The sequence below is a fragment of the Genypterus blacodes genome, unplaced genomic scaffold, assembly GCF_046128005.1.
Source record: "Genypterus blacodes isolate CSIRO-AG114 ecotype Tasmania unplaced genomic scaffold, CSIRO-AGI_Gbla_v1 ptg000030l_1, whole genome shotgun sequence".
In the NCBI taxonomy this organism is placed as follows: domain Eukaryota; kingdom Metazoa; phylum Chordata; class Actinopteri; order Ophidiiformes; family Ophidiidae; genus Genypterus; species Genypterus blacodes.
This window is the reverse complement of record NW_027466843.1, coordinates 1,495,121-1,599,006: the sequence shown is the minus strand read 5'-3', so window position 1 is coordinate 1,599,006 and position 103,886 is coordinate 1,495,121. Positions and strand designations below refer to the sequence as shown.

The window sequence follows — 103,886 nt, the reverse complement described above, 5'->3', positions numbered from 1 at the left end:
AGTATAGTCGATTGAAGGCTGTTAAATCTGACCTACAGGACCTGGAATCACCTCTGAATGTCTCAGTGTAGATGATGTTTATATATTCAACCATTACGTCATGCTTCATATCTTATCATGTCATATCTGTGGCCTCTCTAGAATAATCCTGAACTTGCCATATCTATGACAGGGAGGACTGAAAGAGGTTCTTCCAAATGGTTTGCAAAGATTTAATAAAAAGAGACAATAATTAATTCAAAATTGCTTCAGTTCATCATTATTTCTGAGATTCCATGCATGGGCTATTTGTTGCTGTTTGTTGAATTAATTTCATGAGCCGGATGACAGATAGCATACGTGCTTCATGCAGGACCTTTTAAGCATCCTTAACATGAGGACAGTGCAGCTGGGATTGGGATTCTGAAGAAATAGAAACACAAATGTACCTTTCATCCCTGCACATGCTCTTTATTCATCTGCTTGCATCTTTAACCCCCACCCAAAATAATTAGACAGGGAATCAAGATTTCACTAGTCTGTGGCATGTAAACACAAGCTGTAGTTAGCAATGAAGCACAGTTTGCCAGGCATGTCTGGAGATTTGTTCCTGTTAATCTGTGAGCTGCTGCTGTTGCCTTGGATCCTGTATCCAGCTGAGCACCAGCAGCCTGAGGGACTGACGATCCCGCTCAGACAGACAGACACAGAGGTCTGGAGAGCAACATGCAGCCAGACAGAGACACAACAAACACAATATAAACAGACAACACAAAGCAGGATGGATCGCCAGAGCTTGTGGACATTATTTTTGCTGATATTTCTAACTATCTAATATATTCTTTCATTCTTAGCAATGTCATCATTATCAATAACAAACAGCTCAGCCTTTGTAGACAAGCATTGCATTTATTAGAATATCCAGCACTTTATTCAGACACAGCGCTGCATCTTTGCCTGGCAGAAAGTGCTGTGTCACTCTGAGGTAGGCCCCATGGGTGACGTGGCGTTCTCTGGGCTAACAAAGCAGCCAGCCATCACCATGCTTTTTTTCTCCCTGGTACTAATAATAGCAGAAACACAGCCAGCAGAGCCAGCAGAGCCAGACAGACAAGAAGACGCTGTTCCCTTCAGCGAGGGGGAAGGTCGCATCCCCATTCTTGACCACAGTCTGAGGTTAGATGGAGTATCAAAACAGACAGAATACAATGATGTTGACCTAGAAATCTGTTTTATAAATCAGTGGGTAAGATTAATGCTATCAGATGATGGTGATATTTCTGTATCAATGTAAAATTCTGGCTAAAAGAATTAATTACTAATGATGCATATTACAACAATTGTGTTTATCTCCCATTTATGTTGATCTTTAACCCTTTGTGATTGTTTAATCTAAATAATATGCTTCAATTGAAAGGAATTTGAGAACACTTTTGGAGGATAGGAACGTATTTATTTCTATCCAAACAGTGATTCAGTTCACATTTAGCAGAATGCCAGTGTCCATTTTCCATGTCCTCCATTTCTTTTTGGGGTCGATTAGAAAACCTTTGCTTGATTGCCCATTGATTTAATGGGTAAAAATTACTTAGGAAATTCTAAAGCAAATTCTGCTTTACCTTGCTGCAGGACTGATGTGCTCAATGAGTGAAAAAAGGCCTGAGCTGCTAACACCCGTTGGCAATGAAACGCAGCAACTGGCAAAACCTGCAATCCTCGTAGGTTATAGTTGTGTCTAAGGAGGTGTATAAGGGCGCATTTAAAAGCAAACAACAATTTAAAAAATAAAGATTCCAGGGCACCAATGTCTACAAGCCAGAACCTTGTTGTCTTGCTTTGTACTCTGAGTCTTTGTACTAACTCAGGGAAGTTTCAGTCGTTCCTCCGCTGTGGAAGCCTGCACTGATTGAAAAGCTTCTATAAAAAGCCTCTGCTGTAGAGGAAATGTCTGATAAAATGTTAAAAGGTTGATATTTTTAGATTCCATTGAACGCAGTCTCTAAGAAGAAGGGCAGAACAACTAACCAGTGCTGGTATTTCTCATCAGGAACAACAGAGGTGGATCACAGTGGATGTTAGTGACGGCGGTGACAAGCTGGAGTGGCTGCACAAGTGTTTCTCTGGGGAAAATGAAACTAAATTCACACAATTCACCCAGACTTCATCCCAGAACATTTTATTTTCCCCAGAGGATGACCTCTCAACTGTTGTGAAGGAGTTTTTGAAGTTAGATCAAATCCGACAAAGGCCTCCGGCATTGATGGCTGAAATTTGCCAACTAAGTTTGAAAATAAAAATCTGCTACACATCTAACTTCAATCTTTCTACACCTCAAATCTTATCAGTCAACCCTCATTCTAATTAACAGTTTTGAATATGTTGTTAATCTTCTATGTGTCATAGAGGACGATGCTTTCAGGTGCCTATTCTGTTGGGACTCATTATTTTGGAGAAGGGTGGGTCAGGTGCAGTGCACCAACAAAACAAGTCTGACCTACAGGGATGTGTCCTTAGGGTAACCTTGCAGTGCTGTGCACAATCACAGTTATTAGGTGCAATTTGGAATCAACTCACTTTGGAGAGGACATTCATTTGGAAGGTGGCATTCGGGGTTTATATGTCCATAAAAACACAGCCTCCTCATAACACTCCAGCCATTTAGAGAGGAATCCATAACAATGACACAAGAGTCACAGCCAGTGCCAGTCAGGCTGGTGTTAGTAGCTGCATTAGAGCAAGAAAGTGACATTGAAAAAACTTAAATCGATTATCATTGTTTTCATCTTCAACATCTCCTGTTCAATTTTAGCACCATCTAACGTCTATAAAACAAATTGAACACACCTGTTCCACACACACACACACACACAGGAAAAAGTTGATGTTGAGGAATGATGATTGGCTACAGGTGGAATTAAGATTAAGACGTAGAATAAGAGAAAATGTTTCAGTTTTTTCATCATTTCACATTTTCAAGAGTTACAAATCCTGGGGTGCAATATTAGTCTGAACTCCATATGAGGCATCAAGACAAAACTGGTTTCCCTGGTTGTTTTCTCTGTGACCCATCTGGGGCTCACACTTAGACCAGAAAGATGCGCTTCAATTCATCCGTCATGGCTTCAATTGAAGTAAATGAGAAAATCTGGTCCAAGTGTGACCGAGCTTCTATCCAACCAGCTGAAGGAAGGTTTTGGCACCCGCAGAGACACTCCCTTCCCCTCAGCTCTGCATGTGGGTTGCCTGAAGGAATAAAGATTACCTGCCTCCTGAGGTCACGTTATTGATGAGACAAAGACACCCCCACACACTGGGGTGTGTGAGTGCTGACACAGGCTGGTGGGGAGGGGAGGGTGATGACGGTGTGCATGATTCCCTGCCCCCTCTCTGTTTTCCACAACCTCCCTCCATGAGGTGCAGACACAACTGTGATACATGGACCTAATATGACTTCAAATCGACATTATCACAAGTAGTGACTGATCACCATTCAGCACTGATTGATTATCGGCAGGGATTGATTTCCATTGATGTCCACACGTACTGTATATGGAGATTCTTTTCTCACCGCATACACATCTTGAAGAGGTCCAGATGGACAGACAGACAGACAGACAGACAGACAGACAGACAGACAGACAGACAGACAGACAGACAGACAGACAGACAGACAGAGTGAGATAGATAGATAGATAGATAGATGGATAGATAGATAGATGTCACTTGAAATAAAGATCTGTCTTCCATCTATGCTTGCAGACATTCATAACTATTTTTCATCAGCCATGGAGGTTTGCAGATATGTGAGGTTTTCAGCCTTGGTGGATGTATGTGCAGGATTGTTTTCCTATTGATAGATTTAAAAGTGCAAATCCTGTGGTCTCAGGATCATTTTAGTTGTGTTGCAAACCTTTACTAGATTAAAAAAAATAAATCATAATAATTCCACAACATCTTTTATGCCTTGCATCAGTGTTTATGTGGTGGTTGCCTAAGAAATGGATACACAGATTTTATCCTCCTTTTGCTGCTGTGTGCTTGCTTTCACACTGAAGGCCATAAAGTCTCTTTATGTTGTCTAGCGAGTGGGTGTGTGGGGACGTCTGTGTTGCTGGCTATCGAGCAGCGCCATCATCACTTTCGCCCCTTTTGCCCAGCTGAGCAGCAGAATCCATTTTAACCTTGGAAGTTTAAAGAACAGACTTTAAGATTAGTAATGGACTAATGGGAACATTGTCCTGACACAGTGAGTGTTTCCTCAGAAGTGAGTACTTCAGCCTAACATGCTACTCACAGGGAGTGCAGAGGGATTATAATAATAGAATCAAAAATGTTTATGCAGCAAAGACTGACTGCATGGATTCACACTCAAGATAAATGTAATGCAGTGGAAAGGTACCATTCCCTCAGGACTGTGTGATTGATGTTTGCTCAAAATCATAAATCCAGTAGATGTGTAACTAGTTTCTTATCTTCCAAACAGATTTTATTTTGAGCACGTCCCACTTATTGCTTTCATCTCACATACAGTGTCACAGGTTTGACAAAATATCTGCTCTGTGAGTGACACACACACACACACACGCACACGCACACACACACACACACACACACACACACACACACACACACACACACACACACACACACACACTGGCATTTCCATTTACATACTCACACAGATCTTCCAGAATTCATGATTATTCACTTTATTATTCTGTGCATCACTTCATTTTTTCATTCCTTCCTCCCTCCTCTTCCTCTCCTTTCTGTCACGTCATGTTACATTTGACATTCACACTGCGGCACAGTACCACACTCCAGCACTGGAGACCTGGACGCATCTGAGGCAGCCTTCAAATCCACCGTGCAAGGAATGTCAGCACTTCTGCACGCGCGGCCCCACCCTCTTTTGCTGCACTACAATGTCACATGCTATCTCCTACAGTATTTGTGCATGCGAGTGTGTGGATTGTGCATGTCTTTGCCCCCCCTTCCCCCTCACCCCCTCCTCTTCTCCCCTCCCATCTTCCAAAGTGCTGACTGTAGTCCTTCCCCGGCTGCTGGCAGGCGGCCCAGGGGCTGATATAGTGTGTCACTGTACACACATAAACAGCTATTGATCGGCTAGAAAACACCTAAAGCATTCCATTATCCTGGTGCGGTCATAATTAAAAATGTCGGGTGATTTTTCAGGCCTGTGGGACTGAACCTGCCGGCTGGTTTAAGCAGCGTCTGTGGCTGCTAAACTGTTAAAATATTAATTGCCCATAATGAACGGTACACTGTAAAACGCCGGCTTGGGTGGTGCGGTGGTATGCAAGTCACTGTGAGTGTACGTGTGTGTGTGTGTGTGTGTGTGTGCGTGTGTGTGTGTGTGCGTGTGTGTGTGTGTGTGTGTGTGTGGTTGTGCTTATGGATGCAGCTGGGGAGTGTATGTGCTTCACAATGGCTGCTGATCTATAGTCTACAAACGCCCCATAATTAGAAAGCAGATCGATCAAGCAGGATCAGTTATTAATTAGAGGGCAGTTTAGAAGCGTGTACTGTCAGCCACTGAGCAGACAGACAGGCCATACATCACTTACCCGTCTACTGCTTTCCTCAGGGTAGGGCAGGGTATCCATCCATCAACACTTTGGTTCCATGAGATCATATCTATTCAGGTGGCTCTCAAGCTTTGTTACAGGCTTTAATATTTAAGAACTCTTCTAATTATAATTCTTCTAATTATATCTGATTTAGGAGTGTGAGGTGCATATCAGAGCAGTGTAAGGCTGCAATGTCACTGTGTGAGGTGGGCAAACCTTTCATTCTCAAATGGATGGACATCTGTTTCTAGAGGATGATTATAGGCCCTCTCACATCAAAGGTGCCCCACAATTGCTTGGCTTAATGCAAATGTAATTGTAATTGCTCGGAATACATGAGCTCTCTCTCTATATGATGGCATAGGTTTGAAAAGTACACACCTTAAGCCACCTCATTACCTTTACCTTATAGGCCAAATTAGGTACTGCTAAAAATAAATGTATTATTATTTATTATCTCATCAACAAATTGCCATCATTAAGAGTGCCACAAAGTACAATAAGCCTTTCCAAGATTCCATTTATCTTATAGATTTAGCCATCATTCAGCCATCCATTCACCAAGCTTGCATGCATTTTCCAGTTAATAAACCAACTGACCAAAGCACAATGATTTTCACCCCATTACATCATATTGACCTTTGTTTTTCAATGATAAGGCATCGTTGCCTAACATTATCAGAATAAAGAGGCTGGAGGTTTGTGAGTGTGCAGCTGTGTATGCTAAGCAGTCTGACCAAGTCCCATCATGCATCTGTCTTCCACCAGTGTTTGCACAGGTCGGTTGGTCCCTACGGACGTTCCCATCATCCTGTCCACTCCCACCCCCCTTTTACATCATATAGCTGTGACAAAGGAAACCCAGTCAACGGCCATCCCACATACACACACACACACCTCAAGGAGAACAAAGAGCTCCACTGTGCCTTCCACATATCTGCAATGTTGAGTGACAGCTGATTGGTCTGACGGGTGCTGGAATATTTTTATAAAAGTACTTGGATCCCTGAGGTGTGTGTTTTTGTTGGATGTCTTAGATTTTGCCTGTGCAGATGCTCCACTAAAATCCCCTCAGCAAAATCAATGGAAGCTCTCCGCTCAGAGTGAACTGATAACCACAGAGAAAAGATGATCCTGTGTGAGGTTTTTGTTGAGGGCCAATCGATAATTACGGTACCTACACAGGTAAAAAAAGATCTCCCAGCCCACTCTGTGTCAGGGGAAAGGATCTGTATCAGGCAAGTCTATTGTCCTGAATGACCTACAAGAGGGGTCCCCGGCACAGTGACTGTCAAGAGGCACTACATCCCATAATAACATAATGGAGAGAGAGCAAAAACATGTTGTCACGCATTAAGTCTTTTTGGATTATGTCAACACCATCAAGTGAATGGATAACACACAAGTAGAGAGGTATATCATTAACACGCTGAGTCATACAATTACACAAGAAACAGACTTTTTATCTAAAATATTACAATGTAACGTATCTAGTCATTTACTGGAATTTGTCATTATTGATTCAGGATTTTCCTCGATGCATGCTTCTAAGTAGCAGGGCCTGACCTTTAGCAAATTGGAAGCAACCCCCTTATCTAAACCGGCACAAAGGCTGTCAGTCACTCTGTGGGGGGGGGGTGTGTGTGTGTAAGTGTGTGAGTGTTTGACTGTGTGTGCTTGCTTGTGTGTGTGATAATCTTTGCACAAGGGCATTGAAGCATAGAGAAGACTAATTTGGTGGGGAAGCTATTTGACAAGGGGTAGAGGACAAAAGGGGAACCTAGATTCTGTAATCAAACAATGCAGTTCAACAAGAAAAAACCCAATTAATGGGAATATTTAGAAAAATAACATTGATGCCAAATAACATTCAGACCTGCATAATTTGGGTTAAATAATGAATTGATTTGGAATGTTTCATGATGCTTTGGGTCACTGTGTAGTGCTGATGGGGCCTGCATTATTTATAGCAATAAAGAAACTGCATCACAATAATGTTTTCTAAAGGAGGGGATGTCTAACTAAGTGCCTGTTTAGATCTCAACTGAGATGAACACATAAAGAAAAGTAAAAAATTACAACACCGCTCCAAAAACTGGAATCAGATGGTGTGTACAGACACAGTTGTGTTAGATAACAGATCTGCATTCACAGATCTAACCTCTGACAGCTGATGAAGGCATCACCAGCGCCGACTGTAGTAGATGTGACAGTCAGTCTATTTCCCGTAGCAACGTGATCTTGATTTACCCTTGCATTGCATGTGTGCAGAGTGAGCAGCTGAGGGTTGGGGGGACTCACACACCCTGGTACCCAGTAAACACACAAAGAAACATCTTAAACTGTTAGTTAGGCTATTATTGAATCCCACTGTCAGTTTTCTTGATTTTGTTTAAAAGAAAGAGATCAATTTCTTTTCTGTTTCTAATTACAAATTGAATTGCTTTGAGGGTGCCATTTTCTGGATTCTAGTGCTACAATTTGCCTTATGACGTCTTGTTTTAATGTTTCAAGAAAAATGAATACATAAATAACTTAACAGAAGCTTACAGGAGCTCATCTTGATAGGTGACAGGGATTCAATGCCTTGCTTTAGGGCACTTTTATGATAGTGTTGTATTTCATTTAGTCATCCCATCCGTATTTCTCACAGCCAGTCTGGGATTTAAGCACCTTTTTTTTCTTGCCCTCCATGAGGTCATGAAGGCCAACAACTGCGTGCAGATCCAGTTCTGCAGTTAGGTCAGCACTGAATAATGCAGAGTTCCCATATTTCATCCCCCAGAATGGAGAGATCTAGTGCCACAGTGCTGCATTCACAACCATTATCCTGCTTGAGTGGGCAAAAGTCCCCAAGATACACTCACACTAACGCTCACACACATGTAGATGTGCATAAGACACGCACACTCACAACCTCAGATGCCACAGCCAAATAATAGCAATTTCAAGAAAGGAAGTGACAATGGAGCGCTTGCATTGAGGTAAGTGATGGTGTAGCTATTGAGGCGAGTTAAAGATGGATGTGGGTGGAAATCTTATTACATTGGTTAAGATTTTTAAATGAATCCGTTAACTCTCTTGATCAGGTCTACTTACAAAACCCCTATGATGTCACGTAGTTTCTTTTGTTCCCTTTAAAAATAAATGATGAACAATTGTCTGCTCCCAGCACATCAAAGTTAGGTTTAGGAGAGAAAAAAGCACGGACAGCATGAACAACCATATTATTTTTGGTTGCCAACGTCGCTCTGCGTCTTCTGTAGAAATGGACAATTGATTGCTAACTCAGCAACTCTTGACTCACTTCAGTGGGCTGTGATCAAACAGGGTGAGGATGAAGGTGATTCCTCTTTGTTGCTAATGGCTCCTGAATGAGCTTTACCCCAGAGAAGAGGAATCCTCCTCTCTTTTTCCCCTCTTTCCTGTGCTTGCTCACTTCATTTGCTCTTCCGCTTCATCGCTCATGTCTTCACGCCTCCCTCTACACTTCCCTCTCACCTTTTCTCCTCCCTCCTCTCATCCTCCGTCTCTTTGTCCTGTCCTCCTCCCACCTATCTTTTCTGCCTGCCATCCTCTCAGTTAACATATACCATCCTTTCTTTCTTGTTACAGCTCCCTTAATCCCCCCCGCAACACATACACACACACTGCCACGCCCCTTGTTCCCTGCCCGCCCAATCCCCATCACACCTACCGCCCTTTTCCCACTGCTCTCCTCTGCCACCTTCCTTTTTTCTCTCCCTTCGTCTTTTCCCTCATTCTCTTTTCATCCCTCTTTCCTACTGTTTGAGCATTTTCGACCTCCTCCGAGAATCACGCCTCATGAATTATTGAGTTTGTGTGTCTCAGTGGGGGTGTTTCTGCTGCATTCCCTGACCGCTTATGCTTCAAATACAGACACGCAGTGTGTTTCCTGCTTTTTGCTCGATATCTAATATAAAGATAAGGGAATTTCCATGGATTATCTTAAATAAAATATAAGGTAACAATAAAGAGGGAAACTTGTGTCTTATAGTCATGATCAAGTTACCGCTTTGGTCTATTGTGCATGGAAGTATCAAGCTAAATAACAACATTATTCTAATATTAACTCTCTTTAAAGATGAAAGCCACACCCATGACTCACATTTATTCTTTTTGCTGCATGAGCGGATCACCTGCACTCTTTCTGGCAGAAAAACGCACTGAAGGCAAGTCGTAAACTACCACGCCCGCCCTGCACCCCCAGGAATACATCACTCTGCCTCACACACAAACATGCGCAAACACACCTTTTTTTTACAAAATGAATCTCCTTGTAATAAAATCCCTTGCCATTAATCTTTTTTGACAGGATTATTATTAGACATACAAAAGTAGAATTGCTATTTAAATCACATCAATCCAATCTGATGAATATGGGCGAGAAAATGCCACCAACACCAATTAGCACAAATGCTGTAGACCCTGGCTCCATTCTAATCAGTGGACATATTTACTGGCACATAAGCAGAACAGCTTGAGGGGCTGTCCATCGAAGCTCCCACTTTTTATGCATTAACCATGTGGACACACCGCAATAGCCTTTTAATTTAAGTCACAGGCATAAAACAGTTTGTGGCAGACTACTCTTAATTACTATAGTGCCGTATATAAGTACAGAAATGATAAGCATTGAGGGGGAAATGAAGTAGAGCATGTAAACTGAATAAATTGATGACTTATCCTAGTTCTTGTTTACTATTGTTTCCATGTAATCCTCTTACACCCTGATTGCTTGTCGATATTTTCGTGTACACAAACCATTTATCTCTTTCTTTGTGTGTCATGCTCCTTCACAGCCATCTCTGTTTGGTGGAGCCACACCCTGCTGCATGACTGAGAGAGAAAGAGAGCAAGAGAGAACGAGAGAGGGAGAGACGGGGCTGAGCGGAGTCATCAGTGAGGTGTGAAAGGAGGATGAGACTGAACACGTGTCTCCTCACATCACTCAATATTTTTATTGTTATTGTGCTGGGCCTGTGAGCATTGATACATAATAAACACTAGCTTTGCAATTTATATACAGCAGGTGTAAGGAAGTAATAAGCGATTCTGGAGAATGGTCCCCAAAATAAGGACGCTTTCATGTTTACAGAAGTACTTGGCTACATAATGTACTTAATCAGTTCTGACCTCTTAGGGATACTTCATGCACAAATCAATGGCCATGTGCCTGCTCGACTGACTCATGTAATCACTCAGTTTCATTTCATAACACTGTCAACTCCACTGGGCTTCCCTTGTTTTTATTATTATGTTATTAGCTTTCATCATTCTGTCTCTTCTATTTTATCCTGCGTTCCTTTGTTCTTGCTCCCTTTTAACAAAGATGCCCAGTTAGGATTATTTGCTCAAAGGCACAACAGGGAAGTGAGTCAGTGATCTATTGTCTATTAGTCGTTGTAAGGATAATGGATTACCTTTCCCTTCATGGAGTTCCAGATGTGGGACACCATCAGCAGACAGCAGGCTCTGTCTTAATTACCACATGAAAGTATCCTGAATCATTAATCAATACACACCAGCATGTCACCATCCTGGTCATGGCTTACTTGTGTATGTGGGTCAGGAAGAAACACACTAACTAGAGCTACTGTATGTCAACTATACATCATTTTACTCATACCTTGGCGTTGTCCTGCATATTAAAGCGGAAAAAAAGTCAAGCAACCTCATTTCCCCAGGGGCCATACTCCTGCATTAGTATTCAAACAACGATCTTGCACAGATTACCACACCCTGAGCTGCTGGTGTTAACGTGTGTCACCTGCACACACCGACAAAACCGCACCCCATTTTCCTTCACACTGAGCAGTGCCACTGCAATGTTATACAACGCCATGACCCCCCCGCCCCCGCTCCTCCTCCTCCACCCCCCTGTGAACCCCTCCTTTCCTCCACCTCTCCTCCACTTCAGTTATTATGGATCCCTGTGTGCATGTTAAACCTGCTGTTGAGTGGAAATTCACGTGATGTGCAGTGTGGATGGTGCACAGGAGGAGAGATGATACAAGTGCTGCTGAGTTTGCTGAGGAGCCATAAGTTTGCAGAATATGACAGATGGGGGTACAGATCTGAACTGTGACAGCATTTAATGTAATCCCACTGGGATGTACATCTAGCTTATCTCATTATATTGTTTCACTGTTTTTTTGGTTCTAGTATTCTAGTATTATTTTTGTAGTCTCCTTGAAGTCTCCTTGAAATGAAAACAGATGCTGTGCTGACCATGAGGTTGCACAGTCAGCTGTAAGCGTGTGTCTTTGACAGGGAGCTCTGTGTTGTGCTCAGAGAGGGAAGTAAGGTGTGTTCTTCTCTCATGCTAAAACTACGGTCTCAGCAGTATGCAAAGTGAACGGTGTGTTGCCGTGCTGTGATTGCTGTCTCTCCTGTTAACCTCTGCGTTATTAAATTCTACCGTTTAACACACATGGTTTAATTGATCAAGTCATTAGTTAGATGGTGCTATTATACAAGCGGGTGCTCATGCCAAGCCTGTGTGTTCCTGATATCACTTTGCGATGGCCTACGCATTCAATTGGATCTTGTACTTAAAAAGTGACAAATCATCCAGAGAGCATAGGATCCATAAACAAAAGTGTATATTTGGCAGAGGTATATCTGACAGCACAGCATAAATTAAATTATGATTATATACTTAAGTTCTTATAACTTTGTACAAGTATATTATCAGCTTGTGGCATATACCGAGAAGTATTGTGTGATAAAAGTGCCACTATAAGAGCAAAGGATGAGTTAGATTAAGTGACATCATTGTTTTAACTGTGTCGCTTGTTATTGGATGACATCACTTTGACTCATCATTTAGTTTATTAACTTCACAATTGCTTTTTGAAGTCGTTTTAGATTCTGACAATATCGTAAGCTTTTTACTGTACATTTGACTTTGTCATTTTGTGTTTTCCAACTAAACATTACACAAGGAGGGACACATCTAGCTAAAGAGGAAACAAGACGTGCCACTACAGCCACCATCTGGTAGAAAGTGGTATATATCTAAAAGGAAAGACGATTCAGTCAGATCACAGACCCGCTCAAAGTTACAGCACAAACAGACCAAGCCCCATTCTTGCAAGCAATTTACATACTATCAATACATATAGCGTAATCGCTTAAATAGAGCAGAGATGTAACAATTATAGTCTTTTATGGACAATGTATGCTTTAGCATTAACGTTCAAGACCAAATGGCAGAAGTATAGGAGATTCCTGTGAATCTACATTATTTCTAATAAGCCTGAATCATTTTGTAGACTGAACATAAGTCTCACAACGAAATTTTGGTTGTATTAATGTGTTCGTGTTGACAATTTAGCCGTTTCAATGTTGCTATGTTATCAAATCAAAAAGTTTTGTTTGGAGTTTATTATAATAAGAGAGATGTTGCACGTGTACATATCGGTCTTGTTGTAAAGATGCAAATACATTCAAATAAATATAAAAAAGCTTAACACATCTGCATTAACAAAGCCGCTGGCATCACAGTCACGTGACGCCGCGGCAGCATTGACCAATCAGATCGTCTAATGTTGCGCCCTCCGCGTTGCCTTGTTTTAACTTCGCACATGCGCATTTCATTTAGAAAATGGCGGCCGTGCAGGGTGGTCAGGTGGACACGAAAGAGGAGAAGGAAATAAAAACAGAACCGACTCCAGATGTCTGTGGAAATAATACTGCAACCGACGGGAGGCCGCTCTCTACGTCCCCCGGCTCCACTGCCGGCTCCACTGCTTCGGGTGGCGGCGCCAAAACTCCAGCAGGCGGGACGGAGGAGCAACAGACGCTTCTTGCTGTGTTGCAATTCCTCCGAAAGAACAAATTAACGGAGTCCGTGGAGATTTTGCGTCGTGAAGCAGGTTTACCGGAGGACACGGGAGACACAAAGCTCCCTGACCTCTCCGGGGCGAGCCTGGCGGGTGCTGCGGGAGCAGCTGACACCGAAAACGGGGATTCGAGTTCTCTTCTCAGCCGGGTGTCCGTTCCGACCCCCGCCGTAACACAAGCGCCACCCAAAGGTCCGATACGGTTCTTCATACTATCGTGTTTACATTTGAGACGCTAACACAGAGTTGGTTTGTTTCTTTTTATGTGAAGTATGAGCAAAAATAACAAGGTCCCGGATATTATTTGTTTGTCTGTGGTTGTTTGGTGCCGTTATAAAAGGGCCATAACGTTTTTAGTCTGTTGCTAATCTGATACTTCCACAAAAACTGGTCACAAAAAAAGTTGTACATTATTGCAGGCTGATTAACAGTTTAACAAGGGAGAACTTATGAAAATGTGATGACATTAAAACCTATTTTTCTCTGTGTCCTTGTGAATGACAATAGTAAGGGCACAGTAATACAGTTGCCCTGATTTAATTAATTTAAATGGATTCTTGGTGGCTTTGTTAGTCGTTGGTATATCAGGACACCCTGTAGGAGTTTTCTATCTGTCATACCATCTTGTTTACTCCTTTAGCATCTTCTGGGGAGGATCAACCAGACGTCAACGTGGTGCTGTCAGCTTACAGCCAGCAGGGTGATCCAGCTCTGTATGATACTTATTACAGCGGTCTGAAGAGGTTCATAGAATCTGTTTTGGACTGTCACAGAGCAGAACTGTCCCAGGTCTTCTACCCACTCTTTGTCCACATGTACCTGGAGTTGGTCTACAACAATCAAGAGAATGTGGCCAAGGCATTCTTTGATAAGTGAGTTTTTCTCGCATACATCGACGTTTCTGCTTGTTTATGTTCTGCTAAATATGAAACACTTTAACCCTTTGATGTCCTAGAATTGAATTCTGCACACCTCAACAGCTCAAGATTCTCTCATTCCCTCTCTTAGGTTCAGCGGGGACCAGGAGTGTTATTACGAGGCAGACCTACGCATTCTGTCAAGCTTGAAGAAGAAGGAGCACATGAGGGGCAATGAGACCCTGCTGGACTTCCGCACCAGCAAATTTGTCCTGCGCATCTCCCGTGACTCTTACCAGCTGTTGAAGAGGCACCTGCAGGAGCGCCAGAACAACCAGATCTGGAATATCATCCAGGAGCACCTCTACATTGATATCTTTGATGGCATGCCACGCAGCAAAAGCCAGATCGACGCCATGTCCGGCAGCTTGGCTGGCGAGGGCAAGCGAGAGGCCAATAAGGCGAAGGTTAGTGACACTGGTACACACACACACACACACACACACACACACACACACACACACACACACACACACACACACACACACACACATCATATGCTTTAATCTGTCTTCACCCATGCATATTCCATCATCTTTCAAACTCCTATAGGTGTTTTACGGATTGCTGAAAGAACCAGAGATTGAGCTGCCGCTTGATGATGAGGATGAAGAGGCAGAAAACGAGGAGGGTAAACCCAAGAAGAAAAAGCCCAAGAAGGACAGCATGGGCTCTAAAAGCAAGAAGCAGGATCCCAATGCACCGGCACTAACCAGGTATTTATACATGTGTCCATTTAGTTTACATTTCACTTGTGTAGAGACATTTATAGCCCAATATATGCCCTAGTGGCATCTTCCTCACCATTTGTACCAGTGATCTTCATACCACATTACTCTCGTTCAGGATTCCTCTCCCAGAACTAAAGGACTCAGACAAGCTGGACAAGATCATGTACATGAAGGAGGCCACTAAGAAGATCCGCCTGGGCCCAGAAACTCTTCCCTCTATCTGCTTCTACTCTTTCCTTAATGCATACCAGGTACAACTGATGAACCACAACAGTTCACTGGCAGATGAACATGTCAACATTTGTAATGCAGCAGGCAGAGTCATGACAGCTGAATGTGAAGTTGCAGTTATTTTGTACTTATTTCCATCTTTGCCCTGCAGGGTCTGACTGCCGTGGACTTCACAGACGACTCCAGTCTGGTCGCAGGGGGCTTTGCTGACTCCACAGTACGAGTGTGGAGCGTCACTCCCAAGAAGCTCCGCAAGGTTAAATCTGCTGCAGGTACAGTTTGTGACTGACAAATGACAGAGACCATCACAACCATATTCTGTATATGTACCTTTACTTCTGCTAACATTGGGGGGAAAAAAGACAGATTTTCTCATCTTCCCCTGCTTCTCTTATTTCAGACTTGAGTCTGATTGACAAAGAGTCAGACGACGTGTTGGAGAGGATCATGGATGAGAAGACGGCCAGTGAGTCCAAGATCCTGTATGGACACAGCGGTCCAGTATATGGCATCAGCTTCAGTCCAGACAGGTAGAACAACTCTGCCACTAATTTCATGCTTTCTGTAGAAATACAAAGGTCTATAGTATAAATTCAGCCCCACTACATTTGTACTTCTTTCCTATGTCACAGGTATTCATATTTTCTTGTCAATTTCTATTTTGCTTTGGAGCGTCTTCATTCCTTATCTGTAATGTGTTCTTGTTTGCATTTCAGAAACTACCTGTTGTCATGTTCTGAAGACGGCACAGTCAGGCTGTGGAGTCTCCAAACATTTACCTGTCTTGTGGGCTACAAAGGTCACAACTACCCAGTGTGGGACACCCAGTTTTCCCCCCACGGCTACTATTTCGTCTCCGGGGGACACGACCGAGTTGCCCGGTAAGGAAGACCCTGTTGGATTAGTACAGGACACAAAACTTGAGAGCTTCGTCTTCATGTTCCAGTGTTGTCCCGTATACCACAGATTGCACGTTGTAGGAACACTGAAGCTCTGTCTACAGGTTAATTGTAATAGATTGTCCTCCACTTTCTCCAATAGGCTGTGGGCGACTGACCACTACCAGCCTCTACGGATGTTTGCCGGTCACCTAGCTGACATCACCTGTACCCGCTTCCACCCTAACTCCAATTATTTGGCCACAGGGTCGTCTGACCGGACCATCCGGCTGTGGGACGTCCTGAATGGGAACTGTGTCCGCATTTTGACTGGTCACAAGGTGAGTGACCACAAATTGACAACAGCTGGTAAACTCAACCTGCAGACTTAAAATGGCATCAAGATCTAATTTGGTCAAGCTGTTCATGGCAAAATGGTATAAACTTTCATAAGTAGATATGAAAAGATTGAACTTATGATTTCTTAACCGATTCCATGTTGTCCCATCCTGGTCCCTTCGTTATTTAGATGCTTCTGATTCCGATCTGTGCTCCCGTGAAAAATACTGAGCCGATCTTTCCATCCGTGTCTTACAGGGTCCAATTCACGCTTTGGCTTTCTCACCCAACGGGAAGTTCCTGGCATCAGGAGCCACAGATGGCAGAGTTCTCCTGTGGGACATCGGCCACGGGCTGATGATTATAGAGCTCAAAGGCCACACAGACACCATCTATTCCCTCAAGTTCAGCAGGGATGGAGAGATTCTTGCCTCCGGTGGGTGTTTCATATATAACACATCTTAACATTTTTACTGAACTGGATGCATTTGTAATTATTGATATTATTCATACCGATATGATCAACGTGCCATTTCTCTGTTGATCTGTTGTAATTATAACTGCAGCGACTCCACTTTGTAACGTTCACTCATCTTGTATTTCTCTAGGCTCCATGGATAACACCGTCCGTTTGTGGGACGCATTGAAAGCGTTTGACGATTTAGAGACGGACGACTTCACCGCAGCGACAGGACACATCCATCTACCAGAGAACTCCCATGAGCTCCTGCTAGGCACCTACACAACTAAATCCACACCCGTCATACACCTCCATTTCACCAGAAGGAACCTGCTCCTGGCTACTGGGGCCTACAATCCATAGGATTACTTAGTTCTCTGGAAAATGTTGAAACTTTTTGGTCCTGCATCCCCACAAGTTTTTGCGGAGAAGAGAAAACCTTAGCCAACCTTTGACCCGCTGAGTCCGGTTCCCCTCGTCTGATAAGTGCCACTATGGATCCAGGACCTTTTTTTTTTCACTTTTCTTAACACTGCCATGAGAAGCATTGCTTAATATTTCAGACATCTCTGTAACATAGTCTTTTATATTGGTTTACATTGTAAATAAAAGGTTTTTTTTTATGTTTGGGCATAGTCCTTTATTGTATAATATGGAATACCAAACAACACATTAACTCATTAAACACATTCAGCTGCCTCTCCGCTCCAAGCTGTAAGAAATGGTGGAAATGGCGTCGACCTGTAAGGAGACAGAAGAGCCTCAGGTTACATTTCCTCAAGAGGACGGGCCGCAACTGCATGGGAAAGGTATACTGATGGGATTTAGAACCCAAATCACTTACATCACTTTTCTGCAACAGCGGCCTGCTTCTTGGGCTTGAATTTGAAGAAGAGGATGAGACCCAGTATGGTTCCATATGTGGCGATAACACACTGCAGAATGAAAGAGCACAAGTTGAGGAACACAAGCATTAGGACAGTGCTGTGACAGTTTGATAAACTGTAGGAAAGGAAAGTTTAGTTCTACGATGAATCTAAAGTTCAAACTACTGCCAACTCACATTCCTCCTTCCAGTCAGTGTGGTTGAATTGAAGTACTTGGCAATCCCAGTGAGCTGATGCTGACCCGCTGTCTCGTGTCCTCCCATGATGGATTATTAGTGGTCCTACCAAAGGAAATGCACAGATTAACAACTCATAATATGCAATATAATAAGATAAGATAAAAAACAAAAAAACTTTATTATGCAGAGGGCAATTACTGAAAAATAATGATGGGGAAAAAACCTACATTCCATGTTTCACAGTCGTTTAAATTGACGCAGACAAAATAAAACCTTTGAAACGTATCTTAGGACCTGTAGATTGTCAGTTTAAACATTATATTCAATAACTAATTATTAATTAATAATTTTTGGTCGATGGTGTGAATGAAAGCGTGGCTCAGTACGCGGTGTCCTAGAAGTTTGACAATTGAAGACTAAAACGCGGCAGCACTTTACATACATGAACACAAATCTCGTATCTGTAAACATTTGCAACACTGTACTATTACGAACAATTCATTCCTTCATTACTATTACACATTACAACTTCATGAAAATGGAACCTGCACAAATGAATGGTAGCTCGCAGGCTATTTCTGACGTTTTTAGAGGTCAAAACGCCGATAATAAAACGATAAAACATTTCCTGTATACGTTTGTTTTATGCAACTCTCTTAACTCAAACATTAATTCGTATTTGACAAATTCACTTCAGCGACTTTCACCAGTTAGCCAGCCATGAGAGTCCACTGTGGAGCCATGACAGTCTACTGTTGAAGTTAGCTTGCTAAATTAGCGTACTAACATCAGACAGCTAGATAGCTTGACAGTTTCCATGTTCTAGCCAATAGCTGCAATATTTTCTCATAGACGTTTCAGTGTAGTTAAGAATGCTGCTCTGAAATGTGAAAATAACAGTAATTTGATTCATTTGTCTTTCAGTGTGTCGTGTCCTGTCCTGTCTTACCTTGACAACAAGTCCCCTGGAACAGTAAGACGTGCAAGTGACCTTTCACAAGGGCCGCAATGGTTATTCACCGGAAGTTCCGCCTAGTATCCGGAAACAAACTATGTATGGTTTGAAATAAATGCCAATCAAAATAGGGTGGTGTCTTTGAAGGAAAAACAATCACTGATTCGTCTAAAACAGTGTCAGTCATTTTGCTTGACTGTGATTGGATAATGTGTTAAACCCCGGTGTTTTTGCTTCCGGTTTACGATCATGGCGTGCTACTGATCAACACATGTGAGTCTGGGAATCTACAGATTTAAGGTTTAGTATCACGAAATGCCTTATGGAAAAAGGTTCTTGTTACTTAATTAGATATAAATTAAAGTCGCAGATGAGATCGATTGTATTATCGTTGTGTACGATATTGCGTTTAACTTGAATGCTAATATGTGGTAAATGTTAGTGTGGGGTCGTTATCGATGCAGGATCACAATCGACAATCAAATCAACTTTGTTATCTGTTTTTAGTTTTACAACGGGCTTTACAGTGAGATTCTCTTGTAACGGTAACTGTGTGTAGTTGTTTGGTCTCATATTCGCACCACGTATCATAAGGCGCTTGTCTATTTGATTGGGCACACTTTGGACAACAGGTTTTCAGATGATCTTTTCTCTGATGGCGTTTACTGTTTGCTTAGAGATCTGATACAACAACAACAACAACAAATATGTCAACTATGGAGGAGGACTTTCCCCGAGGAGGGACAACCAAGAAGCCCACTGAGAGTAAAGTGGTGGTGAATCGGACAGAAGTGGACAACCTTTTCCAGCAGGTAAAGCACATTTTCAGCTCATTGTCCGTCTTCTACACTCAGACCCATACTGTAGTTTGTCTGTTCAAGGCATTGATTTGATAGCAGAGCCATATCAACCATGCAAATTCATCCAAGCTTACACCCCACCTCAGCTTGTAGATCTCCTATCATAGCCGTTTTCTTCAGCGTACTCTGTAATGAAGTCATTTTGTATTTTTCCTATGTAGAGCCAATGCACTGCGCCTCAGTCATACAATACTAAATTGATTACTGTACGAACAAATGAACAAATTCTCTTTTTCAGACAAGTGAACCAAAAGAAACCAAGAAAAGAAAGGGAGCAGTCAAAGATGATGCCAAGAAACTCAAGAAGCAGAAGACGGGCAAAGACAAAGATGCTCTGACCCTCAACGCAGCAGTGAAATGTGTTGAAATTCTCCATCTGAAGGTAACAGACAGTCATTTGTTTCATGTGTTTTCTTCACCTCATACTACTGATTCAACCTCTTTTGAACCACAGGGGTGCAGTTGCCTTTACTATAGGTCAGATAAAATTCAATGACTTTGATAGTCCTGCAGTCTTAATGTGTTTTTTTTTTGTGTTTCTCCATTTTCCCAGAACGTGAAGGAGGGAATGCTGATGCTGGGCTGTGTGAAGGAGATGACAGACTTTGAAGTGACAGTCAGCCTCCCTTGTGGTCTTCAGGGCTTCCTCAGCATTAGGAACATCTCCGACTCCTACACCAAGCTGCTCAGTGCTCAGCTGGAGGACGCCGCCACAGAGGTAAACCTGAGGAGGATGGATTTTTAGGTGAAATAGAAGTGAAGAAATGTTAGGATTTCAACCAGGTGATAATAAATACTAACCTATACATATATATTTAGTAAAGTCATTTTTATTATGAAGCAAAAGTGAAGGTTCTCTAATTGTCCTTTGACTTTGTTGTCTTGCTCCAGATTGTTGCCTGCGTACTTCTATGTTTGACAATATTTGGTTTGAGTTTCACATATTCCGACATTCTTTTGAATCAAGTCTAATCTTTGTATGTCATTTTATTTCCTAGGAGATCTGCTCTCTCCCACAAATCTTCTACCCTGGCATGACGTTCAGATGTGTGGTTGCCAAGTTGGATGTAGCCAAAGGAGGTTCTCTCAGCATCCAGCTGTCAATCAACCCCAAGCTGGTCAACAAGGCTCTCACATCAAGTTCTCTGAAGGCCGGCATGGTGAGCAGCATCAGTTACACCAACATCATGTCATTTTTACTTCATTTCTAACATTTTCTCCTATAGGCCAGAGCTTTAATTACTATTTATTATGTGTGGATTTAGGTCTTGAGTGGATGTGTGGAGAGTATAGAGGATCATGGCTACCTAGTTGACATTGGCATCGATGGAACTAAAGCTTTCCTGCCCAAGACGGCAGTAAAAGACAAACAAAACAATCCTGAAGGTATGAATAGTTTTAGTTTTGTAATGTAAGCCTGGATACAGTTCCCTTTCTAGCGGCTGAACAGATTTCTTGCTCCATTTTGGGTGTCCAGTGGATTACATGTTCGATCGAAGTTGAATTGTCAATATTTCTCTTTGAATTCCTCCGTGTTCCTCTGTGGCCAGAGCTGAAAATGGGTCAGTATGTGACTTTTCAAGTGGAGCAAATAAAGAACGATGGCCGCGTGGTCCGCCTGTCTGTCAGCCCCTCAGCCATCACTCAGGCATGTGCGGAATCACATGGCTGGAACCTCACCAACCTCCTGCCTGGACTTATGGTCAACGCCACCATCAAAAAGGTAGAGAGCTCTCACCTCAGTAATGACATTCTTCATTATGATGACATGACCACATCTAAATGGGAAACACTCTATAGATTTGTGTCCAGTAAAATCCCTTTTCCCAGTTTGTTAAATGGCCTGTATTTACTTCTTATTGTCTGCATTGCAGGTGACTAAACAGGGTCTGATGCTGGACTTCCTGTCCTCCTTTAGTGGTCAGGTGGACTTCCTCCACATGGAGCCTGATCAGGCCTCTAGCTGCAAGGAAGGAGATGAGGTACGTGATAACACAGTCACAGTCATGAATGGCAAACTCATTGCCCTTGTCGCCTCATAATCTGTGATGTTAAACTGCGTATATCACCCTGTCTGGCATGAATGGATGCAGGTGCGAGCCTGTGTGCTGTATGTGGAGCCCTCCGCTCGTCAGGTGGGCTTGTCGCTGCGCACTTACCTTGTTCAGCCTGGGACCACAGTGGAGACCAGACCCGCTGGTGGCGACCGCATCGGTGAGGTGATAAAGGGCTGCAAGATGACCGCTATGCACTACAAGTCTGGAGCCATGCTGGAGCTGCCTGACAATACGGTGGTCTTTGTGCACGTGAGTGACGTCTGATGCTGAGAATATTCAAAGATGAAATGCTGTCTGCGAATATTTCTTTGCGAGTCCCCTTGCGCCACATGTCTTTTTGTTGTCGTCTCTCTCCAGCGGAACAATCTGAAGGAAACTCGGGAGCCTGCAAACAATAACCGAGTGCTGGCCATGCCTGAGCATACCTGCAGGATCCTGGATTTCAGCCCCATGGACCAGATTCATTTTGTGACTTTACGAAAGTATGTAGCACAGTATTTTGGTGTCGTGCGCACAACGAACCCTGCAGGCCACTTTGATGTGTTATAATAATAATAATATAAGATAATAATATTCTTGTCTTGTCTTTCAGGAGTGTGATTGAGAAGCGTTTTTATAGATACCATGATCTTCAGACCGGCCAGGTTGTGGAGGTAAGTGCTGCATCAGTTGGATTCAAGGGGAATTTAAACTTAGTGCATTCTCTTGTAAACCTGTAGGGGGCAGGATGAGCCAAAGATTATTTACAGCATCTGAGTTATTGGCCTCACCCTCATGGCTATTGTGTAAAAAATAAAGCAATGACCTCTTGCAAGTCCAGCAGAAATATACCGGCTATTAATTGTCTTTGGAGGTGTGTTGTCGTCTAGGTTATTATATATATGCATATGTCGTTTACCTTGTATGTTTACCATGTGGTGCTGATGGGGTAGTGAGTGTTAGATTCTGATTGTAGTATTTAACTGTAAATTGTAGAATAATGGAAAATAGATGACATGAACAGACAAAAAAGCTAAAATCAAATCTAAATGTTTATGGTCATCATCATAGCTGAAATGATGTAATCTTTTACAATGTCTCGTAATTTACTGTCTCACTTCTTTCCTTTCTCTTCCAAAGGGGACAGTGTCCGTCCTCCTGGGTCACGGGATGGTGGTCCATCTGTCAGACCACATCAAAGGTCTGGTGCCCAGGACTCATCTGTCTGACATCATCCTGAAGAACCCAGAGAAGAAGTACACAGAGGGCATGAAGATCAAATGTCGGGTCAGTTCACACTTTTCTTTGATTGATGTACAACACGCAGCACAAATACATGACACCAGAGGCTCTCGTATGTCTTATGCATTTTATCCTTGTGTGTTTGTTCAGGTGTTGTCGGTAGAGCCAGACATTAGGAAGCTGTTCCTGACCAGGAAAAAGGCCATGGTTGAATCCACTCTGCCGTTGATCCTCAGCTATGCTGACGCGCGGCCCGGTCGCATGTCTCACGGCTTTATCGTCTGCGTCAAAAGCTTTGGCTGCATTGTTCGTTTCTACAACAACGTCAAGGGCCTGGTGCCGGTCAGCGAGCTCAGCGCCGAGCCTGTCTTCAATCCTGAGGAGGTCTTCTACATTGGCCAGGTGAGGACATGTTGAGGAAAAGATGGGCACCCACCAGTTTGTCTTCGATGCCTCTATGGTTAGATGTTGTTTAGTTTAGTTTGAGGCGCAGTTGTAAACATTACATACATGATTGACTTGGTTTGTTGTTGGTTGTCCAGGTGTTAAAGGCCAAAGTTCTCCAATGTGAGCCAGAGAAGGCCAGGCTGTTGCTGTCATTTAAAGCTGCAGTGGAGGGAGACTCTGAGGAACCTGCCAAGGCTCCCATTGACTGTGAGGTGGGCAAGGTAAGATAAAGACCTTCAGCTTACTCGAGTCGTCACATTGCCTTTCAAGGAATCAGGCCTCCATCTGATCATTTTACTCACTTGAGCATTGGACTATGGTTGTGTCTCATGCAGACGTTGGAAGCCAAGCTGCTGAAGAAGACAGTCAACGGTCTGGAGGTGGCCATCCTCCCCGACGAGGTCCGCGCCTTGCTACCCACCATGCAGCTCTCTGATCACATGTCCAACTGCCCTCTTCTGTGGGAGAGCCTGCAAGAGGGTGACGTCATCTCCAACCTGGTCTGCTCCAACAGGAACAAACGGAATATTGTATCCTTTTTAAAACTGCCTATAGAGTTTATGTAAATCTGGTCAAATACTTTGCTTCACCATTAAGTAATTTATTTGATCATTTGCTACAATTGCTACATTTTGCTGAAAACCATCATTGCATACGAACAGGAATCCCAGCTCTGTGAACAATGTGACCCCATAGCGCCTCCTACTGATGGAACTCTGATTTTGTTGATTACTAATAACAGACATCCATTTGTTGACCAAGTAAAGGTTGTGAAACATTTTCCTGACCTTTTCACACAAAGCAAAACTACTAAATCAGGGAGTTGTCCTTTGTGTTTTCCTTAACTCCATCTATTTTAAAGTCGCTCACTAAGAAGCCCACAGTGAAATGGTCACTGGAGGAAGGACTGGTTGCCAAAGATTTCTCAGAGATCACAGTTGGAATGCAGCTGATTGGCTGGATCAAGAACATGATGTCGTATGGCGTCTTTGTAGAGTTCCCATATGGCCTTGTTGGACTGGCACCGAAATCTGTGAGTAGGGCCTCCACCTCATTTACCACGTCACTTTGTGAGTGGTTTGCAGATTTTTCCCATTCAAATTATCTCACTCATTCTCTCTCTCTCTCTCTCTCTCTCTCTGTCTCTGTCTCTGTCTCTGTCTCTCTGTCTCTGTCTCTGTCGCGCTCACATCCCAGGCCATGACGGACAGGTTCATCCCAGATGCCACCACTGCCTTCCATCCGGGCCAGACAGTGATGGCCAAAGTGACCAACCTGGATGAGGAGAAGCGGCGATTCCTGGTCACGCTGAAGATATCGGAGGTCATGTCCTCTGAGGACGGTGCCCAGACCAGACTGATCAGAGGTCTGCAGGAGAGACGGACGGTGACTGAAATGTTGGCTGCACGAGGTAAACCTGTCCTGTGAAGTCAGTTTCAACTCTCTTGTTGTGGTTTTGATGCAGATCTGATGTTTTGGTTTTACTGTTAAGTCAGGAAAAGTCTTGTCGTCACTCTCTTAACCTCTCGCCGTCTCTGCCTCGCCCCTCAGATAACGCCGATCTTCACAAGCAGCTGGCCGCTCTGTCCGTCGGTCAGAAGCTGAAGCTGACTGTAGACACCGTACCGGAGAGCGGCGCCACCTTTAAGGGTGATGATTTGAGTGGTGCCTCCATCATGGCCACCAAGCATCATGTCATGGGTATGTGTGTCATCCAAAGTGTAAAGCAAAGTATTGTCTTTGCCCCAAATACTTTACTGATGCTGTAACGGTTTGTGTCACTTTGTCTGCGTGTTTCAGGAGTGAGTCTGACACCAGGACAGAAAGTTACTGCCGTCCTCCTCCATGTGGACATCCTGTCTTCTTGTGTCCATGTGTCCCTCCTCTCCAAGCTTATGGCAAAGAAGAAACCAGTATGTTTGACTCTTTCTTTGACTCTTTGCCTCTTGCTGACTGAATGTTAAACGTTGATTTCATGAATGACCTTTATGTTTCTATTTCCACAGTTAACTGAAGAGTCAAAGTACACAGCAATAGTGCAGCACATAGACAAAGACTTCGCTGTCATCTCATTGGACGAAACGGCACAACTGACCGTGATCGAAACCATCAACCACTTAAACGACATCCAGCGTCCTGAGGCGGAGCAGCTGAGGGCGGGGATGATCCTGGCCGTTAGCGTCGTAGAGGCAAGCTGTCACGAGCTGCGAGGACTCCCCTTAGTGTCTTGGGAACGCACTGCACCGAAACGAGAGCGCGCGCCCTCAGAAAGTCAGACGAGCTCCAAGGGCCACCGCTTCGGTGAAATGGTCAAAGGTTCGGTGAGGTCAGTGAAGCCCACGTGCATCCAGGTCACACTGGAGGATGGGAGCAAAGGAAGCATCCACGTGTCTGAAGTTGTGGAGGCCGAACAAGTGTCTTTGGGCTCCTTCCCCACATCCACGGTCAAAGTGGGCAGTGTGGTCACCGCTAGGGTCATCGGAGGGCGAGAAGCCGCCAGTCACAGGTACTTACGCTCCACTCTCCTCCGCAACTTCCCACTTTTTCTTGTCATTTTGGTTCTGTTCATAATTGCTGAAGATTCATGATGCTCAACTGTCTGTTTTGTTTTCAGATTCCTTCCCTTCTCACATCCAAAGTTTGTATACGCCCTGTCTGAACTCACACTTCTTCCACGGTAATTTTGATACAACCCACATTGTCATCATCTGAGACTTGTTGTAGTTTAGTCATGATAGTGATAGTGTTTATATAATAAGAGTTTCTACTCTTTTTTTTGCTCTCTGTAGCAAACTGGACACGAGTGTAGAACTCAAACCCGTCACAGCAAAAGAAACACTGAGCAGCTACAAGGTTGGAGAGGAAATCACGTGCTTTGTATCAAAGGTAAGTCCAAGAAAGTGTTATGGTTGGAGTCTCCAGTAGTCTCTCGCCTTTTCAATCTGATTTCCTCAACCGATTGTTGGACTATTATACCATTGGATCGTTTGCCTGACGTTTCAGTCATGTGTGTTCATTCTTCTGTCCCCAGTTTCACCCAGAGAAGAAGTCCCTTGAGGTTACCACCGATCCGTGTGTTACTGGGACTGTAGAACTGCTGGCCATGATGTCTGATCCCAAAGTAAGTTTAATGTGTAATATAAAGGATAATATAACATTTATTAACAATATATTAAAAAACATAGGAGTTTAGGTGTTTTTTGTATGTATTTGTCCATTTTTAATTGCAATTGTAATTTGGCGTTTCCTCATAAGGTTATAACGGCTTCTTTGACTTCTATGAAACATAATTCGCAAAATCACAAGAGGGACTGTTGGCATAGTGATACACAGCATGGGAAATATGTGAGAAATATGAAAAGATGAGACTTCTAACTCCTGCCTTTGTTTGAAATGTGCTTGTCTTTCAGGATGCCAGTCACCCAGAGAAACTCTATAAACTGGGCCAAGCCGTTCGTGCCAAAGTGGTGGAAGTAAACGCCAGTCCTCAACGATTTGTCCTGTCACTCATTGGTAGGATGAGTTCAGTCTTAGTCTTCCCCCCGACCCCTCCCCATAAATAAAACAGTCAAGGTCATGTATTAATTTGTCTTTCAGGTGTCCACGCTTTGGAGAAAGGTTTGGTAACTTTGGGGATGGTGACTAATATTCTGCCACATCTTGGACTCATGGTGAAGCTTCCCTTCGGCGCCATGGGAACCGTCTCAGTGAATGACCTAGCTGATGCCTACAGGCCGAACCCACTGGATGCTTACAGCAAGGGTCAGCTGGTCAGGTCAGTCATGTCACAACATTGTCTTAAAGGCTGATTTATCTACTGTACAAATACTAAGAGCTTGGATTTGTAAGTCCCGCCAGTTACTGACTTGTAATCTCTTTGTTTCCCACAGGTGTTACCTTGTTGGGAACGAAACCGCCAAGTGGCAGCTTTCTCTCCGGCCATCAAGGTCTGAGACGTTCCGTTACTCACGAGCATTGGTACCGAATTCAGCACCTGCAGTTTCATAACACTGTTGCCTCATTGTACTCTTGCTCTTCCAGGCTGAACCCAGAACAGGCCAAGCAAGCGAAGGACCCTGAGGTTTTGTCTATAGAGGAGCTGGAGGCAGGCCAAATCATCAGAGGCTACGTCAAGTCCGTGTGCGAGCCAGGCGTCTTCATCAGGTAATTCAAACACTCATCCTGGACTAACTATACTACTTTAAGACTGAAAGAATCTACCGCTGATTTGCTGCAAAAAGTCTTTTCACTAAAACGTGTCCATCCCCTGTGTGACATCTTTGTGTCCCAGGTTGTCTCGGAGCATTACAGGACGAGCCCAGCTTCAGCAGTCCACCACTTACTTTGTTTCCAACCACAAAGTCCTCTGCGAGACCGTGACTCCCAACACACTGCTCACAACCAAGATCCTGAGGTAAAGAGCAAAGCCTCAGCATCCCGCTCACATTCTCACGTGAATATAATGGAAATCGGAAACAAATGTCTTAAACCTGATCTGTATGAATTCTTATGCACACACTGGGACGTGGCATTGTGATTTAGTTTTAAGATTTATCGCTTCTTGTGCGCTGAAGTTTCCTGCCTGTGATCATTTTGGATGCCAGATTATAACGTTGGCATAAGGATAAGTCCATGGGGTCTCACTTTAGCAAAACCAGAGTTTCCTCCGTTACATCCCCAGTTCACGCTTGACAGTCTCATTTTAAATAAACAGGCCTCTAGACTTTGTTTTCTTTTTCCATGCTCTGTCTACAATCCTCTGTCTGTTCCTTCATCGTCCTCTAGCATTGACAAAAAGGAGGGGTTGGTCGATCTCTCGCTGCTGCCGGCTGACACCGGGAAGCCAGACATCCTCCCAGCATCCCTTGGTTTACCCCTTCGCCTGACTGGAGAGGAGAAGGAGAAACACGATTCGAAGAGGAAACGCAAACTGTCTGAGAGCCAACAGGTCTCCTTTTTCAACAATTTAATCTATTTCTTATTGATGTTTCCTTTGCTTCCTTGTATCTCGTAGTGAACACGACCTGAGCGTCTACATTTACTGTATGGACCTCATTAACCCCATCCAGATGGGATCACTTTCTGATTCTTGACACTTTTTCCTCTTGTGTCATTTAACACAATCAGGCGGACGAAATCACACAGAAGAAGAAGAAGACGACAAAAAAAACAAAGAAAACAAAGACTGATGACAGTGACAGCGGAGTGGAGGTGTACTTCAGAGAAGAGGAAGATAAGGAAGAGGAGGACGCACTCAAACCGGACCCTGAGAAAGTCAGCACATCCACATTTCTTCTCCATTCCTTCCTCCCTCCAAAGCTTTGGTAAATTACTATCATCCATCGAGAACCTGAAGGATAGTTTTCCCCCCCCCCCTCCCTCTCAGCAGGTAAAGCCCAGCACAGTGGCTCCATCCAGACTGCAGGTGGCGGCAGGTTTCTCTTGGGATGTGGGCCTGAGCTCCCTGAAGCCGGCATCCGCAGCACAGGAGGTGGACTCGAGTGATGAGGAGGACCAGGAGGGAAGCCGCAAGGTGAGGCGACATGCTGGCATCTTGCAGCCTAAATCAAGGCTTCACCCAGTTTTGCATTACTTTCATGACCTTTCGCGTTTCCCCTGTTTCTGCCACCTGTCTGTCACCCCGCCAGCCTCAGAAGAAGTCTCGCCATGAGCTTGAGCAGGAGAAGAAGACGGCAGAGAAGGCTCTGGTGCAGAGGGAGTCTGAGCTGATGGACCCCAGCCTGAGGCCCCAGGATACCGCCGCCTTCGAGCGCCTGCTCCTGGCTTCGCCCAACAGCTCGCTGCTTTGGCTGCAGTACATGGCCCACCATCTACAGGCCACACAGATCGAGCAGGCCCGCGCCGTGGCTGAGCGTGCCCTTAAAACCATCTCCTTCAGGTGATTTATGGAGATTTAAGCTTTAAACAATGTACCTTGTCCTAGTCTCAAGTTAAACTCACAGAGGTTATAATTTCCCTCTATATTGTATTTCATCCAGCAAGTATTTTTTTCAGTTTACATTTTAAGACCATAGAATAATGCAATTTCAAAGTAATGGGGATTTCTGTCTCAAATGGAATCCCAAAAATGCTACCAGACAGCACGTACACTATATGTATTGTTGTTTAAATCCTGTCTTGTGTGGAGCAGGGAGGAGCAGGAGAAGCTGAATGTGTGGGTGTCCCTCCTAAACCTGGAGAACATGTACGGCACAGACGAGAGCTTAAAGAAAGTGTTTGAGCGAGCGCTGCAGTTCTGCGAGCCCATGCCAGTGTACCAGCAGCTGGCTGACATCTATGCCAAGTCCAACAAGATAAAGGTACGATCCACTGAGCGCCGTTACACAAACGTGAGCACAGTTTGACATAGTGTTCTGTATACTTATGGTGCATGTTTCTGTGTGTTTGACATTTTACGTGTTTGTGTGTGTCCATGCAGGAGGCAGAGAATCTATATAAGAACATGGTAAAGCGTTTCCGCCAGATGAAAGCTGTGTGGCTGAGCTACGGGACCTTCCTGCTCCAGCAAGGCCAGAGCGATGCTGCCAGTGCTCTCCTGCAGAGGGCGCTGAAGAGTCTGCCTTCTAAAGAAAGTAAGTCAGACGTGTCCAACACATTCCGGTATAGAGGAAGTAGACAAATGTCAAACAATGTCTCAATCTCATACAATCCAGTATTACAGCCTCACAATAAGTAATACAGTATGATTGAAGCTGCTTTTATTGACTTAGAGACTTTCACTGATGATTCTCTGCTTCTTATTGTGTTCATAATATTCTAATCCACTCAGCTTTGTAGTTGGTCAAGCATCTTAACTGTGGACAAAACGTATTTATCTTCATTCACTGTCCAGTCTGAGTGGATCATTTTCTTTTTAATTTCGACGTTAACCTATGTAAAATGCACACTCACTTTATTATCTACTCACTTTAATCAATACATTCCAATACATTGTCCCTTCATGTATGTGATTTTTGTTTAAATACAACAGTCTTGTTTATTAGAGCTCAACTAACGATGGCCTCCATGTCACTGTCCCTCTTAGGTGTGGATGTAATCACCAAGTTTGCTCAGCTGGAGTTCCGTTACGGTGATGCAGAGAAAGGTCGCACCATGTTTGATAAAGTGCTGACAAGCTACCCAAAACGTACAGACCTGTGGTCCGTCTTCATCGACTTAATGGTGAAATATGGATCGCAGAAGGAAGTCAGGTAAGCAGAAGATCATTTGCCAGTTTGCTGTGGCATGTTTGTGCTTTTATTTCATTCCATTTTGTTACGAATTGTTAGTCTTGTGAAATGTGTGAATGATTAACTTTCAGTTAGCCGTTATGTAGCATCCTAACTTCATTCTCCGCGCAGGTCGCTCTTTGATCGCGCTGTCCACCTGAGCGTCTCTGTGAAGAAGATCAAGTTCTTCTTCAAGCGCTACCTGGAGTACGAGAAGAAACACGGCACACCGCAAAGCATCCAGGATGTCAAAGACAAAGCCATGGAGTTTGTGGAAGCTAAAGGGAGCGAGGCTGCCTCCTAGAGACCAAATACCCATTCATTCATTCATTCATTCAGTCAGACGTGTAGAATAAAGTGGGTCAAACTCAGTCTGGTCCAGATACCAGACACAGGATGCTTACTCACATTATTGTAATGTACTTGTGCTGATATTATCATTGTGGACTGAAGACTAGTGAACCCTGAAATGTGGATGATCCATATATGTTGTAGAACGCAACAAATGCTTATAAAGGGGCTTTCGAAATCTCCTATAAATGTTAAAAACAGTCAGTTGTATTTAACATTTCATCTACTTACATTTTAATCCATTTTGTAAAAGAATGATTGTGAGCTATGGAGACGACAATGAATTCATGATTTAGTTTCCTACATTTTTTTAAGGATTACTAAAGGTTCTTATCACATTGTTGGAAGATTTTGTAACCCTCTGGTTGTTATTGATATGTCTATTATAAATAAATCCAGCACCATTGCAGTACATTACATGACATTTTATTTAAAAGCAACAAATACAAAATAACAATATATAGGGACACGTATACATACAATACATACAGGCAAGACTAGCTTTCTATCAGTCTCTTTTTAAAAGGAAAGGGCCCGGGACACAATCAGTAACAATATTGTGTATCTAAATTGTCATGGTGTGTTTCCCGCTGATCTTGGTTTGAGCCGTAGGTTGTGCCGACCTCTACCTGCTCGAGCATTTTCACCTACATGGCAGTATTTATGAATGTGTGGCACACGGGTTGTAGGGCGACTGACATGAGTTGTGCTGGCTGTATCGGTAACACTCCTGAGATTATAGAGGTATCCATCCTGTATTCTGATGTCTTATTGTTGGCCTTCTCTGGCAGTGCTGTGCCAGTCGTCCGATGACAATGAGACTCCCGTGTTCTAAGGTGGCTCCTTGGTGTTTTTTTGGTGAGCAGTGCAATATGAAAGTAGACATAGGAGCATTTTTATGGAAAGATCCGGTTTATTCACCCTTTCCCTGACTGGTCTGACCAAATCAAATTTTGGTGCCGTCAATATCCGAAATACCATCTAAGCATATTGCTTAAAGGTCAGCTGCTAGGTCAGCCGCTGTGATCGTTATCAGCGTTTCCCGTGAGATGTCTTTAAAATGATGACCGCTGTCCATCATCCCTGGTGTGTTTTAATGTGTGTGTTTTCTGTAGGGAGAGTACTTTTTCCGCTTTCCACAGCTGTCTCACACCTCCTCGGGGTCCATGGGGCCCTCAGCCCCATGGGGAGCATCTGTGTGGAGCCGGAGGATCGGCTTGTTACACATAGGACACACGCTGCGAATCTCCAGCCATTTAAGCAGGCACCTGACAGGACAGATAGCTACTGTTAGCAGTCAAAATATATTTAGTCTACTTTAATATCTTCACTCACAAAGACAATTAACTATCAGAACCTGGCTTGTTTGGATTGGACCTGGAATTACCTGATATTACGGTTCAGAAGGACTGATGAAATGGAAAGTAAAACTGTGATCTCTTGTTAAAATGAGGCGCCAGCACTGTCATGTCATGGTTTTCAGGAAATTTATGTGTGAACTAGGTCACTGACATTTAGATTTAATAAGTTGGGGCTTTCTTGAAATATTTAGTGTTCACTTACCCGATCCTTGGTGTTTGTGTGCTAAACACATTGAATAGCCTCTAAAAGTTAATCTACATGAAGTTATAAATTTAGTTGGATACAAATATGTTCACCATGGTGAATTTCAGGTTGTGTCTAAGAACAACCAGTAATAATTATTTTTGAACATTACGTGCTGTTCCTGGTTTTTATGTTCTGAGGTGTCTTTAAAACTGAATTTACATTTTTACACTCCTCTGTGTAGTACTCACTTCTTGTGAAACGCGTGTGAGCACGGGCACACTCCCAGTTCATCCCTGGTCCTAAATTCTTCCAAACACACTGCGCAGGTTTGCTGCAGAAACAAATGTGAGGTTTGAGTGAGACTGACATCGACATACATCTGGTTAACAATGTCCTCGATTCCTGTTTATCTCAGCAGTATCACCTACAGAATGACATCCCACTCTTAGTAAACTGCGACAGTAACATTATGAACTGACAATAAATCTTAGCTTAGGGAAAATACTGACTTGTATAATATCTGTGGAATTATTCTTGGAAGTCAAACATTCTTCTTCATGTTCAGAGTCAAGCATGTACTTAGACATTTCATAAATGGAGATAAAGAGCCATTTCCATCGAGTGTGTGCAACATGTTAATTACATCTCAGAGGGGAATATGAATTAACCCACATACCTCCTACTAACTACACCAGCTCATAGGTCATCTGAGTTGGTACAGAAACTATTTAGGGCAACATATAGTGAAGTGCACTATATATATACTGTATATATGTGTATGTATTTATATGTATCCAAGCATCACCTGGATTTAACAACAAATAGAGGCATCTATTTCTGCAAAGAGACACTTACTCCAAGAAGGCTCAGTTTCTTGCTTGCTCCCTTCAGCACCACCTACAGCAAGGAGAAAGAGCGCAAAGCGGGAGAGTGTAAGATGTGCTGTATGCGCTACAGGAAAAGATACAGTATACAGTATAATACACACTTCAAGTGGGTAAAGTGCTATAACTATATTCATGTGCAAGAACACTAAACGTCTAAAATGGACTCAAAATGATCAGAGAAAGAGGGAAACTTACATCTAATCATTAGTACTCCTCAAAACAACATAATAACAAACATCACTTTCTGAACCATACCGCCTTCACAGTTTTCACAAATGATAAGGGTAGCATTTTATATTTTAGATAATATAACATGGTTCATTAAGAAACTTCAGCAAATTTGTAAAAATGTGGGGGGAAAAATAAATAAATAAATAAACGTGTTAATCTGAATCAATGCATTCAAAATGATCAGCTATGTATGAAATCAGAAGAAATTCTAGAAATGTTTGGACATTCGTGTGTAAAATTGTTCCCATTTCTGGTCTATAATGTATAGGATTACCTTAAGGGACATTGTATATGTAGTTAAAAAAAGTCACATCACTCATACACACAGCATTGTATTGACAGCTCAGAAAGTAGCAGCTGGAGTTCAGGATTGCCTGAGGCGGGAAACAGTTAGATATTCACCAAGTGTCACACCCTGGTATCTGTGTGACACATCACACTAGCTTGATTTGCACACTTGTAGTTTAAATAGGGATTAAAGTATAAGTAAAGACATACAGTATATGGATCAGGGACCAACTGGTGTGCTGGGAGTCAAGGTCATCTATTAAGAGTGGCGTTAATTTTCACACGTGATGATAACTGTGAAGATCTGCCGTCTTATTTCTAACCAGCATCAGAACCTGGTGTTACATGTGCAGCTATAGTGATACATACTGCAGTGACATACCTCATTGTAACTGAACTGCTCCCTTGTTCCTTGTTGCTTCAATCTAAGAGGGAGAGAAGGAGAGAAGGAGAGAAGGAGAGAAGGAAGGACATTTATTTATTTGATATATATAATAAAAAAAAAATTATTTTTTTTAAGTTTCATATTATCTATCTATGTATTATAATAGATAGATAGATAGATAGATAGATAGATAGATAGATAGACAGAAAGACAGACAGACAGACAGACAGATAGATAGATAGATAGATAGATAGATAGATAGATAGATAGATAGATAGATAGATAGATAGATAGATAGATAGATAGATAGATAGATAGATAGATAGATAGATAGATAGATAGATAGATAGATAGATAGATGCTCTTACCTGAATAGATAGCAGCAGAAGATGAGGCTGAGCATAAAGACGAAGAGTCCGATGCCCAACACGATAACATAGACATTGAGCGGGAGGTGATAGATGTCAGACGTCATGCTGCACAACTGTTCAGAGCGCTGGAAACCCAAAACACACAGGCATCCTGAGAGGAATCATTGGGGAACACGGAGGACATCATCAAAAAGAGAAACATGTCGTTATACTAATTGTCATTATACACATTTAAAAGTTACTACATAAAAGTCCATCATGACACATCACAGCACGAGCAATTAGTAGATTTCTCAATCAAGCGTAAAGCTTTCATCTTTCTTTATAGGGTTCATTTGCACCCACCTGGAAATTCAATGCACATTCTTAAATTGATGTTAGGGATGACATATTGTAAGAAACTATTCCACAATAATCACCTGCTGGCAATATGTAATCACACTTATCATACAGCTACTTGCTAAGTAAATGTTGTAAACAATGGTACTAGAGTCAAACCTACTAGCGAGATATCATAGTAGCAGCCTATTTGGGGTTAATATATAATTGTACATGTCCATTTACTGTGAAATATAACATAGTGAATGGGACATCTTTCAGTCATCTGTCATGTGATTTGGACCGACCAATTACACCCTTATTGTTAGACCACAGGGGGGAAAAAATACTTGTTTGTAGCTAGCTAGGAATGATATCAACTCTTAGCATAGTGATAGAATGCAGCTAGTCTATGAGAAACAGCAGCAAGCAAGTCAAGTGTGCAATGACAGTCTGAATGGTCTTTGTCGCTGCTATTCAACAGGCAGCTCCACCATAATGGTCATTATTTGCTAGTAATTCAAATGTAAAGTGAAGTGAAATGAGGACACGGGCAGAGCAGAGAAGTATGAGTTAGAGTCATTGTGTGCCCTCATATCTACACAAGAAGCCATGTCTCCCTGACAAAGGTCCTTCTCTAAATGGAACTGACTCCGTCTTTGTGGGTCGGGGAATATTTGGTGACTGACTTTCGGATGCAGGCTGTCTGTAGAGCTGTGACTGAGGCTGGAGTGGCAACTGGGGCACTCGTAGAGCTGTGTGTTAATTGGCTATGAACAAGACAAACAAGGAGGACAAATACCACTTCTACCACACAACCATCTGTTCTGCAGACTCTATTGAGCTGAATGGTTGAGTGTGTATGTGTGTGTGTTGGCACTGGGGTATGGATGGGTAGGAGTCTGTACAAATAAGTGTGCATGTGTGTGTGTGTGTGTGTGTGTGTGTGTTTGTTCTCTCATGCTGCGGGGACAAATACCCGTTTACTCACTCTATTGTGAGGACTCACCATCCATCTGGGGACCAATCATGTTAGTGTTGCGTGATTTGGTTGCAGGTTTAAGTTTAGAATTAGGATTAGGTTAAGGTCAAACTATAGTTAGGATAAGATTGACTGGAAATCAATGCAATGTCCTCACATTGAACCTGTGTGTGTGTGTGTGTGTGTGTGTGTGTGTGTGTGTGTGTGTGTGTGTTGCTGGGGGCAGGGGGTGGGAGTAATGTAATCAGAAAAAAACACTTGGGAGCAAAGCACTATTTGGTAAAACAATAGCAGAGGAAGCCCCACTTCCACGGGCCACATGTGTTCTCATTAATCTGCACCGTGGATGCTCTTTGCCAGCCTCTTAACGTCCATGTGTCGCTCTTTAGAGTGAATGAATGGGTACAGCTTGCACACTGTGGGGGGTATGAGTTGGATAATTTGACATGGCTGGGTAGCTGGGGATTGGGGAATTTAGGGAGCTAGGGAAGACCTAGGATTGTGAGTAGAATAATGAAGCAGTTATGGGTGCACTGCAGTCACTCATTAACAGAAAATGCAATAATGTTGAATCAAGCGAGAGGATAAAAGTCACACAGCCAAACATGACCTTGGGAGTGCAGATTATTTTAACTGCCCATCACCATTTTGTGATAACTGAGGCCTCCATTGTCAGTGGTGTGTTTCTTTCCATTTCACAACCACATCTCTAATCTGGATCCCTTTAGCAGCTAACTGAGACACGTAGTTTTTCTGACAGACAAGCCAATATATGTGCTATCACAATTGCGTATTTGGCAGACAGCAGAGAAATTCACTCACCGTTATACCATTGGAATAGTTGCATGAATTTTGACTCCCAGGGCACCAGCACTAAATTCAGGCGCTGTCAAGAGAAGGCTGATCCTGGATAAGAGCCAAGTTTGTGGACTGGAGCTCCAGAGCTTCAAGCCTTGATTCAGTCACCCCAGTTAGAGCAGTTTTTTGTTAGATGTGGGTCCTCCTAAAACAACCATTAAAATTAGTTTAGACCCTACAAATCCTCCCTGGAGTTGTGGTTTTGTTGGATCAGCAGTCTGCATTGCCCAGCATCCCCAAATCTGGATTAACCCACAATGTTAAGTATGGGAGATTTGGGATTTGGGTTTGGACCGGAACTGAGGACCTCATGTGCTCCTGGATCTCAGCAACAATGATGTCATCACAACAAGAGTGAAGAGGAGACAAAGAAATCCTGTTCAGTGAGCTTAGTTGTTTTTCAGTTGCCTCGTCCTATGTGTCAATGTCAGCTGTGTTTCAGGAGTTGTTATTGTCAAAAGCTGGATCCCAGTCACAGAGTCACAAACAAAACAGTCGGCTTAGCAACAACATATGCTTACCTTTACAATTCAGAAGAGCCCTTTGACTTCACTTTGTATCTGCAGTATCTTCTCCTCATCGATTTCAATGACATCCACCGTCCAAAATGACAGTCCCTTTGCGATGAAGGTAATTATCTGGCATTAGTCTATGCTTTATCCTCTACCCAAAGCTCTTTTTAACAGAGGATTTTCCCAAGTCTCATCCCTCTGTCATCTCCTTTGTTTTGTCCTCCAGTCTTCTGTTGTTGCAGGGGGTATTCCTCCTTAGAGGAAGCCAGAGACGTGCTTCCCTCAAAGGCTAAACAAAGCGAGGACAGCTCCATGCAGTCAAACAGTCCTCAAACTGGGTTTGGTATTTTGCTGGTGTGTGTGTGTCAGTCAGAGCATGTATGTATGATAGAGGGGGCGGGGGGGGGGATCCTACACTCCCTCTAACCATCTGCTCCTTCAATTGAGAAAAAAAAATCTCAGACAAAGGCGATGTGTGTGCATGAGTGTGTCTGCATGTGTCGTATTCATTCTCCAGCTGCCTTTGTCATGGCAGACTTTCCTCTTCCTCTTTCAATCCACAACAGTGTTCCTGCATTGCCTACTGTTGTCTGTGTGCTGCCTGCCTACCTCCCCTGCTCTGCTCAGCTCTGCCTTGGGTTTGTAAACAGATCTCTGCTCATGTGACCACCCGTTTTGCCTCGCAACTCTCCTCTCCCTCAGCCCTCCCTCGCCGCCTCTGTCCTCCAATCTCTAGGCAGAAGGAGAGCAGAATGAGCCAGACACTGACGAATGGGGCGTCTGCAAGCATGCTGGTGTGTATGTGTCTGTGTGTGCACATTTCTGTGCATGTATTTGATAGAGAGAGACAGAGAGACACTTGCAGCAAAGTCAAGCGAGGCCCAGGTCAGTATCATGGCCGATGTCCTGACAACCAAAACAAAGCCAGCCTCCCACCCCTCCACCCCACCTTTTCTTTTTAGAGCAGGAGCAAGCTTTGATTATGTTTTCAGATTGGCTTTGTTCGGTTGATTTATATACATAATGTCACTGTTGTTTTCAGTGAAAGACAAAAGAGCAAGGATGGGGGGAAAATATGAGAAAAATATATTAAGAAAACAATAGCAGGGGAGACACTGAGAGAAAATCACAGCTTGGACAAAGACAAATCCTCCCCCACTTAGGGCTCTGGCCACCAATTCACTCTGAACTGAACAGCTGCTGGGTTAGTGGGCGAGCTGTGAGACGGTCAAGGGGAGTGCTGCTCCGCTAATCCCTAGAGGAGGAGAGGGAGAGGCAGCCGTGGGAGCCATGCCATTTTCATTCACCCCCCAACCATCTAGTAATGACATTACTGCTCAATACTGAGGAACAGCTGGGCTGACGGCACAGATGCACGACAGTAAATACAGTGCTTAATACACGACATGCACAGTTGGCTGTTTACAGGTTTCACAATGACAGCGTCTATGAGTGGCTACAGTGTTATGCTGTCATTGTTTGCATGTCTGAAAGGATTGTGGTTTGGGGAACAGTACGCCCTCTTGTGAAATAATATGAAAACACAATTGAAGCAGTAACTTCCTGAAAGTATAAATAAACAAATTCACCTGCTGTGTATGTTCCATTTTTATGAAAAAAAATCTTCAGTACAACACAGAGAACATGAACAATCCCTTAATGTCTTAAAAGCATTGTAGCAGGGAGCTACTTTTGAGACAGTGAACGGCACATGGAAATGTGTGCGAGGAAGTTAGATGCAAATGTTGAGCCTGTTTTTTTTTGTATCATGTAAATTATTCTGGCTTCAAATTCATTTTCACCAATTTATTCAGCATACAGTATATGTATGCCTGACTGAACATGCAATGCATCCTTATTAGCAAAAACAATGGTGGAGATCAAATCAGTCAGGGCAAATAAATACGTTATATATTGTATATACTCACATATCATAATAAATTGTTATGTACACAGAAGTTTGTGGAATTCCTGTACAGTCAAGTTGCTTTTCTTTCAGGATTTTGACATTGTACAATTGCAATTATAATCTTGGCATTCCAGGCAGCTACTATTCCAGATATTAGACAGGCAAAGTACTTCTTTTAAGTTGGACAAACCATTTTTGTTTGAAGTGTGTCACTAAAGCAGCTTTACTCTTCAGCCCTTTTTCACCCCTGATTAGCATCATAATCAATGTGAGACCTGCAGCATGATTCAATTATCCAGACACAAATTGTTACATTGTGCCAATTCGAATGTTCAGACTGTAGATATCTACCAGTAGGTTCAAGGGTCAATGTCAAAATGTGCGTTCAAAAGCAATCCATCAGCCAACAGGACAGATAACATGATTAAGTTATATCTACTGTATATATGTATATGACAAAATCTCCCACTTCACAGGTAACAAGCTCAAGTACTGTACATAGCAGCGCGTGAAGCTAAGCAAAGACACCCTCAGTCAGCTACAATCCAACTCCGTATTTGTTTAACGTCAAAACAAAAATAATATTAAACTGGATCACATCATCTTTCTAACCAGCTTTCTTAATTATATGTGATATGTTACATTGCATATAGTATAGAAACAAAATGGAACTGAAATCATTCAAGTGTCTGAAAGCTAGAATAGCTGGAGTATTGTTTGTTTTCATTCTCTTTGAAACATCAAACCTTACTGTAATACACTGCCCATTGCTTTTTCTCTGGTTCATGGGTGTTGCCGTTAACAAATCCATTCGGCCCTCCGTTCAGCTCTCCATTCATTTTGTTATTGCTCATGCCATCCAATTGGTCCTTTCTCAGAGCCAGCGGTGGCTTACAGGTATGCCAGTTCCACAGGACTTTATTCATATCATCCTGGGCTCTGATACCAAGGAGCTTGTCTTCATCGCTTAGCAGATTGTTTTCTTCATTATCATTGTTTTCGTCCTTGGAGCGTAAGTGATGGATGCTACGCATCTCTCCACTGATGTTCTCAAAGTACTGGTGGACACAAACCTTAGCAAAACTCTTGGCATGCTCCTTACAGGTATCATCAAACACTTTGCGCTCGATGTCAACATAATGAGACCAGTACTTGGTCTTCAAGAAGACGGCCTGAGAAAAGCATGGTCGAATAGCACGAATCATGAAGGCTGTGAAGGTCATCACGAGCAAAAACAGCCACCCACATGCCTGTAAAATATAAACGTGTATTAATTCTTTAATGTAAGTAAGATAAGAGTGTTCAAAATGTAACTGTGAGGTCAGAAGACTCACAACAGATAAAAATAAAAATGGTATTGACTAATCTCAGCAGCGCTTGTGTTCGTTCACTGAGGAGAGAATGTGTCGGTAGGTTCTACAATGTAAATGGAAGTCAAATACTTAAGCAAATATTCTTGGGAAAGAACATTTAGTGCCTTCCTGACGTTTCCTTAGCTGACAGACATTCCTGTGAACTTTGCCATATAGTAATAGTCGTGTGCCAAGCATTAAATGCACCATGCAAGTGGTTTTTGGACTGGGGGACTATCCCATCTTATTGGATGAAAAATAAACATATACAAAATAATGGGCTTGGTAAATATTGAAAAGTATTATGGAGCACCTAAAGAATCAACAAATAAAGATTTAAGAGTCAAATGATAAATACTATAATATTAAACTTCTATTGTGTTCATTTTTAATGTGATTTTGCTGGCTGCATTGGATTATTAATGCATCATTATCACTGAATTCATATTCCACTTCCAATGGATTCAGTGATCAACTCAGTGTTATTACTGAATCAAACCAAGAGATGAGATAGAAACTATAAACCAAAGCCACTCTGGCTTATAGTTAGTTCACTTTTACTCAGAAAATTGTCTCACTGACTTTTATACCTTTATTTCTGCATCTGGCGAAAACTTGTATCCATTATTAGCTCAGTATAAGGAAAGAAATAAGAAATTACCTGTGATATACACTTGATGTATCGTGATGCCGCCACCCTTAATTCCTGATCATGAAACAGGTCTTTGCATGGAATCTTCGCCAGCAGTCTCATCCTCTCCACCTCTGACAATTCTCTAATCGCACTGGAATTTCCAAACCTCTCAAGGTCCAAGTTGACGCTGAAAGCGCACAAGAAGCTCTTTCCATCCATGAGGGTCACACATATCCAAACTGCAGGTGCTATCAGGGATCTCTGTGCCATCGAGACAAACATGTAGCGAAGAATTGTTGGATCTTTCCTTCGTTTCCCCATGGGTCTTTTCCACTCCTCCGCTAGCACAGACACATTATTGTTCATCACAAAACCTACTAAGAAGAACCATATAGATGGAACAACTAGTAGCCCAATCCCATAGTTATAGTTGTATTCTGGCATACAGGGGCAGCTGAACTCAAAGGCAGAGTACATCTGGGCACTAGCCAGTGCCATGATACCACAGATTCCATTCATAAAGGATTCCTGGTTGGATTGGAGGAACTGGAACATCATACGAAATTTATCCATTTTGAAAGAGTTGAGTCTGTGCTTCCAAGAGAATTAAATCTGTGAAATGAATTGAGTGAAATATTAAGTTTCATTGAATTTCAATAATTGAGTCATCCATCAAGAAAGAGTTGTGAGAATCCTGTCTCCTTGTTATTATTATGAACATAAATTACTGGGGAAACTATATCAAAATCTGGATCGGACAGCTTCAGATTTTGAATACAGCATACAGTACAAATCCCATACAGAGACACACACTTACCTGACTTACTTCTTTACCAGGGTTCTAGGAACAATAATAAAATGAAATAATGAAAAAATAATTAATCAAACAGCAACAATATCCATTTAAGCAGTTTGCCGTTCTTCATGTACTCCCACGTTGGATGTCAGAGTAAAAGACATACTTCTGGAATTCTTTGTGTGTGGACAAAGCAGACCACACAACCATCGGCGTGCCCCTCCCTTCACAGGCACCTGTGATGTAACAAAAGATTCTCATCCATCCTTTGCTTTCTATGCAGGCTACAAAGCTTGAAAAACGATCATAACATTTGAAGTTGCTCATTACGGCACACATGGGTTGACTTTCTTATCATTTTCCTTTTATTTTCATGTAATTCTCAGGAATCTGAGCCTTCAGAGAAGCCATGTTTACTCAAAGCCTTACCTGTTGGATTCCCTGGCATGCAAAATGGCTTCAAGCTATTTAAATATCTTTGGCTTTGGCTTGGAAATTTGGTTATTATCTAAGAGCTGAAAGGTAAATATGTTCCCACTTGTTCAATCCGGAACAGGTGTAAAAGAACCAACACCTTATCCCATGGCAAAATGATTTAAATATAATGTTTTTTTATTTTGTTTGCATTCCCCTTTGAACTTAGAGTAACTGCATCGAGTGAATGAAGCAGAGCTAGACAAACCAGTTAGCAAGCCACAAGAAGATAAAGGGCAGGGGCTTACACTTCTATTCACACACACAAACCATTTCCCTCCGATTCACCCAAAGCCTCCAGACTACAAAGTAAATTCATTTGAGTTTGTTTTGAAAAAGCACTTGAATCTGCAGAGGAAGTCTCTTGTTCTGCATGGGGAAACATCAAACCAGAGCACATGTGCAGAATACGCAGGAAATAAGTCACGAAAGACAACCTACAAATGCATCTAAAATAGGAAGTGTCCGCTGAGTGTGTTGTGCGGTGCTGTGAGTTAGTACCTTGCTTCCTCCTCTGTGCATTTACTCTGAGATCACTGCAACGCTGTAATATTGCTACAGTCAGTCACTTTTCTCTGGTGCGTATTGTTGTTCTTTTCCCTTGATGTTGCATGCAGTGATACTTTTATTTTGTGGCATAGTCACAGCAATATGTTGGGCGATGCTCAGGCCATCAAGGAAGTAACTTCTTCCTCTCTGGCTTTGCCTCATTGTTATACCCAGCTAAGAAATTTGCCAGCATAAATCTTTTGTTTGTTTTGACATTTTTTCATTCATATAACATTAATCTATTGTTGGTAAATCACTGAAATTACTAGTGAAAATATATTCATATATAAGACTGTTTTATGTTATTCACAGACGGTACTGATGATGCAAGAGTATCTCCTGAGGGTGTTTTTGGTGGCTATGGGCCTCTTTATGTATCCAAAGGAGGACCCCATGGTGGAAGACGATATCACAATGACCATGCAAGATCACAGAGAAAGATTAATGAGAGAAGGGGAGGAACTGGATCAGGAAATTGCACCCGTCAACCAGGAAATGACACATATAACCAGTAACGGGCCTTGGGGTGATGCAAAAAGCCTTTCTGTGGAACAAAATCAGCCCACTGTTTCCAATGAGGTTAAACATGCTGAAAAAGCTGAAGATGTGGCTCTCACCAATAAGAACGTTTTAGAAGATGTGTATCCAAAGTTGGATCCAAACATAACATCAAAGTCCTCTTTTGAACCTGACACTAACCTGGAGTCTTCGCAAATTGACCATGAGTATCAACTAAATGTGCTCCAAATGAAGGCCCAGTCACAACTGGACAAGGACAGCGTCTCCATTTCCCGTGGAGAGAGAAAAGATACCCAGACTGGCTCTGTTGGAGACTCAAGTTCATCACAAAGGCAAAAAGAAAAGCCTGGGGAAGTGTTAAGCTTACAGGAAGTGTCCCTGTCACGCCTCACGGAGACTTCTGACACAGCCATCACAGACTGGGAGCAGGACTACCTCTGGTATATATTTAACACATTCTCCATTATTTCAATGATTCGATTCTTCATGAAATTCTCCAAGAAATACTCCAAAACTGAACATGGACATGACAAGTATGATGCCAGTGCCTCACCAGAGAACTACATCACCAGTGAAGTGCCAATACCAGACAGTGACACTCTACAGCGTTTTTATTCTAAATGTATTCAAGCATCACCTAATAAGTGGAGGGAGGATGAATTTTTGGAAGGATTAGTAAGTGATCTATTTAGCAGCATGAGGACCATCTGTGACAGAAATGACAGTATGGTAATTGAGGGTTTTCAGATGGTTACTGTGTGCAACATCATTGTCCCGTTTTCCCCTCCAGAGCCATATAAGTTTTGTTGTCTGATCCAGAACAACCAAGCAAGTGACTTACTACCAGATATGAATATGTGCGGTCAAATAAAACTGGTGGAAAAAGTAAAAATACAAAACACCTGCAACTGTCAGACTTCAGGTGTAAATATAGTATGTTTGCTGCATTGTGATACCAAGACCATGCAACCAAAAGAGACTGATGCCTTCGATGGCCTCCTGTGCATGAAAAACACACCTTTCTTGTCAAAGTCACAGGTTACCAAATGGTTTCAGAGCACGATCAAGCAAGCATGGACCTTGATATCCCACAAGTATGGGTTTGAGCTAAACATTTGCAGGTCAGGTGCTATTGCAGCTAGGTTCAGATCAGGGAAGATTATCAGATTCAGTATGAATCCTGTTGTCAAGTTCAGCACTGGGGCCCATTTCTTCTGCACCCCCAACATTTTGGATATTTGCTGGTCACTCTCCACAACCATCTATGAAGATCAAGTCATTGAGCAAGTTTCTAAACACCTTCCTGGAAACTCATGTCACATTCAGGCTCTTGATATTGCACATTTTCTTCACAGAACACAGAAAGCATTGTCAGGAAGAAGTGCTCTTAAAGACTCTCATTTTAAAACTGCACTTATCCATTTGCTTTTGACTAAAGAGCCACCACAATGGCAACCCAAGTACCTGGCTTGTAGGCTACAGGATCTTCTTGTCTTTTTGGAGAGAAGCCTTCATCAGAAGCTGATTCTCCATTTTCTTATTGGCAATCCCTTTAAGCTAAATGAAATTGACTTGCCAGCTTCCTTTTGTCAAGCAAAGCCAGTGAATCTCTTCCACCCTCTTGTGGTAGATAAGTTCACCTACACAAATGCTGTAAGGCATTTCCAGGAGATGCTTAGAAACACCGACTTGCTGATTCGGGATTATGTCAGTGACAACTGATGTGAAACATTGCCAATGGTACCATAGATATAAGAGCTGTGAAGGCCAAATCAAGAATCAAGACATTTATTTAAAACCAGTCAGTTTCAGGATCAATGTCAAGTCACATCTTTGAACAAGAAACTCAGTCGTTTGACTTTAGTAGTAATCATCCCAATAGTGCAGCAAATCCTCTTCCAACTCGTGGTCAATGAAGTTGGATTTGTCCAAGGATTTCACCTGGGGGCCAATCTCTGCATATCCATCTTCGCTGGTGAAGTCAACTTCCCAAGAGTGACTTGAGACCATATTATTGGTAGCTGTAAAAGATGAGTAGTTTTGTCAAACAGCCAGCTTTCCTTGATTATGCATTCTGATCCTGTGACTCATTAAAGTTCAGTTACTTTAAATTTTGTGTTGCGATTGTTTAATGACCCCCTAAATTGCCTTATTCAACTGCAATACAAGGCTGAAAACCCCTGCTATTGCATGTGAGAAGTATTTCAATGAGGAATTTGTCATTTTAGAGATCAGGTTACAAATCATGAAGCATTAGTCATCATGGCAAATTAAAGTAAATGTGGCCACTTGCCTTTTGGCTGAACAGAGGAGCAGTGCGAGTTGCAGCAGGCGCACAGAGAGTCATTGCCATATAGCGCCTTCCACCTAAAACAGGAAACATTAGCAAGTCTTCATACGAATCTGACCATTAACAGGAAAAGGCTGAGAAACCTTTTAGAAACTTACATCCTGCATTTCATCAAACTAACTAACATTAGTTTAAACGGAAACTCACTTTCTGGTAGCTCGATCATAGTTGCAAGCCTTTGAACCCTGACATGGAACAATATTCCCAACTGCCATTTCACAGTGCATGTAGAGTTGCTAAATACAAAACATTGTTAGATTTCTGCGTACAGATTTGCATTTTGTAGTACATGCTGCTGGAAGCCATCGTACCATTGATGAAGATCCACTCGCAGCCATGTCCTTAAATATGAAGGATCCGATCTGGAACTTCTGCACCATGCTTGAGGCATCGATGAGGAATTTTGACTGCACAGTTGCCTTGCCGTCAATCATACACCTGCAGGGAGAACATATTTTAATACAAACCAGAAGTTAAAACTGAAAACTGATTGCAAATTAAGCTTTACCCTTGGTTGTCAATCACTGTATATTTAGGAGTGGAGCTGGAGTCTTGGGAAGCAGTCATGAAGCACTTGTTTATGTAAAGTCTCTGTCCAGACACTGCAATTGCTGTGCTGCCAACTTGCTTGGCCACAAAGAACATTGGTTGCCCCAACGTGTAGACTTTGCCACCAATGAGTTCATTACCCAATGCTGCAGTAAAAGAGGAATGTCACAAGTTAACCAAAGGGAATTGAAGACTGCGTACTACCAAGAAAATCTTTTTACAATTAAGCATATTTCAATTAGCCATGTGTGCAACTTGAAAAGCTGCAACATGAAGTCCTTTAACTACATTTGTGGGGATTCCACTTCTGTTGTGCCAAGGTTACTTGTGGTCAGCAGTTCAATATTATGGCAAGTGACTGAAAAGGAACCATTAGCTGTGCAACGTCAACCTACCATCTTGAGGGATGAGTGTGTAAGTGCTTTTTGGCTGGAGCTGTCTGTAGATGGTGCCTCCCTCTAGTTTGGGATAGAATCCAACTTTATACGAGTGAAAGAACCTGCAACAGTGAAGTGAGTTAGTATAGCAATACCAGCATTTTTTAGAACAGTTACCCCATTATGGGTAGCCATGTGCTGCCAATAGTACTTCAACCTTACTCAAAACCAAGTAGAACAAATGCTACTTGAGGCAGGCTAGTCTCGTGGCCACCAGTCTGCAGATTAGGGCGACCAAAAGACCCAACTGATTTCAAGCAAACCCTCAGAGGCCAATTGGTTAATTAAGATGCAAGGGATTTGTTTGGATTGAAACAAGACTCAACCCTCCATAGCACATGTTTGGACACTGGTTCATGAATAAATGCAGTGAGGAATTCAGCAGCAATTCAGGATTATTTTTTTTAAACCAACCCTGGACTGAAGAAGAAACTGAACACATGCTTACCTGTGGTATTTACACACATACACTTACCTGTGGTATTTACACACAATAGGAATATCAAATGGAGGCTCCCTCACAATTGGGCTGGATGGATCCAGCTTGTATTGGAGCGTAATGCTAATAAGTTCTTCATCCACTTTACTCTGGAACATAAAGGTTATATCACAGGTTGCATAATACAAGCATTTCACTTAACCTGGCTAGGTGAGCAACCAAGATAAAGTCACCATGTGGAATTTACCATTTTAAAGTGAATCCCAGCAAAATGCCTATGAATGCTGTCAGTTTGTATTTTACAGGAAATTTGCAGAACCATTTAGTCCCCAAGAAATTCCCCATCCATTTTATTGGGTGTATTCACTTACCTCTCTCTTCCAGCCACAGTCAGTCTTCAGAAGGTACAGATGGTAGAAATAGTCAGCGTCACCATAATTAACATCGCAGGTGCCTAGTTTTAAGTTAGCGCTTGCATTCCTACTCTTAAAGAGCTCTTTTCTGGCTCGGACATATATTCTGTCAAGGTGGCACAAAATTTCTACTTGAGGCCGTCTTTGTGCGCTAGTAACGCCAGTAACTGCAGGTTTTTGCGTCACCAGCAGAATTTTCTTGGCCGAGTCAGGGAGAGGCCTGGCACCCATCGATGGCTTGAACAGGTTCTTCTGGACTTTGGAAGCTGGGACTCGCACATACTCAGGAACCCGCATGACTTCAGGTAGAGAAGATCCACTGCCTGACCCGGTCTTCCAGAACTTGGATCTCGGTGCGGGAGCAGGGGGCATTGCCACACCAATCAGTTTCTCAATTCTCCTCCACTCCAAGTCAGGATTCTGACGGAACTGGTCATGGTTAGGCGGATAACTATAGACAGAACAAGACAAAAGCAACACAAGACCAGCACGTAGCAGCAGCCACATTGTTACTCTAGCAACTATGCTCCTCTAAAGTTGACCCCCTTGACAGTACAAGAGAATGCAGTGTTGCTGTTTCATCTGCATTTATAGGGTGCAGTAAGTGGCCATTCCCACAGCTGCTGCTAATACTAATCAGGAAACACCAATGACAAGGAGCAAGGAGCCAATTTAATCAGTGAAATGAGCTTCCCCCTTTGTATTCACATCACCAGTTCACCGAGGACATGTAAATTCCGTAGTCTTACACTTGACGTACTTTACTAGGCTTTATTGTGATTTGAGCAATTGCCTTTGAAATCAACTAATTTTTTTAATGAGCAATACCAGCTTTAATTAAACTGAATATATTTTATATTTCACTACACAATCACCAGCAAAGAACAAATATATTAACCTAGGAAAAAGAATGAAAGAAACATATCAACAACAATATCATACGCGGATGTTGCGTACTTGATAACGTCAAACACTAGGAAGTTCCAGCACAGTCCTCCGCTCTGCGCGTTAGTTTAGACACCATCGCAGATATTTTCTTTTTATAAAAAAACTAAATTAATCTTTGGTTATTTCGTTGTAAGATAACTATTTAATTTCGAAGTGCACAGCCTGGTCTATACTGAGGATTTACTGTTTGCAGTATGATGTATTAGGTACTGACGTGTATGCTAGCTTGTGCTAACAAGCTATCGTTGTTTTGATGATATTTATGTGAACATGAACGTTCTTGCCGACGTTTTCTGGACTAAGCCGCTCAACGTTACGAAGAGGGTGTTGTTTATCATCCCCCATTTGACGTAAGAAATGTTTATGAACTCGAAACTACGAGGAAATCATTATTTATAATTGTAGACAGTCATCACCAGCTAACGCCTAGCTAGCTAGCATTAACGCCAAACGACGCCTGCCGGGGTTAGCTACCGTGTCAGCACAGTGTGGGGCCGCTTGGTTTGTTTCTTTGCCGGGCTCAGAAAGCTCCGTGGGAAGCGGGTCCAAATGCGTGGGATGACGGGGACACAAAGTAGCCCTGTCAAGAGTTACGATTATCTGCTGAAGTTCCTTCTGGTCGGAGACAGTGATGTGGGAAAGGGGGAAATCCTGGACAGTTTGCAGGATGGATCAGTGGAGTCTCCATACGCCTACAGCAGCGGTGAGTGTTGTTGCTCTGATCTATTTTATCAAACATCACACTGGTATACGGAGGAAGCTGAGGCGTGATTGTGACTGAGTCTGACTGACTTTGGCTGTGTGGAATTTTAGGGATCGATTACAAGACTACCACGATCCTGCTAGATGGAAGAAGAGTCAAGTTAGAGTTATGGTGAGTGTTATGTGCAAAACGTATGTGTTAAATAAATAATAGTTGTGTACATGTACTAACATACTGTGTGTGTGTGTGTGTGTGTGTGTGTGTGTATTCAACAGGGACACATCAGGCCAGGGCAGGTTTTGCACCATCTTCAGGTCATACTCTCGTGGGGCACAGGTGAGGACTTGTAGTGTTTCTTATACCATTTTATTTATGTAATAGTAACACAAAACTGACACTGTCTTTTGTTTGTTTCCATCCGAAAGGGAATTCTGCTTGTGTATGATATCACAAACAACTGGTCATTCGATGGCATTGATCGCTGGATACGGGAAATTGATGAGGTATGCTGTTCCGACCCATTTATGAGTCTGTGCAATGTAAAAGTGGAGTAAATAAGACATGGAATGTTTTTTTGAGCTTCCATCTTCCAACATTCCTTTGTTGCATTTCCCACAGCATGCTCCAGGTGTGCCCAGGATTCTAGTGGGCAACCGGCTTCACCTGGCTTTCAAACGGCAGGTGCCAACAGAGCAGGCGAGGGCTTATGCCGAAAAGAACAGCATGACATTCTTTGAAGTCAGTCCGCTGTGCAACTTCAACGTCATCGAGTCTTTCACAGAACTTTCACGGATCGTGCTCATGAGGCACGGGATGGAGAAATTCTGGAGGCCCAACAGAGGTGAGCTGGTTCACATGTCCTCGCTTTTTGTGATTGTTTCTATGCATAGTGGACATGGTATTTTTTTTAGCACATCAGTCTGAAAACATGGCAAGCCGTCTTGTAAAGCTGCAGCTGTTGTTTGAGTGTTTGAACTGACATTTTTGGGTTGTTGTTTCGTGAGAAAGAGGCTAATGAATGTAGCTGTGTCAAAGCACAACAATGCAGCAAGACCACACTCTGCATCTACTAAGGATAATTAGTACAGTAACAATAGTGGGTCAGACTCGGTATACTTTATGTGACATCCCGACATGTATCAGTCAAACCATTCATTCAAATACTCCTTTGTCTTCTTCTATCTTGTTATTCAGTCTTCAGCCTCCAAGACCTGTGCTGCCGCTCCATTGTCTCCTGCACCCCAGTCCACCTGATCGACAAACTGCCCCTCCCAGTGGCCATCAAGTCGCATCTCAAGTCCTTCTCCATGGCCAATGGCATGAACGCGGTCATGATGCACGGACGCTCCTACTCGGTGGCCAACAGCGCGGCCTCGGGTGGCGCCAGCGGCAGCGGAAGCAAAGGCAACAGCCTGAAACGCTCAAAGTCCTTAAAGCCCCCGCAGAGTCCCCCGAAAAACTCTTCCTCCAAGGGGAACTGTAAGATTTCATAGTGGACATGAGGGAACAAATGGTTGCCCTTGCGGATGCCGCGTTAATGTTGATGTTACTCTAAGCGGTCAGCAGGCCCGAGAAGACGATGGAGAACCAACTGCATTCTTCATCAAACGGCTTTTGCTGCCTGTTACATTAACCAGTGGGAACTGACCCCAGATGGCTGGTTTGAGTTCTGTCCCGTTTGAGTTTGTTGGTGCCATCTTGTGGATGTCGGTTTGCCTTTCTTGATACAGAGACTCACTGTGATCATGTACGTCTGTGGGACCAACCAATGTGAATGAAGGGTTATCACTCACCTGTCAACACTACGAGCGAGTGGAGGGATGTCTCCCGTGGCTTGCTGGTATTTAAAGGTGGACTTGGAAGTTGTAAATATGTATGCTAGTTGTTCTGGTCTGTGTTCAGTGGTTGCTCTTCAGGATGAGCTCTTTTTGCTTGTTTCGTCTCGAATGTGATTGGAAAGATTTGTTTTAGATTGTATTTCTGTGTCTTTTACCTCTAATGCCATTATTCTTCAAAAGCCTTGAGTTTTTTTCTACTTGGAGTGATGGGCGATTTATTTACAACTCCAAAGTAGAGGTGATGTAAGCCTTTATGAACTTGAATGTATTCAACACACAGGGTTGTTCTCCCCGACAAAGGTTGAGCCTGTTTCTAAACTAAAACCACCATAATTAAGGTGTCATTGAGAACATTTTTTTAAAACTTTCAGAATCATGTTGAATCCCTGTTAGTGAAGTCAAGGTCAAGTCATGTTGGCTTGTTCAGAAAATGTCCTTTCCCCTTCAGCTCATTCAGCCATTGCTTTAAAAAAAAAAAATCTGTTGCCTTGTTGAATCTGCAAATGCCTCCAAGCCTCATCAGCAGAGCGGGATCATTACTTTAACTGACCCAACCGGATCAATGTTCGTTTGTTGCATTCATTCCGGGGGCATGTCAAATGTTGTGTAGTGATGATGTGATAACCATGTACAAAAACACACACTTTTTCCTACCTTCTTGCCCTCTCAATTGCAATTATGTCTTGGTTCTTTAAAAGGAATTTGCTATTTTGCTGCAAAACCATGTTTCTGAACTTGCAGCCAACCTTTGAGATTACAGAACAATATTGAGACAAGTGTTTTGTTGAGGAATATTATGTTTTGATATTTTATGTACACGTTACTGCATATTTATGAATGTCAAGCAATATTCTTCTGCTATATGTTTGAGCAGTGTTGTGGTAATATGAGTGACTGTAACTGTCAGAGGTGGAAGGTTATTGACTACAACTGCTCTATTAGCTGTCTTTAAATATTTTACTGTTTCTTTTCTGTGTTATTGTAGCTCTGTAGTTTGGTTTCTCGTGTATATATATATATATATATATATATATAACGACATTCAGGAACGTGAACATAAGGGTATTTCTGTACTTCCATAACTTACATTATGTGTTTGTTTATGAACTGAAGAAGAGTCTTTGAAATGGAGTTACCTTAAAAAGATGAACTGTTAAGTTTGGAGACGAAAAGCACACACCTTTTCACCAAGAATTTTTAAAGCAGCCATTTTCTAGCCATATACTTTTATTTCCAGACAAATTCAGTCATTTCTCCCCACCTTTGATTTACATGTGCTGCATTTCCACTTGAACATTCCCGCTGTCATGTAATAGGATCATAGAGGGTTTGGTGCATGTCTCCTCTGCTGTGCCTGTTTCTGTGGTTTATTGAGACCAATACAAAAGCTGAGTCAACCTTTAAAGCCGTGTGTGTGTGTGTGTGTGTGTGTGTGTGTGTGTGTGTGTGTGTGTGTGTGTGTGTGTGTGTGTGTGTGTGTGTGTGTGTGTGTGTGTGTGTGTGTGTGTGTGTGTGTGTGTGTGTGTGTGAACGTTTTGCTATCAAAGTTGTGTTTTAAAAGTTGCACAGGGGAATTGATTGTAATTTAGTCTCCATCGGTGACATTGAACACAACACTGCCTGTCAGAATAAAGGCTGCAAAATACAAAAGCTGCTCTGCATTCTCTTCCAACTCGCGTGATTACTTTTTGATGGCATGACGTCGTTCACATATTTATCACTGTTCACTGTGGGAATTGTGGGAATATTTTTTCCTCCCTTTGTTCCATCCGGGGCTCGCTGGTTGCTCAAGTGCTATAAACCCGTGGGGGGTGTTTGAATTGATTATCTGCTCTCGTGGTATTGGCCGGTGGTGGATAACCGGGGACATAATCGCGGCGCATGAATACAACGCGGTCAAAAGTCACACAAAGGTTGAGGGGTCAGTGTGGATGAAAAGATGAGGGGAGCTGCTTCTCATCGCCTCGGAGCTGCGCCGGGACAAAGATGAGTCGCACGCTATTGAAAATGTGTCGCTTTACGTCTTCCCACCTGACCGCGGCATCTCAGAGCTGCGTGTGAATGAGGGAAGGCGGTGATTTGACCCCACGTCTAGACAAGGAGGACGTAAACAAGACGAGACTTAGTTACTTTCACGCGTTTCATTCATTTGATAGTACTTTGTGTGATTTTTTTACGCGTGGAAACTCTTCCTATCCGCGTAAAATGTGCATTGCGTAAAAGCGCGGAAACGTCCAATCGCAGTTCTAGATCTTGTAGCAACGCAATAAACAGCAACATCTGTGAGCGAGGATCCCACTTATGAGCTTATTTATGGATGACACCTCTATAAATGCTGTCTGGACTCATGAAACATCGGCTTTCTCACCGGAATGTGTGTCTCTCCGTGGACACGCAGGTCGGGACAGATTGGCAACATGACCCGACATGTTCTTTGATGTTTTCTTTCTTTCTTTTTCTTTTTTCCTTTTTTTACAATGTTTGTCCAGTTGCTTAACGCATGGTGTTCCTTCACAAAAGTTTGAGCCGCCGGTCGGAGCATGGGGGCGGTCACAGGGGGGCTGCCCTCTCCACCTCCATTCACTCTCTCAAAGGCTAGTGGTGCGTCTTTCTCGCTCATTGTGCCCGTTTCGTTCGCTTATTTCGCTCTTCTGAGAGTTCGTTCTAAAAGACATTTTGTCCGCTATTCCTCTGGACTTTTCTTGTTGTTGTTGGTTTTGTTGTTGTGCAATATCACGGCAAATCATTCACTTGGCTTAACTGCATTTATTTTGTCATTATTAATGGGATTTTTTTTTTCAGCGCTTGGGAACCGGATATGCCCGATAAGTCTTTTCTCCACGTAAGATTTGTTTCCAGCGTGTTTACGTATAAACGGATAAACATCTTTGACCATCGGGGGCGCTTCTTATCTTGAATGCCCGAGGAAGTAATGGAAGTACTCGTGGGGCCATTTATGCAAAAGTGGAACAATGTATAAAGTCAAACTACAACCCCTGGAGGTTAAAAGTCCAAAGGATACTACTTGGGATGACGCACGCAGCTCAAATAAGCCTCTTGGATGGATGTGTTTATTTTGGTTCATGGTTTTTCAATTGCCGGAACTTTGTTTGAGTGCGAGTGTGGCAGGATCCATGGTTGAACATGAAGGGCTTTGTCCGAACAAGCTGAATGCTAATCTGTGGGTTGATGCGCAAAGCACCTGCGAGAGAGAATGCAACGTCGACGAGGTGATGTCATTTACTAAATCCCTTTTAGTTTCAGAGAATGAGGGAAATAATGCTTACTTAATGTGTTTTTTTTTCTCTCTCTCGTAGCCCTTTTTTGTATTTATTAATCGCATTTAGTCCGTATTCATTGTTTCAATAAATTCTGTATTGTGCATTCTGTGCAGGACTGTGCTGATTTTGAGAAATGCTGCACCAACGTGTGTGGCCTGAACAGCTGTGTGGCTGCACGTTTCTCAGATGGTACTTCTGCCCAGCCAGATGGGCAGGGAGGAGAAGGAAATGCTGCCCCCAGCACAGCTACCTGTGACGGCTTCATCTGCAGCCAACAAGGAGCAACCTGTGACATCTGGGAGAGTCAGCCTATCTGCAAGTGCCAGGACCGCTGTGGAAAAGAGCCCGATTTCACCTGTGCCTCAGATGGCCTCACCTATTTTAACCACTGCTACATGGATGCAGAGGCCTGTGTCCGGGGTGTGACTTTGACTGTGGTCACCTGCCGCTTCTACCTTGCTGGGCCACATACTAGCCCGCTGCCTCAGGACACCACGGCTCATCCCACCCCAACATCTTCCCAGGAGGACCCCATGCCCCCCTCTCTGTACTCCAATCCCTACCACCAGTCCATTTATGTTGGCGGCACAATCAATTTCCACTGTGATGTTGCTGGAGTCCCCAGGCCTGATGTAACATGGGAGAAACAGAGTGAGCGCCGGGAACGTCTACTCATGAGGCCTGATCAGATGTATGGGAATGTAGTTATCACCAACATTGGACAGCTTGTCATTTACAATGCCCAAGTGTGGGACACAGGTATCTACACCTGCATAGCAAGGAATGCTGCAGGTGTTCTTCGTGCAGACTACCCGCTGTCCGTTATCCGTCGGGCGGAAGATGACTTCTCTGAAGATCCAGAGATGCCCATGGGGCGGCCATTCTCACCTGCTGACTGCCTGGCTGAAGTAGATGTGAAAGTGTGCAGTAGAGAGCGTCATGTGGACTGGTACTATGACAGCAAACTGGGCTCTTGCATGGCCTTCAGCAACGGTGGATGTGAGGAAAGCCGTAACCGTTTTGAGACTTACGAGGAGTGTCAAGCATCCTGTCAGCGGGAGGGAATGGGCATCTGCTCCCTGCCGGCTGTACAAGGCCCCTGCAAATCTTGGGAGGCCCGCTGGGCCTGGAATTCTGTCATGAAGCTGTGTCAGGCTTTTGCCTATGGGGGCTGCCATGGGAATGCCAACAGCTTCCACACCAAAAAGGAGTGTGAGGCAAACTGCCCTCAACCCAAAAGGAAACCCTGTAAGACCTGTAGGGTGAAGGGTAAAATGGTGCCTAGCTTATGCCGGAGTGACTTCGCCATAGTGGGTCGTTTGACTGAGCTGGTTGAGGAGCTGGATTCAGGTTTAGCTCGCTTCAGCTTGGATGAGGTCCTCCGAGATGAAAAGATGGGCCTGTCTTTCTTTAACACGAGGCACCTGGAGGTGACCATTGCCAAGATAGACTGGAGTTGTCCCTGTCCAAACATCACCATGGAGGAAAGCCCTTTGTTGGTGATGGGTGTCGTGCAGGATGGCATGGCCATCATACAATCAGACAGTTATGTCAGGACCATAACTGAGCGTAGACTCAAGAAGCTCCGTGAAGTTGTACAGAAAAAGACCTGTGGGAAATCGTAACCCTCTATGAACTGATTTGTTGTAAGCCAGATGTGTAAATTAAAGTTTGTGATCATCTGTAAGCTAAATGGATAATATGTAATAATAATTTAAATCTCATGCAAAGAACATGATATATGTCCATGTATTATTATGCCGGACATGTTTGCATCTACAATATGAAATATTACAATAACCACTCACCACATTCCAGATTAGCTAAATGTGGCCATGTTATACTTTAGCTTTCAAAATAAGTGTAAAAATAAAATGATTTGCTTTTTTTTAAAATGTTTACTACATCTTTGTATTCTGGAGAAAGACGCCAGAAGAGCACTCTTTTCTATTAAGCTCTATTTATTTGAAGTGTTTTATTGTTATAAATGGTAGTGTACAGTGAATTCTTTCTTTGAGTCTCCCTTTGCAAAGCACTTCTCATGAGGTTTTACTGATGGTTTCTGCCATGGATTTAGAAATAAAAGAGTTGAAAGTTGTATTCAAGCAACACAAGCAAATTATCTGTGATGTATTTTTACTGCAAGCCAAATGAAAGAATATTTGTGCACAATTTACTTGATCCAACAACGTGTATTATAGAATATCAGCAATTAAAAACGTATTCATCTGCAATTATGGAAAATCTGACATATTTGAACTTGAAATGTTGCTTTGAGCGTTCAGCCTCATGATTGGCACGCCTCCAGAATAAAAGATGAACAGGAATCTTCAGACCAAACTCTCCTTCCTGAACAGCAGACACTTGTTGTTTGCAGGCATGTCCACCTAGCAAGGAAGACATTTGGATTATACAGTAGTTATCATTCTCATAATTACATTGTGTGAAAACTCATGTAAGCAAAGCATCAAAGACAGATAGGAGTGGCTTCTTCTTACTACTTTCTCCAAGAATAAGCCACTGTTTTGTGCTATGGAGCTGAGAAGGGAGATGTCCCGAAGACCCCACTGTGGGTTCCTGTAAGGTAAGACGGTAAAACAAAAGCTCATAAAAAAATCTGAGTTACTTCAAGCATTCAAGATTCATTTGAGTGAGACTACTGTACCTTTGCCGTAGGCTGCAGTCAAAATCAACATTGCTCTGTGGGCTGATCTGACCATTCACAGCATAAGGCTAGGGGAATAACAAACAAACATATAATCTCACACATTCATGTTTGATAACTGCATGTCAGAAGTTTGGGTGACAGTGAATAAATACATCTTCACTCACACCATAGGTCAGTAAAACTCCTTGGGGTCTCAGCACTGCCCCTACTCCTTTGAATAAACCCTAGAAGAAGAAGAAGACTTTCAGACAGGAACATCGCATCACCGGGGAGGGATGAGCAGAGGGAGATGCCTCTACTCTGGCTCCTCCGATTGCTCTCTTGCAGTTTGAATAGGTCAAGGCCGAAATTCTAAAGAACCATTTCAATCAGTAACTACACACATACATTCATATCATGTGCACAGCCTGAGGACAATATGGAAGCTATTCATCACCGGCTCCATTCCACCGTACAACATGAAGCAAATATTATGCTCCCACTGTTTGGAGTATTTTTTGGGAGGCACTCATTTTGCATTTGATGTCTTTGGGAGAACTCTAAGTCTCTTAGTCTTACCTCTGTGCAAGCCATTGGAGAAATGTGGATCATGTTGATGTTGATTACTAGATCTAAGCTCTCAGGCAGGATCCCGTCCCAGTGCTCATGGGACACAGAGGCATCCAGGTAGATGGCTGGTTTCACATTGTTCAGCTGGTAGTGGGCTCTGTACGCTTCTATACTGAAAATGACAACAAAAGACTGTGTTGTTAGTGCAGGCACCCCACAACAACAAACATACGATGACTTTACTACGTCACTATGCACATTTAATGCCTTGGGTGTGATTGTCTGATGTTGCTTTCAGTGTCATCTAAACTAAACCAGAATTCCTATAAGATTTAAAGATGCTACACATGTTGTTATATGAGGTAATGACACTGGATATCAGAATGTGATATTAAAAAGTCATAGAGAATACAAATAATAGACACACATAAAATTATCAAATACAGTTTTGAACAGTAACCAGCGTTTCAAATGACTTAAGATAACTATGAAGAATACAATTACAACCAACCTAAAATGAGATAAAGCACCATAATGATGATGCGCATTATCAATTGTTGCGCAATCGTTTTTTCATCAATAATTTTACATAACCGCCAACGCACGAACGCACACACAAACACACACACACACACACACACACACACACACACACACACACACACCGATATCGATATAGAGTCTGAGATCAATCAACACATCAATCCCCTGGTTTATAAGCTGGTGTTTACCTGAGCAGAGACTGCCGGTCGTACTCTGAAGGCTGCCAGGTAATATTCGGCAGAGCCTTGCCGAAGTGCGTGACATGTTGCCCGGTGCCGGAGGAGACCTCCAGAGCCTGCAGGGCCCTGCCGCTGCTCACGCTGTCCCGGAGCACCGACAGGATGGGCTCCTTGTTCCTCTCCGCGGCGGCGGCGTTAAGCATCGTACCCAAACCCGAAGTGACCCGCCGGTAAAGCTTGTAGAGCCACGCCAGTGAAAATTATGTGTTATTTCCACAAAAAAGGTCCACTTCCGCTTTGCGTCACGTGATTGATCTGAGCGTCCAATGAGAATGTACCAGTAGCCGCACACACATACACAGTGCTGAGGATGCTCAAAGGTTATTACCCAACACTAACCACAACCCTTATATACAAGAGTAAAACATACTCTTGTATATATAAACCTTAAATATGCGTGAGTTTTATTAATTTCCGGGGAGGGTTACGTCTACTTCATCTATCTTTCTATCTATCTATCTATCTATCTATCTATCTATCTATCTATCTATCTATCTATTATTATTATTATTATTATTATTATTATTATTATTATTGTATACAAATGGTAGAGATTGGTTTGGAAATTAACATTAGGAAAATGAATTGTATAGTATTCAGCAAAGCTGTTAATGAAGTAGGAAAACAAAGATCCAGGTCCAATGTAAGGACCTGGAGTAAAGTCTATCATGTAATCAATTCTTAAGGAGACATTGATTTATTTCTGGTAATTGTCCAGTCTGTGGTCACAGTAACTGACTGGCTTCACTGCAGGTAAGAATAGGATTTTCACTGTGCTGATATACATGCTTGATGGTAATAACAATGACAAAACAAATACACATTAGACATAAAGGGCTTCTTTATTTAAGGGAAAATATTCTGATACGCATTCTTTTATACAAGATTTACACATCTCCCCCCAGGCCCAAATTCAACAGTGAGGTATAGCAATAAGGTAGCCCTACTACTATATGACTCACATAATAAGTTAAACGTACAATATGAGCATCGAGACATAAATAGAAATGGCAAAACAAGGAAACAAGGTTTTGGCAAACATACAAAAGAAAGGATTGTCAGTGTGCTAAAGGAAAAGTATCTTGAGTCACAACACAAATCTAACATGTCAAAATAGCACATCTACATATTGTTCACTTAAAAGTTGTGAGCAGAATGTGTGCAAAATATCAGAATAGAAAATGTATATTGTGAATTGGTAAATCTGTTATACAAGCTGATTAATAGTCTGAAACGCAAGTCAAGTTATTCCGGCACAAACTAACTGAAGAACAAAAATATCTAAACATCTTTTTATTTTAAGTGCACATTTTAACACTGTATGTTCAGGACGGCCATCTTATAGTGACTTACTGTGTGCTTTGGTTGATGCGATGAAACATCTGGCCTTACTGCTGTACGATTTGCATGACACAACATTCTATGATGTAATAGCCTTCACTGCTTGTCGCTATATTGCAGCCCAGTTGCCTCCCTGTCAACCTCACAGAAATGTCCTGCTTCTTGAATTTGCTCATTTTCCAAACTAAGCAACGTTTGTGGTGTGTTAGAAGTGGTTTCCTGCCTCAGAGTTGGACAAGTGATGTTTTGCACAACAGAGGTATTGAGGCAGATGAAAGTCTGTTTCTTCTCACGCTTATCCAAACTGGTTGTAGTCGTCACAACAGTGTCACTGAAGATTGTGTTAGAGAAGACAGAGTTGAAAGTGAAGGGGGAGCCAAAAAGTGTTTCCTGCACAGGGTCTGTGGTAACAGTGACCACTGGTTCTCTGGGAGGTTTGGCTGGAGGCATGGCCTCAGTCTCACTGTTATTTATGTCTGGGTTTGGTTCTTGATTTTGCTTGGTTGTTGCCCGCTGCTCCTGATTACTGACCTCTGCTGTAATCTGGTCGGCTAGTGGGTCAGACTTTATTGGCACCCTACAGTCACTGTTGACACTGGAGCGTCGGGAAGAGCCTTCTGCTGTGGAAATGACACTGCTTGCACGGGGGAGAGTTTTTGGGGACCCCCTTCCCCTTAGTCTCCCTTCTTTCCCCAAAGGGGTGGAGAAGCAGTTGAGGCACCCGGACGCTGAGGATGATTTACCCTGAACATAGAGCACTGCGATTGGGGAACAAACCGTGGATCGGGTTACCTCACCTTTGCAACAGCCTGAGGTTGAATTCATCCCATGGAGCGCCTGATTTAGTTTCTGGCTGCCACCGGAATCAGATGAGCGGCGTGCTGCTTTGCTGTTTGACCCCTTCCTGATGCTCTTTGTCCCCCTAATGGGCCAGAGGTCCTGAGTGGACCCCAGATTTTTCTGTTTGGGTGTGGATTTAAGTTCTAAATTCTGATTGTTGTTGATGGGTAGGGTAGAAGCTTTCTCTTTTTGTGTAGCACTGGAGTGCTGCTTCTGCTGCATATGATAGGGAGTGGATGTATCACAAGGTGGCTGATAAGAGGAGGAGGAACGGCGTGAGGGGGGCTGCTGGACAGGGCTACTGCCATTGGACCAGGGTTCATTATCCAGACTCATGCTGAATTCACCACTGCTCTCACTTTGGGCCCGACTCTGGACTCCATTCAACCCTGAAGAGTAAGCTGAGAAAAAGAAATTAATTATTTGACCTGAAAGTTCACTTCACCATGAGATCCCTTAGCAGACTTCCAGGTCATTTTACTCAGATGGACCCAAAAATAAGGTCTATGGCTATGACACAAAGAGCTACAGTACTACTACTACTGACACATTTTCTCTGTAACTTTTTTAAACAGACCCTCACTTCCAATGCGTAACATTTACTTATCAGAACCGATGACCAGAACTTGCAGGTTTGCAGGTCACAAACTTTGACAGTGTTACTATCCCTATGACCAACAGGGGGCAGAAGAGTTAAGTCTTCCTATTGGGGGATGGACAGATTCCATGCTCAGCATAGAGATTATATGAAACAAGGTCACAATTGTGATTTGATGGATTTCCTCTAATTCCTGAGCCGATAATACATCTGTATGCTTGCTGAATCCTCTACGGGAGTATCCAGAGGGCTTTACCATGGTTTTGTAGCTCATCATTGTCCTCAAAACCAGATGGCACAGCACTATCGTTGGAATCCTTGTCTGTGGGTCAAAAAATATAAATGAAGAGAAATTACTGAATTTCGGTATAAGTGGTAGATAATATCATACCATATCAGTACTTTCAAGCAAGAAAAGCACATGCAAGTGTTGTCTTTGCCCTACTGTCCTAGTCTACACTGTACTGACAAACAGCAAATGAAGATGATGTCAGACAAAACCGTGACTCATGCAGGCCTCTACCTGTCACCAACAGCTCAGAAACATCTGGAAACGTGTCGGTGGTGTCAGTGGTTGTGGTGGTGTGGTGGTGGCTGGATGGTAGAGTGGAGGGATAATGGTGGAAGATGGACAAGATGGATGTGGTAAGCGATGAGGTCAGTGTGTCTTTGCCGTCATCCTCAGCATCCAGCTGTTCCGAGGGGTTTGCCAAGCTGCTCAGGGCTGCATTTGTTGGATCAAGGAATGGAGGAAGTGGGAAGGTGGATGAGGGGTGGGGAACAGAAAGGTGGACTGGTCATAGAGATAATGAGGTGGACGGCATCACAGAGACAGAAATGGCTTTTTTGTCCACAGATCGTGCATTACTGTTGATAAAGTAATTGTTGTTTTATTGTTCTGTCATTTCCCCACAGCCACCACAAGGGCAGAGCTCATGCAGCGCCAGCATCCTCCTGCAATGCAGTATTCCTTTGACCTTTCTAGCTCTCCCCAGGTAGACTTCAAATGCTTGATCACGATGCTAGAAAGTGACTTTGGCAGATGCATCTATCCTACATAGTTGATTATTTTAGGTATGATATGGTCGAATGAAGTCGGCATGTAGAGATTACTCAGGCATTATCACAGCAGGTTATGATGAAATTTAAAAAAAGCATTCTATCCTCGAGTTAGAAGTAAAACACAGGACTTCAAGCGGGATGAGGTCAGACACTGGAGCAGAGTGTTTCTTACACATGGAGCGGCGGAAGAGGGACTTGACTTTGTCTCTGTCCTTCAGCCTGCTCCTCATACGGGGAAACATTTTCAGAGCTTTAAACGGCAAGTGCCACCACATGGGAGGTAGAGAGAGATGAAGGGAGATAGGGGGTGGATGCAGACAGATGAGGGGAGAGAGGAGGAGAGGTAGGGAGGGGACGAAAAGACACAGAAAGAAACAGGAGACAGGAGGGAAAGAAAGAATTAATAAAACACATTTACACACACACACATTGACATTGGGAAGGCATATTTAGGAGTGTGGAGGAATGTTCACACATAATCATGAATTAGGAGTAATAATGTTTGGACATGGCACATAAAACATACTCTTGTATTTAAATACAATGGCTATTTCTGGAAGTTTTGTGAGTGGTAACATGTACACCTGACCTTTAGGGACTCTTGGGAGGATGCTGACGAGGAGGGGGAATTTTTTAAATCAAAATTTGTGATGAAATCTGTGCTGAAAGGCCAATTGGTGTGGACTTAACATCCCTGGCTATCACTGCACCCAACTCTCCCTGTGATGATGGAAGAGCTGGTGGAAGCTGGGCTCTGACTTTCACTTCCTGGTCTATGGCTGAAGTTGTGTTCATGGGCCTTTGGAAATTGGGTCCAATGGTTTCTTCCAAGCCAGTGTATCATGGTCCAGTGAGTACAAGAAGGGGATACTCACTGCTGCTACGCTGGGGCGAGAGGGTATCATTGGCTGAGCCTCCAGACCCATCTGAGCTGAGGAAGGAGCCGTTGTCATGACAGGTGTGTGGCTCTGCAATGCCCCGGCAGGAGTGTGTGGGCGTCGGGGGTGTTTGGGAGTGCTCATGTCCATGCTCACGGTTATTGGGTTTCATCAACTTCTTCAGTTTCAGGGTGATCCAGTTCCCACGTCTATAGAAGGACAGAATGAGAACCCGACGTGACAAAGTTGGGCCAGGGCGGTCTGGGGGCTTAGTTCTTGGTAAATACATTTCAATGGCTATGGTTACCAGTCTTGGCTACATTTTTCCTCTTGGAACTGATGTATTGTAACATGGAGGGGGCAACACTAATCTGAGATTAAGTAGGAATGTGTGGGGAAGTCTTTGATAAACCAGTGTGTGTTTATAGTTCAGTCCTCAATTAGCACGCAGACAAATATATCCTACTAGACACAATTCAACATATACACTGGATTTGATTAAATCATTAAATATCACTATTACTTACCTGCGTGGAGGTGAGGGGTCATAAAATTTGTACTGATCCATTATCTTTTCCTCCAACTTCTCCTTCTGCCTCCTCAAATCATTAAGCTTGTCACTGAACAGAGAGACAGAGAGAGAATATTTAACTTTGTTTAAGTGTCTAACAGGATCTAAGGTCTTGAGTCACTACTAATAACCCTGTGCTTTGTCAATAATTTAGCTGTGACCCACATAGGAACTGCAGGAATTTTAGGTCAGGAAAGTTGTATCTTTAAAATGAGCAGAGTTGTCGTGTTAGACTCCATCAATAATGCACGACCAGCCTGATCCCACAGCTGTTTTTGGAATACATTTTTGGGTGACCTACATGGAGCACACAAGCTCCGTGCTCGTGTATAATAACTAATAACTCTGCGGAAGTCCTGTCTGCTTACATATACTGTCTCTGCTCAACGTGATATAGATCCTTGCTTTCCATCGTCTGCTCCAACAAGGTTCGGTTCTGCAGCATCAGGGTCTGAATCTGGCCCAGTAGATGGCGATTCTCTTCCTCCATGGTGTGCTTCAACTGGCTCAGTAGCTGTATGTACATGGAAAATAATTAGCTTTTGAAGGCTTTGAAACAGAGATACTGAACAGGATCAGTGTAAAAACAGGAATCAGGAATATAGTACTGCCTGTGTGTACCTCACACCGGTTGGTGAGCTTGGTGGAGGTGATGTCCACCTGCTGATACTGCTTCTTGAGCTTGGAGAAGTCGGCCTCCAGCCAGGTGCGCTCCAGCCTGGCCTCATTCATCTGGCTCTTAAGCTGCTTGTGGTCTGCAGAGAGCTCCTCGTTGTCCGTGAGAAGCTGGTGGTACGTCCTGTTCAGCCTTGCAAAACACATGACCATGCCAGAAGTATGAGGCGGTGTGTATGTTCCCTTGTGTGTAGGTGTTACAGTGTGTGATTCATGCTTTTGCCTCCTGCCTCCTCACCAGTCCTTCTCGTCTCGAAGCCTGCAGCACTCAGCAGCAGTCGTTCTGTGCTGCTCTTTCTCTAGAGCCATCTTCATCTGCTCCTCCTTCAGGGCTTTTTCCAGGTCTTCCAGCTTGGCCCGCTGCTGCAGCAGGCTATTATATCTTAATATACCCACCACCGTTATACATTAAAACACATACTCATGGACATATATGGATTTAGAACAACATGGGATGGCAGTGATGGATATTGACTATATTTGAGTGATTTGTATTGTTTAATGCAATTATATTACACATAATAGTAGAGATGTTGATGAGAAAATTATTATTTCTTATCTATTTTCAACTAGAAATACAGAAAAAATCCTCCAGCTGCCATATAAAGTACTCTCCATCTGTACGTCCTGACCTCTGCTTTTCCCTCACCTGTCCTGCAGCGTGCGGTGTTCCAGCTCCAGCGTGCGGTGGGCGTTTTTCAAACAGCCATGCTTTCCCATCAAGGCCTCATACTCCATGGCCTGCCGCTCATGCACTGCAGCCAGTCGCTCGTGATCGCGCAACAACTGCTCGTGAACACTGCGCAGCTCCTCACGTTCACGGATGGCGCTGTCCCGTTCACTTTCTGTTCCAGACTGTTGTTGCTGCAGCTGGGCATTCTGGGCCAGAAGGGAGGCGCTCTGAGAATTCAGTGTGGACTTTTCCACCTAAAGAAGAAAGTGGACCAGTTAGGTTGGGTTTTGGGTAATTTCTTTCAATGTGCCGTCTGCATGCAAAGTAATAGTACATCAAGTTTACTCGGCAAGAAGAATACTAGTACCTGCAGGTTAGCATTGTGTGTCTGCAGGGCTGTGTTGTTCTCCTGCAATGAGGCAGTCTGCCTCTGCAGGGCCAAGATCTGAGCCTGTTGACTCTCTGACTGACTCTCCAGCTGCCTCAGCTGGGTCTGCATAGCCTGGCGCTCTGCCTCCAGTGTCGCATTCTGGTTAGGAGAGGGGAGGAGAGGAGAGGAGAGAAGAGGAGAGGAGATGAGAGGAGATGAGAGGAGAGGAGATGAGAGGAGAGGAGAGGAGAGGAGAGGAGAGGAGAGGAGAGGAGAGGAGAGGAGGGGAGAGGAGAGCCCATTCTTTCTTTTATTCACCAGAAAATGCTTGTTATGTATGTTTATGTCAAAAATCCTGAATGAGTTTTGTGTGTATTAAAAAGCGTCTGCACAGTGGCCTTGCACTTACGTTCCTCTCCACTTCAATGAGACGATCTTTAACCTTCAGCACTTCCTTGGTGGACTCCTGGTTTTCACGAAACAACTCGCTCATTGCCTTGCCTGTCTCTGTTGGAGGGCTGGAGGACAAGGATGCTGTCCACTCCTCCTCCTCCCTCTGCTGCAAAGCCTCGTAGTTCAGTTTCACCTGCGTGATGGGAGGAACTTTTGTTTTAGCCTCCTCTGGTCCTTTTAAATACAGCACAGTGAGCTGAGGCAAACTATGCTGTATTGCAGAAGTTTTTTATTTAGTGAAGTGACTAACGGTCTTGAGCTCCTGCCGCAGCTGCTGGTTCAGGCTGGACGATTCCTGCAGACGAGCCTCCAGAGCAGCGATCTTGTCTTCTTTGATCTGGAGGGACCTCTTCAGAGACAACTCCAACTCTGACTCCAGCATCCTGAACCTGCTGCATGGAATAAGAACCTTTGATTGTATCAACTGGAAACTCTAGAATGTACCATCCATCAATAAATTACTATGGTTTGCTTTTGCTTACATTATATTGAGCATAGACTGTATGTAAGTAAGCACCTGTCCTCTGATGTTTCTAGGTCTGCTTGCTGCACACTGTCCTGGTTCAACACCCCCAGCTCCAGGTCATGGGCCAGCCTCTCCAGTTCATTGTCTTTCTGCTGGGTCCTCAGCTTCTCATTTACCAGTTCCTTAAATTAACAGTATAGTTGGATTGTGGCCATAGGAACAACTTTAAACAAACAAATCATTTCATTTGATTATTTAGGTTTAGTGGATCTAGGGATGGTAAATTGTTGTGTTCTTGCAGATGAAAGCCTTCTGAGCCCTCACCTCTCTGAGGGTGACCAGAGTCCTCTGGTCAATAGCAGCTTGCTTGCTCAGTTCTCTGTTGTCTCTCTCCAAACCTTTGACCCTCTCAGCAGTCTCCCTTAAGCCCTCCACCTCTTTTATAAGGTAGCGCATGTCCCTTTCCAGGTTAGCCATCGACACATTACTGCTGTCCAAGGTGGCCTCTTGGATTTCAGCCTGAGAGAAGAAAGTGTAATATTAATCACCTGTTCCACCAATACTTCTTGATCGCTCTGCTCTGCTTTCAGAGTCCACGAGAAAAATTCATTTATTTAAACGGACCGTCGCTGACTCTAACTAACAGAGTTTGAGCTTTTTTATTTTGTCTTTATGCCTCTGTTAAAATAATAATGAGATGAGCCCTCTGATTTGTCTTGTCAAACATTATCCCACATTACCGCTGCCATCATACCTGCTGACGGAGCCGTCGATTCTCTTTCTCTAGCTGCCTCTTTTCTTTCTCCAGTGCTGTAGTCTCTTGTTCAAGATTCTGTTTCTCCTTTTCCAGTTGCTCCAGGCGCCGTGAAGAGATCCGAAGTTCCTCCAGGGTGGCCTGCAAACTCTGGTTCTCTGCCTCCAGCTCCTGAACCTCTGCCTCCAGGCGCTGGACCTTTCGATCTGAAGAGGTTGTGAAGGAAGAAGTCAATTGTTGAAATAGTGAATGGATTGTTTGTAGGTGTTTTTGAGTGTGTTACTGAATAACTTATACCAGTGTTGTCAAGTGAAGCCTGTAGGTGTTGGTTCTCTGTCTCCAAGGTTCTGCATTTGGCCTCCATCCGCTGTGTTTGCTTAACAGCATAGGAGGAACGGGTCGGTGGATGGTAAGGACTGCTGCTCTTTGAGCCAGGGGAGTGATCACGTGAACCAATGCAACAACGGAACCTATTATGATTGTTCTCCAACACTTCCACATCACATATCAGTTCTTTGTATTGCTCCCCACAATCCCCTCCTTCCAGCTGTCCTTTCTCCTCAACATGAAAGTCTGGACCGTTTGTGAGGAGGAGCTCACTTTTGACTCCCTCCATCCCTTCAACATCTGAGCGCTGATGGCATTGTGAGTCTCCATTGAGCATCTCCTGTGTCACTGCACTTGGTGGTTGTGCATTAGTACTGCTCCTTAAATCTGAGGAGGAGCTTTGTGACCCTGAGGGCTGTATTGGTGATGATGATGTACAACTGTTGGTGCTACAGATGTGGCAGGTGTAGTCATGGCGATGACTAAGGTTAAATTGTTTACAGTTGGAGACGGCTCTGAGCTCTTCAATTGTCCTCAGCAGGCTTTGGTTCTCCTTCTCCAGCTTCAGCATTCGGCTACTGGTCCGCTCGCTTACCTCGTCACTCAAGGTCTGCTGGTCTGGTGAAAACATAATGCAAATGTGTTCACTTTTGTATCTTAAAAATGAACGTACTCACGACTTCATCTTAACACCAGCTCTTACCCTGGGGGTTCTCTGCCATCTTGGAGAGCTGCTCTAACTCCCAGCCCAGGTGTTGGGACTCTTCCATACTCCTCCTCTGAGCCATGTACAGAGCAACGTTCTCCTCCTGCAGCTCCTCAATCCGCCTCCGATCTGCTTCCCTCTCCTTAAATGGAACGATTTGTGGTACATGGTATAAGGACACGGATTTGTTACCTTAAATTGAGTTATAAAACCTTTCCAGTTACATGTCTTCGACAAACACAGAGGTACCATGACAGAAAATGCTCTGACCTGCTCCATGTCGTGGACCTGAGCCTTGAGCATGAGGCTGTGCTTCTCCAGCTGGTGGATTTTATCGGAGCGTGCCCTCAAGCCAGCTAACTGGTCCTCCAGCACTTCTTTGGTCTCCTGCAGCACTCTGTTATCGTCCTTTAGCTCCTGATATACAAAAAACACATCAAAACAGGAACTCCGGTGAGTGGTGAGATATCTCAATTCGCTTCTCCGCTCTAGCAGTCATCTCATCAATATCTACAGGATTTCATGGTTCCCAAAGTCTTGAAATACCATCATTAAAATGAATGTAGAATGACTAAAACAGTACTAAGACTGTATCAACCTCCACTTTGGCTTTGTGGAACTCCATCTTGTGTAGTTGCTCCCTGTAGCGTCCCAGTTCACTCTCCAGCTTGTCTGCTTTGATGGCTCTCTCTCTCAGGGCGTCCAGCTCATCGCGGTATGTACGAGCTGCGCGAGCATCCAACAGCAGCTGGGCGTTCTGGAAGTTAAGAGACAGTAATGGTTTATGAAAAAAAATATGTAGATCTGTATTTTGAATACAATTTAATTGATTGGAATGCTACCAATGAAATACAATTCAAATACAAGACCATTTATGTTCAAATAGAGTATATAAAAGGATTGTGGGTCTCGAACACACCCAAGGAGGACCATCAGTTGAAATATTGCCGAAAAATATGTGAGAACTTGCTTTGATTTTTCTAATTGTAGCACGAAGGGAAGCCATATATATTATTTAACCTATTCCAAATCAAAACTCTCTGTCATTGGAAAGATTCTGAATAACCCCTGATAAATTTGTGCGGCCTACCTAAATCACAGGACACAAACAAAGAATATAATTTGAGATCTCTTGTACAGACAAATCCTTAGGAGCTTTAGTTGTATATGTGTCAGTGTCAGAGGTTTAGATCTGCTGTCATTAAGCCTTGCAGTGCAGTAAAGCACGTACTGCATTAATCTGTGTACTGTAATCTGCACAGCGGTTATGGGGTCACTGTGCGTTACTACTAGAAGGACTTCAAACCTCCTGCTGGATCCTCTTCAGCTCTGATTCCATGTTCTCCAGCTCATGTCTGCAGTCCACCATCTGCTCACTCTTCTCCTCTCTGGAGAAAGCAGAAATAGATTCCACAGTTGCAAGAAAACTAAAATGTTACACATGTTTGATCCTAAAGTCAAGGGACAGCCGATGGCTCTATTGGACACTGTGTTTGCTCAGAGGCTAGGGCATATGAATCTGAACACCCCAGCAAAGAGGACAACGTAGCAGAGAAGATGGGACAGAGAGTGAAGATGGCAATTGTGATCTGGTTCAGCTCAGGGTTAGTGAGTGTGTGAATTTGTGTGTGAGTGAATGACCATGTATAGGAATGCGATGCCAATGTGGGTCAGTGGCAGCGCACGGCCATGGAACTCGCCAAGGCAGCCGGTAATGTGGGCCAAACGCCCCTGGGGCATCTCTCGTCCCATAGTGTCAGGCTTCATTCTCTCTCTCTCTCCCTCCCTCTCTAACGCTCTCTCTCTCTCTCTTAGTTCTCAGAGGCCATGCTATCTCAGCTTCTTCACTAAAACTCCCTGCAGAGAAACTGGGTGAATCAATGGATTTCTGTGTGTTCTGCTTCAGGAGACTCTATCCTGGACAATCAATGGCAATTACAGCAAAGACAAGCCTCTTTCTCTGACTCCTCTGACTTCTGTCCGATTGGTACTCACAGCTCTTGTCGAAGTCTTCTGATCTTAGCTTTAGAGTCAGCCAGCTCCACTGCCAGGTGCTGCTGGGCCCCCGCTTGCTGCTGTTGCATGCTCGGGCTGTGGCTGGCAGACAGCGGGCTGGACGGGCTACTGACCATGCTCACCATACCTTCTCTCTCCTGCATTAGCTCAGCTATAGTCTGCAGAAAATAAATTATTGAGGAAAGGAGCAGGTTAGAAATGACTCTTCAACGCCATTTATGTTTTTTCTACTTTTCCACTTTGCAGTCACTGTGAAAGCGTGTGGACGGAAATGGTGAATAATGATTAAAGTAATATGTAAACACAAACCTTCTGTATGTGTTTGTATACTTATCACTGAGATAAACCACAGCCTGTTGGTATTCATACAGTTGAGATCATTGACAAAAAAACTGAAACAAAACCTTTTTTAAAGAACATGTCTCACTTACAACTCCAGTACAGACCAAGGTCAGTTCTCCCACATCAGATAAACACATTTTTTTTTTAACTCTTTCAACAGATAACTAATACAAAAAGAGTGAGTACAGAAAAAGAGATACATGCCTCCAGGTGGGTGTCCCTCAGGTCCAGCAGCTGTCTGAGGTGAAGTGCCATGTCCCTCGCCATGGCCTCCAGCTCATCTGGATGTAACTCAGTAGCTTCTAGCCACTGCAGATCCAACACGTTTTCCTGACTATGGGTCAACTAGAACACATGGTAAGCAACAGTCAGGTCGTCCTAGCAACTAAAAAATAATGTAAATATATACAGAGTGGCACATGGAAAACTAAGATTTCAGAATCCTGTAATATCAAGTTGTTTCCTGATAAAGTTGCAAAGTATAGATTATATCACAGGGCTTAATAAAGCGTCTGTGTTACAGATTTATAAGCATTGTTTTAGTATTAAATACCTCCTGAATATGCACCGCTATGGCTGCTTTTGTGTCAAAGTCCAGCGCCTGGATCCTCTCGATGTACTGCTCTTTTTTCTCACACTGAAATCGATAAAACAACACTCACGGTTAAATATCACCAGTTAATTAGTTTGCGCAAAAAAACGCACAGGGGACACCCAGTCTATAACAGTGTATATCAGCTTTAAATGTCAGTCTGTCAGTGTTTACCTGAACTGCAGATCCAAGCAGCAACAGTAAAAGCTTCTTCATTTCCTCCAGACTTTGTTCTGTGGAAGTAAACAAGATGAAACTACTGAGAACTGCAGAGATGAATAAAAGTGCAGGTGGGTGAATATGGGTCATCACGTGCCACAGCCTCACCATCACGAGCTGAAAGTGTGGTTATCAGACTGAAAGTGTGCAATCAAATTAATTTAATGTTTGGATTTTTGTTTCGGATTTTAAACCAAAGGATATAACAAATTGTTTATTGTCAATGACGATAACATTGGCAATATGTGTTATCTAATTTTAGAATAGCAGTCACCCCACAAAAGAATAACCAGATGACTTTATAGATCTACCCAAAGTCTATATTTCACACATCCCAGTAAACTATAGGGAATCAATACTGGTTATAATAAGCCTCAGCAAACAGACTAATCAGAGTTCCAGCCATACCCTGACTTGGCAGTTCCTATAGAGTGTATAGCTCATTTGGAAGGCATAGAAGGAATATTCAGAGTTTCTCTAAAGGAGACCTACCGCAGTAAGGAGTCTTGCAGAGCAGCAACACATTTGGCAAGGGGATCATGATTAACTGTCTGAGATTATCCTGCAAAAGGAAGAGAACGAGAAAGATGAGGGAGACGGGTGGAGAAGAGGGAGGATAAGGACATTCCGACCACCCGAAACAAGAACAGAATAGAAATGCTTCTTGGTGTCTTGCCAGTGGGTCTGAATAGACAGAGTATGTATGTATGTACAGCACATAGCAGCCATTTAAATACATGTATAGAAACACAGCCAACAAATACAATGAGCCCTAAGTGGCCAAATGACAGAGGCAGTTTCCCCGGTGCAGTGGTGAGATCTTCCAAAACTTCTCCTCGCCGCCCTACTTTAGGCTGTATGGAACATGTGAGTGCACGTGTGTACATGATAGGTTTAAGCGCCGGTGTGTAGGGGTAACCATATTTCTTCATAGATCCTCCTGAGAGCACCACTGCACACACTGCATGAAAACAGACAAGTAGGTGCTGCCTCATTAAAGCCTGCTTTGTTCTGATTGCCCAGCTGCATCAGGCCTGCAGCAAATGATTTTTATAGTGGCTTGAATTACAGCAACAGTGTGTCTCTGAGATGAGTCAGAGAAGCTAATTGTTATAATTTATCTTCAAGTTGTTTTATTTCGCCATGCAAGAGAAAAGCATGACTGAATTTAGACTTTAGCTCCTTTTCTATGTAATAAAGTCTTTGAATTGCTAAACCTTTGGTGTGAGATCACACTGAATGGTCTTTCATATTATATTGCTATGAAACTGAGAGAGGGAACATCCAGAACTCACCAGATAATATGTCCTGATCTGATGGACCAGCAGGCTCAGGTTCTGTACCCGCTGACTGGGATCCCTGCTTACCTTGTTTGCACCCTGAGGGGCAGCGGATGGATTTCTGTAGATATATAATAAAAAAAAAAAAAACATGTCTGATTTGATAGAAGTTGAAATTGGGACTCATTTGCCATAATAACCGCATCTCAATCGATTGCAATTGTTGTGATTGTCTAAATAAATCACGCATCATCTGGCATACCACCAATAGTACCATTAGTGTTAATTGTGCCACAGCTTGAGAACCACTGCTCCAAGCCATGGAAGTCTTGGCTCGAGAATCCCAATGAAAACATGTGAGTTGCCCATTCATTTCTAACTATAGACTGTGTGACGTCATTCCTTTCAGTCACCAAATGGACTTTGAGTTCAAGCCAAATGGGAAGGCAGCAGACTTTCCACCAAAAACACCCCAGAAAAAAACAAAACCCTCAGTTGACTGACTGTGCTGTGAGCTAGAGCCTACTGTAATCTGAGGCTGACAGACTTTTAAAACATATTTTAGACACAAATACTACAGCATCAGAGTAGATTTCTTGTATATTTTTACTTGGCAAGGATATTTCTCAATTATTACACTTCCCAATGCTTCAAGTGACTGTGTGGGGTGAGACACAGTTGCTCTCTCTCTTGTCTCACTCCATCTCAGTCCCTCTGCTTGTCCCGTCTTTCCTCCTCCTCCCTCCCATCTGTGCCCCACTGCCTCTAAACACCAGCAACAAGGCCCTAATCTCAGAGGGTATCCCAATCCAGGAGATTATCCCCTTCTTCCCCTCCCCTTGGCGCGGCACCATTTTGCACTTAAAGCTGGTTATTGTGACCCTGGGGGATGAGTGGGAGGAAAGGATACTGTAGTCTTGAGGTGGCTAGACAGTATTATCCACAGAAGTGTTGAATCATCAATCTCTCACATAATTCACACATTCTCACACAGTTAGGACGCTACAGTCTCAAATCAGCGTCTCCACCTGTCAGATCACAGCAGCCATCGTCACGGTTATTGGTGATGCTAATTCCCTCAGAACATACGGTGCCCAAATCATAATCTCTTAAGTAGCATCTTGACAATATCTGTGATGTCTGTCATGGCTTGGCGGCCCCCCTGCTCCACCCCTAGTCTCCTTCTTTATCTTTATTCGAGCCGATGTCCTCTCTGTGTGTAGGCCGCTTATCTTACACAAGCTTGAGCAACTGTGGCCCTGGTGCTAACTGTAACGTGGGGGGAAACTCTAACCTGGAACTCTTGGTGAAGCTGCTGTTGCTTGTTCTGCTGCAGACTACAAAGATCGCCTTTATGACTGCAGAGCGACAAAGCCGGCACTGTTGGTGGGCACTGCCAGAATAAGAGTGGCAGCAGATGCTTTATAATGTATGAGTAGATGAGGATGACATGCTGGAAAAGATAACAACGCTTAAAATGACACTGGAGAATCATTTATGTCCGATTATTCCCATTGATGCACGTCTCCAGAATCTGAACCGACAACAATGTTTACTCAGAACTTTATGATGGATCCTAAAGACTGGCCTATAGTTTCATCAAATCAGAGAGCCGAGACACAGAACACTCCTGGCAGTAACACTGATTAGGAAATGACTGCAAGTGTGACATATTAAATACAAGAACAGAGCTGTGATGAAAAAAGCAAAGCACAACTTACATTTGGGTCATGATCTCATTTAGAAACACTCCATCCAGCAACTCTGAGAAGTCCAAGTGCATGCCGCCATCATCCGGCACCAATGTCCTCACCTGAATGACAGAAGGAAAGGAAGAGTAGGTGAATACATGTTATTGATCAGGATGCTACAGAGCCATCCAGGTTAACAGCCCCACAATGGCCGGAATCAGCTCATCAATCCTGCGGTCCTTACCCAAGTGACGAGTGGGCTTTGCATAAATTGATCCAGACAGAGCAGAAAAACTCCACTTTCCATCGTTATCGAGGCTGTGAGGCGGTTAGAGCGAGCAAAACATTCCAGCTGTTTCAATCAAAGAGACCACTTGCTTCCTCACATCAGATCAGATCAGATCAGCCCCCGCAGAAGTAGCCGCGGTGCAGCGTTTGGACGCGCTCGGATCCCGTCCCATCCCAAATCCCTCGAAACTAGTTGAGGGTGGTGCTCCTGCAGCTGCGGAGACGCTGCATAGACGGGCGGTCGGCGTTTCCATGCGCAGAAAGATGACGGTTTTGCTGGACAGTAAGTCGGTGTTTAAACGGAATAAGTCCATGCGCAATTACGGATGGTCTCTCTCTCTCTCTCTCTCTCTCTCTCTCTCTCTCTCTCTCTCTCTCACACACACACACACACACACACACACACACACACACACCTCTCCTCTGCTGCAAAGGCATTTGTCGTTAGCTTCCCCCCCCCCCCCCCCCCCCCCATGCTCTGTCAGTGACACACACACACACACACACACACACACACACACACACACACACACACACTAAGATTCTTTGTATGATTAGTTTACCATGGCATGACAAGAAGTGCCAATGGAGAAATAAGGAATATCTTTGCCTTAAATCTGTTCCCATGCCAACTGACCCCCGCCCCTTCCTCTCAGCAGCGCCCCTTCTTTCACGCCACTACAAAAAGAGACGCTGCCTACACACCCACACGTCACTATGAGCCATTTAGCTGGAGGTTGGTCATTTAAGGGTGTAAAACTTCTGAACTATATAGAAACTAATAAAACACACTGCTAAAACAGTCTACACACACATGCAAAGGCGTGTTTACACTCACCTGACCTACTGTTTATAGTTTTGAATTGTTTGTTTACATTAAATGCCTTTTCAACGTATAATACTTCGGCGTTTAAAAAAAGAATTATTTTGAGAATTTTGTCACTTCAGGGAGATTCTTTGACAAGCTCGATGAGCCGAATTTAAAGTAGTTGTCGTTCAATGAACGGGTCGATGAACTGACAGGACATTCAGCTCGTTGTGATGGTGCTACAGCGCCACCCTGTGTTGAAGAGTGGAATTAAATCTGTCACTGATTTCAATAAATTAACATCATTATATCACGGCGTGGCTCTTATAGTGTAGCAATAACAATGAGCATAACCATAACACTGATATGGAAACAGATCATTTCAGTTCAGTATATTATATTGACTATGAAATGTGTATTTTAAATGTGAGTGTGTGATATATGGTGGGGAAAAAAAGTTAAACAAGGTTAAAATAATAATGAAAAGATTAGAAAAGATGAAAAACAACAGCACAACAAAAATGAATGAAATCTAAACCAATATCACAATAATAAACTATCCACTCGGTGATAATAAATAAAGCATTGTGCTAGCTTCATTATTAAAACAATAAAGCAACAGGAAATAAAAAAATGTCAACAAATTATTGGTGTTTTGCCGCGATCGTCTGCTGTGTTCATTGTTTACGCCAATATTTTAGTTGGTGGATCCGGCCTCCATACAGCCACGTGTCTTACGTGGCATGATCATGATGTTGGTGAAGGTCATATTGATTACAATGATTGTTTCTATAGCAGCGGTGTAAACGTGTTTATATCCATAAGATCTTCATCAGGACTCACTCACCATCACTGGCATTTATGTCAGTCTATCCGAGCATCTGGATAAATCGACTATCACACACAATGAATATTAAAACTCCTTCTAGTATTTGGTCAGTTTATCTCTTTGCGTTAATCATTCACTAACTCTGCCGTTACTCTGTTTCGCCACTAGGTGACTCTGTACCTCTCCAATAAATCAGGACGTGTGGGTGCAACTTTGGAGGCTGAGTCTGTAATGCAAAGACTGAGGGGATGGAGCCAATAGGAACCAATTCAGTGACTCAACACGCCTATAAAAGCCATTGGTTCTGTTTCCATTGTCAGTGTACTGCAGGCACTACAATAGAATTTGATTGAATAAGTAACAGATACTGCATCTGAAATCTGAAGATGCACACAGTTTTGTAATGTATACACAAAGGGTGGGATGCTGAAATAAACACACTCCAAACGTAAACAAACTCACAGACAGATTTGACAAAGTTAGATCATATGAAAATGTTTAATGACATAAATAACTGTTACACGATTCAAGCTGCACCTTCAAAACTGTGTCTACAAAAATAGAAATTAAAATTGCAACAGAAATAGTGCATCATTGTTTGGTACTGAATATAATTTGTATTAGAAAGATAAGTCAGACATTTTAATAACATATGAGCATAGTTTGTGTTTATGTATCATATTGCTTGTCCTCCTATTTCACTTCTTTGAATATTGCTCTTAGTTACCATGCAGCACATGCTCATAGAAGAATCAATTATTAATCAAGCGATTAAACTGATATAGTTACAGAATTCAAGTAGAACTTTAGTATAGTAGTTATTGGTTGTAATATGATCTAATTTGATCCAAGTCAAAATCTAATAACAGTCATACATTCATATATTGTGCACAAGTTTGAAAAGTCCATGTGAGGCATTGCAATATAGAAAGACACTCTGTGCTTATAAAGATAAAGGGCTCTGCCATTTGCTCTCCTCCTCAGTATCCATGTGCGTATTGATCTCCGTCTGCTGGAGGTTTCTGAATTTGCCCTCTTGCTCCTTGATTATTTGCTTCTTAGCATAACGTGATTTCCAGTCTCTCTCAAAAGAAGCCTTAATTTGCTCCAAGATGGTCACTCCCCTATCTTTAAGGCTTTGTTGCACCTTTATAACGAGCCCAACTCCTGCATTAAGGGCAAAGTCACTTCCGACCCAGTCATGGTTCCCTGTGGACAAACAGCAAACCTCAGATGTTGTAGACAATCTAGAAATTAGTGTTACAAATGGTTTAACAGTTGAGACTGGTTTTGATTTCCAATAAAGTACCTTTGTTAAGATTTGCATGTTTCTTCTTTTATTGATCCCCAAGGGGAAATTCTTTTGTGCATGAGATTGTGCTTTTGTGTCAAATGGAATACATTTTAATGTTGAAATGCATTAAACATTGCTTACCAATGTATACAGCATTGTCTGTCACAACATATTTGTTGTGATTGAATCCCTGCTGAATGTCATTGTTTTGCTCCTTTGGACTAAAAAATTTCTGCAAAAATAAACATGCAAAAGTCAATATAAAAGTAGCAATGGATCAGGAAATACAGAGAAATTAAATCTCAAACTATGGGGTTTTTATTCAGGAATGTTATAAAAGCATCTTCATTCACTCACCACTTCCAGTGAACAGTTGTTCAGCTGCATACACAGTGATTTGAGGGAGGTGACAAAGTTAAAGGTGAGTGGGTGAGTCTGCTTCCACAGGCTTATCAGTAGGCGAACTCTGACTCCTCTCAGCACCACAGCTTCTCTGATCACCTCATCAATGACAGACCAGTACCTGTTTATAGCATCAAAAAACACAGATACGCACACAGTGTGTTTCTTACATTAATATCAATTTCCTCCACAAAGAAGGTTATGTGTGTCTGTTGGTTGGTTTCAATCAAGATCCATATTTGGATTTTGGATGAAAATATTAAAGGAATCACTGAGGATGAACAAATAGTGGTAGAAACATGTAGAAAACACTGACCTATAGCTCAGATGAAGTAAATAGTTACAGAAACAGATGAAACAGAAAAATGTTGGTCATGAAGAAGAACTCATCCAAAATACTGTCAAAGCAAACTAGATTTGAATGGCAATGTTCTAAAGGATACAGTATTTATATGCACGTTTTATTTTTCATGAACATAAATGAATAATTCTTCGTCATTTATATTCTTACTAAACTAAAATTGGGTTGTGGATAAGAGAGACAAACATTCAGTGCAAGTCTATCGTCATACATGACAAGTTAAAATTGAATTACAGATATCTTTTATTCACATTCTTACAAGTAGAAATATGAATTCCTAATAGTTATAATTCCATTTGTACTACTTAGTTGATACCTTGTGATGGAGGTCCCTCTGAAGGTCCTGGTCACTAGAGGGAGGTAGTCTGACACGGATATGAAGACAAATGTCTTTGCACTCTGGATGACCTGATGGATGGCATCTACATCTCGAGTTCGATCTTTGGGGCAGAAAAGTTCAGGAGAGGTCTACAGAGAAGAAACATCACTCAGACAGGTCTGTACCTGATTGATGACACAAACTGACCAACTGGATGGTTTAAACAACGGATACACAGTGGTCAGGATAACTTTTAATTGCCTTTTGTTTGATTGATCAAACAAACAAAACAAATGTCAAATTTGTATTACGCAAAAATGTTATACTGATAAAAACAATGTAATTCAGAAGAGCGAGAAGAACAAGGCCCATTTGCCAGTGTATCATTATTAGAAGAAGTCCTGTGGACAGCTTGGGCTTGCCAGCAGCTTGTAACCACAGGGCTCCATTAGTTCCTATAGGATGATAAATGTTCTAAATGCAGCTGATAAGCATCTTGTCGCTTACAGGGTACTGAGAAATATTACTGCCAAATTAGACGACTCAGGATGTTCCTCAGCATGACACTGACATGATTAATCACAACCTAATGTGTGTCTATTATTAATTGATAATGAAACTTTCATGCAGGTGTTTTATGTGGTTAGGATTCAGGAGGAAATTAGTGCCTGAAGAAGAATAAATTAGAATTTATCAAAGGCACATAACCTGCAGGTAAAGACTATGTCAGGTACTTGTTGTTTTGCAGTTGACACAGTAGCATAACAACTTTGTTCCTCACAGACACATAAGCAGTGGCCTGGGTAGTGTTGAGTTGAAGCTCCAGGGCGTTGAATTTGCCGTAGAGGGCTGTAACTCTCTTTGACCAGATGGAGGGGATGTAGTCTTTGTCATGGAGCTGCCAATAAAAAGAGAAGACCCGATGGAGGTCGAGGGCCAGGCAGCTGCAGTTATACACCATCACGCCCAGTTCTTTCCTCTGTGGGGTGTCAGAGAGGAGCACATAGAGAGGAGCTGATGCAGCAGAAGCAGTCCAGATTGGCATGCTTTAGACTTTCACAGGTGTGGATTTTAGTGGGCACTTCAAACCCCTGTGCAGGGCTTTAATAATTCAATAACAGCCTAAATGTATTCTCTCTTATGTTATAGAATATATCTATGTGAACCTGAGGAAAACACACAGACTATTCAGCCAATTTAACAAGGATGTGGGCTGAATCTGTCTCTCTCTCCCTGTGTGTGTGTGTGTGTGTCCCTTCTGGCTGCTTCTTTAATTATCCTCAGCAGCAGCTCTACCTGCAGCCAGTGTAGAAGCATGAAAAGTGCCAGGTAATCACTTGAAGGTACAGTATGCTAATGCACTGTGGTACCTGAGGCCTGAGCTCGGCATTATAAACTTAATGACATGCTAAATGCTAAGTGAGATGCTACCTGTCTTTGTGTCTTTGTGTGTAGACAGCAACCTTAAATCATCGTTGATTCCCATTAAGAGTTCATGGAATAACTGCATAAAGAGGCAGCAGTGAATATGAGGACTAATAGCTCGCGACTTGGAGACTTTATGTTATTGTAAAAGCTCCTGTGGTGTGCGAAAATTACATCATTTATTTTAATTATATTTCTGTATGCCCAACATTTACTTGCAGCCCCTCCATCTTCTTTTTCTCCCCCTGCATTTAAATTAATGGCTGGACCGCAGGGATCCACTGGTGTGTTGGTACCTGGGAGAATGACTTCCAGTTCATATCAGCGCTCCCGATGTAAATGTGGCTCCGATCCACTATCCAGAATGAGGAATGTAGCCCTCCTCTGGTAAGAGCTGTCATATTAACAAAGCGAACCTCTGCATCTAAAGAGAGAAAACAAAGAGATGGACACACACCCTGAGAGTGTGGGAAAGTTTGAAAGGAGATGGAGAGAATCATGGAACGCTGCCAATTAGCCTTGGTCTGTCTGACGGGGGGCAAAGGCCTCGAAAGGAAACGAGTCACGTACAGTACATTTGCACATGGAGTGCTGTGGAGCTTTGGATCGGGCTGTAAGTGAGTCTGCATCTGTTTGCCTTGAGACAAATCAGAGCTACTAACTGCGTCACTGACAGCAACACTACCAGCCGACGACAGAGGACAAGTTCTGTTAATCTGTGGTGGCATCGCACCAGGGGAACCTTTGGTTGGCTCATCTGCCAAACAGGTCTCATTGTGACAGGTCATGTCAAGAGAATTAAACCTTCATCCTTTTTTTTTTTCAATCTGTCACACAACAAATTGGCTTTAATAAGATTCAGTGTGACAGTAGCTCACCGTGGTCTGCCAAGGACTTGAGTTCAGCAGAGTTAGTCTGACTGCTGGCAATCTTCAGTTTAACCCCGTGAGACTTGAGGCTGAGCAGTCTCTGGAACAAAAGCTGGCTCTGAAGAAGACAGTGATGGACCATATTACTGCAGCGTTACCACTCACATATCAGACTACAAACTGTATCCATCCTCTCTTAAAAGGCCAGTTCCTATACCTCAGCTACACAAATCTCATTACAGATACACAATTTAATTTTTTGCTGGGAAATAATTGCATTTTGTATCAGATAACACCTGGGAAATGCGGTTGATGTTCTGCAGGAGTGCAGCCAAGTGTTTGGAGATACTCTGCTATGTCTTTGTACCTGTTTGATAGCGGTTGCCCATGTTTCCCAGGCTTCCCAGCAGTTTAAGTCCCAGACAGGAGACACTACCTCCACCGAGTACTTTGCCTGATCCAGCAGTGTGAGAAAGGCCACAGAGAGCGGGATGTAGCCGCTGCCCTCATCTGGGAGAGTGAGCTCGTGTGGAATGTTCTCCACGAGCACAGCACTGAAAGGAGCACATCTCTCTGTGAGGCATGAAGAGCTTGTAAATCTTTCTCCTGAAATTTGACAGTGTCTGTTTCCTCTCCTGCGGACGTCCTTACCGACAGTCTCTGCTGCAGTTGTCCTCTGTGATGCCGTCCTCATTGTCCCCCCACACGTCTACCGAAGAGAAGATTAGCGCCAGCAGCACGGTAGAACAGCAGATCAGAGCAAACATGGCAATGCATTTCTGCTGGGTCTGAAAGTTGAACAACACACACACACACACACACACACATACACAGATACAAACAACCAAGAAAAGTTAGATATACAGTCCTAATGGAGATTTTGTGAAGCTTACATAATCCACAGCATTGTCCTGTGTGTCTTATTGATCGCTAATTCAGCTGCTGCCTTGTTGTTATGCAGCAGGTTAACACTGACAACTACCAGTGAAGAGATAGAAAACACGCTGATTGGAATTGACAATGCACTTTGTTCCAGGTGGTTTACAAAAGGGAACGTATTGATCTTAAACGCTGATGTCTTAAGTCAATATCATCGATTAGCAGTTAAGATCCGTAATCAATATAACAACAACTGTAGGTCGTTTTTTCGGGGGGGAAAAATCATTGGATTGATGGCCAGGCTTCTAAGGGGCAAACATCATATTCACAAATTGCGCTTTATGCCAAAGAGCAGAGCACTGAGAAGAATACTCCAATATTCTTATTTACTGTCTGCGTTTCTGAGTACAGATACAGATGAATATATGAGCTGAAAACTGATTAAGTAAGCGTGTTGTGAGTGTGTGTGTGTGTGTGTGTGTGTGTGTGAATGTTTGCAGCCAAGGATGGAGTGAAAGTCAATGTGGTCAGTGGTAATAATGCTGCAGCACAGTTTCCTGATGTAGCCCGAGGCGCTTTGATTGAACAGTTTTAATATTTGCACAGTTCACAGTTGGGTACTTTTTTTTTGCTTTCAGATTTCCACCGTTTCACTCCTTCACTTCATCTGTAAAACCTCAACATCGCTTTACATATTTCCTCCCTTGTTATTTTTGCTTGATCCAATCCAATGAGTTTGATCTTGCTGGGATGTAAGCGGAGTATTCTCTCAGCTCTACCCTGTGAATGATGTCTCCCAGCTACAGCTTTGACACAATTTGACAGTGAAACAGAAGGAAAACATTGCTCAGCACCGTGCCAAATAAAAGAGGCAGGGAGAGTATATCTGTGCAATAGATCGGATCCTGCCATTGGCCGTCTCCAATGCACCTTGCGCTCTCCTGCTGTCCGCTGGGACGACTGAAATCTTTATTGCATTTATCAGAGTGAAGCTTCCACATGTCAATGTGCACATTCCTGCTCGGAAACAGTGCAATGGTGATCCAGAGCCGGACCGACATTGTGAGACAGATCTATAGATTTACAGTACATTGCTTGCTCCTATAGTAAAATCACATTTATATCATGTCTAAACCTAATAACACCTTGTGTGACCCTCAAAAACTATTAATTGTGATTCATAGCAGCTAACAGTCTTACGTTATTTAATCATGATACACATTTGTGCTTATTAAACACATCTCTCTTTAATCACTCGGTGGCTAATTGAAGAACTCATTAAAATCTGAGCAAATCATTAATTAAGCAACATTATTATCCAAGCCAGCCGGTGTGAAAAACATGCGTCACAAAGCCACAACAGACAAGCCAAGTGACAATGGGGACATATGGTTCAACAGCTTCTCCATAGAATAGATGCTGAGGGAAAGTATGCTGTCAATCTTACCTTTACAGGCTCCTGTGTCTCTGCCATTAGCCCTCCTTCAAACTTCTCTGACAGGTGGGAAACAACAGCTCAGTCACAAATCCTTCTCTAAACGTCTCTCTGTCTTTCTGATCATCTCCCCCATGTCCACTACCCCGCAAGCCTGTCCCACCCCAATGTGATCGCACTCTACTGCCTTCTTCATACTGCTGATGTCTTACTGTCCTGGGTGGTATGTGTGTGTGTATGTATGTATGTGTGTATGTGTGTGTGCGGTGCAGCTCCTGGTCTGTCCCGTGTCCTGATATGATTCTGCCAGCCTCTGTGTGTGTGTGTGTGAGTTAGAAGGAAAGAGAGAGAGAGCGTGAGAGAGAGAGAGAGGGAGAGAGAGAGAGAGAGAGAGAGAGAGAGTGTCTGTCAGCACTGTATGTGCTACCCACTCTCTGCGTACAGTAGAGGTGGTGCGAGTGATGGAGAAGGACCAACCCTTCTCGATCAAATGGCCAATCGCTCCGAGCCCCCTCCTCACTTCCTCCCTGCTCTTCCTCTATCTTTTATCTTCCTCTTTGAGCACAACTCAGAAAGCAGAAAGCAGCTGGCTTTGTTTAACAAGGCAAACTGAAGATGGATGTAACGACATGGTGATCCACAGGGTGTGACAGATGCTGCATAACTCAACTCAATGTTCTCAAGTCATTAGGTCCAACAGTTCAGTTTTGAAACACACACACACACACACACACACACACACACACACACACACACACACACACACACACACACACACACACACACACACACACACACAGACAAGGAATCTAAATGTAGCTCCACAACTTCTAATAATAGCTTCACCTGAAGACATAACTTTAAGTCAGCAGGATTGTCTGCTTCAAATCCCTACTGTGTTTAACTCACTTTAATGAATGTGCTGCAGCTGAACATCTAAAGCTCTGCCTCTGCCTATTCCTATAAGAACATTAAAGGGCTTTAGTGGGGAAAAATCAAATATGCAAACCTTTCCCTCTGACCTTTTCTTTGCTCCAGTGTTCCTCCTCACAGGTGAATATAGCCAGCATGTGCTGCTGCTGACTGAAGACAAGCTGCTGATTTGTTTATTAGTGAAATACTATAGGAAGAAGAGAGAGAGAGGTAAATGAAAGGCAAGAAATGTGTATTAGCTATTGCTCCAATATTCTGGAGCCCAGAGAGAGATGTTGTAAAGTAGAACAAAGTCAGAGCAGTGAAACCTGCTGTGTGTGTCAGGGGCAGGTGCCCTCTGCACGTCACCCTGTCAGAGCGAGAGGAGGTGGGGGGTCGGGACAGGAAAGTAAGATTGGAGGCACTTCCCAGGAGAGGTGAACGTTCTCAAAGCTGCACACACGGGAAACAAACTCATGCACGTGCGGATAAAAGGCAGGAGTGACAGGAGGATTTTCACTGTTACCTTCAACATTGTCAGCACAGGTCTACAGCTCGTGTCAACGCTGAGACAGAACCACAGGGCAAATTTCAGCTGAGCAACATGCCCCGATACATCCACCTCACTCACGGCCAGCCAAGGTCATGCCAGAAAACTGTTGACATCATCAGTCTACCAACTGCAGCGTCACTGCCATGAAATTTACCATATATACAGCGTGAAGTCAATACCTTTCTATGAAATCCCTCTTTCATCGTTCAGCTGATGCAGGTGCACATTATAATTCTCTTTGATCATTACACTTTCCAAACAACACTGTCTGCATCAGGGTGCAGTTGAGAGGTCACTCCAGCCTTTCAAGTTCATGCCTGGTATTGGTATCTCATAGTGTACAACTCCATACTTCTACACAAGACTGACGATGTGCCTATGGGCCACAATGTTTGACACATTGTTTGTATTATCCATCAGCAGGATGAAAAGCTACTTACCAATTTTCATGTAACTTGGTGGGCGTGCTGGACGTAATACAGGGAAGAATCTTTTGAATTTTGACGTCAGGCTGGCCTGATTCCTTGGGTCTGTCTGCATTCTCTCATGTCGGCCTACATTAACTCTCTTTACAAAACAGTATTGCTCATCCCTACAATTCTTCTGGTAACTTCCACTTCTATTTGTTTCAATCAGACAGTATAACGAGCAAGTATAAAAGTATAAAAATTACTGTATCCTTAATTTAAGCAGTGTGTTTGTCTTTTATTAAGACTTAGATTAATATCAGGCCACATTTGATGACTAATTTATGCAGAAATTCGGGGTCATTTTGTTTTGCTTTGACTGTTTCTGTTATTTACTTTTCTCCCAATCTTGTCTCAAGCACACTCTGTACTCTTTAAGTACCTGTGAAGGATCGTTAATGGACTAGGTGACAGTGATACTACACGTTTCACCTTCACCTTAACCCAGCAGCAGCAGGTTCACAGTTGAACAGGGGACGGCTTTAGTGCCATAGTTTCATGGCCTGGGTGATATGTGCTGAGTGATGGCTGGCTGGGCAGAATGCCACTGGAGACAGCTCGGCTATGTGCCAGCAGAGAGAGCAATGGGACTGTGGAGGGGGACAAACACAGCACTAAAAATGATCCAGTTAGTTTGACTGGTCCAAATAATTCCATTAATGAGTGTGTGTCTTCAGCAGAGCTCTGTGTCTACCAGTGCAGACTGGACAGCCAAATAGTGATAAGTGATGGGACCACACAGGCGATGAGAGGAAGGAAGGGGGAGTGAAGTCTTCCATGGATTGGGATTGATAATGAGTGGATAATCTTGCAATCAATAATTATTATCCTCACATTGAAGTATTTAAACACAGCCCACTCAAAGAAACTGATAAACACAACAAGCTCCTAATAATTAAGTGAAGGGAAAAGTTGATTGCAATGAATAAAGCATAATGAGGCTCGGAAAGATTTGAAATCTGGAAATATTTGACAGAATGAGTCATTTCAGGTAGGAAATGCACTTAAAATGTGTGTGTTTGTGTTTGACAGCATCTGTGAGCTTACTGGCTAATGTGGCAGGAAACGTGGAAATCAATTCTCATTGGAGGCAACAGAGCTCAAAAGGCACTGTTGTCCAGCTGCAATTCCCCAGTGTCCAGGCTGAGGCACCACAGGCATGCAAACTCAAGCAGCTTCCAGCACACAAAGCAAAAGCCTTTCTCTGGCTCCTGTGGCATATTGCATGTTGGACAATGCACGTGTTCAGCAGCGTCTTTTAGATTCACTTTTCAACAACAGGAAGCTGAGGAAACTCATCCCTGACAGAATTTTAAACTAAAGACATTTGTAGTGATTGCCAACATTTAACTTTGCCCGTTTGTTTTTTATATTAGTAAATGGAATTAGTGATGTGTGAGAGCTTGTTTGAAGTTGGCTCACCTTTTCCAGCTTCTCTTTGTGTTTGAGCCAGATGGATGCAGAGTATCCCTGTTGCTGGGCAGCACCGTGGATGCTGCTTTTCATGTGGGACACATAAGGCATGGGACCATCACATTGCCCCCTCGACCTGGAAAGATCTGACATTTCCATTCCAATACCAGTGTACCTGCTCACACTGGAATATACACACACACACACAGAGGCACACAACCAAACACACACAGATACTGTCACTCCAATCTTCCCTCTTTTCTTATCTGTCTATCAACCAGTTGCTGAATCAGCCATTGTTTGTCTCTGGCTTAATAACGCTGTGCCCCTGAGCTACAGTATCCATCCCATCTGTTTGGCCGGAGCACCAGTGGCTTCTCACTCACTCACTCACTCACAATCCTTGTGTGGGGTGTGTGTGTGTGTGTGTGTAGGGTATCCCGAGCATTATGGGAGGGGCAGACCACGGGTGGGTGGGCTTCTGGACGGGGTGGAGATGCAACAGGAGCTGCTGCAGTGGGCAAGTCAGGGAGTGGCAGTGTAGAGGAGTAATTTGATTGAGAAAAGTATGGACATGCAATAAGACTCCTAGGCATGAAGACACACCCGCACACACAAATGTATGAAATCTAATTTTTCGCACATTTGCACCTCACATAAAGACTTCTCACAGGACAGACAAAAAACACCCTGAAGTAGCCGCAACCTTTAAAACCCTCCGAGCAAGGCTAAGAAGACACCACATGCCTGCTGTCAATGGGGCAAACACACACAATGGGACTTTATAGCCAAAATTAACATTATGGATACAACAAGGGGCTGTAGCATTGACTTTGCATTGATCTGATTCAATCCTAGATACCTCTGTGGTCACTGTATCAATACTAGCAGAGGTGAGTTTAAAGACGTACACTGATTCATTCAGGCTTTTCTGGACATTTGAGAAAATACTGGTGATTGGTGTTGTTATTTGAAATGATATGTAAGTTTTCATGCCAGTGCCTTTACCAGACACTAACTCTGCTCTACGGTACAGTGAATTACTGGAACTGCTGACAATGCAATTTTTTGTCTTTCCTTTCTTTACCTCAAGTCCCATGAACACTGATAGCCCATCTATGAGGAGGTATGAAGTATGTAAAGGCTCCTTATTCTGTGCAGCCACACGCTGTGCATATCATACATCCTTTTCCACTGCATTGCTGGTTGGTGCTAAATCATCAGTGGCAGCTCAAATTACACCGCTGGATGCTTTCCATGCTGGGTGGCGCTTGGGAAATATATTTTTTTATATTTGTACTTTTCATATTTTGCAAGACCACATGAAAGGAATAAACACATTAGTTTCATTTTTACATTTAAAGAGGTTCAGACTGACACCCAAGAGTGAAATGAAAAGAACAAGGACATGAATATTTTATTGTCTTGGAGTAAATGCAGATAGTTTAGCACTGGAACAAAGCCTACAGGGAACCAGAACTCAAGAAAACTAATTAAGAACAATTCAGCCACACAGTTGTGAACACCTGCAGAAGGGCTGATGTGCACCAGCAGCCCTTCTAAATGTTCACCAGGGAGAAAAACCCTGACACAGCTTTAAGGATTAAGGAACTGGAGCAGAATATCTGGAGACATACAATTAGTTGTACAGTGTCTCTGTCGCTGTGGCTACTAAAACCCAGTATGTCCTCTGTGCTTGATTCTGCAGTGGGAGGAAGAGGCCAGACAGGGAATCAGGCTGCAATGTGGTGGAAGGATCTGGAAGGTTACAGCTTTCCATGCTGACAGCACAGAGGATTTTCTGGGGCAATGAAATGGATGAAACGGAAAGTCAAATGGAAGTCTAAGCTCTCCAAATTTTTTTGAAATATGAATTATGAACATACTGTGTCTTCTCTACTGCATCTCACTTTCTTGTCAGTGTAGCATTGAAAAATCATCGCAGCACCACATTTATGTGAATGATATGAACAAAGTAGCTCATGATTATCATGCGTTTTATTGGAAACGAGACAAACAATACATAGTCATCTGCAAAGACATTTAACTGAACATTACAAAGAAAAAGGGCATACAAAACATTCAAACAAAAAGTACAGGAAGAGCTGAGCACAAAATGCTATTATCTGTCTCTATTAAAGTTTTGGCTAAAATTTCTCCAACAGTTCCGATCAGGTTACATTCATGTGTAAACATTGGTATGAGGCAAGACATTGGAAAGATCCCAGTCATTACATTGTCCTTCATTCCGTTGCTTCAATTCTAAATGGAATTGAAGCAACGGAATGAAGGACAATAAAATACAGTTGCAGGAGTAAAGTGGTAGCCCCTGACTAAGCTGCGTCAAACATAGAAAACCATTTAATAAACTATCCCTCCACAGGCGATCGGCTTTTAACCCTGCTTTGATTTTGGTTGAGGACATCAACATGTTAATTATAAAAGAAGCCTGTATTCATAGGGGCAAGTCTTCTCCTGGTCACTCAGTAAGGAAAAATAACTTATATCCACTTTGAAATGTGCAAAGAAACAGATTTCCTTTCCCTCCACTCCCTTCTCCATGCTGATGCATCTATGATCTCCAACTGTAATGATTGGTCCAGGGCACTTGTGACAAAGAGGAACATCTTTCTGGGAGCTACATTTCATTAGGTTCTATAAACACACAATGGTTATCTTTGATATGCTAGTTTCAGTGCCACAGGGAAACAAAGGCATGAAGGGGAGTTTTCCGTTCGAACTATCATAAACATTTACACAGCTATATACTGTACATACCCAGGTCAAACAGATATGTAATGTGGCCTCTTTTATTTTGGAAAAATCATTACTGATACAAGCGTAAGAAATGCAGTTGTTCTTTTTAAACAAATAATTATTTTTTATGGCAGGATAGAAGAACACACTTGGTCTTCAGTGACTTAAGTCAGCTGATTGGCAAACATCTCAGCCTGAACGGAAATGGCAACAAAAGTCAGAGATGCTCTGAAAAAAGCAATACAAAATCCTAAATTGGAAAAAATTAATAATGTCTTGAAACATTTTTCACATGGTTCAAGAATAATGCATAATGATGTACTGAACATAAAAACACAGACGAGTTACAAAACATTATATCATGACTCCTTTATAAACCAACAGATTTATAATACTTAGGTGGTTCCATATATCGAACATCTCATATCTTCCATATACTGTATCTGACGCACCAGGTATCTGCTGCCATTTTGATAGGGATGATGTTAACAAACTATCGATCTTCTTTTCTGAACATGATTCCGTCTGATTGATAAACAGGGCAGTCAGGCTTTCCCATGAAAAGGGCGGCACTTTCCTTCCTTTGGCTCCTCAATAAAATCATATATTAGATTTCCTCTTTCGCTCTTTCGGATGCGTCCACATAAGGGCTGATTTCTGAACCGTCTCCCCTAATTTGTCACTTGTAGGATCTAGAGCTTTGATCCCCACTCAGGTTGAGGTTGCTATTTACACGTGGCCCTGCATCTCGCTCTGCCACCTCTGCATTTTCTAAAGGTCCACAGGGTTCAGCAGAGGTTCCCTCAGGCCTGGGAGCTGAGAGGGAGCTGGAGGAAGCGTCTACGTTAGGGGGCAGCGCCGTCGCCCCCTGCTGAGCCCCTGGACTCATCTTCTTCTCAGCCAGAAGAGGGCTGGTCAGGCCCAGGTTGGAAATGGCATCCAGGGTACCATCTGGGTCCACCATCATATCTATGGCTGTCAGATTGGAGCAGAATCAAAGTCTAATTAACTCATCTTGAATTTTAACACAAGTTAAACTTGACTCTCATACTGGTCACAACTTATTATTAGGGGTTTATCTAAATACTAAACGACATAAAAGAGATCCATACCAAGTAGTTGTCTTTCCACTCTCTTCAGGTCTTGCATAATAGTGGAAATCTCCTGTCAGGGAACATTAATAAAATGAAGGACAAGAACAAGTCGTGTAAACTCAGATATCTATGATCCAGTAATTTACGAGTAATATTGTTAACTGTGCAGTGGATAGAGTGGATTTTGTATAGAGGTTACTTAAGGTGAGACTTAGTTAAAGGCTGAATTTATGACCTTACCCCTGAGAGAGGCACTATTTCTTTTGCACCTGCGGCAACAGCTCGTAAATTTTTCCCCTCCAACAAATCAACCACATCTGGTGTCCTCTCTCAAATTGGAGTTGGCATTCAGGGATCTAAATGGCATGGGCATCACTAGTACCGCACCAAAGTACCTTTATTTAATCCACCAGACTGCCATAATACTGAAATATCAGCACTCTCGGCGATTACCTCAGTAAATCAGATATGAGGTAGTTTGCAGGACTACAGAGAGAGAGACTGAAACTAGAAAACAGAGACTGAATAGCATTGATCCCATGAAATGCTAATGAATTACTGGTGTAATCAAAGGCAAAATATTTCATTGCTGGCAACATTTTGTATTCATTTATGCCAAGAGGCTGCCAAAAATAAACATTATACTGATTAAGACTTCCCAGAGATTCCAGGGTTTCAAATGTAGTTACATAAGAGTTTAACTTTCAGAGGGATATAAATCGACAAAGTCTGTCATCTCTCTCACCTTTTGACCTTTCCAAAATTGTGTCAACTGCATTAGCCATTAAAAGTTATCAATAGTAGATGTGTGTTCAAGATAAGATATGAAATGGGTTCCTCACCATGCTGGAGCTCTTGAGTAGTAAGGAATCATATTCTGCCTGCAGTTTGGTCTCAATCTCGTCCCATTTTCGGTCTTTATCCTTGAAAAGAATCCTGGAGATCAAAGAATTTCAAAAACAGCCAAACACAGACAGATGACTGAGAAAGTGATTTCATTAAGGTGTGTCGAGCACAGTCAGTGGTGGGAGAAGTGAGCTGCTATCAGTTTGGACCTTTAGATGTGCCACTCAAATTCTGCTAATTGGCCCAACTTCATGCAACTTTCAACAGAACTTTTATTTGGCAGTCCTACCCTGCAGCTGTGCTTTTTCTGAACAATCATTTATGGTTACAAAACAAAATTGCAGTAACATTCCTTCATCACAATAACATTCATGCATTTTGATGATGAAGTGAAGTAGCATGATGCTCACCTGATTTTGCTGGCTGTTTTGTCAACACACAGGCGTATCCTGGTGGAGAGTTGACTCACTGATACAAGCAGTAAACTGTCAAGAACAGCCTACACAGGGTGACATGAAGAAGAAGAAGAATAACATTTTACTTTCTTTAGCAGGGACAATAAACTGTGGCTAGATTACACGAGAAAGAGCTGCTAATTATCATCTGTAGTCCCTCAAAAGGAGAGGGTTGAAATCCGTGGTAATAAAACAGTGGCTTGCACAGATGCACATTAAAAATAAGAAAGCCATAAAGAGTCATAAAAAGACATTGTTTCATCGTTAAGAAATGTTTTAATTGCGAAACTTAAAAAAACAACAAAAAAGTTAAGACTGTGAGTCAATAAAAGTGTTGTTTAAAATCATCCAGCCAAGTCTATTACACAAACACAGACATTAAGAGTAGTATTAATTGCAATTGGTTTGGCCGAAGTAGTTGTTGTTTTTATAGAGGGAAGCATATTTGCCCTGCACTGTTCTGCTAAACAGCACCCTCTAGTGGCACATCACATTGCTGACTGCAGTCACGTCTGAAAATCTGTTGGATCTTTTGCATCACAATTCAGTGATGGTAAATTAGTTATGCTCTGATCATGCAGTTTCCATTATCATTATAAGTATTATTATCATTCGCCACAATCAGAGCGCACCAACTTACATCATCTCGATTCCATGTCTGCCGTCGAATGGAGCGGGACCCTTGTCCGTTGGAGCCACGGGGTCGGAGCTCCACGGACCTCCCGTTGGTTCCTGTGGAGTGACCCCCCAACTCGAAGCTGTCATCAAAGACACGCTCCTCCAACTACAGCAGCATAGAGATGCACACAAGAAGAATATAATGTCATCAGGCCCTTTTTCATTCGACTGCAACAGGAATCTTTGTAATATTGAGCAAAAAATTGGATACTTTGTTGTTCAATAGTGAACTTTTGCTGTGGTTTTGCTGATATTGCGTAACGTGCTGATCCTACCTGAGCTCCAGGGTCGGTGGCTGCAGGACTGACTGAGTCGATTTCTCCTGCCACATCGTGAATCTCTCTGGCGAGCATGGCGAGGTCTTTAGCAAGGTCTTGGCTAATCCTGCCACAGATACAGACATGACATCACCATCTGTTCATCCCCTTTTCTCTCTTAGCGTGAACCTCCTACCTACTGCATGTACCTGGCTATTTCCTCGCTGTGTGCTGTCCAGTCTCTCATATACTCATCCTGCTCCCTGGAGTGCTGCCTCAGGCCACCCAGGCCTGCAGGATTAGGAGTGGCGGGGGCTGAACCTCCAAGCTGGGCGACCCGAGTTGAATTAAATGGTCGCGCCTGATGCTTGGATGTGTGGCGGTTCGATCCGTACTCGTCCTCTGAGGTGGAAGCATACTCCACTGGCACGCGCCGCCACTTTGAACCCGCTAAGGTTAGGAGAGAATGGTAGTTTGGTTCAGAAGTGAAACATTTGCACTACAATTGAACATTAGAGCGAGAAGAATAGGTAAGATTTAAGGAACATGATGTGATTTGAGGATATTTACATGCAGGTGGGACGTGTCCGTAGGAGGAAGGGCCTTTGTTTTTGTCAGGCAGCTTGGAGGCGCTGTTGGCTCTCGCTCTGGGTCCAGCCGCAGACGTCACGCTGGATCCTCTCAGTCCTTGTCTGATGGCATAATCAGCAGCCGCACTCCGAGCCCCCATGCCTCGTCGTGTCACAGTGGCCTCTGAGTCGCTCTGGGCTGAAGGGGAGCCCACTCTTGTCCTTCTAGGTTTTGCAAGAAGCTCGATCCTGGACATTCCCCTTCGTGCCAGCCCTGTCCTAGAAGTGGAGCTAGCAGTGGAGGCCTCAGAGGCTACTGACATCCGATCCATATCAGCAGGCTCGGTGTCTGACGAGTCCCCCAACCTAGCTCTTCTCAGCAGGGACGCCCGGGTAGGCCTTGGCCTGGCAACATTGGTTTTCGCGGGGCCAGAGGTGGCTACAGAGGGCTGGGTGATCTTAGCCCGGCTTGACTTGGTGCTGGCTCCCACTGTCGTGTTCCCTGTCTGGGCTCTGGCATGTGAGCCTCTGGATTCCTGTGTGGAAGTGGGTTGGGAGTCTGAGAGGAGAGAGTTAGAGTTAACGTCATCATCAGTGAGGTCCAGAGAAGTCCAGGGTCGGCTTGTTTGCTGAGGAGGCGGTCTGGTTTTGACCCTCCTATCCTGCGTCTCTCTGCCCCCAGCAGGACCTTTGCCAGACGAGCAAACCATTGTGCGTTCCTTGTGCTGTCCTGCAAGGATGCGGCGTTTCTGGACAACTTTCCTCCCGCCATCGGCCTGGCTTATCGTACTGGTTGTGTCCACGTCTGACTCTGGTGACATGGAACCTTCGATGGACTGACTTGGCGGATCACCTTGGTCTGAAACAGTGGTCTCTAAAAAGGCTGCAACAGCATCCGAGTCTTTGTGTAGCGTGGTGCTATCAATAGCAGCCTCCTTTGACTGAGTTCTACTCCCTGTGCGTGCGTCGATGCGTGGTATGAGTTCAAAGGGCACGTTGGAGCTGGGTTTCTCCACAGTAAAACTCTCCTGCCTGAACAATGGTTTTCCACTATTTTCCTTAGCTTTCTCCTCTTCCCTTTTTCTCCTTCGTGCCTCCTCCATTCTCTTCTCTGCACTGCTCATGGGACGAGGTGGGAGCTTCGTCAGCCCGCCGGAATGACCTGCTTTCCCACCACCGCCGCCGCTGTGTTGCGTTTTCTTCGGCGAGGAGCGCCTGGGGCTGCCACCCTGACTGCCCCCACCTCCAGCGCTGTGACCGGTCCTCCCCTTGGTCTTCTTCTCCTCCTTGTTGTCTTTCTCCTGTAGTTCCGTGTCCTGTTTCTCCCCCAAATCTGAGTGTAGGCCCGAGCCTGGAGCCCGTCTTCCCAGGGACAGCTCCTCATCGGGCAGCTGCGGTAGAGTTCTCCTCTTACGCTCCGTGTAGCCCGTAGATGTAAAGGAGGTTGAGTGGCTGGACTCACTTATTTCAGCTGGAAGGAGAAAAGAGTCACTATCATTCAACTTTCACATTTCCACAACCGTTTTTGGCTGTTACTGTCTCTCACCTCAGTAAAACCTCATCAAGCTCTGTCATCTGCAAGACGGCAAGGAGATCCATTAACAATTTTCCACTGCGAGGAAACTTGAGAATCTGACCCTGTATTTAGTCTACCAACAGGCAATGATTCATAAAAACTAAATGAATAACATACGGGTCCCACCAACAATTATTAACCCACCGACTGACATCTGCCACAGCAACTAGTGGGATAAGGAAAAAGAAACCAAAGAAAAATTCCAGTGAAAAGAGAAGAGCAGCGGAATCAGCCCAGAATCAGCTGTATTTTATAAGCTAAAAGCTATTCAAAGACAAAGCTTATCAAGCAGCTACAGTCTTTGTTAACCTCCCTACATCAGCCCACCAGCTGTTGTCTTACTTTGACTGAATCTAAGTGTGGGTGTGTAGGTGCTACGACGGTTCGATGGCGATCTCCTTCACTCCCCTGAATCTAAGCTATATTACAAAGATGATTTCATACGGTCAGCATAACTCAGACCTCTGACCCCTGACCTCTGACCTTGAAAACCTCCAAACGCCAGGCTGTGTGGGTCCCTTAAGAAGCTTGATTTTTAAGGTCCCTCAATCTCTTAAACTGAGTGTATTTACATTTGATACGCTTGACAAACAAAAAGCTCTACACTTCCCTTTTTTTCCTCCTGATGAAAATGCATACCTCTGTCCTCTGTGACCATAATGTGGCTCTCTCCTCCCGATCCTTCGGGGTCGGTCCTGATGTGGCTGGCAGCTAGAGTCGCCCACTGAGACACCCAGCGTGGACCACCAACAACCAGCTCCTCAGGCAGGACCTGGACAGAAGACAATACAAAGGATACAAGATAGTAATATGTCTTAGCAATCACAAGGATAGGGTTAGAAGGTGTTTTAGATTGATTATTCTTAGCGGGCGGCATACAGCACCAGAGGGACCTTTGACCTCTGTTCATTAGAGTGTAGCGTAAGCACCTCTGTCTCCATGTGTCCGTGCTTCCCTCTGTCTCCTGTACCAGCCCTCTGGGACATAACCAGCCTCTCTCTCTGCTCAGCAACCCCCATGGATACACACACGGAGTCCTGCTGATCTACACCAAACACCTAAAACACACACACAAACACACACACGGCTGTGACAAACTAAGAAGTTGAGTAGTTGAGAGAAATGTAGACAAACATGCAGATTCCCTCCCACCTTGTCAATCATTTTCCTCGCCTCTTCCTCTTCGTGATCTCCATTCTCTATCTCGATCGTATAGGTCCCTCTGTCACTGTAGTCGTCTCCATGGTGACAGCACTCATCGCGGCCACTCTGCTGATGTGCTGCTGAGGCGCGTTGTTTCTCCCCGAACACTCCCAGTATCTTGGAGGCCGAAGTTTTCCGACGGCGTGCAGGACTGTCCTCCTCTGCGAACAGACCCTCTGGTACATTAGCACGGCCCTCTCTGATCTTCATCGCTGACCTGCCCCAAAGTGCCCATGAGCGCTCCTCCTGTGCTGCGGCCCTGCGCTGCTCTCCGAGGGCGTTCTCTGAGTCACTTTGTGTACCGTCTTCGTGCTTACTGCCTGATGGTGGAGTGGGTGCAGACATGAACATAATGAATAACAAGGTAGAAAAGGAGATACAGAGGGAGAGTTACACACACACACACACACACACACACACACACACAAACAAAACTACAAACTGCTGCACACACACCTTTAAGGCTCTTCAGTTGTACAGGCACATCACTCTTCACACTTTCTCCATCATCTTCTGCGACCGTCTCTTTGAGAGCCAACGGCAGCTCATTCTGAGCCAGCCAATCCGCAACTTTGACCTCTGCGGCCACCATGGCTGTCTGAAGGGGACTAAGCTCCTCCCCCACACCCCTTTTAGGACGCGGTCTGGTCTCTGGGGCCGTCTTCCCCGCGCGGTCTTTGGCGGTCACTTTGCCCAACGCTCCGGGGTCGAACTCAATGGTGAAAGAAGCGTGACCGTGGGAGGGCTCGAGAACGGAGGAGGCACCAGGGTCTGTGTCTCGAGAGGGGACCTCACCCATGCTTTTACCCATGGAGGGAGTCTCCTTGGTGGGGATCTCAAAGTAGCTCGGCTCCTGAGACCCTGAGGACATTTGCAGGGCATTCTTTGCGGCTGCCACGGTCATCTTGGTGTCTTTGCCATCTATGAGCAATAGCGTATAGAAATATATTCATCAAGGGTGCAAGAAACGAAAAGGGAATATCTCAAAAAGCAAAACGCTGCACATACCAGTTTTGTCTCGCTTCCGGTCTGAGCTCCTTTCCCGGTTCCTTTTCTCCCCAGGGTCTCCGTCTCCCCACCAGGCAGGCTGGCCGTACAGAGGGGTGCCCCTGTGCAAAGCAGCTAAGTCCCCTGGCAAAAAGACATTGTAGAGGCTTACATGGAGAACCAAAACCAAACATCACCGGCCCTTGTGAGAGCAGCAGTGGGAACATGAACACTTTGTACGTTGAACAAATGCAAAGACCGAAGACTGTAAATCTGTTGACACGCTTGTGTGTTCTTATAACTTTCATCCTCCGTATAGACATTCTCACCTGCTGTCTTGTCCTCCCCCCTGCTGGCCTCAGCTGCTTTGGCTGTGTTTCTTTCACACACTGCTGCTGCTGCTGCTGCTGCTGCTGCTGCTGTTGCTTCTGCTGCGGCTGCTGCTGCTGCTGCTGCTGTTGTTGTTGTTGCTGCTGTTGCTGCTGCTGCTGCTGCTGCTGCTGCTGTTGTTGTTGCCTCTGAAGGTTTCACCTCTGATCTCGATGATTCCACCTCTGGTGTCCTCTGGCTCAGTTGAAGCTGGCTGCTGTACTTCTCGTGCTGTTAGTTGAGAGAATACAGGACAGGGCTGTCTCACACTGCCACATGGAGGTGCAGCTGAATGTTGTTTATTCAAGCAGTTAGAACTAATTTCAATAACGCATAACTGCTGGATATAGATTTCCTCGACTTTCGGATGCACCTGTCATTAAGTTAACTCCACTATTGCTGAACTTTCATCTACCTTATTGAGTTTGAACTACCTGGGCAGTTTGCTGGGATCAAACTGCATATTCATCGACCTTAAAAATCAGCATTTTGCACAAATCAGCAGAATTCTTCACATTCTGCAACTAAAATCCATCTCTATCAGGGTTTTCTTTGGCAACTGAAGAAAAACACAACTTTCTAGCTTTTTTGCAGCTTTGGTCAGACATAATCCTTACCCCCTCCTTACCACACACACACCCACAACTCCTGTTTTCATCACATATACAGCGTGTTGTCCTACCTTGAGGGCCTCCTCGGGTACATGAAGCTCTCCTCGGAGCACAGTGAAGAGGTTGGTATGTGAGGCAAGTTAAGGTAAGGCACTATGATCTGTTTGCAGACATGAGAACCTTGCACTGATAGCTGCATCTATTATGCAGCAGGCAGGGCGCAGTGAGCATTGAAAGCATTCAAGAGCAGATAAAGTTACAGTGTGTGTCTGTGCACTAACCTTGTCATTGTCACTGAATTCCAAAGATGATTGTGTAAATACCACATTCAAAGGATATCATATCCAAACCTCAATTTGTCATCAATTTTCAGTGTCACGTAGATTTGCTCCTGGATTCTGACATCGTTGACAAATGTCTGCAACAAAAAGAGAACGTAGTTACGACCAATACACAACAAAAGGAACTTTGTTTGCTATTTGAAATTGCTCACTAATGTCAAGCAGCTTATAACACCAAGTATCAGCAACTGTCGGTTACAATATGGTTTAATAAAAGACATTGAAGTAACTGTTGATGATAGTAATGATGACATATGCACTCACCCCATTCAGGCTGCCCAAGTCCTTCACTTTATGTTCGTCAGTATTTGGCTCATAGTTAATGACAGCGTGTTGTTTGTCCACACTGCGGGACTAAATCACACAATCCAGTCAATCCACACTAATCTCTACATCTTCAGACAGTAATCCCACCAGATGTAGAACGACCAAGTACTCAGTGTAGTTTCTGTACCTGCAGCATCAGCTCACAGTCGTCCCTCCCCACGAAGATCATCTCCCTGGGGAGACGATGACGCGTCCCCCCGCAACTCACCAGGAACCAGGAAGTCAGACTCATCCCTGCCTCGCTAGATCCCTGTTGACCCTTAATGCATGCTTGGAAAAACAGAAATAGCGTTGGATTGTCTCTCATACTTACATGAGTCATACATCAACAATACAAGGTTACACTAATAGGCAGGAATGGCAGATGCTGCTTCATATTCTTACAGCAAACAGAACAGTATGAGTGTGTCACATATGTACAAGTAGCTATTTCAGGAAACACCCAAAGACATTGATATGCTTGCATCTGGCTGTTACGCAGCCTTTAAGATGAAAGTAAAACTCCCTCCATTACTGTAGACATCTTACAGATTTCCAGGCATCCTGGTGGTCACCAAGTCACATAATCCACTGTAAGAAGAGGAAGAAAGAGAGAGAGATAAGTGGGAAACGAGCACGACAGTGGGGAGACAATGAGGCTGATATCCTGACAGGCAGAGGTAACAGTGTGTGTGCATTAGGTCAGATAATGTAAGTGGATATGGTGCACAGAGTCATGCACAGGCATGCATGCATGAACACACAGATCTTCTTCTGCTCCCCATGACACTCTCATGATTCTCTCTCAATTGTTAGGATTCTGGTGCATTTAGCTTAGCACAACAGCTCTTTTCATAGAGGCAGGGAAGCGGCCATCGCCTCCCTCTCTGCAGGAGCATCAGCACACACACACACACACACACACACAGGCCACTGCTGACTCACGCTATGAAAGAGCCTATAGGTGAATTAGTGGAGTTCAATTACGGATGCTTTGTCATATCTGCGGCTCCAGTGTGTGTGTATGAACTCTCAGCACTCTGAAGGAGTCCTGACAGCTCCCCCCCCCCCCTTCTCTCTCTCTCTTTGGGAAGGGATGGGTATTAATCCGTTCAGTGGCCGGCAACAGTGGCCCAGATTCCCCCTCTTAGATGCTTGACCACACACTGCCTCCTGCGCTCTCAGATGGACATCTCCCCTGCAGATGACATGGACATCAGCAGGGTAGCAGCCCGTGGTTACACAGGCTGGGTACCATGACACAGCCTGTGATAGTCATTAGCCCAGTTAGGCCATGGCAGAGACCAGACCGGGTTATTATCGAGACATTCAAGTGAGACATCCTTCTTAAAAGAACATCCGGATATAAGCAGTTGTATATTAATATGTATTACAAAACGACATAATGTATAGATGATAGGAACAGACTGGGGTGTTTCAATCTACTGCAGGCAGCGTATTGATGCTTCACGTTCAGTATATCACCTTTACGTATGAGAATTAATCCAATACAGGCTAATTCACATGGATTTACGCAAGAATTTCCCACATTTCCATCGGATTATGCAGGCTGTTGTCGTGCAGTCAAGGCGTTATGGCGTTATGGAGGACATATAGCTCCGTCGCACAAACAGCGATGCTCATTCCATCGCCTCCATTCCCGGGGCAGAAACGGAGACAAACACACACACACACGCGCAGACACACACACGCGGTGCTGATTGTTATCAAAATATACAGACGAACATACATCTCACTCACCAGCCGCTCTGCATCAACAATCGGCATCCGATATGAAGAGGGTTTATGAACCGTAGTGCTGCTGCTGCTGCGAGCCTGCTGCCCAGCCCAGCTCCTTCAACACTACTGTGTCTTAGCCTCTGGGTGGCGCTATATGGTTATGTTGCCTTGAAGAGACGATGAGGTTATGTAATACAAATACTGACAGTAAAGCGTGCATCGCTAGCAGGAAAATAAAACCAATTATGGATCAATAAAGTATATTTTTGTTGTTGTATGTCCTATAGATATTCCAGTAAAATAAAATCTCCAGATAGGACTTTCTTTTTAAAATATGCGCCCCTGCAAAATAGAATAAAACAAACAAACAAACAAACAAACAAATAATAATAATAATAATAATAATAATAATAATAATAATAATAATAATAATAATAATAATAATAATAATAATAATAATAAAATTAAAAAAAATTAATTAAAATAAAAATAAAAATAAAACAAGATATCTGTATTCATGTAAATCCACCACATATTGTCAAATAATTCTAAAATACAAAACTATAACAGCAGTTTTCAATGATTTTGGTTTGGATTGTGTTACTTCGCATACTTTATATCAAATAATAATATTATCATCTTGATGGTCCATGTCATCATCATCCTCGTCGTCATATGCAGTGAATGCGAAACTATACTGTGAAAGTAAACTAATTTGTAATTTCTGTCAAAGCTTTGGAAAATGACTACAGATCTCTGCTGCCCAAACAGAGCAGTGGAGAGGCACTTTGAAATCGAATATGGAGAGGCTATGTAATTTAGATTCGTTCATATGTAAACCAGGCTGATCTTTACAAAAAAATTCTCCTTCAAAGATTCGTGCAGCGACATTGCTTGTAATGGCTCATTATTATATTTTAGAAATTGATCACACAACCTCGTTTTGATTTGCTTTTACTATTACTCTACAGTTGAACCACTAGATGGCAGCAAAACATTGATTTGTGATGAACATGTTTGCAATTCAGTGGTAGGGCTCGAATGGGTCACAGACAATCAGGGCCGCAGCCAGGGTTTAGAATACCGAGGTCCAGGTGGAGGGTGGGAGAGTATTTACTGTACTTCTGTACGATTTATAGATTTTGTAGAATCATTTGAAGAACACGACAATGAGCAGAAATTATACCAAAATTACCAACAAAAAAAAAAGCCAAAATAAAACTTTACAGTACAAAGAATAAACTAGGATAGGATAGGAACAATACGTATACACTATACAGACAGACATTATCTGTTATAACCCATTATTCTCTATGTGTGTATGTAAACCTATGTTGATTGGAACATTTCCCTTTGTCTTCTAATTCTTTACGTGGCTCGCTGAAATGATGTGAAATAAGACATGACCAATAAGACAGATACATTCAGACACACATAACTTAAGATCATCAGATAGTGCAAAAGCAACATGGAAATCTTTTGTTTACTAATTGCTTACCTTCACATGTATAATCTTCCCATAGAGGGCGAGCTGGATCCTCCTGTGTCCAGTCACATCTGAGACCACCTGAGAACTCTCTCCTTGTCCAGTTTGATCTCACATGCTCATGGTTGGACATGTTGGCTCTAATGGTGCTTACACAGGTCAAATCCCACTGACAACAATTTAACTCAGATTTTTTGCTACCTTGATGCTTTAGATAATTCTTATGAAAGTTTCTCAGCAATAAACATTTCACAGCTACATTTGACTTTACCACACGACGTACATCATCGACCACTTCGCTTGGATATTGTTACCTGCTTGAGATCTGTCAGTTTCCCGTCAGTGGAGCATCAGGGGAGTACTGGGTGGGAGGGGCTGCAGCAATGCATTCAATCCCCACTGACACACACACACACACACACACACACACACACAGCTGCCAGGTAGACACTGAAATCAAACATTTTCAACTTTGACTATTGCTACAGTTATACATCTGATTTTTATTTTTCAGTCTGTAATAATGACCAAGGTCATGACCTCAGTGACCTGATACTGGCTACGGCCATGCATGCAATCATAGTTTATACTTGAAATCATAATGCAAATAGAAAACGAATTACACTCAAGGCTGTTCAGAGTAAGACACATTCAGGCAGAGCTTGCTTTCTCACCATAAAGCCGAGTGATGCCTCAATAGGAATACATTTTTTATGTCTTCCTTTAGAGTTTCTTTATCGGAGAAAAATCACACAAAAGACTAAAACTAAACGAAAGCACACAGTCCAAACCACATATCCTTTGTAAAGACATGATTATTGTATAAGCACTTCCTGGCCTTTAGAATCGACTCAGTGTTCAATGTGAAATTATTTTTCTTCAAATATGTGACTTACATCTGAAGAAGGCTTATTTACCCTCGACAAGAGTGCTCCATGTCAATGAACGGACATTTATGCAACAGTTTTTCTTATGCGTTTAGGCTAAAATTAGGCCCAATTACAATTTATGAGCACGAGAGAGATTATTGGCACTGTTTTTAAGTTAGTTATTTATTATTACCCCTAATTTGTCGCACGTGTCCAGGTCAGCCTGTCACCAGTGGGTCTCAAAGTAGGGAGGCGTGTCCCTGTGCTATAGCAGCTATAAAGTCTTTATTGTCTGTAACCACGTTTTAAGATTTGTCATTATCTTTGCTTATAACCAAGCTGAAGTGTATTTGATCACTTTGGAACCTACAAGAACTGTCAATTCCCATATTTACCCAAATTATTATAAATACTACTTTTAGTTTTTTATATTCAAGCATTGGCACAAAGACACAGCAGACACTGAAACACATCCGTTGGCGAATTTTCCTTTTGTAAATTCATTATTTCTTCTCTGTGTTTGGTTTAATTTGTTGGAATGTTTGCAGATTTTCTTTGTCTAATATAATTTTGGCCTTTTTGCTGTTGCTTTGTGCTCCTTGGTCACCTTGGTTTATGAAGTCACCCTAACACCTTCATTTCTTGTGCCACTTAATTTCCACATTGTCATCACTCCATTGTGACACTCAGGGCCCCTGCATTAACATGTGACCTTGTTATCTGGAGAACGGATATCTGGATAACGAGATTTTAATTTAAGGTGTAGAGCCACAAGTCATGCCTGTGTGACCCACTTATAGAAAAGACAAAACAAAGGCGTAAAGACTAGATTTCACCATAGTTGAACACGACTTGCGTGAATCTGCCAATCACCATTAAAATAA

General features: G+C 43.3%; 13 protein-coding genes across 17 annotated transcripts; 5 read left to right on the top strand and 8 right to left on the bottom strand.

The window, feature by feature from the left end:
* The first annotated feature begins 13,200 nt into the window (after window positions 1–13,200).
* Window positions 13,201–17,621, top strand: taf5 (TAF5 RNA polymerase II, TATA box binding protein (TBP)-associated factor). The gene is made up of 11 exons (XM_076145764.1): window positions 13,201–13,630; window positions 14,079–14,310; window positions 14,447–14,762; window positions 14,908–15,071; window positions 15,202–15,337; window positions 15,469–15,589; window positions 15,718–15,847; window positions 16,034–16,198; window positions 16,359–16,536; window positions 16,793–16,970; window positions 17,143–17,621. The coding sequence occupies exons 1-11, from the start codon at window positions 13,201–13,203 to the stop codon at window positions 17,355–17,357; spliced, it is 2,265 nt and encodes a 754-aa protein (XP_076001879.1). The 3' UTR covers window positions 17,358–17,621.
* On the bottom strand, window positions 17,606–19,086 carry atp5md (ATP synthase membrane subunit k). Its single transcript, XM_076145765.1, has 4 exons — window positions 19,010–19,086; window positions 18,058–18,162; window positions 17,839–17,929; window positions 17,606–17,735 (listed from the first exon to the last, which is right to left on the bottom strand). Exons 2-3 carry the CDS (start codon window positions 18,142–18,144, stop codon window positions 17,840–17,842), a joined length of 177 nt encoding a protein of 58 aa, XP_076001880.1. The 5' UTR covers window positions 18,145–18,162; window positions 19,010–19,086; the 3' UTR covers window positions 17,606–17,735; window position 17,839.
* Window positions 19,087–19,205: 119 nt separating this feature from the next.
* pdcd11 (programmed cell death 11) lies at window positions 19,206–31,592 on the top strand. 3 transcript variants are annotated; one of them, XM_076145444.1, is made up of 36 exons: window positions 19,206–19,288; window positions 19,693–19,827; window positions 20,114–20,257; window positions 20,429–20,593; window positions 20,874–21,035; window positions 21,141–21,261; window positions 21,426–21,598; window positions 21,750–21,857; window positions 21,969–22,181; window positions 22,290–22,414; window positions 22,525–22,585; window positions 23,052–23,198; window positions 23,304–23,555; window positions 23,696–23,821; window positions 23,936–24,130; window positions 24,463–24,633; window positions 24,798–25,011; window positions 25,152–25,301; window positions 25,401–25,513; window positions 25,607–26,106; window positions 26,215–26,277; window positions 26,390–26,486; window positions 26,632–26,721; window positions 27,011–27,113; window positions 27,198–27,375; window positions 27,491–27,547; window positions 27,642–27,764; window positions 27,892–28,014; window positions 28,386–28,548; window positions 28,728–28,874; window positions 28,990–29,133; window positions 29,249–29,499; window positions 29,752–29,920; window positions 30,040–30,193; window positions 30,646–30,811; window positions 30,962–31,592. In XM_076145444.1, exons 2-36 carry the CDS (start codon window positions 19,723–19,725, stop codon window positions 31,131–31,133), a joined length of 5,445 nt encoding a protein of 1,814 aa, XP_076001559.1. In that variant the 5' UTR covers window positions 19,206–19,288; window positions 19,693–19,722; the 3' UTR covers window positions 31,134–31,592. The 3 variants fall into 3 exon arrangements, with proteins under 3 accessions (XP_076001559.1, XP_076001557.1, XP_076001558.1); XM_076145442.1 differs by having other exon boundaries at window positions 28,987–29,133; XM_076145443.1 differs by having other exon boundaries at window positions 19,254–19,315; window positions 28,987–29,133.
* An 84-nt stretch (window positions 31,593–31,676) lies between these two features.
* Window positions 31,677–38,199, bottom strand: LOC142994649 (RING finger protein 122-like). 3 transcript variants are annotated; one of them, XM_076145445.1, is made up of 7 exons: window positions 37,570–38,199; window positions 37,013–37,193; window positions 34,888–35,041; window positions 34,517–34,559; window positions 33,584–33,625; window positions 32,977–33,059; window positions 31,677–32,448 (listed from the first exon to the last, which is right to left on the bottom strand). In XM_076145445.1, the coding sequence occupies exons 2-7, from the start codon at window positions 37,035–37,037 to the stop codon at window positions 32,328–32,330; spliced, it is 468 nt and encodes a 155-aa protein (XP_076001560.1). In that variant the 5' UTR covers window positions 37,038–37,193; window positions 37,570–38,199; the 3' UTR covers window positions 31,677–32,327. The 3 variants fall into 3 exon arrangements, with proteins under 3 accessions (XP_076001560.1, XP_076001561.1, XP_076001562.1); XM_076145446.1 differs by having other exon boundaries at window positions 34,888–35,015; XM_076145447.1 differs by lacking the exon at window positions 37,013–37,193.
* Window positions 38,200–39,713: 1,514 nt separating this feature from the next.
* Window positions 39,714–42,464, bottom strand: calhm1b (calcium homeostasis modulator 1b). Its single transcript, XM_076145640.1, has 3 exons — window positions 42,273–42,464; window positions 41,483–42,067; window positions 39,714–40,719 (listed from the first exon to the last, which is right to left on the bottom strand). Exons 2-3 carry the CDS (start codon window positions 42,026–42,028, stop codon window positions 40,210–40,212), a joined length of 1,056 nt encoding a protein of 351 aa, XP_076001755.1. The 5' UTR covers window positions 42,029–42,067; window positions 42,273–42,464; the 3' UTR covers window positions 39,714–40,209.
* A 700-nt stretch (window positions 42,465–43,164) lies between these two features.
* LOC142994930 (inositol 1,4,5-trisphosphate receptor-interacting protein) lies at window positions 43,165–45,874 on the top strand. The gene is made up of 2 exons (XM_076145823.1): window positions 43,165–43,303; window positions 43,587–45,874. The coding sequence occupies exon 2, from the start codon at window positions 43,596–43,598 to the stop codon at window positions 45,513–45,515; it is 1,920 nt and encodes a 639-aa protein (XP_076001938.1). The 5' UTR covers window positions 43,165–43,303; window positions 43,587–43,595; the 3' UTR covers window positions 45,516–45,874.
* On the bottom strand, window positions 45,654–48,522 carry zp3c (zona pellucida glycoprotein 3c). Its single transcript, XM_076145700.1, has 8 exons — window positions 47,940–48,522; window positions 47,605–47,717; window positions 47,088–47,191; window positions 46,652–46,838; window positions 46,455–46,581; window positions 46,291–46,379; window positions 46,087–46,160; window positions 45,654–45,814 (listed from the first exon to the last, which is right to left on the bottom strand). Exons 1-8 carry the CDS (start codon window positions 48,486–48,488, stop codon window positions 45,654–45,656), a joined length of 1,404 nt encoding a protein of 467 aa, XP_076001815.1. The 5' UTR covers window positions 48,489–48,522.
* A 429-nt stretch (window positions 48,523–48,951) lies between these two features.
* On the top strand, window positions 48,952–52,867 carry LOC142994865 (ras-related protein Rab-40C-like). The gene is made up of 6 exons (XM_076145740.1): window positions 48,952–49,632; window positions 49,743–49,803; window positions 49,908–49,968; window positions 50,058–50,135; window positions 50,251–50,473; window positions 50,827–52,867. The coding sequence occupies exons 1-6, from the start codon at window positions 49,479–49,481 to the stop codon at window positions 51,123–51,125; spliced, it is 876 nt and encodes a 291-aa protein (XP_076001855.1). The 5' UTR covers window positions 48,952–49,478; the 3' UTR covers window positions 51,126–52,867.
* Window positions 52,868–53,583: 716 nt separating this feature from the next.
* On the top strand, window positions 53,584–56,624 carry wfikkn1 (WAP, follistatin/kazal, immunoglobulin, kunitz and netrin domain containing 1). The gene is made up of 2 exons (XM_076145194.1): window positions 53,584–54,700; window positions 54,865–56,624. The coding sequence occupies exons 1-2, from the start codon at window positions 54,443–54,445 to the stop codon at window positions 56,374–56,376; spliced, it is 1,770 nt and encodes a 589-aa protein (XP_076001309.1). The 5' UTR covers window positions 53,584–54,442; the 3' UTR covers window positions 56,377–56,624.
* Window positions 56,625–56,764: 140 nt separating this feature from the next.
* mettl26 (methyltransferase like 26) lies at window positions 56,765–58,990 on the bottom strand. Its single transcript, XM_076145195.1, has 6 exons — window positions 58,700–58,990; window positions 57,978–58,140; window positions 57,584–57,643; window positions 57,417–57,484; window positions 57,250–57,328; window positions 56,765–57,138 (listed from the first exon to the last, which is right to left on the bottom strand). The coding sequence occupies exons 1-6, from the start codon at window positions 58,891–58,893 to the stop codon at window positions 57,082–57,084; spliced, it is 621 nt and encodes a 206-aa protein (XP_076001310.1). The 5' UTR covers window positions 58,894–58,990; the 3' UTR covers window positions 56,765–57,081.
* A 1,197-nt stretch (window positions 58,991–60,187) lies between these two features.
* Window positions 60,188–74,911, bottom strand: LOC142994826 (girdin-like). The gene is made up of 29 exons (XM_076145699.1): window positions 74,849–74,911; window positions 74,635–74,726; window positions 72,929–73,034; window positions 72,126–72,195; window positions 71,589–71,647; window positions 71,376–71,459; window positions 71,027–71,167; window positions 70,460–70,638; window positions 69,771–69,852; window positions 69,063–69,221; window positions 68,735–68,881; window positions 68,462–68,606; window positions 67,729–68,376; window positions 67,432–67,637; window positions 67,002–67,196; window positions 66,729–66,859; window positions 66,462–66,603; window positions 66,168–66,344; window positions 65,756–65,917; window positions 65,365–65,642; window positions 64,954–65,097; window positions 64,662–64,848; window positions 64,409–64,554; window positions 63,997–64,089; window positions 63,467–63,678; window positions 62,764–62,841; window positions 62,053–62,253; window positions 61,786–61,851; window positions 60,188–61,320 (listed from the first exon to the last, which is right to left on the bottom strand). Exons 1-29 carry the CDS (start codon window positions 74,909–74,911, stop codon window positions 60,188–60,190), a joined length of 5,526 nt encoding a protein of 1,841 aa, XP_076001814.1.
* Window positions 74,912–77,472: 2,561 nt separating this feature from the next.
* On the bottom strand, window positions 77,473–83,552 carry pld5 (phospholipase D family member 5). Its single transcript, XM_076145737.1, has 10 exons — window positions 83,526–83,552; window positions 81,851–81,987; window positions 81,567–81,753; window positions 81,209–81,317; window positions 80,627–80,754; window positions 79,687–79,884; window positions 78,903–79,054; window positions 78,181–78,346; window positions 77,965–78,055; window positions 77,473–77,738 (listed from the first exon to the last, which is right to left on the bottom strand). Exons 1-10 carry the CDS (start codon window positions 83,550–83,552, stop codon window positions 77,473–77,475), a joined length of 1,461 nt encoding a protein of 486 aa, XP_076001852.1.
* A 6,742-nt stretch (window positions 83,553–90,294) lies between these two features.
* Window positions 90,295–99,160, bottom strand: cep170ab (centrosomal protein 170Ab). Its single transcript, XM_076145698.1, has 19 exons — window positions 99,056–99,160; window positions 98,866–98,955; window positions 98,600–98,678; window positions 98,332–98,390; window positions 97,798–97,880; window positions 97,610–97,689; window positions 97,302–97,424; window positions 96,750–97,205; window positions 96,243–96,613; window positions 96,020–96,148; window positions 95,730–95,862; window positions 93,516–94,985; window positions 93,155–93,395; window positions 92,964–93,072; window positions 92,651–92,794; window positions 91,966–92,054; window positions 91,552–91,645; window positions 90,728–90,779; window positions 90,295–90,590 (listed from the first exon to the last, which is right to left on the bottom strand). The coding sequence occupies exons 1-19, from the start codon at window positions 99,158–99,160 to the stop codon at window positions 90,295–90,297; spliced, it is 4,203 nt and encodes a 1,400-aa protein (XP_076001813.1).
* Window positions 99,161–103,886: the final 4,726 nt, after the last annotated feature.

Excerpts from the sequence above, each read along its gene's own strand:
- LOC142994930 (XM_076145823.1), top strand. The coding sequence starts at position 43,596 with ATGATGCAAGAGTATCTCCTGAGGGTGTTTTTGGTGGCTATGGGCCTC.
- atp5md (XM_076145765.1), bottom strand. The coding sequence starts at position 18,144 with ATGGGAGGACACGAGACAGCGGGTCAGCATCAGCTCACTGGGATTGCC. Across the intron at positions 17,930-18,057 it reads CACTGACTGGAAGGAGGAAT|TGTGTTATCGCCACATATGG; the intron begins GTGAGTTGGCAG and ends TTCATTCTGCAG.
- LOC142994826 (XM_076145699.1), bottom strand. The coding sequence starts at position 74,911 with ATGGAAAGTGGAGTTTTTCTGCTCTGTCTGGATCAATTTATGCAAAGC. Across the intron at positions 71,460-71,588 it reads TGCTTGGATCTGCAGTTCAG|TGTGAGAAAAAAGAGCAGTA; the intron begins GTAAACACTGAC and ends TATCGATTTCAG. Across the intron at positions 68,882-69,062 it reads TCCACAAAGCCAAAGTGGAG|GAGCTAAAGGACGATAACAG; the intron begins GTTGATACAGTC and ends TTTGTATATCAG.
- mettl26 (XM_076145195.1), bottom strand. The coding sequence starts at position 58,893 with ATGCTTAACGCCGCCGCCGCGGAGAGGAACAAGGAGCCCATCCTGTCG. Across the intron at positions 57,644-57,977 it reads CTCCAATGGCTTGCACAGAG|GGTTTATTCAAAGGAGTAGG; the intron begins GTAAGACTAAGA and ends TTCTTCTTCTAG. Across the intron at positions 57,139-57,249 it reads GCTTATTCTTGGAGAAAGTA|GTGGACATGCCTGCAAACAA; the intron begins GTAAGAAGAAGC and ends CTTCCTTGCTAG.
- zp3c (XM_076145700.1), bottom strand. The coding sequence starts at position 48,488 with ATGTGGCTGCTGCTACGTGCTGGTCTTGTGTTGCTTTTGTCTTGTTCT. Across the intron at positions 47,192-47,604 it reads ATTGTGTGTAAATACCACAG|GTTCTTTCACTCGTATAAAG; the intron begins GTAAGTGTATGT and ends TCACTGTTGCAG. Across the intron at positions 46,380-46,454 it reads CGAGTGGATCTTCATCAATG|CAACTCTACATGCACTGTGA; the intron begins GTACGATGGCTT and ends TTTTGTATTTAG.
- LOC142994649 (XM_076145445.1), bottom strand. The coding sequence starts at position 37,037 with ATGCAACTATTCCAATGGTATAACG. Across the intron at positions 34,560-34,887 it reads TTCTGCTGCTATCTATTCAG|ATTGAAGCAACAAGGAACAA; the intron begins GTAAGAGCATCT and ends TCTCCCTCTTAG. Across the intron at positions 33,060-33,583 it reads AGAAACTGAGCCTTCTTGGA|CAAACCTGCGCAGTGTGTTT; the intron begins GTAAGTGTCTCT and ends TTGTTTCTGCAG.
- calhm1b (XM_076145640.1), bottom strand. The coding sequence starts at position 42,028 with ATGGATAAATTTCGTATGATGTTCCAGTTCCTCCAATCCAACCAGGAA. Across the intron at positions 40,720-41,482 it reads ACATCAAGTGTATATCACAG|GCATGTGGGTGGCTGTTTTT; the intron begins GTAATTTCTTAT and ends TATATTTTACAG.
- pdcd11 (XM_076145442.1), top strand. The coding sequence starts at position 19,723 with ATGTCAACTATGGAGGAGGACTTTCCCCGAGGAGGGACAACCAAGAAG. Across the intron at positions 25,514-25,606 it reads TTATGGCAAAGAAGAAACCA|TTAACTGAAGAGTCAAAGTA; the intron begins GTATGTTTGACT and ends CTATTTCCACAG. Across the intron at positions 27,376-27,490 it reads AGCAAGGGTCAGCTGGTCAG|GTGTTACCTTGTTGGGAACG; the intron begins GTCAGTCATGTC and ends TGTTTCCCACAG.
- taf5 (XM_076145764.1), top strand. The coding sequence starts at position 13,201 with ATGGCGGCCGTGCAGGGTGGTCAGGTGGACACGAAAGAGGAGAAGGAA. Across the intron at positions 15,848-16,033 it reads ATCAGCTTCAGTCCAGACAG|AAACTACCTGTTGTCATGTT; the intron begins GTAGAACAACTC and ends TTTGCATTTCAG. Across the intron at positions 16,199-16,358 it reads GGACACGACCGAGTTGCCCG|GCTGTGGGCGACTGACCACT; the intron begins GTAAGGAAGACC and ends TTTCTCCAATAG.
- pld5 (XM_076145737.1), bottom strand. The coding sequence starts at position 83,552 with ATGGCAGAGACACAGGAGCCTGTAAAG. Across the intron at positions 79,885-80,626 it reads ACTGGAAGTCATTCTCCCAG|AGGAAAGAACTGGGCGTGAT; the intron begins GTACCAACACAC and ends GACACCCCACAG. Across the intron at positions 78,056-78,180 it reads ACAACTGTTCACTGGAAGTG|AAATTTTTTAGTCCAAAGGA; the intron begins GTGAGTGAATGA and ends TTATTTTTGCAG.
- cep170ab (XM_076145698.1), bottom strand. The coding sequence starts at position 99,160 with ATGAGTCTGACTTCCTGGTTCCTGGTGAGTTGCGGGGGGACGCGTCAT. Across the intron at positions 98,956-99,055 it reads ACTGTGAGCTGATGCTGCAG|TCCCGCAGTGTGGACAAACA; the intron begins GTACAGAAACTA and ends TGTGTGATTTAG. Across the intron at positions 93,073-93,154 it reads CACAGCGAGGAAATAGCCAG|GATTAGCCAAGACCTTGCTA; the intron begins GTACATGCAGTA and ends TATCTGTGGCAG.
- wfikkn1 (XM_076145194.1), top strand. The coding sequence starts at position 54,443 with ATGTATAAAGTCAAACTACAACCCCTGGAGGTTAAAAGTCCAAAGGAT. Across the intron at positions 54,701-54,864 it reads GAGAATGCAACGTCGACGAG|GACTGTGCTGATTTTGAGAA; the intron begins GTGATGTCATTT and ends CATTCTGTGCAG.
- LOC142994865 (XM_076145740.1), top strand. The coding sequence starts at position 49,479 with ATGCGTGGGATGACGGGGACACAAAGTAGCCCTGTCAAGAGTTACGAT. Across the intron at positions 49,633-49,742 it reads TCCATACGCCTACAGCAGCG|GGATCGATTACAAGACTACC; the intron begins GTGAGTGTTGTT and ends GTGGAATTTTAG. Across the intron at positions 50,474-50,826 it reads ATTCTGGAGGCCCAACAGAG|TCTTCAGCCTCCAAGACCTG; the intron begins GTGAGCTGGTTC and ends CTTGTTATTCAG.